Source organism: Ranitomeya variabilis, chromosome 1, assembly GCF_051348905.1.
Source record: "Ranitomeya variabilis isolate aRanVar5 chromosome 1, aRanVar5.hap1, whole genome shotgun sequence".
Taxonomy (NCBI): domain Eukaryota; kingdom Metazoa; phylum Chordata; class Amphibia; order Anura; family Dendrobatidae; genus Ranitomeya; species Ranitomeya variabilis.
Window position 1 is genome coordinate 1,105,577,120 of NC_135232.1, and position 122,856 is coordinate 1,105,699,975.

At 42.8% G+C, this 122,856-nt stretch overlaps 1 protein-coding gene across 1 annotated transcript; it reads left to right on the forward strand.

The window, feature by feature from the left end:
- Positions 1–13,096: 13,096 nt before the first annotated feature.
- Positions 13,097–109,167, forward strand: LOC143793294 (proton channel OTOP1-like). Its single transcript, XM_077280144.1, has 7 exons — positions 13,097–13,775; positions 15,729–16,076; positions 74,224–74,360; positions 100,777–100,835; positions 102,741–102,871; positions 107,234–108,162; positions 108,883–109,167. Exons 2-7 carry the CDS (start codon positions 15,737–15,739, stop codon positions 109,051–109,053), a joined length of 1,767 nt encoding a protein of 588 aa, XP_077136259.1. The 5' UTR covers positions 13,097–13,775; positions 15,729–15,736; the 3' UTR covers positions 109,054–109,167.
- The last annotated feature ends 13,689 nt before the right edge of the window (positions 109,168–122,856 follow it).

A 122,856-nucleotide genomic window follows, 5' to 3' on the forward strand; every position in this document is an offset into this window, starting at 1 on the left:
ATGGTGTCCGCTAATGATTGGAGCTAATTTTCCATTCAAAAAGCCAAATGGCGTGCCTTCCCTTCCGAGCCCTGCCGTGCGCCCAAACAGTGGTTTACCCCCACATATGGGGTATCATCGTACTCAGGACAAACTGGACAACAACATTTGGGGTCCAATTTCTCCTATTACCCTTGGGAAAATAAAAAATTCTGGGCTAAAAATCATTTTTGAGGAAAGAAAAATTATTTTTTATTTTCACGGCTCTGCGTTATAAACTTCTGTGAAGCACCTGGGGGTTATAAGTGCTCACTATGCATCTAGATAAGTTCCTTGGGGGGTCTAGTTTCCAAAATGGGGTCACTTGTAGGGGAGCTCCAATGTTTAGGCACACAGGGGCTCTCCAAACGCGACATGGTGTCCGCTAACGATTGGAGCTAATTTTCCATTCAAAAAGTCAAATGGCACGCCTCCCCTTCCGAGCCTTGCCGTGCACCCAAACAGTGGTTTACCCCCACATATGAGGTATCGGCGTACTCAGGAGAAATTGCCCAACAAATTTTAGGATCCATTTTATCCTGTTGCCCATGTGAAAATGAAAGAATTGAGGCTAAAAGAAATTTTGTGTGAAAAAAAAGTACTTTTTCATTTTTGCGGATCAATTTGTGAAGCACCTGGGGGTTTAAAGTGCTCACTATGCCTCTAGATGAGTTCCTTGGGGGGTCTAGTTTCCAAAATGGGGTCACTTGTGGAGGAGCTCCAATGTTTAGGCACACAGGGGCTTTCCAAACGCGACATGGTGTCTGCTAACGATGGAGATAATTTTTCATTCAAAAAGTCAAATGGCGCTCCTTCCCTTCCGAGCCTTACCATGTGCCCAAACAGTGGTTTACCCCCCACATGTGAGGTATTGGTGTACTCAGGAGAAATTGCCCAACAAAATTTAGGATCCATTTTATCCTGTTGCCCATGTGAAAATGAAAAAATTGAGGCTAAAATAATTTTTTTGTGAAAAAAAAGTACTTTTTCATTTTTACGGATCAATTTGTGAAGCACCTGGGGGTTTAAAGTGCTCACTATGCTTCTAGATAAGTTCCTTGGGGGGTCTAGTTTCCAAAATGGGGTCACTTGTGGGGGAGCTCCAATGTTTAGGCACACGGGGGCTCTCCAAACGCGACATAGTGTCCGCTAAAGATTGGAGCCAATTTTTCATTAAAAAAGTCAAATGGCGCTCCTTCCCTTCCGAGCCCTGCCGTGCGTCCAAACAGTGGTTTACCCCCACATATGAGGTATCAGCGTACTCAGGACAAATTGGACAACAACGTTCGTGGTCCAGTTTCTCCTTTTACCCTTGGGAAAATAAAAAAATTGTTGCTAAAAGATCATTTTTGTGACTAAAAAGTTAAATGTTCATTTTTTACTTCCATGTTGCTTCTGCTGCTGTGAAACACCTGAAGGGTTAATAAACTTCTTGAATGTGGTTTTGAGCACCTTGAGGGGTGCAGTTTTTAGAATGGTGTCACTTTTGGGTATTTTCAGCCATATAGAACCCTCAAAATGACTTCAAATGTGAGGTGGTCCCTAAAAAAAATGGTTTTGTAAATTTTGTTGTAAAAATGAGAAATCACTGGTCAAATTTTAACCCTTATAACTTCCTAGCAAAAAAAAAAATTGTTTCCAAAATTGTGCTGATGTAAAGTAGACATGTGGGAAATGTTATTTATTAACTATTTTGTGTCACATAACTCTCTGGTTTAACAGAATAAAAATTCAAAATGTGAAAATTGCGAAATTTTCAAAATTTTCGCCAAATTTCCGTTTTTTTCACAAATAAACTCAGAAATTATCGACCTAAATTTACCACTAACATGAAGCCCAATATGTCACGAAAAAACAATCTCAGAATCGCTAGGATCCGTTGAAGCGTTCCTGAGTTATTAACTCTTAAAGGGACACTGGTCAGAATTGCAAAAAACGGCAAGGTCATTAAGGCCAAAATAGGCTGGGTCATGAAGGGGTTAAATACAAAAGGTGGGGTCTGTCCAATGCTCCTAATGTACATGTGTCAAACAGGAAGTAGACGTTTTAAATTTGATTGTGGCAAATATGAAAATTGTAAGGTTTTAAGTGATATTTTTATTTGTCAAGTACATTTCCCATATCAAATAGTTTCAGTTCTGATTTAAAAATAAAAAATGTTATACGTGTTGTCTAATGATTATTTAATATTTTTTTAAACCAGGAATGTAGACAGTATATTTATCCTATTAAGTGATATTTAATCAATAAATTTATTAATACAATGTTTGCTTTTGGAGGTGTGTGTATGTGTTTTGTTTTTTTTGTGTTTTTTTTTTAGGGTTCTTAATTTCCCAAGTGCCATTAGGTTGGATCTCTTGAGGGTTTACCAGGATATGTATGTTAAAAGTACACAACAAATCTGTGTATACTCTTCATCAAAAGCTTTAACCCCTTTCCGATATCTGACGTAATAGTAGGTGGCAGCTTCTAGTCTCTCATGTAAACTATTGAAGCATTCCAAAATAAAAAAATTACCGGTATATAGAACTTCAAATCACCCCCCTTTTTGCCCCATTCAAAATAAAACAATATAAAAAAAAATCAAACCTACATATATTTGGTATCACCGCGTTCAGAATCGCCCTATATATCAATATGAACAAAAAAAAAGGATTAACCTGATCGCTAAACGGCGTAGAGAGAAAAGTCAAAAAGCCAGAATTTTTTTTTTTTTGGTCGCCGCAACATTGCATTAAAATGCAATAACGGGCGATCAAAAGAACTATCTGCACCGAAATGGTATCATTAAAAACATCAGCTCAGCGTCCAAAAAATAAGCCCTCACCCAACCCGAGATCACGAAAATTGAAGACTCTACAGGTATTGGAAAATGGCAGCAAAAATATACAGCGAGAAAAACTCCTCATATTCTCATCACAGGAATGTAAACGTATGGCCGGGATATATATTAGGCAGTGACTAAAGAATCACTTCTTGTTCTTGATGTATTGGAAGCAGGAAGGATGTAGCAACCAGAACAACTTTCACTGAAGTCATGTTGCGCTGACATGTTCAGTTCAAATTTAATGCGGTCATAAATCAGCTGAGAGCAACTTCAAAGAACAAAGATAAGAGTTATAAACTTTTCCCACGCGAAACTCTCTGATGAATTCTCTTTTAACTCATTATGGAGCCAGAGCTAGACAGTGCAACAATTTTTTATTTTTTTTTTGTGCCGGCACTACTGCTTATAACTAAGGCTAGGTTCACATTGCGTTAATGTGTGCACGCTAACGGACAGCGTTGCACGGCTAAAATGTCGCAATTAACGCTGTGCAACGGGTCTGTTAGCGCACCCATTGACAGCAATGTAAATTTCGCCTGCAGCGCATCACTAGCGCGTGCCTTTTTCGGCTCGCGCTAGTGATGTGCCGTTCTTCTGTGGCGCGCCTCGGACGCTGCAAGCAGCGTCCGCGGCGCGCCCGAGGTCCGTTCCCCGCTCTCGCAGATCGGGGATCTGCGAGAGCGGGGATGTTAACGCGACCCCTAACGCGGCCCCTAAATAAACATTGCGTTAGCGCAATCCGCTAGGGCAATCCGTTTAGCGCTAGCGCTAACGCAATGTGAACCTAGCCTAAGACAAAATAATCATGAAGATCCCTATCCTTCAAAGCTTGATTTCTCAGTATTTCTTGATGCTTTTACATTTTTTTTTTATGTAACCTTTCCATTTTGTCTATATTTGCACCAAGCAATTTTCAATGATGAATCTATGTTGTGCAAGGAGCTGATTCTGAAAGTTTTGTCCAGTGCCATTCTGATCAAACAAATAAAGATGGCGACCTGAAGAAATCATTCTCATTTATGATATGGAGTTGCATGTGAGTTAATGGCCCAGCGGAGGTGGGAATGATCAAACTGACGTCTCGTTCGCACAACCATATTTTCGGTCCGAGTGCTGTCAATGGAAAAAATGGATCACGCTCACCTGGACCAGTGTTATTCTATGAGGCAGTGTGATTGAGTGATTTTTTTTTTCATTGACTGAATCTATGTGTAAAAAGAAATTGCAGTGGGTACTAATTCTTTCTGTAAATTATCACTGGAGGACTAATAAACCTACTGCCATGTATTCCAGTCATGCCTCCACCACTGATTGGCAGCTTACTGCCTATGCACTGTGGACACAAAATGCTGTCAATCACTGACAAATTCCCTTTTAAGAAATCTCATTTGGTTATTCCCATTTTGGACATTTATGTAAAATCCACAGAATTTGCCACAAAATAGCTGACAGATGACAGACGCATCCCTGTGTCCTGCATCTACAGCTCTGGCAAAAATTAAAAGACCACCACATCAAAACCCTGTCATGGGCAGCCCAATCTCCAGACCTGAACCCCATTGAAAACCTCTGGAATGTAATCAAGAGGATGATGGATAGTCACAACCCATCAAACAAAGAAGAACTGCTTACGTTTTTGCGCCAGAAGCAGTGTGAAAGACTGGTGGAAAGCATGCCAAGACGTATGAAAGCTGGGATTAGAAATCATGGTTATTCCACAAAATATTGATCTGAACTCTTCTTGAGTTAAAACATTAGTATTGTTGTTTCTAAATGATTATGAACTTGTTTTCTTTGCATTATTTGAGGTCTGAAAGCACTGTTTTGTTTTGTTTTATATTGACCATTTTTCTTTGTCAGAAAAAAAATACAAAATTTATTGCTTGGAAATTCGGAGACATGTTGTCAGAAGTTTATAGAATAAAAGAACAATTTACATTTTACTCAAAAATATACCTATAAAGAGAAAAATCAGACAAACAACATTTTGCAGCGGTCTCTTAATTTTTGCCAGAGCTGTACTTCAAGAATGTGTGACCGAGAACGTGGAAGAAGCCACCCATGCAACTCTCACTATTCATTTGTAGGGGATTTTGGAAAATTAACCAGTTCTCTTGCTCAGCAATTTTCAGTTTCACAGTTTTGAGGTTGAAAGAAGTCACAAGTCCATCAAGTTCAACCTATATCCTAACATGTTGATCCAGATGAAGGCAAAAATCTCATGAGTTTGATGCTAACTGCCCCATATTAGGGGAAAAATTCCTTCCCGACTCTACATACAGCCATCAAGCTAATTCCTTCTATCAACGTCCCATCACAGAATCTAGTGCCCATGACCTGTAATATATTTTTCAACGAAGGCGTCCATACCTTTACTGTACTTGTTGAATGAATCAACCAAGCACATAATCTCGCTGCTTGGATAGTAAGGAATCCATAGTCTCACTGCTCATACAGTAAGGAGTCCATAGTCTCACTGCTCTGACAGTAAGGAATCCATAGCCTCCTTCTGCTGACAGTAAGGAATCCATAGTGTCACTGCTCATACAGTAAGGAATCCATAGTCTCACTGCTCGGATAGTAAGGAATCCATAGTCTCACTGCTCAGACAGTAAGGAGTCCATAGTCTCACTGCTCTGACAGTAAGGAATCCATAGCCTCCTTCTGCTGACAGTAAGGAATCCATAGTCTCACTGCTCATACAGTAAGGAATCCATAGTCTCACTGCTCAGACAGTAAGGAATCCATAGTCTCGCTGCTCGGATAGTAAGGAATCCATAGTCTCACTGCTCAGACAGTAAGGAATCCATAGTCTCACTGCTCAGACAGTAAGGAATCCATAGTCTCACTGCTCAGACAATAAGGAATCCATAGTCTCACAGCTCAGACAGCAAAGAATCGCCATCTGTGATAATGACACCTTTCCTCTAGACTTAGATGATGCCCCTCATCACTGTTGCAGGTCTAGGAGTAAGAAGATAGTCCTTGTGTTTTGACTACAACAATGAGATCACATCAACAATGCGCCACTGCAGTCTAGCCTATCACTGAGCTCAGTGCTCATGTCGACTCTTTGCTCATGTCCACTTTTTACTCATGCCGACTCTTTGCTCATGTCCACTCTTTGCTCATGCCGACTCTTTGCTCATGTCCACTTTTTACTCATGCTGAATCTTTGCTCATGTCCACTCTTTGCTCATGCCGACTCTTTGCTCATGTCCACTCTTTGCTCATGCCGACTCTGCTCATGTCCACTCTTTGCTCATGTCCACTCTTTGCTCATGTTGACTCTTTGCTCATGTCCACTTTTTACTCATGTCCACTCTTTGCTCATGTCCACTCTTTGCTCATGGCGACTCTTTGCTCATGCCGACTTTTTGCTCATGCTGACTTTTTGCTCATGTCCACTCTTTGCTCATGCTGACTGAGTGCTCATGACTCTGTGCTCATGACAGCTCAGTGATTGGTTAAAGCAGTGGCATATGCTGTTAATGTGTAGCGAAAACACTGGGACTGGAGCAGTGGTGGGGAGCCATTGCTGGACTCGGTACGTACTCGGTAAGTACCTTCTGACCTTGTAATTTTATGTATTTTATGCAATTTGGGTCCCAATTTCCGGAAACTGGACAAAACCTTTAGCCCCCTTCATATGCCACAGTCAATAGTGAACCTGTACAACAACAGTCGCACTCAATAAAGGAGTTTTTAGAATTTTCGTTAGTCAAAAAAACGTGATTTCTTTATTGTTAACAAACACCAAAAATGAGGGTATCACCGCAGTGTTTCAAGGTAGGTAACGTTTCGACCCACAGGGTCTTTCTCAAACCTTACTTTCAGTGGTGGATACCAAGAGGAGGGCACAAATCCCTGTAGAGATGCAGGAGTCCCGTTAGGGGCTGTAGAATGAGATTATCTGGTGTCTGCGGTGGTGGTGCCCCTAACGGGACTCCTGCATCTCTACAGGGATTTGTGCCCTCCTCTTGGTATCCACCACTGAAAGTAAGGTTTGAGAAAGACCCTGTGGGTCGAAACGTTACCTACCTTGAAACACTGCGGTGATACCCTCATTTTTGGTGTTTGTTAACAATAAAGAAATCACGTTTTTTTGACTAACGAAAATTCTAAAAACTCCTTTATTGAGTGCGACTGTTGTTGTACAGGATTATAGTCTGGAGTATCCCTCCATGTTCAGTCCGCACCAGCACTAGCGAGAGTGCACGTCTTGTTCTTCACTACAGTCAATAGTGAAAGCAGCAAGTGAGGTGTTGGAGAAAAAGGATATCACTCCTGTCAGCCCATCACAACCCCTGCCGGTCAATCGCAGGGTGCCGATATTTGCTATGGTGACAAGATGGCCAAACAGCTGCCTCCGGGTCTGCCATATCCCTCCAGCTACCAGATCCTGATGGAGGTAGAGCCTGATAGACATAAAGGCCCCGTCACACATAGCGAGATCGCTAGCGAGATCGCTGCTGAGTCACTAGTTTTGTGACGCAACAGCGACCTCAGTAGCGATCTCGCTATGTGTGACACGTACCAGCGATCAGGCCCCTGCTGTGAGATCGCTGGTCGTATCGGAATGGCCTGGACCGTTTTTTGGTCGTTGAGGTCCCGCTGACATCGCTGAATCGGTGTGTGTGACACCGATCCAGCGATGTCTTCACTGGTAACCAGGGTAAACATCGGGTTACTAAGCGCAGGGCCGCGCTTAGTAACCCGATGTTTACCCTGGTTACCAAAAAAAACAAACAGTACATACTCACCATCTGATGTCCGTCAGGTCCCTTGCCGTCTGCTTCCTGCTCTGACTGAGATCCCGCCGTACAGTGAGAGCACAGCACAGCAGTGACGTCACCGCTGCGCTCTGCTCTCACTGTACGGCGGCTCAGTCAGAGCAGGAAGCAGACGGCAAGGGACCTGACGGACATCAGATGGTGAGTATGTACTTTGTTTTTTTTGGTAACCAGGGTAAACATCAGGTTACTAAGCGCGGCCCTGCGCTTAGTAACCCGATGTTTACCCTGGTTACCCGGGTGCTGCAGGGGGACAGTTTCAACGATGCCAAAGTCGTTCCCCTGATCGTTGGTCGCTGGAGAGAGCTGTCTGTGTGACTGCTCCCCAGCGACCACACAGCGACTTACCAACGATCACGGCCAGGTCGTATCGCTGTTCGTGATCGTTGGTAAATCGCTATGTGTGATGGACTGTCAGGCAAAAACACAGATTAGATAATGCACTGCACTACAAAGGTAGTACATTGTATGATCAATGCGATCAAAGGATCATCGTGAGACTAGAAGGTACTGCAAACAAAAAAAAAAGTTTTTAGGTGTTAAAAGAAGAAAAAAAGCACAACCGCAGTTTTAGAAATGAAAAAATGGTTTATTTGTAAGAGATACCAGACCCTTTTTCAAAAACGACACGTTTGGTATTGCCGCGATCATAGTGAGCTGTACTATGAACTATATAATTTTTCATCCTGTATGGTGAATACCGTGAAAAAAAAAGGAGAAAAAGAAAGAGTATGCCATAATTGCTGTTTTTGTGAATCTTGGCTCAAAAAAAAGTGATTAAAAAGTCTTATTGTTCCAAATTGGTGCAAATCAAAACGGCTCACAACACAAAAAAACAAACTACCATATTGTTCTGTAAACAGAATTTTTTTTAAAAAATGAAGATTCTTACAATTTGACAAAAAATAAAAGTAAAAAAGATGTAAAAAAAAAAAAAAAAGTATAAATTGAGTATTAGTGTAAACATATCCAGCCACATAACCAAAGTAACCCGTCAATTACACTGCAGGGTGAACTCTGCAAAAAAATAAAATGTAAAAAATTCCAAAATCGTACCAGTACAAACTACAGCTTGCCCAAGAAAAAAAACAAGCCTTCAGACAGCTCCCCAAAAAATTATATCAATTTTGGTAGGCCGTACACTTATTGACGTTTTATTTGTGCAGCATGATGAAGAGTGTGAAATTTAGAATACAAAAACAAAACAAAATTGGGGGGCGTGGCTATGGAGTAAGTGAAGAAGGACGCGTTCTGGGAGAGCTCCTCAATATCCTGCTACCATCCTGCCTATTGGACCCCTTTATAACTATATACCCCACCGCTGCCGAGACCCCTGGAGGCATAGAGGCTGCTGGCCCCTGGAGAGGGCTGAAGCGGTGTCTGGAGAGCGTCGGCGAGGGAGGAAGGTCAGCGGCGCGGTGGGCCCTGCATGTGACAGCGGCCATCTTCTGGGAAGACGCTCCTCTAACACAGGGCACGGCGCTGCAGATAACGGCGGCTGAAGATCCTCCTTAACCTCTGGAAGGCAGCGGACGCCTGCAGGTGAGAGCTGCGGGTCCCTGGCCCGGCGGGAGAGAAGAGGAAGATATACTGGCGGCGGGGGGTGACTGTGTGTGGCGGCCATCATTAAAGCGCGCTCTCCTACAGCAGAGGGTGCAGCGCAGCTCCACATTGCCACAGCGCGGCTGAGCAACGCATATCTGCTTTCCATAAACTCAGGGAAAACGTGGTGTGAGCTCTGAAAGATTGAGCCCCACGTTCCCCCATAAGTAATAACTCGGCCGGCTGTACTTCTAATTGGAGACCTTCTGGGCCACCACGCCGCTATCAACGTCGCTTAGGACTTTCCCTACTGCAGGGACTGCCGTTAATTTTCAACCTACATCTCCTGATAATACGTCAGTGTGCCTCCTGGCCATAGAGGCTCCCAGCAACATCACACACTATACAATAACTCTGGTGTGGCCGCTAGACACTGCTGCGGTTCTGATTTGGACCACCCTGCTGCGTCACTCGCCTGTCAATCATGCAGCGTACAAAGAATACATCTGCAGCTGACAAACTAAGAGAGTTTGCTAGGAGTGATGTCCAAGATAGTGCAAGATCTCTTAGGAATAGCTCCTCACAAGCCCAGCGGGGGAAAAACCGTCCTTCTGATAATATTGATGAGGTTGAGCAAGATGAACTGACCCTTACGCAAGCATCTGCACAATTAATGCAAGCTATATCTCTGACTAGAACGTCCCTTTCTGAGCAAATAGAGGATGTGCACACTGAGGTGGGACGTCTAAGGCAAGACATGCAAGCTATGAAGGGACGTATGGCGGAAGTGGAGACAAGGGTGTCTCAGGTGGAAGACACCATTAAACCTATGGAGGCAAAATTGGCAAAAGTTGCTGGTTCCACGAATGCCTGGAAACAAAAGGCTGACGATCTAGAGAACAGAATGCGTCGCAATAACATTCGCATCATAGGTCTGCCGGAACGTGCGGAAGGCCAGCAGCCTGAAAAATTCCTGGAGGATTGGCTTAAGTCCTCGTTGGGAGACGCATTTTCCCCAATGTTCTCGGTGGAAAGAACCCATAGAGTCCCCACCAAGTCCCTTCCTCCTGGAGCTCCGCCCAGACCTTTCCTGGCGCGCATCCTTAACTGCAAGGACAGAGATGCTATCCTGCGGCTGGCACGACAACAGAGTCCCATCAAGTTCGACGATGCTACAATCTCGATATTTCCAGACTTCTCCGTTGAGCTCCAGAAACAGCGGGCAAGAATTGTGGATGTCAAGAAGCAACTTAGAGATAAGAACATTATCTATTCCATGATCTACCCGGCGCGTCTGCGGGTTGTCAGCAATGGCTCTTCCCTGTTCTTCACTGACCCGTCAGAGGCAGCGGACTGGCTACGTTCTCGAGGGAAGTCTAATGGAGCAGAACCCTGATAGGTTTTCAGCTGATTTAAAAAAACAACAAAGAAAAAGACGAAGGTCATATGAATGGGGATCACCACACATTGGATTTAGCAAAAAGTAGAAACAATTTTATTATGCTGCAAAGACACATGAAACAAGCAATACAGAAAACAGACAGTTAAAAACAATTAAAAAAGCAACACACTTGTTCCTTAGAACCATGGCCCTTAATAATGCCTGCACCTGCGCTATGGCAAATAGGGCAATGTGACATAGCATGAATACCTATATGGACACCACTGTACATACACTTAGTAATGCAATGAAATAGGCCCACAATAAAGTATACCCGGTGATCATTATGAGAGACAATCCTCTGACCCTGTATCATAAGCACCGTATACACCAGAGGGTTCTGCCATAAGTGCAGACTAATGTTCTCCCTCATACAGGCATGACCCTCACTTTAGCATGCACAGAGGTGAGTGGCCTCACACAAGTCACTGAATAAGGTCTATAGGTAAAATACCGAACATAGACCTCCATGTGTAGCCATACCATACAATACCATGGACATGTGCAGCCAAGTGGATAGCGCAAGTGGAAGAGGGACCCAACGCGTGTCGCCCCGCAAAGGAGGCTTCGTCAGGGGACGGAGGGAGGAAATAATATTCCGCTATCGTTAAATGGTGGCTTAATAGTTTTAGAGGCTTAGTTTGGTTGTAGTTTAAAAGTTTTATGTTTATAATTTTATGTTTTGTTTGTTTTACAATTATACACACGTTTTCCTTCTGTGAAACGATTGGCATATGTATGTGCTGTCTTTACCATCCTTTGTAAATGTAACCATGCAGACTAATGACAAGGACAATATGTATGCTATACTTTATTTGTGTTTGAAAATAAACGAATTTAAAAAAAAAAAAAAAAAAATTGTGGCAGAATTGCTGTTTTCTTTATATTCCTTTACATAAAAAAGTTAATTAAAGTTTGTTAATAGGTTTTCTGTGTGTCCCAAAATGATGCCATTGACAAACATAACTAGTCCTGGAAAAAAAAAACAACAACTACGACTATGTCGCCAAAAAATGTTTTAAAAGGTATGGCTCATGGTGCGGTGAAATAGAAAAATGGGAGAAAACGAAAAATGTTTGTCGTAAGGGCCAAAACTGACAGTGAGGCCAAGGGGTTAATGTCTGTATTAGTTTATTGTTCTTGCTCCATATCTTTATTGTCTTGATTGCTCATCTGTGATTACATTGTATATAGGAGCAGTTACTAAGGATGACAGGGTATTAGTGAAAAACATCTCTTCCTTGCAGTGAGCGCTGTATTTATTCCATGTGGTATCATCACACTCACCTTTCACCTTATGACCTTGCGTTCACTATACATTTGGCTGCTCTTCATTCTAGTTCAGCTGTGTCCTTCTTAAATACCAGAGCCCTAAAATTGTACACAGTGTTCTAAGGCTATGTGCACACTCTGAAGATTTTTCTGAACTTTTTTTACGTGTTTTTGATGCCTTTTTTCCCATCCATTTGAATTGCAAAAACGCTAAAAGAATTGACATGCTGCAGAACTGAAAAAATGTTTTAAAAGGGGTATACCCATCTCCAAGATCCTATCCCAATATGTAGAAGGTGTAATAATAATAATATTAGCAAATACCTCCAATTAGAAGTTTTGAATTTTTGCTCCCCTTCCTCCCAGAGCCATAACTTTTTTTTCCATCTTTCCATCAATATGGCCATGTGAGGGCTCGTTTTTGGCGGGACGAGTTGTACTTTTTAACGACACCGTTGGTTTTACTGGAAAACGGACAAAAATTCCAAGTGCTGTGAAATTGCAAAAAAAAAAAAAAAATTATTTCCACAATTGTTTCTAAATCCTAAAACTGACTGGACAATATGATTCTCCTGGTCATTACGAGTTCGCAAATACCAAACATGTATAGTTTATTTTTTATCTAACTGGTGAAAAAAATCTAACGTTTGTAAGAAAAAAACAAAAATGTTGCCATATTCCAGGACCCCTAGCTTCTTTATTTTTCAGGATCTGGGGCTGGGTGAGGGCTTATTTTTTGTGCGCCGAGCTGATGTTTCTATTGATACCATTTTGGGGTAGATATGATGTTTTGATCGCCTTTTATTGCATTTTATTGACCAAAAAAACGAAATTCAGGCGTTTCAATTTTTTTCTTGTTAGCAATCGGATTAATTTAGTTTATGATTTGATAGATTGAATATTTCTGAATGCAGCGATACCAAATGTGTGTATTTTTAATTTTTTATAGTATTATTTTAAATGCAGCAAAAAGAGGTTTAATTGAAATTTTATATTTTTAAAAAATCTTTTTTTTTTGCACTTTTTACTCTTTTAAGCTGCGATCATCTGATAGCCCGTGCTACACCTAGCAGGGATTCAGCAGCGACATGATTGACAACAACATTTACCATGTTAACAGCTGCGGGTGGATCACGATTCCACCTGCGGCTGTTAGGGGTACATGACAGCTGATCAAATCAGCTATCATGTGCCGGGAAAGATGAGGGTTTCACAGCTGTTTGCTAGACAATCCCTCCATGTGTTGTGGCCGTCGAACAGTGCCAAGACATGCAGACGCGGGGACTCGAACATATTTTTCGAGCATGCCGAAGACACTTGGTTAGCACACGAGCATGGTCAGATAACACCTTATTCGAGCACATTCGCTCATCACTAAAAGTTAGCAGATCTGGGTGTCCTGTCTGGGATTTGGGGTTTCGGGTGACCAGTCTCTAGGTTTGGGCTCTCTACCGACAGTGTACGATAAATCTTTGCCTTTGTTTGGCAACTTCTCAGACCACTTTTGAAGATGTCAACAGGTCGTCATTTGTAGCTTACAAATGCTTGTCCTTTCTTCCTATCATTTGCATCTGTCATCCAGCCACTTCAGTGCTGTGTGTGTGACAGCAGCGAGCAGCATTTCCAGGAACAGTGGCTGTCTGTGAGGTCCTGGAGTAGAGCTGGAGGAGAAGGGGGCAGGACACTACCTCCCGTGACTACACTATACAGAGGTGTTCTCCTGAAATCCTATCCACCTGCAGGCTGCTTCCCTATGACGTCTACTGCAAAACCATCCCTATAAGAGGGATCAAAGCCGCAGCTCGGGACAAAGTCCCATCGGAGAAAATTTTGCCTCATTACTGCTGCGTCCTGCTGCGCTGAGATCACACCTGTGGATGTGGTAAGGAAATACGGAAATTCTTTGTGAAAACCTCTCTAATTTTAGAAATATTATTTATAAATTATTTTTTTTTTTAATTCATTGATTGCCTTTTTCTTTTGCTGTAGCAGAACCGAGTGTGTTTTGTAAAATGGGCAAAATTCAATCCCGGTGTTATCTGCTATCTGTTATCACTTTGCCTTTTAATTGTAGCGCTGCACCATTTTTGCAATTAAAGATCTGCTATATTGAGCAATTTTGCAAAACTGTATGTGATGACTACAATATGTAATTTTTTTCTGTAAGTAATGCGATATATAAGTAGTACGCTAGCCGCCTTGCTGATAAATTACTGGCACGGCTGGTATTTCTACTCGGATGCTGGTAAAAATACAATAAAATAACAAAACCCATAATTTTTTGCCTTATGAAACGGAGCGTGGCAGTAAAGTTACTTCCTATGTGGACTAATTATTACTAATTATTACTCCTCTGCCTGTTCCGTCTACTTCTATAAACTTCAGTAGTATCAGGATTAGGTCAAATGTAGGATCAGCACCAGTGGGAGATGCTAATGGGAAGACATGATCTGTCCGTCCGCTTCTTACATCCTTTTAGCCTCGCTGGTATGCATCATTAAACGTTTTTACGGCCGCCCAGATTATCGCAATTTTAGAAATGACATGACAGTGCTTCTGTGAAACCCAGCTCGCAGCTGACATTCATAGGAGATCGTGATTTTCTGTATATGCATTACAACACAGTTATATTGAAGCATATGGTACAAGCTATCAGATGATCACAAGTTCAAGTCCCCTTAAAGGGAGTAAAAAAAAGAAAAGTTTTTATAAATATATATTTAAAAAAATTCAAAAGCCTAAAAATTCAAATCATTCCAGATTTCATCCATTATAAAAAAAAAAATCATGTTTGTAAAAGTCAGATTTAGCTAAATATAAAACAGTTTGACCCGTCTGTAATATGTCGTAGCGCACAAGAAATGTCAAAACATCAAATTTGCCGGTTTTTTTATTGTCACATCTCTGTAAAAGAAAAGCAGCAAAAAGTGATAAAGATATATCATATATCCCAAAAAGGAAAAAATGAAAGCGTCAGCCTACTCGCCAACAAAAACATCTCCCTTACATCTCAATTGATGGAAAAATGAATAAAACTTACAGTTCTCAGAAAAATGGAATGCAAACAAAATTTTTATTTTTACAAATTTCTGATTTTTTTTTAGCCACTAAAAAATAAAAAAATGGATAAATTTGATATCTACTACTACCCTGGATAATCATAATGCCTGGTCAGTTTTACTACACAATGAACGCCATCAAAATAAAACCTCAAAAATCAATGTCGGAATTGTGGAGGTTTTTTTTTATAGGAATTTTACCGCAGTTGGAATTTGTTTCCCATTTTCCATTGTATGGTAAAATAAATGGTGTCGTTCAAAATTACAACTCATCCTGCAAAAAAAAACAAAACGGCTAAGTGGACGGAAAAATAAAAAGTTATGACTTTTGGAATAAAGGGAGGAAAAACGCAAAAAAGAAAGAGGTTAAAAGAAATGAGTGTGAAAGTATTACTATACAAAGCTTTGAAAAGCTCTATCAAGGGCTGAGGTAAGGGTTAAGCTATAGGGTCGAATGCCTTGATGCAAAAATTGTGGAGGTAGAAACAAGTTTTTCAATGGGCAAAACTAATGCTAATATCATGATGTATTCTCAAAGGTTTTCATAGAACAGCAGGTAATTATAATTAGTTACGATCATGCACAAGAAATGCAACCCAAGAGAAGGGATTGACCAATTCCAGCAATCAACAAAAAAAAAAATATTTTTGCTTATTATAGGGATATTTGGGGTCACAAAAAACATTTTTTTTTACTGTAAATGAAAATTTGTAATAACTCAACTTTTTTTTTCTCTTTTGTCCTTTAAACAATATTCTTCCTACTTAATTACATAGAAGAAAATATGGCGGAAGAAAACAAGCTAGATTCATTGCCTTCGCCAGAGGAACGCCAAAAATCGCCAGAAAAGAAATTCCACCTGAATTTGATTCACAACTATCCTCAGAAAAATGCAGAGATCCTCAGCAGCCAATATGGCTTCAATATCTTCCTGGTGGGGCTGCTGCTGATGTTTGCCTGGGCCATTCATGCCGTTGGGATTACAGACAGAGACCCCCTGTCCTATCTCATCACCTTGATGCTCATTCAGGTGGTGTGGATGCTTTGGTACATTTTCGGGAGTTACACTCAAAGAAGAAGCATCATTGAGAAAGACGTGGATGCTGGAGCGCGGTGGCTGAGATGTAAGTGATGTGAAGCGTCTTTTTTTTTATATGACCTCTAGGGGGACGCAATCTGGGTAAGATTTTAAAAGGGTTAACTTGTTTTAACTGGACATCATTAGAGAAGAGCAAACCCAAACTTAAAAGTTCTGTGTTCATACCGGTTAGTGTCCAGTGGTAAACATCAAACATGGGCTTCTCCCGGAAGTCCGTTGCAATGTTCGAAGTTCCATGGGAAGTCCGAGGTGGGATAGAGAGATTTTTTTTCCAGTTCAAACATTTGAGACCCAATTGTTTTCAATGGAGTCAGAGTTCTGGTTAAAGTTCGGGTACAGTCCTGGTACCCGAACCAAACTTTGGAGTTACATTTGGGCAGGGTACTAAAACCCCAAATTCCGCTCATTCCTAGTTATCACTATTGTGCTGTGTAGGTGACAACTTGCCGATCAGTGGAGATCTCACCGCTGTTTAACCTCGTTAATAGAGTGGCAGGTTGGACGCCTGACCACTATTTCATTAATTCTCTAAGGAACTGCGGGAAAAAGCTGAGCACAGCGATCAGCAGCCCCTTGGGGATGAATGAAGTAGTGTTCGCACTTGCGCACTTTCCCCTCCATTCTAACAGGGTTAAAAGTTACCTGTTATGCCTATTGGGTTGGACCACCACTGATCAAAAAGTTTTCACCTGTAAAAATCCTTTAATTACTTGGATCTTTTGAAAATAGAACAAAAGTATGTAATTTATAAAGTCATGTGAATGTGAGGTTCACACTCCCCCATCTATAGAATAAACAGTTGACGCCCATTTTTTGGGTTGGGCTTATCCCAAAATGGTAACCAAATGATCACGTTGACTTATAACGGGGTCTTTTGAAATCTCCAAAGCTTTGATAGCTCGAATACTGCCGCGTTGTGTGCTGTTCTTGTCATCAAACGTTATGGAACCCCAATGGAACCCCAGTTGGAGCAGCTCACACTACCACTAAATGTAAATTTGAACACAGCGTTAGCTGACAGTCTTCTTCAAATCATGTTCTGTAAGGTAGATCAGCACCCCAAAAAGGTGTTATGACTACTGTGGGTGGAAAACCTTGATTACATTTATAGGAGTCTATAAAATAGTATATCACGGTGGATGTGTGTTAATATCTGAAGGTGCCGTAAAATAAAATTAGTGAATAAGGTTTACTATACCATTCCACACTATTTCAGGTAAAAAAAACCCTCATCAAACTTATGTAATGCAGGAATGGAAGGTTCAGTATTTTCTATCACTTGGAACTTCCCATCAATCAATGGCAGGACAGACCAGGCATGGTAGAAGGGTGAGGGAAATGATCCTGTCTTTGTATGCGGCTGCTCTCATTGTATTTCCTGATCTAAATCAATGACTGAATTGTGGTCTATGAACATAATGGAGTAGAAGAGTAGTCCGCTTAAATTCAGGTTCTATTTAATTATGTTCTATTTCTATTGGACTTTATCAAATCAGCTGATGTGAAGGCCCAATTTTGGATAGAGGCATACATAGAAATCACGAGGCCCCATAGCAGGAGTCCTAATTGCACCCACCCTCACCAACAACCCCTAAAAAATATTTGGCAGAGTAGGCATTATCATACCTCCTAAGTTTTAAACACAGGAAGAGGGACATGTATTGTGGTACGTTCACAGTATTTATGCCCTTACTGAGGACCTCTAGTGTTCTCACTCACTATAATACCCTTTTCATGGTCCTTATAGAATATGATGGCCCCCAAAATACCCTAGCCACAGTGTGATGACACTACAATGTCTCCAGCAAGTTACGAAACCCATATAGTGCTTCCATGTATTATGATGATGCCTCTGAACCCCTAAAAGATTATGATGGCCCCCACAGTGACCACAAATACAGTATAACTGCAACAGCATGATGTCCCCAAAGTGCTCTTCACACAGTATGATATATCCATAGTTCCTCACACGTACAGTATCATGGCCCCGAAACCAAACCGCCTACTCAGTATGATCCCACAAACCTTCACACAGTAAGATGCCCCCACAGTTCTCCTGCTACATACAGTATGATGGTCCACAGCCTCTCATACAGCATCATGTCCTTCAGAAGTCCTGACATTAAAAATTAAATAAAAACAACTCACTTTGACCCATTTCCCCAATGCGCTGCTCCGGGCTGTGCTGCGTGTGGACTGAGGCTCTGTGCAGCAGATGGATGTAGTGATGTCATTGAGCCTACTGTGCTGAGACTCAAAAGCTTCAGCTGAGGAGTGCTGCAGACAGCAGATGGCTCTATGAGCCATTGAAATAGTAACCTCCTAAAAGTGGGGGTAAACTACCGGAACCTCACCAACTCACAGACCCAATAGTAGCCGCATAGGCATCACATTTAAAAAAAGACATTGAAAAACTGGAGCAAGTTCAGAGAAGAGCTACCAGGATAGTGAGCGGACTGCACAATATGTCCTTCGAGGAACGGTTAAAGGATCTGGGAATGTTTAGCTTGCAAAAAAGAAGGCTAAGAGGAGACTAAATAGCTGTCTACAAATATCTGAAGGGCTGTCACAGTGTAGAGGGATCATCCTTATTCTCATTTGCACATGGAAACACGAGAAGCAATGGAAAACTTTTTGACAGTGAGGGTGATCAATGAGTGGAACAGGCTGTCACGAGAGGTGGTGAGTTCTCCTTCAATGGAAGTCTTCAAACAGAGGCTGGATAAACATCTGTCTGAGATGGTTTAGTGAATCCTGCATTGAGCAGGGGGTTGGACACGATGACCGTGGAGGTCCCTTCCAACTCTAACATTCTATCGTTCCATGTTCTGACACTATGTACTGTATTCCCCTGATTTTGGAGTAAACATAATTTACGAACTCAAATTAAAGTTAGCCTCCACCTCAGAATAAAAAAAATCATAATAAATGCATAATGCATAGTTAAATACATGGTATCCTCCTTTTTAATCTGTCTGGCACTGCTCCTCCTATTCTCAGTCCTCTCTTTGTGCATGAAAAAATGATTGCCATAATACTCTATGCACAATATGCTGAGAGCTGCAAACTGTCCAGAAATTCCTGAGTAGTATGTGAAAATAGGGCACTTTTTTGCCCCGTCCTTAAAAAAATTAACTTGTCAGCAATTTTTTTTAAGCTGAAGAAACTTATGCAAATTATTTTGACAGTAATTATCATCATTTCACAGTTTACAGTGAAGGCAGCTGATGTCTTCATATAGGAATTATGGGCTGAAGACATGGATCGCTAATCATAATGTTTTATTAAGCTTTTCCAATGTTTCCGTAAACAATATTGTCTGTCTGTGATTTTTATGTTAAGCTGTCCAGGAAAAATAAAAAGTCAAGTTGGCAACCCTGAATATGTTTTCTGAGTCTGAGCCACTCCTGTTCTGGGCAGGTTCATCTAGGAGTAGGGGGAAGCTCATGCTACCAAAAAACAGGTTTTCGATTTTAACCTGAAACAGTGCTTTTTATACTACCAAAGAAAAATTGTGCATAATTTAGCCTGTGATACTCCCCCCTGCTCTTTGATGGACCAGTCCAGACCAGGAGGACTACTAAATCACATTGTGCAGAGTGTAAGCCAGCAGACAGAAGAGAGGATTGGAAATCAGAGGGACAGTCTCAGAAATATTAAAAAGGAGGGCACCGGGAATTTTCATCTCAGAAATATTAAAAAGGAGGGCACCAGGAATTTTCATCTCAGAAATATTAAAAAGGAGGGCACCGGGAATTTTCATTACAGAAAGAGGAATTTTCATCACAGAAATATTAAAAAGGAGGGCACCAGGAATTTTCATGTCAGAAATATTAAAAAGGAGGGCACCAGGAATTTTCATGTCAGAAATATTAAAAAGGAGGCACCAAGAATTTTCATCACAGAAATATTAAAAAGGAGGGCACCAGGAATTTTCATGTCAGAAATATTAAAAAGGAGGCACCAAGAACTTTCATCACAGAAATATTAACAAGGAGGGCACCAGGAATTTTCATGTCAGAAATATTAAAAAGGAGGCACCAAGAATTTTCATCTCAGAAATATTAAAAAGGAGGCACCCGGAATTTTCATCACAGAAATATTAAAAAGGAGGCACCAAGAATTTTCATCTCAGAAATATGAAAAAGGAGGCACCCGGAATTTTCATCACAGAAATATTAAAAAGGAGGCACCCGGAATTTCCATCTCAGAAATATTAAAAAGGAGGGCACCAAGACTTTTCATCGCAGAAATATTAAAAAGGAGGGCACCAGGAATTTTCATCTCAGAAATATTGAAAAGGAGGGCACCAGGAATTTTCATCTCAGAAATATTAAAAAGGAGGGCACCAGGAATTTTCATCTCAGAAATATTAAAAAGGAGGCACCAAGAATTTTCATCTCAGAAATATTAAAAAGGAGGCACCAAGAATTTTCATCTCAGAAATATTAAAAAGGAGGGCACCAAGAATTTTCATCACAGAAAGATTAAAAAGGAGGGCACCAGGAATTTTCATCTCAGAAATATTAAAAAGGAGGGCACCAGGAATTTTCATCTCAGAAATATTAAAAAGGAGGCACCAAGAATTTTCATCACAGAAATATTAAAAAGGAGGGCACCAGGAATTTTCATCTCAGAAATATTAAAAAGGAGGGCACCAGGAATTTTCATCTCAGAAATATTAAAAAGGAGGGCACCGGGAATTTTCATTACAGAAAGAGGAATTTTCATCACAGAAATATTAAAAAGGAGGGCACCAGGAATTTTCATGTCAGAAATATTAAAAAGGAGGGCACCAGGAATTTTCATGTCAGAAATATTAAAAAGGAGGCACCAAGAATTTTCATCACAGAAATATTAAAAAGGAGGGCACCAGGAATTTTCATGTCAGAAATATTAAAAAGGAGGCACCAAGAACTTTCATCACAGAAATATTAACAAGGAGGGCACCAGGAATTTTCATGTCAGAAATATTAAAAAGGAGGCACCCGGAATTTTCATCACAGAAATATTAAAAAGGAGGCACCAAGAATTTTCATCTCAGAAATATTAAAAAGGAGGCACCCGGAATTTTCATCACAGAAATATTAAAAAGGAGGCACCCGGAATTTCCATCTCAGAAATATTAAAAAGGAGGGCACCAAGACTTTTCATCGCAGAAATATTAAAAAGGAGGGCACCAGGAATTTTCATCTCAGAAATATTGAAAAGGAGGGCACCGGGAATTTTCATCTCAGAAATATTAAAAAGGAGGGCACCAGGAATTTTCATCTCAGAAATATTAAAAAGGAGGGCACCAGGAATTTTCATCTCAGAAATATTAAAAAGGAGGGCACCAAGAATTTTCATCACAGAAAGATTAAAAAGGAGGGCACCAGGAATTTTAATCTCAGAAATATTAAAAAGGAGGGCACCAGGAATTTTCATCTCAGAAATATTAAAAAGGAGGCACCAAGAATTTTCATCACAGAAATATTAAAAAGGAGGGCACCAGGAATTTCCATCTCAGAAATATTAAAAAGGAAGGCACCAGGAATTTTCATCTCAGAAATATTAAAAAGGAGGGCACCAGGAATTTTCATCTTTGTCACATTTTTTGTTGGAAGATGCAAATTTTTGTTCTTCCACACACCCTCTAAAAAAAATAAATGCTGTCCTTTTTTGTGTTTGTTTTCAATTTTTATAAGGTTCACTGTATGGGACAATTTCTTTATTCTATGTCTTTGTATGATTACAATATATCAATTATTGAATTGAAGTTTTTTTTTAAAGATTTTCTAATTCTTACAGGGTTTTTTTGTAGCAGATTCCGTGAATAACATTTTAGTGACTTTCTAGTAATAACTTTTGTAAGGCCACCTTCCCAGATGCCATGTATCCCATTATTGTATTACGGAAAGCTGGAGGATTGACGGAGGTAGCCTTATATGCTACAATCACCAAAGAATTAACCTGCCAGGATTGGAATTACGGTATCTCTGATTCCGCAGAAGCGATGTTATGTAATAGAGTCATATAGTCTTGTTCTTGCCACTTTTCTCACTTGTGCACTGAATGTCACTAGTTTTTACATGTGACACTTCAATCATTTTTTCACTTTGAAACTTCTATCAATATTCATTCACCATACTGATTACGTTTGTGCCCCCTTGAAAATTGCAGCTTGCAAATTTGCGCTAGATTGTTGTATGTGATTCAATCTAAGCTTTCTATTTTTCTATGTATCATATACCTTTACATACCATATACCTTATCTCTGAATGTTTTATGACAACAGCATTGATTAAGATACAAGATAATTTATGTCACTTATATATTAAACAGTTCCAGGCCACACATAGACTTTAAACGTCAGGGCTGGCCGCACTTTATTGTACACTGATGTTCGAAAACATCAATGCAGAATATGCTGCTTGCACGAGATGGGAGACATCTGTCAGACACAGCCAGACTCCACATAGAAAAGGCAGAGATGGTTTGTTACCATCTTTGCCCTGTTGATCCCTGTTTACACACATCTGTGTACACAGTATAGGAAGCATTGATAGTGCTTCCTCCTGCAGGCACAGTGGGCAGGTAACCTTGGGTGTGGGGAGATAGCAGGAGCTGCTGGGTTCACAGAGATCCAGTCAGCTCTGCTATGTAAGCAGGAGATTAAATTTCCCTTGTAACTGGGGCTAATCTACCAGTCCCGGTGACAGGGTTAATCAGCAATAAAAACAATATGTTAATGTGTTAAATTGCTTTTCAATGGCTTTTAAGATCTTATAGAGAGCGCAAAATGTGAAATATATTAAAAGAATAACCAATAAAAAGCAAGAAAAAAGTAAAATAAAACTAAACTAAAAAAAAGAGACACTGTCAGGCCCTGCTCAGACAAGCATATACATCGCATGAATGCAATCCGATGTTTTATCAGTTAGCATTCAGACCAATGTTATTAAGCGGGTCAGTGCTGATGCCCAATTTTTTTCCACTGAATCGGATGGCACACACCCATTCAAGTCTGTGGGTGCGATGGAATCATTGTACTACACTCGGATTACATTATCGGATTACTCGCACAATGGAGAAGATGGAAGAATTTTGTTATCCATCTTCTCACCTGTGGTACGAGAGAATTGGATCACACCAAGCTGATACTCTGATTAAACTTGGATCAAAGTTTGAATGGATTATCATTTCCATAACAAATATTTTTTTTACGAAAATAGGAACACCATTTTAAATGTTTTTTTTTAGTGGTCCTTTGTGGTTGAAAAAAAAGGCATAATAAAAAAATGCGAAAAATGTGAAAATGTTACACATATTTCCAATTTTTCTTTACATTTTCCCCTGATATCAACAAAAACATAATTTAAGAATAAAAATTAAGCTTCATGTAACATGAAAAAAGAAGCAAAAATTATAAATTATTTGAATATCTGAGCCAGAATTTTTTTTTACAGAGCTGTTGAAAGCACATGTACGATGAAACCTTAAAATGTGCCTGGTCAGGAATGGGGGGAAAATGGCAGTCCTGAACTGGTTGATGTAACCTTCCTATCTCATGTTCTTAGGATATGCTTTGCAGCTGAAATTAAAATGATTCACCCCTATCGCAAATTTAGTTTATTAGCAAAGCTACTATTTCTGCTGTGTGTAATAAACAATCTAATAAAAAAAGGTGTTTTAATTTTCATTTATTAAATCAATAGTACACATGAAAATAAGAAATTTTGTAATATATCTTATCTGAGAACTTATCTGCTTCTTTCTCTGCCATGACTGATCATACATTCTCAAAATCCTCAATTGACAGGTAAAATCTATAGTCAATGAAGACAGATTTTTACATTACTGATGAGAGTCTATCTATATAGAGGGGGAAAGAGGAGGAGTATCCAGAACCAGAGCTCCTCCCTCCTCTTCCACCTCCCCGTCACAGGCCTAGGTGTAAAGAGATCATTAGCAAGATTTATATACAGTCCCCTTATATATTTGTGAATTGTAATAAGATGACCCCTAAGCCTTCATTTTTCAAACTGAATAACCCAAAGTTTAACTACTTGTCTTTGTATTGCAGTCCACACATTCCCTTAATAACCTTGCTCTTGTCTGCACTCGCTCTAGTTCAGCTATGTCCTTATACACTGGAGTCCAAAATTTTTCTCCTCTGTGTTGATTATCCTGCAGAGTTTAGTATCATTTGTAAATATTGAAATTATACTCTGTATGGACCCTACAAGGTCATTGATAAATATGTTAAATAGAAGAGGGCCCCATACTGACCCCCTCTGTTAACTGTGACTCAATTCTAGTGTGTTCCATTAATAATGTCCAAAGAACCTTGGACCCGTCGAAGTGCTTGCAGCGAGAAATGGCCATAGTCCTCCGTTGTCACTACCTCTTCTCCCTTGTCACTAAGTTTTTAACTGCTTTTGAATAAAGTACAGATGCCCGTAATGGTGAATGCTGCCTTCTTTTCCTTTGGACATGTCTGCTGCACTATTATCTGTCTGGCACCCCATGTACCGTGTTCCACCCTACCAGTTTCTCCAGGAGCTTTCTCAGCCAGGTGCATTGGGACCAGCATCTCTGCCTGGTGCTGGGTCACACTACATGTTCCAATAATAACTACTTTTTTTCATATCACTGAGCTAGTTGTTAATCAAGTTACACAGATCCTTAGGCCTGAAGACTTCCAAGTTTGTTTCATCACTCCATAAAACATAGGTTTCCCAAAGTTCTGTTGCTTATTTATATGGTTTTGAAGTTATTGGAGGCTAGTTTTATTGTGATTTTGTTCAATTGAGGAATTCAGACATGGCATTGGTGACCTTTAGCATTTAGAATACATTTTACTGTGCACCTGCCTCAGTAATCTGGCACCAGATGGTGACAGCTTCTGCTTTCAGCCACATCCTGATAGTGTAGTCAGTGTTCTTATAAATTTGAACTTGCAGACTATACTGCCAGCTGTATCTGTAGGAACATTCAATGATTGTCACGACTCAGCTGTCGGGTGACTCGGGACCAGAGGCTCCTTCCATGTCCCTACCACTAGGGGGCACCCTAGCTCCCCCTTTTCCCCGTGGTACTTCTAAAGGTGAAGATGTCGGGGCTGCCCCCCTTGCCTTTCCGTCTGTTCTCTTCCCCAGCCAGGGAAGAGGGGCGCTACTGTACACTGCAGTACACCAACCCGACGAACAAGGCAACACAAACAAAGCTAAACTGAAAATACCAAGCATACAAATATTCACTCACTTATAACAGAGGAATGCCGCTGGGAGTGGAGGATGGGAGAAAAGCCAAAGTAAAAGGAGGAAAGGAATTATCACACTTACAAACCACGCAACAGTCACAGATAACTTCTTCAAAACTCCTCATATAAACACCTCTCCTCCAAGCCATGCATCAAAAGCTAGCTCTGACATGGGTTTGAATCAGGACCCAGATTATAAAGGGGATGGGAGTGGCTACTTGAGCCCAGCTGAGAGCTCATACTCCCAGAGTTTCCAACATGGCCGATTAACCCCTGTTCTGCCAAAAGAACTAAACACCATTTAAAAAGAAGTGCTTCTTTTCAGCGCAGGAGTAAGAGCAATCAGACCTCTGACTCCTCTCTGTTGCGATAACCCCGTGACAGTACTCCCCCCTTCTACGAGGGACCTCAGGACCAGTTTATCAGGGTGTGCCATGTGAAAAGACCGGATCAGTCTGGCCACATGAACATCAGATGCTGGTACCCACATCCTCTACTCAGGACCATACCCACTCCAATGTACCAGATACTGAAGCGACCAACAAACTAAACAAGAATCCATGATTTTTGCAATCTGAAACTCCAAGTTTCCATCAACAATGAAAAGAGATGGTGACTGAAAATCAAAGAAAAGCTGTAGACCATACACTGGGGATCACCAGAATAAATTCAGAATACTTTTATTGAATACAAAACCGACACACACAATAAAAACAATTAAACGTCACAACACTATGACAGATGGAAACCCAAAATAGCTTATAATAAAGCTTAGAGCTACCCCTCCCTTGGCCAATACACAGCATGTATAAGGTAATGAAAACACAAAAAAATGTTAATGCAGGATTTAACCTGCTAATATCAGATAAGTCACCATACATAAGACAGGCTATGGAAGCAGAGAAACATATAATGGAGGTCCTGAGTGGAACACAACCATACCCTATTGCACCAACGCCCCTGTATAAAAAAATACAACTTCACACTGATAGGTTACTGGTTATAGAGTGGAACACATGAAGAGACCGGTACCTGAAAAAAGTTCCATGTCAAATATAGCAGCTATGATAACATTATAGGCAGGTAATACAGACCTACTAAAAGACCCAGTGTGTAATAAACCAACGAGTGGGGGAGCCCGTGGAGATGGGCATCTCCACCGGCTCCCTCACTCCTTGGTTTATTACACACCATATCATAACCAGTGACCTATCAGTGTGAAGTTGTATTTTTTTATACAGGGGCATTGGTGCAATAGGGTATGGTTGTGTTCCACTCAGGACCTCCATTATATGTTTATCTGTTTCCATAGCCTGTCTTAGGGTACTGTCACACAGTGCAATTTTCGTCGCTACGACGACACGATCCGTGACGTCGCAGCGTCGTATGAGTATCGCTCCAGCGTCGTAGACTGCGGTCACACTTTGCAATCACGGCGCTGGAGCGATGCCGAAGTCCCCGGGTAACCAGGGTAAACATCGGGTAACTAAGCGCAGGGCCGCGCTTAGTAACCCGATGTTTACCCTGGTTACCAGCGTAAACGTTAAAAAAACAAACAGTACATACTTACATTCCGGTGTCTGTCCCCGGCGTCTCAGCTTCTCTCCACTGTGTAAGCGCCATAGCCGGAAAGCACAGCGGTGACGTCACCGCGTCACCGCTGTGTTCGCTTTCCGGCCAGCAGGCGCTCACACAGTGGAGAGAAGCTGAGACGCCGGAGGACTGACACCAGAATGTAAGTATGTACTGTTTGTTTTTTTAACGTTTACGCTGGTAACCAGGGTAAACATCGGGTTACTAAGCGCGGCCCTGCGCTTAGTTACCCGATGTTTACCCTGGTTACAAGCGAACACATCGCTGGATCGCTGTCACACACAACGATCCAGCGATGTCAGCGGGTGATCAAGCGACGAAAGAAAGTTCCACACGATCTGCTACGACGTACGATTCTCAGCAGGATCCCTGATCGCTGCTGCGTGTCAGACACTGCGATATCGTAACGATATCGCTAGAACGTCACGAATCGTGCCGTCGTAGCGATCAAAATTGCACTGTGTGACAGTACCCTTATGTATGGTGACTTATCTGATATTAGCAGATTAAATCCTGCACTAACATTTTTTTGTGTTTTCATTACCTTATACATGCTGTGTATTGGCCAAGGGAGGGGTAGCTCTAAGCTTTATTATAAGCTATTTTGGGTTTCCATCTGTCATAGTGTTGTGACTTTTAATTGTTTTTATTGGGTGTGTCGGTTTTGTATTCAATAAAAGTGTTCTGAATTTATTCTGGTGATCCCCAGTGTATGGTCTACAGCTTTTCTTTGATTTTCAGTTTCCAGATTTTTGTGTTGACCTTGGGTGTATCCCTTTCTATTTATTCTATGTGTGGTGTCCTCCCAAACATCTGGTGTCTCTTTGAAAAGAGATGGTGGGTAATGGTGATGGTATCTAAGATGTAACATTTTTTGAGGAGTGATTGATGAAATACATTATGGATCCTACAGTTTGGCGGCAAAGCAATGTGGAATGCTACGGGATTGACGATAGCTATGATCATATAAGGACCGATAAACCTGGGACCCAGTTTCCAAGATGGAACCTTCAACTTAATGTTCCCAGAGGACAACCACACCAAGTCACCGACGCACAGGTCCGGACCCACCAAATGTCTCCGATCAGCTACACACTTATATTTGGATCCCATCTCCCTCAAATTATTGGTAATCCCCTGCCATACGGACGTAAGAGATGATGAAAACCATTCCTCTTCAGGTAACGCAGAAGGACGATTTTGATGGATGGAACCCATACGCCCCGAAAAATGGGGACTAGCCAGTAAATTCATTACAACTAATATTTATTGCAAATTCGGCTAGCGGTAAATAAGTAACCTAATCCTCCTGATTCTCAGAAACAAAACACCTAAGATAAGTCTCTAGATCCTGGTTAATCCGCTCAGTCTGCACATTAGACTGTGGGTGAAATGCAGAAGAAAATGACAGATGGATCCCCAAATGGATGCAAAATGCACTCCAAAACGTGGAAACAAACTGTATCCCATAGTCAGAAACAATATCGGTCGGGATCCCATGTAATTGTACAAATTACCTGATGAAAATTTGTGCCAAGGACTTTGGTAAAGCTGGCAATGCAATAAAATGAGCATCTTCCTGAATCTACTGTATCTACCACCACCAGAATTACAATATTCCCCACCGACACAGGTATATCCGTGATAAAATTGACTGACAAGTGAGTCCAAGGTCTGTTGAGAATCTCCAATGGTTGGAGAGCCCCCGACGGGCAAGTGTGAGAGGTCTTAGAATGTGCACAGACACTGCAGGCGGCTACATACTCCCACAGATCCTGATGAACCCCTGGCCTCCACAAATAGTGAGTAAGATCAGTGGTGGCTTTATTACCAGGATGTCCTGCCAAGACCGAATCGTGATGTTCACTATGGACTCTTAAATGAAGATTAACAGAAACAAACAGTTTACCTAGTGGACAGGCAGCAGGGGCATCCCCCCGAACATCAACTACCTCTCTTTCAAGATCAGAGCATATAAACACTATAACCACCTCTTTTTGTGGAATAGGTACCGATTCACAATTATTTACTTCCCCAGAAAAACAATGAGATAAGGCATCTGCGTTAATGTTTTTGTTCCCCGGCCTATATGTGACAAAAAATTAAACCTGGTAAAGAACAATGCCCATCTTGCTTGTCGAGGCATGAGATGTTTCGCCGATTCCAAATATACCAGGTTCTTATGATCCGTGATCACCATAAGCGGATGAACTGCTCCCTCCAAAAAATGACGCCATTCTTCAAAAGCCCACTTGATTGTCAAGAGTTCCCTGTTACCGATGTCATAATTTTTATCTGGAGATGACAGTTTTTTCAAAAAATAAGCATATGGACGAGCAGGAGACGCACCCTGTGACAACACAGCCGCCACTCCCACCTCAGATGCATCAACCTCAACGATAAAAGGCTGAGAGACATCAGGCTGTATAAGGATCAGCACAGATGGAAAACACCTCTTTAAAGTATCCAATGCTTCCCTAGCAAGACTGGACCACTTGGAAAAGTCTGTCCCTTTCCTAGTCATATCCATCAGAGGTTTGGCTACTATCGAAATTTTTTTTAATGAATTTATGGTAGTAGTTGGCGAAACCTAAAAACATTTGTAACGCCTTCAAATCCTCAGGATGATCCCAATCCAATACCGCCCGAACGTTCGCCGGATCCATGTGGAAACCGGTGGATAACAATACATATCCTAGGAAAGGGATCTCTTCAACTGAGAACATACACTTCTCGGGTTTGACATATAATTTATTGTCTCTGAGTATATGTAAGACCTGCCTGACATGTACCTGATGTGACTCAAGGTAAAGTGAATAAATTAATATGTCATCTAGATAGATAACCACAAAAATTCCTACCAGGTGACTAAAGATGTAATTTACAAAGTGCTGAAAGACATCGGGCACGTTGGTCAACTCAAAAGGCATCACCAGATTCTCATAGTTTCCCTCAGGCGTATTGAATGCTGTTTTTCACTCATCCCCTTCTTTAATGCAAATAAGATGATATGCCCCCCTGAGGTCCAGTTTTGAAAAACATTTTCCTCCTACAATCTGATTAAAGAGGTCCGGGATGAGAGGGAGAGGATATAGATCTCGGACCATGATCATATTGAGTTCGCGGAAATCTAGGCATGGGCATAACCCCCCATCTTTATTCTTAACAAAAAATAACCCCCAGCAGCAATGGGGGATGAGGATGGTCTGATATGCATTTTTGCCTTTATGGCCTGCCTTTCTGGACCAGAGATATTATACAGTCTGCTCTTAGGCAAGTTGCCACCAGGAGCAAGATTAGTGGTGCAGTCATAAGGATGATGGGCATAAAGTTCTTGGCACCCCTGCTCCGAGAACACGTACCCGAAATCAGATAGGTATTTCGGCACAGACTGGGTGTCCACCCTAGCAAGCCGGGTACCCCAGCAGTGTCCTTGAAAATACTCACTCCACTTTACCACTTCTTGAGTCTGCCAATTTACTACAGGATTGTGCAGAGCGAGCCAAGGAAGTCCAAGAACCACAGGTGAGGGCAGACCCTCTAGCACAGAACAGTTTATTACCTCAAAGTGCATGGCCCCTACCAGAAGATTTATGAAGATTTAAACCTCGAACGACTTGTGTTAAATACCCCTGTGTCATAGGGGCAGAGTCGATAGCGTGGGTCTGGACAGAGTATGTGGAATGAGGCCTCGGAACTGGACGAACCTAGTGTTGATCAAGTTAAACCCAGTCTCACTGTCCAGAAATGCCCACTCATCTACCTTAATCTTACCCAGGTGAATTTCAGCTGGTAGAAAAGACTGTGTCCTACCCTCAGAGGTGATCAGTACACTCGGGTTGCAAACCTCCCCGCAACCCAGGCCACCTAGTTTTCCTGCGGCTGTTTACTGTGAAGTCGGGAAAGACACGTGCCCACAAAATGGCCCTTTTTTCCACAGTAAAAACACACTCCCCCTTTTCGTCAAACAACAGACCGTTTACCGCAGTCAGTTGCTGCACCCACCTGCATGGGTACTTCAGACGACTTAGTCCCGAACTCCCTTGGCCCCGAACCTCCCACATGCAGGGATGTCTCCCTATGTCTTTGGCGAAGGCGGCGATCAACCCAGATTGCCAGAGACATGGCTGCCTCAAGGGAGACTGAAGTCTCATCCAGGGCTAAAGCATCCTTCACCCTTACTGTGAGTCCCTCACAGAACTGGCTATGGAGTGCGGGGTCATTCCACTTAGTGTCTGTGTCCCATTTCCAAAACTCAGAGCAATACTCCTCTGCCGGCCGGTCTCTTTGCTGAAGTTGGCGCAGTGTGGACTCATCCAAGAAGACGCTGTCGGGGTCATCGTATATAAGGCCTAGCGCAGAAAAAATTCCTCCACCGTCTGAAGCGACTGGGAGTCAGACGGGAGAGTAAACGCCCATGCTTGTGGGTTCCCCTGGTTGAGCGACTTTATTATCCTCAGACGTTGCTTCTCTGTACCTAAGGAGACAAGATGTACCCTAAAGTACAGTTTTCAGGCCTCTCTGAAAGAAACAAACTTGTCATGCCCCCCAGGACTGCCACTAGGAATTTTGGGGCCCCATACTGGCAAAATTTTCAGGCCCCATTGAGACTCTGCCCAGGCTCCACCCACCTCCGCCTCCACTCTTCAAACCTTCCACAGTCCCACCGCTCACTCTTGGAAAAATTCAACTTCTCCACCACGTTCTCACCAGTCAGATATTAACAGTTCCCGTCAAACACCAGATCACTTTCATAACCAGCAGCTTTTGTTCTGGCCAAAATAATTTTTAAGCCGCCACCACGACACGGTAGACTCTTTTGGCCGGGCTCTACTCTACTCTAACCTATTAAATGTAAATATATTTTTATGTATTTTTCTTTAAGGGAATGAGCCACATACATTTTTTTAAAATGATCATTAATACCACATACAAGGGACAAATACCATCACATCATGACCAGAACACACATTACCACCACATAGTGACCAAATAATACCATATACAAGGAACAAATACCACCACACCATGACCAGATTACATATTACCACCACATAGTGACTGAATACTACAATACTGATCATTAACAAAAAAGCAAAGCCCAATACTAAGTGACATTATACACAGGAACTCTGTATGTAGGATATACTTTACAGGTAACACAGGGATCAGCAGTGACATTACACACAGAAGTTCTATATATAGTGTCAGTGTAAGGTAATACAGTGATCGTCAGTAACATTATACACAGGACCTCTGTATATAGTGTCCGTGTACTGGTAATACAGTGATCACCTTTGACATTATACACAGGAGCTCTGTATACAGTGTCAGTGTACAGGTAATGCAGTGATCATCGGTTACATTATACACAGGAGCTCTGAATATAGTGTCAGTGTACAGGTAATACAGTGATCACCAGTAACATTATACACAGCAGCTCTTTAAATAGTGTCAATGTACAGGTAATACAGTGATCACCGGTGACATTATGCACAGGAGCTCTGTATATAGTGTACAGGTAATACAGTGAGCATCGGTAACATTATACTCAGAAGCTCTGTATATAGTGTCAGTGTAAAGGTAATACAGGGATCACCAGTGACATTATACATAGGACCTTCTTTATACAGTGTCAGTGTACAGATAATATAGTGATCACTGGTGAAATTTATCAACACAGAAGCTCTGTACATAGTATACAATGTCAGTGTACACATAATACAGTGATCACTAGCGACATTATACACAGGACATCTGCATATAGTATACGGTGTATAGTGTCAGTGTACAGGCAACACACTGACTCACCAGTGACGTCTCTAGCTGAAGTCCTTCATCTTTGCTTTTCTTTTTCATGCAGCGCAGACTGCCATCACTTCTTCCAGCTAGGACTCGTCTCTGCATAAAACACATAGTTATCTAGAGCACTGCTTCGAAAGCACATTCCCCACTTTTTCCCTTTCTTCTACACTACACATCTGAATACAGATATGCACCCACCATTAATATATAATTGGTTATTATGCAACCCACCATTCCAAATCTAAATAATAATCTGCCACTGTGCCCTAACTATCTATACATAGCCACTTTCCCCACCTAATAAATATATAAATTAATTAGCACTTGTACTCTTTCCCCCAATTCATTACCAGTCACTGCATACTCAACGTACCCCCACTATGTACCTCCCACTCCCCCAATTCATTATATATCATTGTCATGTCTTCTCTCTCTCCCACCCTCTATTCATTATCAACAGCTCTCCCACCACATTCAATACATCATTTACTCCCCCACCCTCAAAATTCATCATTATTTGATCTCCCCATCCCCACCTTCAATTCAATTGCTGTCCCCATCCCTCACTCTCAATTCAGAATTTGCAGTCTCCCATCCCCTGCCCCTACTTCATCATGTGCAGTCCCCTTCCCACCACTTCATCATGTGCAGTTCCCTTCCCATCACTCTTCACTTCATCATGTTAAGTCCTCTTCCCCCCACTTCATCATGTGCAGTCCCCTTCATCCCACTTCATCATGTGCAGTCCCCCTTACCCCCCACTTCATGTGAAATCCCCCTTACCCCACACTTCATCATTTGCAATCCCCATTAACCCCCACTTCATTATTTGCATCCCCTTTAACCTCCACTTCATCATTTTCAGTCCCCTTTAACTCCCACTTCCTCATGTGCAGTCCCCTTTAACCCCCCAATTCATCATGTGCTGTCCCCCTCACCCCACCTCATTATTTGCAATCCCCCTTCCCCCCACTTCATCATGTGCAGTCCCCTTTACCCCCCACTTTATTATCTGCAATCCACCCTTCCCCCCACTTAATCATGTGCAGTTCCCTTTCACCCACCACTTCATTATTTGCAGTCCCCATTCCCCCACTTCATCATGTGCAGTCCCCCTTCCCCCACACTTCATCATGTGCAGTCCCCTTCATCCCCCACTTCATCATGTGCAGTCCCCATTACCCCCACTTCATCATGTACAGTCCCCTTTATCCTCCTCACTTAATGTGCAGTCCCCCTTATCCCCACTTCATCATTTGCAGTCCCCTTTACCCCCCATTTCATATGCAGTCCACCTTACTCCCCGCTTCATGTGCAGTCCCCTTACCCCACTTCATAATGTGCAGTCCCCTTTCCCCCATTTCATCATGTGCAGTCCCCTTTCCCCCATTTCATCATGTGCAGTCCCCCTTCCTCCCACTTCATCATGTGCAGTCCCCCTCACCCCCACCTCATTATTTGCAATACCCCTTCCCCCACTTCATCATGTGTAGTCCCCTTTAACCCCCCACTTTATTATTTGCAATCCCCCTTCCCCCACTTCATCATGTGCAGTCTTATTTTACCGCCACCCCTGCCTTATCTCCTGAACTAGCCCTCCATCTGTTCTCTTCACCCACTCAGGGAAGAGGGACACTACTGTGCACCGCAGTACACCAACCTAACGAACAAAGCAACACAAACAAAAGTAAACTGAAAATACCAGGCATACAAATATTCAGTCACATATAATAGAGTAATGCACCATGGAGTGGAGGATGGTGGGGGGAGTAACCAAAGTAAAAGGAGGGAAGGGATTAATCACACTTACAAACCATGCAACAGTCACAGATCACTCCTTCAAAACTCCTCATATAAACACTTCTCCAAGCCATGCATCAAAAGCTAGCTCAGACATGGGTTTGACCTAGATTATAAAGAGGATAGGAGTGGCTAACTGAGCTCAGATGAGAGCTCATACTCCTAGAGTTTCTAACATGGCTGACTAACCCCTGTACCGCCAAAAGAAATAAACACAATTGAAAAAGGAGAAGTATTTATTTTCAGTTGAGGAGTAGGAGCAATCAGACGCTGTGGTCTTCTGGCTCCTCTCATTGTGCTCCCGTAACAATGATGTTATAATCTTTTTGTGTTCTTTTTTTTAAGTCAATGATCTCATCTTTTAACTTTTTGGACCACTCTCGATCCATATTTCTAACCTGCAATTAAATGGTACAGTAACCAAACCCCTTGCCAGTAAAGGTATTTGATGTGTTTTATCTCAACAACACCTAACTACTACAAAATGCCAGTGATTGTGTGATATCTAACATTATCTTCTCTTTGTATTTGAAGCTAACATTTTCTAAAACTGAACTTCTTGTGTTTCTTCCCTCTACTAACCCACCTAAACCTGATATTTCCATTTTATGGGTTGGCTCTACCATAAATCCAAGCAGCACGCCCACTGGCTTGGGGTTATATTTGATTCAGATCTTTCCTTCACTCCCTATATCCAGTCACTCATTACTCAGAATCTGCCCTTTGCTTACCTCCAAAACTGCAAAAACTTACTTTTGCTCTCATTCTCATCTGGACTACTCCAACTTTCTACTAATCAACCTTTCCCTTACTAAACTCTCGCCATTCTAAGCTATATTGAATGCAGCGGCTAAGGTCATATTTCTGTCAAGCTGCTACATCGATGACTCCACCCTGTGCCAGTCACTGCACTGGTTGCCCATTTATTACAGAAAGTAGTATAAACTTATCACTCTCACTCATAAAATTCTCCACTAGAGATGAGTGGATAGAGTGGATGCGGAGGATAGAGTTCAAGTCGAATTTCCTGACATTCGCGATTTTGCACGAATTTGAACATTTTGAAATTTAATTTGCAATTCATAAAAAAACCCTCCTAATTACCATTTCCCATGTTGCTGAAGCATCAGAGAATGGGCTTCCCCATTTGTGCCCTGCGGATAAGACACCTAACAGATTATCATACTTTGTACAGTGGTGGTCAGTGCCTGGGGCCATCACAGACCGGTGGTTCCCAGTGGAGCACAATTTGAATGTCAAAAGTTGTTTTCTATCTCTCGAGTCACTAGGTAAGTCTCTCCTGTAGGGTGTAAGATTTTATGATCCGCAGTGTCCTCTCTCTCTTCTGTAGAGTTTAAGCTCTCCTGTAAGGTGTAGTCTCTTATGGTCAGCAGGGTCTTCCCTCACTTTTTTACAAAATCCTGTAAGTTCTTATGGTCTACAGGTTCCTTTCTCTTTTGTAGAATATAAGCTCTTATGGTCAGTGGTGTCCTCTCTCTCCCCTGTAGAGCGTAAGCTCTTATGATCAGTGGGGTCCTCTCTCTCCTGTAGAGTGTAAGCTCTTATGGTCAGTGAGGTCCTCTCTCTCTCTCCTGTAGAGTGTAAGCTCTTATGGTCAGTGAGGTCCTCTCTCTCTCTCCTGTAGAGTGTAAGCTCTTATGCTTAGCAAAGTTATATCTTTCTCTTTTCTCCTCCACATGTATTTTCCAAGAAGGAATTACAAACTTTCTTCTAGTAAGATTAGAGCAAAATTTATTCGCCTCTAACCAAATTCTTAAATAAAAATTGTCGAAGTCGGCGAGTTTCTAAGACGCCTCTTATGCTGCGTCTGCTTTATGGAATGCACTACCCCAGACAATTTGGTGAATTCCCAGTACCTACAGTTTTAGGTATTTCTAAAAGAGGCCTATAGCTTCACCTCAATAAACTAACTGTTCTCTGTTTTCACTTCCAAACTTTTCCTTAGAATCTGTTCCTTTCTAGCATTTGATCTCAAACCCTCCATGCAGTCAGTGGCACTTTGTATCTGGATATAAACAAATGCTGGTGACAGATTCATGTAATTCTACTTCAATATCTTTATTTATTGTAGCTGGACCATACATGTACATGTTCCCTCTGAATTGTAGAGTGCTGCGGAATATATAAATTATAATAATCAAGTGTTTCAATAATAATTATATCAGTTTGCTTGAGACAAATGTGAATGCTTGTCAGGGATTCTATTCATCAGTTGAATCTGAGACTGCAGTCCTTAGAAAAAGTGGCATTTTGTGTTGAATTTGGAGAAACAACTTGTTAGATTTTTTGTTTTATTCAAATTGTTTTACGAACAGAAAAAGGTTGGAAATGTTCCTAAAAATTTACATTTGGGAGGGATGAAAAGTTTTGATTGCAGGTGTAAATGTATTTTAATTGGGACACAGGGGGTATGCAAATTATGGGAGCCACGCAGATCCTGAAAATGAAGGGGTTTCAGCACTGATGTAGACTGCTGTGTTGCTGATCATTTGGCTGAGCCTTCTCCATTCATTTGGGCTGATCTGTAGTTCCCTGCACAGCCGCAAGCACTGGGCTGCAATGCAGAGGAAATAAAGTTAACCACCCCAAAGGTGGTTTGTACGTTCATGACCGGGCCAATTTTTACAATTCTGACCACTGTAAACTTATGAGGTTATAACTCTGGAACACTTCAATGGATCCTGGTGATTCGGAGATTGTTTTTTTTGTGACATATTGTACTTCATGATAGTGGTAACATTCTTTGGTATGCACTAATTTGTGAAAAAAAAGGAAATTTTGCAAAAATGTAGAAAGTTTCACGTCACACAAAATAGTTAATAAATTACCTTTTCCCACAAGTCAACTTTACATCAGTATAATTTTGTAACCATTTTTTTTTGTTAGGAAGGTTATAAGGGTTAAAAGTTGATCAGTGATTTTTAATTTATCCAACAAAATTTACAAAACCATATTTTTGGGACCACTTCACATTTGAAGTCACTTTGAGGGGTTTATAGGATAGAAAATACCCCAAAATGACACCATTCTTAAAATTGCACCCCTCCAGGTGCTCAAAACCACATTAACCCCTTTCTGTCATTAGACGTACTATTCCGTCCATGTGGGGTGGGCCCTACTTCCCAAGGACGGAATAGTACGTCATACGCGATCAGCCGCGCTCACGGGGGGAGCGCGGCCGATCGCGGCCGGGTGTCAGCTGACTATCGCAGCTGACATCCGGCACTGTGTGCCAGGAGCGGTCACGGACCGCCCCCGGCACATTAACCCCCGGCACACCGCGATCAAACATGATCGCGGTGTGCCGGCGGTATAGGGAAGCATCGCGCAGGGAGGGGGCTCCCTGCGGGCTTCCCTGAGACCCCCGGAGCAACGCGATGTGATCGCGTTGCTCTGAGGGTCTCCTACCTCCCTCCTCGCCGCAGGTCCCGGATCCAAGATGGCCGCGGCATCCGGGTCCTGCAGGGAGGGAGGTGGCTTACCGAGTGTCTGCTCAGAGCAGACACTTGGTAAGCCTGCAGCCCTGCACAGCAGATCGCAGATCTGGCAGAGTGCTGTGCACACTGCCAGATCAATGATCTGTAATGTCCCCCCCCCGGGACAAAGTAAAAAAGTTAAAAAAAAATGTCCACATGTGTAAAAAAAAAAATAAAAAAAAAATTCCTAAATAAATAAATTAAAAAAAAATATTATTCCCATAAATACATTTCTTTATCTAAATAAAAAAAAATCAAACAATAAAAGTACACATATTTAGTATCGCCACGTCCGTAACGACCCCACCTATAAAACTATATCACTAGTTAACCCCTTCAGTGAACACCGTAAAAAAAAAAAAAACGAGGCAAAAAACAACGCTTTATTCTCATACCGCCAAACAAAAAGTGGAATAACACGCGATCAAAAAGACGGATATAAATAACCATGGTACCGCTGAAAACGTCATCTTGTCCCGCAAAAAACGAGCCACCATACACTATCATGTGCGAAAAAATAAAAAAGTTATAGTCCTCAGAATAAAGCGATGCCAAAATAATTATTTTTTCTATAAAATAGTTTTTATCGTATAAAAGCGCCAAAACAAAAAAAAATGATATAAATGAGGTATCGCTGTAATCGTACTGACCCGAAGAATAAAACTGCTTTATCAATTTTACCAAACGCGGAACGGTATAAACGCCTCCCCCAAAAGAAATTCATGAATAGCTGGTTTTTGGTCATTCTGCCTCACAAAAATCGGAATAAAAAGCGATCAAAAAAATATCCCGTGCCCGAACATGTTACCAATAAAAACGTCAACTCGTCCCACAAAAAACAAGACCTCACATGACTCTGTGGTCTCAAATATGGAAAAATTATAGCTCTCAAAATGTGGTAACGCAAAAAATATTTTTTGCAATAAAAAGCGTCTTTCATGTGTGATGGCTGCCAATCATAAAAATCCGCTAAATAACCCGCTATAAAAGTAAATCAAACCCCCCTTCATCACCCGCTTAGTTAGGGAAAAATTAAAAAAATGTAAAAAATGTATTTATTTCCATTTTCCCATTAGGGTTGGGGCTAGGGCTAGGGTTAGGGTTAGGGCTAGGGTTAAGGCTACAGTTAGGGTTGGGGCTAAAGTTAGGGTTAGGGTTTGGATTACATTTACGGTTGGGATTAGGGTTGGGATTAGGGTTAGGGGTGTGTCTGGGTTAGAGGTGTGGTTAGGGTTACCGTTGGGATTAGGGTTAGGGGTGTGTTTGGATTAGGGTTTCAGTTATAATTGGGGGGTTTCCACTGTTTAGGCACATCAGGGGCTCTCCAAACGTGACATGGCGTCCGATTTCAATTCCAGCCAATTATGCGTTGAAAAAGTAAAACAGTGCTTCTTCCCTTCCAAACTCTCCCGTGCGCCCAAACAGGGGTTTACCCCAACATATGGGGTATCAGCGTACTCGGAACACATTGGAGAACAACTTTTGGGGTCCAATTTCTCCTGTTACCCTTGGGAAAATACAAAACTAGGGGCTAAAAAATAATTTTTGTGGAAAAAAAAAAAAAAAATTTATTTGCATGGATCTGTGTTATAAACTGTAGTGAAACACTTGGGGGTTCAAAGCTCTCACAACACATCTAGATGAGTTCCTTAGGGGTTATACTTTCCAAAATGGTGTCACTTGTGGGGGGTTTTACTGTTTAGGTACATTAGGGGCTCTGCAAACGCAATGTGATGCCTGCAGACCATTCCATCTAAGTCTGCATTCCAAATGGCGCTCCTTCCTTTCCGAGCCCTCCCATGCGCCCAAACGGTGGTTCCCCCCCACATATGGGGTATCAGCGCACTCAGGACAAATTGGACAACAACTTTTGGGGTCCAATTTCTCCTGTTACCATTGGGAAAATACAAAACTAGGGGCTAAAAAATAATTTTTGTGGAAAAAAAAAAAATTTATTTGCATGGATCGGTGTTATAAACTGTAGTGAAACACTTGGGGGTTCAAAGCTCTCACAACACATCTAGATGAGTTCCTTAGGGGTTCTACTTTCCAAAATGGTGTCACTTGTGGGGGGTTTTACTGTTTAGGTACATTAGGGGCTCTGCAAACGCAATGTGACGCCTGCAGACCATTCCATCTAAGTCTGCATTCCAAATGGCGCTCCTTCCTTTCCGAGCCCTCCCATGCGCCCAAACGGTGGTTCCCCCCCACATATGGGGTATCAGCTCACTCAGGACAAATTGGACAACAACTTTTGGGGTCCAATTTCTCCTGTTACCATTGGGAAAATACAAAACTGGGGGCTAAAAAATAATTTTTTGGGGAAATTTTTTATTTTTTTTATCTTCACGGCTCTGCGTTCTAAACTGTAGTGAAACGCTTGGGGGTTCAAAGTTCTCACAACACAACTAGATAAGTTCCTTGGGGGGTCTAGTTTCCAATATTGGGTCACTTGTGGGGGGTTTATACTGTTTAGGTACATTAGGGGCTCTGCAAACGCAATGTGACGCCTGTAGACCAATCCATCTAAGTCTGCATTGCAAATGATGATCCTTCCCTTCCAAGCTCTGCCATGCGCTCAAACGGTGGTTCACCCCCAGATATCAGGTATCAGCGTACTCAGGACAAATTGGACAACAATATATAGGGTCCAATTTCTCCTGTTACCCTTGGAAAAATACAAAACTGGGGGCTAAAAAATAATTTTTGTGGAAAAAAAATATTTTTTATTTGCACGGCTCTGCGTTATAAACTGTAGTGAAACAATTGGGGGTTCAAAGCTCTCACAACACATCTAGATGAGTTCCTTAGGGGGTCTACTTTCCAAAATGGTGTCACTTGTGGGGGGGTTTTACTGTTTAGGTACATTAGGGGCTCTGCAAACGCAATGTGATGCCTGCAGACCATTCCATCTAAGTCTGCATTCCAAATGGCGCTCCATCCCTTCCGAGCCAAACCCATGCGCCCAAACGGTGGTTCCCCCCCACATATGGGGTATCAGCGTAATCAGGACAAATTGGACAACAACTATTGGGGTCCAATTTCTCCTGTTACCCTTGGGAAAATACAAAACTGGGGGCTAAAAAATAATTTTTGTGGGAAAAAAATTTTGTTTTATTTTTACGGCTCTGCATTATAAACTTCTGTGAAGCACTTGGTGGGTCAAAGTGCTCACCACAGCTCTAGATAAGTTCCTTAGGGGGTCTACTTTCCAAAATGGTGTCACTTGTGGGGGGGCTTCAATGTTTAGGCACATCAGTGGCTCTCCAAACGCAACATGGCGTCCCATCTCAATTCCTGTCAATTTTGCAGTGAAAAGTCAAACGGCGCTTCTTCCCTTCCGAGCTCTCCCATGCGCCCAAACAGTGGTTTACCCCCACATATGGGGTATCAGCGTACTCAGGACAAATTGTACAACAACTTTTGGGGTCCAATTTCTTCTCTTACCCTTGGGAAAATAAAAAATTGGGGGCGAAAAGATCATTTTTGTGAAAAAATATGATTTTTTATTTTTACGGTTCTGCATTATAAACTTCTGTGAAGCACTTGGTGGGTCAAAGTGCTCACCACACATCTAGATAAGTTCCTTAGGGGGTCTACTTTCCAAAATGATGTCACTTTTGGGGGGTTTCAATGTTTAGGCACATCAGTGGCTCTCCAAACGCAACATGGCGTCCCATCTCAATTCCTGTCAATTTTGCAGTGAAAAGTCAAACGGCGCTCCTTCCCTTCCGAGCTCTCCCATGCGCCCAAACAGTGGTTTACCCCCACATATGGGGTATCAGCGTACTCAGGACAAATTGTACAACAACTTTTGGGGTCCAATTTCTTCTCTTACCCTTGGGAAAATAAAAAATTGGGGGCGAAAAGATCATTTTTGTGAAAAAATATGATTTTTTATTTTTACGGTTCTGCATTATAAACTTCTGTGAAGCACTTGGTGGGTCAAAGTGCTCACCACACATCTAGATAAGTTCCTTAGGGGGTCTACTTTCCAAAATGGTGTCACTTGTGGGGGGTTTCAATGTTTAGGCACATCAGTGGCTCTCCAAACGCAACATGGCGTCCCATCTCAATTCCAGTCAATTTTGCATTGAAAAGTCAAATGGCGCTCCTTCGCTTCCGAGCTCTGTCATGCGCCCAAACAGTGGTTTACCCCTACATATGGAGTATCGGCGTACTCAGGACAAATTGTATAACATCTTTTGGGGTCCATTTTTTCCTGTTACCCTTGGTAAAATAAAACAAATTGGAGCTGAAGTAAATTTTGTGTGAAAAAAAGTTAAATGTTCATTTTTATTTAAACATTCCAAAAATTCCTGTGAAACATCTGAAGGGTTAATAAACTTTTTGAATGTGTTTTTGAGCACCTTGAGGGGTGCAGTTTTTAGAATGGTGTCACACTTGGGTATTTTCTATCATATAGACCCCTCAAAATGACTTCAAATGAGATGTGGTCCCTAAAAAAAAATGGTGTTGTAAAAATGAGAAATTGCTGGTCAACTTTTAACCCTTATAACTCCCTAACAAAAAAAAATTTTGGTTCCAAAATGGTGCTGATGTAAAGTAGACATGTGGGAAATGTTACTTATTAAGTATTTTGTGTGACATATCACTGTGATTTAATTGCATAAAAATTCAAATTTGGAAAATTGCGAAATTTTCAAAATTTTCGCCAAATTTCCATTTTTTTCACAAATAAACGCAGGTAATATCAAATAAATTTTACCACTATCATGAAGTACAATATGTCACGAGAAAACAATGTCAGAATCACCAGGATCCGTTGAAGCGTTCCAGAGTTATAACCTCATAAAGGGACAGTGGTCAGAATTGTAAAAATTGGCCCGGTCCATAACGTGCAAACCACCCTTGGGGTGAAGGGGTTAAAGACGTTTATTAACCCTTCAGGAGCTTCACAGGAATTTTTGGAATGTTGAAAAAAATGAACATTTAACTTTCTTTCACAAAAAATTTATTTCAGATCCAAATTTTTTACATTTTGACAAGGGTAACAAGAAAAAATGGACCCCCAAATTTGTTGTGTAATTTCTCCTGAGCATGCCGATACCCCATATGAAGGAGAAAACCACTGTTTGGGCGCACGGCAGGGCTCGGAAGGGAAGGAGCGCCATTTGACTTTTTGAATGTAAAATTTGCTGGAACAATTGGCGGACGCCATGTCCGGTTTGGAGAGCCTCTGACGTGCCTAAACAGTGAAAATCTCCCACAAGTGACACCATTTTAGACTCCTCAGGGAACTGATCTAGATGTGTGGTGAGCACATTGAACCCTCAAGTGCTTCCCAGAAGTTTATAACGTTGAACCGTGTTAATAATAAAATCAAATTTTCCTCACAAAAATGTTATTTTAGCCCCAAATTTTGCATTTTCAAAAGAGTAACAGGAGGAATTGTACTATACAATCTGTAGTACAGTTTCTCCTAAGTACGCCGATACCCAATATGAGGGAGAAAACTACTGTTTGGGCACACTGCAGGGCTCGGAAGAAAAAGAGCACCATTTGAATTTTTGAATGCAAAATTTCCTGGAATCATTAGCGGATGTCATTTCCTATTTGGTGAGCCCCTGATGTGCATAAACAGTGGAAACCCCTCACAAGTGACCCCATTTTTGAAACTAGACCCCTCAAGAAATGTATTTAGATGTGTGGTGAGCACCTTGAACCCCCAGGTGCTTCACAGAAGTTTCTAACGTTGAGCCGTGAGAATAAAAGAATAAAATAACATTTTCCTGAAAGTGGATAAACCCTTTAATCCAGGTCTTGTGTTTTTACTGTTTTTGATGTCACTACTTACAGCATGTCTACCAACTTTTGAAGAACAAAAAGGGGACAAATTATGTGGTGTGCGTAGCACAGTGCCTCAAATTTTGGCCTCACCCCTGGCCACACCCCAATTTACACCCTTTTACCATTTTTTTTCTCCTCTGGTAGGAGGAGATGTCAGAGAAGCAGTGGCAGTGAGGCAAATTTATCAGACTCTCGAGACTGCAGGGCGTAGACCCAAATCCAGGACTGTCCGCTGTGTTCGGGACTGTCAGGGCTAAAGATGAGCAGATCGATTCACAAAACTGTGGTCCAGCGTCTAGATCAGTGGTACCGGGCAACTGAACGGGATGCCACAAATCTCTTACCTCCCAGTGTCCCCAACGCGGCTTTTGATTAGCCAGTGGTGGGGCAACATCATCTTTGCTCATCTCTAGTTGGGACCTGTGGATTTACTTTTTGTTTGTTCATTCACAGTCAAAGTCGCCAGAACTTTGTCATCTTTATGTAGCTTCATTATGTGACATCCAGCTTTCTTGTGTCTGTAAAGCCGTGTTCGGCATAAATACTGCGGGTTTTTTTCTGCAGAAGTCCACACCAAACTACACAATAACAATCTCTGATTATTGCTGTATTTTTAGGCCTCCCCCCCACCTAATGTGATTAATTTCTGGTACAGATACGAAGCCTTGTTTTAAATGTGTTTTTTATAGTACAGAAAAGTTTTGATTCTGCACTTAAAGAAGTGACAAGTTTTTTATGTTTTTTTATACTCGACGTAGAAGCCTCCAGAAAAAAAGCTCCAAAACTGTCACCTAACCAGCGTCTTTGGATGCACATCGGGCGCAGATTTCATGACATCACATCCTCTTTGCTTGGACAGTTAAACACAGTAAAATTTCTGTGTAAAAAAGCAGCAGAAAATACGCACCATTTACGCTACACGTGAGCATGGTCCAAATGTCCAAGCAAAGTGGAAGTGATTCAATGAAATCTCCGCCCTTTGTGCATCTAAACTGTATTTAGACTCTGAGGTTTTGGTGTATTGAACACGGCCTCAGCATTACTTTTTTAATAAATTTTTATGGGTTTAATAGAGAAAAAAAATATAAATTGCGCCATTTACCGATCCTGATCCCCGTAAATAATCTGATTGCTGTATTGTGTGGGTTGTTACGATTACAGGGACACTAATTGTGTCTGTTATTTTCTTATTTGTGATGTTTATTATTATTAAAAAAAAAACGCATTAATGATGACATTATTTTAAATGTTTTTCAATATTTTTAAATAATTTTATAGGATTTTATTCTCCCTCCAGAATACAAATACATAAAAATACACTGCTGTGTACAATTTATCAGTACAATCTGCCCGTGGAGTCAGCCCGGTGTAAAACAAAGAGGATACCAACCATAATACCTTATCACTAAGATTATCATGATTTCTTGGGTGTACTTTACTTTAGGTCGTGCCCGATGAAGGATCTGTGACCTGAAACATTAATTCCAAGAAATAATATTTACACATGCTCTGTTGTTTCTGGATCTGGAAAATAAAATAGACATGTTTTGACGCAAACCTGTAAATTGGAGCTGGTCTGTCTTCTCTTACACGTTCTCCTGTAAGGGGAATAAGGACCACATATTGTATGCCACTTTTAAAATGTTTGGATTTGTAGTTATATTGTTGTAGCCATATAATACTTTATCATATAGCGTTGTTTTATGCCCAAAACTGTCTGCGCTCCATGTGGACCAAGGGCCCAAAATTGTCTGCGCTCCATGTGGACCAAGGTACAGTGAATCGGCAACACTGCCTTGCTCTGTCAGAGAAACTAGGCAACAGCAATGGTAGATTTCTGGCTGCCAGCTTACAAGAAGAGCCTGATGTTGATGAATATGCGTCCATATTGCTGGTAGGGAAGAACAAGGGATAATCTTTATACAGTAGTGTTTGGCCCAAGAGTGGACAGTGCAGGGAGATCATGTGAGGTTTTTGAGGAATCTGTGAGAGCAGTAGAGTTGACTTTGTCCACTGAAGACTGCACCGGAAGGCTGAAAGCAGTGACACGTGATGGTGTGCTTGAATGGAAGGTAGGAAGTAGATCTCTAGAAGTTAGGACAAAGATTTATAGGTCCAGACATTCCAGAATGATATCTCCCAACAAGGCTGGAATGTAGTCACTGAGCCAGGAGCTGATGGACAGAAAATGCCTCATCAATGATCTGAGGCTATGTGTGACTTCCCTAAAAGGAGAGTTAACTTTCTGTTAAGTCTTTTCTTCTCATGCCAGAGCTGGATTCACATCTATGTTGCTCAGTGCTGCAGTTTTATTTCCTCCATGCTGCTGATTTTTTTGTTCTATGGATTAAAGTGCAGGACTCACTCTCTGTGTGCTGGGCTGTGTATGGGAGGCATCATAGCAGCCATTCTCCACCCACCAGCTCAGAGTCAGTTGCAAATTATAAATAGTGTCTGTAGGGGGAAATTGTGACAATAAGCAAGTTAAATAATGGCTAGAACAGTGATATTTCTCATTTACAGACACAGTCATCAGAAGACAACTTTTTTCTAAAAAGTTACATGAAAGTATAGTTACATTTTAAGGCTAGCGATTAGAGAAGATCCTTTCTCCTGTGTAATAAGAAAACTTCATGTGTTACATCTTGCACTCCAGTTAACAGTTAACCTGGGTCCAATTAAAGTGTTATGTCTTAAGATAACATTTATGTCATGATCCGTTCCAGGGTTTTATTCTATTTGCCATGTTTCCAGGCGGATCATGTCAAGGTTTAACTTTGCTCTGCCTCATTCTGGGTTCACGTTTGCTATTTGGCTCTTATTCATCCTGCTGGCGGTGTCCGCTATAGTTCTGACTTTGGCGTGTGAACCTGACTCTGGTAGCCCTTGATTTGTCCTGCTGTGATCCCTGACTTGCCCCATATCTGATGACTCCCTCTGTCTGCCCTTTTCCAGCGTTTCCCTGTTTGTCGGTTTGATTCTCTGGTTTCTGATTTGGCTTGTATTCGGACTCGCTTCTGCCTTCTGACTTTGTCTTATCCGCTTTCTACCGTTGCTGAACCTACTGTCTTGTTTCTCACTACGTGCACTGCTGATCCCTTCGGTACTTCTGCCTCTGTTGGTGTTGTTGACTCGGCTTGTCTGGCCACTCTCTCGCCTCTTGGTGGTGCCTGTGCTGCTGCTCTGTGGTGCTGCTCTGTGTACGCAGTCTCACTTCCCTCTCAAGCTCCCTCCGGTGGAGATTGCGCTATAGTGCACTGCAGCAGCTTGACAATTGATCTGTGTAGTTTGAAGTTAATCTATGTGAAGTACTTTTATAAATGTACTACTGTATTAAAGGTAAACGCTCCAAGAACGAGGACCGGAGCTAGGACTGTAAATGGCTAAGAACTGTTCTGTTGTTCAGAGAGTTGGGTAATGTGCAGTTTCGCACGATTTCGGGTGGAAGAAAGTGTCTCACCTGCGAGAAAGGCCATTATAGATACTCTGTAGAGTCAGAAGTTGCTGTTGTGACCAGATGAGAAACATGTAGGCCTAGCAGATTGCAGCAGAGAATAGCTTCTAAGAGGATCCACATTGGCATTCACTTTCAGACGAAAGATGGAAATAACTTTTTCTCTTCGTAGACTTATATTGTAGGACCCGGAAGAGGACCACTTAAAAGCGAATGTAAAGTTAAGTTCTGCAACTTTCAAGTGTGTTGTACCACCAAGTATGACTTCATTAAATACTAAACTGACAAAGTATTGTTATACATTGTACAAACAATGAAAGAATTGAATTTTTAAGTTCCCTATAAGGGCTATAAAATATGAAAAACAAAAAAATGTTTATATAGTTTTAAAACATTCAAGTTCATTACTTTTTTAAGAAATTGCAAAAGTTTGTAAAAAATAAGAACATTTGAAATCGCTTAGGCCATAAATGTCTAATTGGAATAAAAAGTGATCCAAAAGTCGTATATATGCATGGCAAAATGGTACCAATAAAAACTGTAGCTTGCCTCCCAATAGAAAAACCCAGTAGCTAGCTCCATCAACCAAACAATAAAAAAAAGTTATGGGTCTTCAAAAATAGTAACATGAATCAAATTTTTTTTCTTTACAAAGTTTAGATTTTTTTTTTAAAGCAGCAAAGCATAAACATTACTATATATTTGGCATCACCGTAATCATACTGACCTGTAGAATTATGTTACCAGGTGATTTTTACTACACAATAAATGCCAAAAGAATGAATCCCCTCCAAAAAGCCCCAATGGCAAAATTGCTTTTTTTACCCATTTTTTTTTAAAGTACATTATATGGTAAAGTGAATGTTGTCATTCAGAAATTAATTCGTCCTGCAAAAAAACAAAGGTCGCCAAAAGAAAAAGAAGAAAAAAAGTCATGGCTTCTGAAAGGAGAGAAAAAAAAGAAAAGAAAACTAAAAAAAACTAATATTGGCAGGAAGTTGTTAAAAATGCCTCTAATATTGACTTTTCCAAGATCTCTAAAACGTTTGTGCGAGCAAAAAAGTATTTGTACAGTTATTCAAAGGCATCTTAGAGAATTGCACAAAATGCTCTATTATTATATAACATTCTGCTATTATCCAGGGATGAAAATCTAATCATTAATTTTTCTTCCAATTTGTAACATTTGAAAAGTCTGAATTTGTTCGACAGGTTCTTTTATCATTCACCTCGCTTGCTACATGGTGGTATAAAGACTGATATTCTTTCATCTTGTGAAGTGTTGCTTTACCTCCATTGTTTGGCTATACTGTAGGTGTATTTTTCAGTTTTTAAGTGCATGATTAGGTACCATATGTATTAGCCAGGCGTCTACTGTATTTACTAATACATGTACTTACTTTATTTGCCTTCCATGATTTAACCAATTCTGGTGCATTAACAATAATAAATAGACATAGTTTGGAATGTATCATTGACTCAAGAAATCTCATAATTCCTAATGAGAACTTGTCACAATTATGAACCTATTAACTCCTTTACCCCCCTAGGCTGTTTGCAACTCCAGATATTACAATTCTGACTAGTGTTACTTTTTTGTGGAGGTAATATAACGCTTCAACTGATCCCACTGATTATGAGAATGTTTTTCCATGACATATTGTACTCCATGATAGTGGTAACATTTCTTTGATATGACTTGTATTTATTTGTGAAAAATAGGAAATTTGGTGAAAATTTTTCAATCTTTCAAATTTTCATGCCCTTAAATAGGAGAGCTATGTCACAAAAATAATTAATAAATAACATTTCCCAAATGTCAAATTTACATCAGTACAATTTTTGTAACATAACTTTTTTTTGTTAGGAAGTTATAAGGGTTAAAAATTAATCAGGAATTTCTAATTTTTTCAACAAAATTTACAAAACTTTTTTTATGGACCACATTACATCTGAAGTGATTTTGAAGGGTCTACATGACAGAAAATGCTAAAAACTGACATCATTCTAAAAACTGCACCCCTCAAGGTGCTCCAAACCACATTCAAGAACTTTAATAACCCTTCAGTTTGTTCACAGGAATTTTTAGAATGTGGAAGGAAAAAATGAACATTAACTTTTTTCACCAAAAAATTATTTTAGACCCCATTTTTTATTTTCACAAGAGTAGCAGGAACAAATAGACCCCAAAATTTGTTGTGCTATTTCTCCTGAGCATGCCGATACCCCATATGTAGGGGAAAACCACTGTTTTGGTGCATGGCAGTGCTCGGAAAGGAAAGGAGCATTTGACTTTTTTAATACAAAATTTGCGGAAATAATTAGAAGACGCCATGTCACATTTAAAGATTACCTGATGTGCCTAAACAGTGGAAACCCCCTACAAGTGACAACATTTTGGAAACTAGACCCCTCAGGAAACTTATCTAGATGTGTGGTGAGCACCTTCAAACCTCAGGTGCTTCACAGAAGTATATAATATTGAGCCGTAAATTAAAAAAAATACAATTTTTACCACAAAAATGTTTTTTAGCCCCAAGTTTTACATTTTCACAAGAGTAACAGGGGAAATTACACCATACAATTTGTTCCGCAATTTCTCCTGAGTATGCCGATACCCCATAATAGGGATAAAAACTACTGCTTATGCGCATGTGAGGGCTCGGAAGGAAAGGAGCGCCAATTGACTTTTTGAATACAAAATTTGCTGAAATAATTAGTAGTTTGTGTTGCGTTTGGAGAGCCACTGATGTGCCTAAACAGTGTAAACCTCCCAAAAGTGATACCATTTTGGAAACTTCAGGGCACTTATCTAGATGTATGCTGAGCACTTTGAACCCCCTGGTCCTTTACAGAAGTTTATGACGTAGAGCTGTAAAAATAAAAAGTAGGCAGATACCCCATATGTAGTGAAAAACTACTGTTGGTCGCAGGGCAGGGCTCAGAAAGAAAGAAGGGAAGTTTATAATGTACAGCCATGAAAAAAAAAATCACATTTTTATCACTAAAAAATTTTTAGCCCCAAATTTTTTATTTTCACAAGGGGTAACAGGAAAAAATGTAAAACAAAATTTGTTGTGCAGTTTCTCCTGAGTATGTTAATTCTCATATGTTGTTGAAAACTACTTTTGAGGCAAAGTGCAAAGCTCTGAAGGGAAGAAACACCATATTGGAGTGCATACTTTGCGCAGTTTCACATTGGCAGAGCCCCTGAGGTGCCAGAATTTCAACCCCCCCATAAGAGACAACATTTTACAAACTACACCTCTCAATGAATTTATCTAGGGGTGCAGTGATCTTATTAACACCACAGGTTGGTCACAGAATTTGGTACCATTGGACAGTAAAGAAAAAAAATAATTACATTTTTACCACCAAAACTTTTTTTAGCCCTAGATTTTACATTTTCTCAGTGGGAAATGGGTAAAAATGGCACCAAAATTTGTCCCACAATTTCTGTTGAATGTAGAAATACCCTATATATGGGTATACAGTACTGTTCAGCGAGTCTCAGGAGGGACGACGAAGCTCTGTTTGCCTCCTGGAGTGCAGATTTTCTTAGACTAGTTTGCAAACTCCAGATACATAGCTAGCTAAGTGCTAGAAGAGCTAGAATCCCCCCTCAAGTGACCCCATTTTGGAAATTATACCTCTTTAGGAATTTATCTACAGGTGTAGTGACGATTTTGACTCCATGGGCGTTTTCCAGAAACAAGCAGCAGTGGCTCATGCTGAGTGAAAATTGCAAACTGCCATTGTAGTGACCAGTACATTGTGCACAGCTCGTGCTTCTAGAGACATGCACCCGTAATCGCTACAGAAATGCCAAACATGTGGATGCTAACTGCGGTTTAGGAACACTGTGGTGCTCAGAAGGGAGGGGGCATTTAGATTTGGGAGCTTAGAATTCGCTGGATATCTTTTGGGGGACAAGGAGTCAGTGTTTTTCCAAAGCCTTTGTGCTACGAGTAACATGGAAGCCCCTATATATTCATTGACAGCTGACAGACCCGAGTGGGGACTTGCTTTTTTGTGGATTGATTTGAAGCTTTTGTTAGGAACATTTACATAATGTTTGGGATCACATTTATCTGGCGCTCTATGCTAAGCACTTATATTGGGGTTTCCATCTAAATCTCCTAATGACATAATTCAACTGAAAACCCCTAGGGAGCCATTCACTATAATGAGGCAGCAGAGTTACTCTGGACTCCGTTTGGCCTGTGTTCAGTGTTTGTATTTTTTTCATAAGTGCACAAAACTGTGGCCAACTGCACTTTTATGCATGCCTAAAAAGATGGACACCGCCAGATCACAGGTCAGACGGCATCCACAGTGCCTCTATTGGCCTCACTTTATCGAATCTTCCGCCGGGGTTCTGTCAGAATCACGTATTTCAGAGAATTACATGGAAACCCTGGTGTAAGTGCTCAGCATAGAGCGCAGGATAAATGTGAGCAAAACTTTTCTCTATTCTTTGGGTGGCAGAATGAACAAATCAACAGCTGGTGAAAAATTGGTTTTATTTATCTTTTACGCCATTACTCATGCAGTGTATATATATATTTTTGGGGATTTTTTTTTTAAATAGATTTTTAATTTTTTTCCCACTCTTTACTTCTTACTGTAGCCCACTATGGGATTTTCACTTTTTGCAGGCTGATCGCTTGCAAAGCGTTGTAATGCAGTAGCATTCCTGTGCTGTACAAACTGTCAGCACTGCACTGATAGAAAAACTTGTTAGATCATGCACAGAGCATGATCTAGCAAGTTTTCTAGTTCTGGTGACCCAGATGACAACATCGGGTCACGATAGCAATGATCAGGCCCTCGTGATGACGTCGCTGTCAGTTGATTGGTGTTGAGGATTTAAACTTAAATGATTAATGACAAATGTAAGCTGTGCTTCTGTCTGATTCATAGAATCATAGAATGTCAGAGTTGGAAGGGACCTCCAGGGTCATCATGTCTATCCCTCTGCTTAATGAAGGATTCACTAAACCATCTCAGACAGATATCTGTTCAGCCTCTGTGTGAAGACTTCCAATGAAGGAGAACTCACCACCTCTTGTGGCAGCCTGCTCAACTCATTGATAATCCTCACTGTCAAAATTGTTTTCTAATATTTAATCTTGATCTTCTCCCTTTCAGTTTTATTCCATTGCTTCTCGCGTTTCCATGTGCAAATGAGAATAAGGATGATCCCTCTACACTGTGACATGCCTTCAGATATTTGTAGACAGCTACTAATTCTCCTCTTAGCCTTCTTTTTTGCAAGCTAAACATTCCCAGATCCTTTAACCGTTCCTTGTAGGACATACCTTACAGTCCGCTCACCATCCTAGTAGGTCTTCTCTGAACTTGCTCCAGTTTTTCAATGCTATTTTTAAAATTTGGTGCCCAGAACAGGCGCAGTATTCTAATGTTCAATTTGTTTTTATTAATCAATTTTGAAAATACAAAAAAAATAACATACAACCAAATATATTATGATCAAATAAGTCACGCAGGACAGAACTGGGTCCAGTATTTTAGATGTGGTCTGACCAAAGAGGAGTAGAAGGGGATAATTACTTCACGTGATCTAGATTCTATGCTATTCTTAATACATCCTAGAACTGTGTTTGCCTTTTTTGCTGCTGCATCACAGTGTTGACTAATATGTAGCCTGTGATCTGTTAGTATGACAAAGTCTTGCAACATGCTGTTTCTTAGGTCTATTCATCCCATTTTGTAGGTGTAATTTTCATTTTTCTTGCCCAGATGTAAAATTTTGCATTTCTCTCTTTTAAATACCATTCTATTAGCTGCTGTCCAATGTTCAAGCTTATCTAGATCCTTCTGAATCCTTTCTCTGGATCCTTTAGTGTTAGGGTACCGTCTCACAGTGGCACTTTGGTCGCTACGACGGCACAATCCGTGACGTTCCAGCGATATCCATACGATATCGCAGTGTCTGACACGCTACTGCGATCAGGGACCCCGCTGAGAATCGTACGTCGTAGCAGATCGTTTGAAACTTTATTTTGTCGCTGGATCACCCGCTGTCATCGCTGGATCGGTGTGTGTGACACCAATCCAGCGATGTGTTCACATGTAACCAGGGTAAACATCGGGTTACTAAGCGCAGGGCCGTGCTTAGTAACCCGATGTTTACCCTGGTTACCATTGTAAATGTAAAAAAAACCACTACATACTCACCTTCTGATGTCTGTCACATCTCTCGCCATCAGCTTCCCACACTGACTGTGAGCGCCGGCCGTAAAGTAAAAGCAGAGCACAGCAGTGACGTCACCGCTGTGCTGTGCTTTACGGCCGGCACTGACACAGTCAGTGCGGGAAGCTGACGGCGAGGGACGTGACAGTCCCCGGAATGTGAGTATGTAGTGTTTTTTTTTTTTTACATTTACAATGGTAACCAGGGTAAACATCGGGTTACTAAGCGCGGCCCTGCGCTTAGTAACCCGATGTTTACCCTGGTTACCCGGGGACTTCGGCATCGTTGGCCGCTGGAGAGCTGTCTGTGTGACAGCTCTCCAGCGACCACACAACGACTTACCAACGATCACGGCCAGGTCGTATCGCTGGTCGTGATCGTTGGTAAATCGTTTAGTGTAACGGTACCCTTAGCTATCCCTCCTAGCTTTGCATTGTCTGCAGATTTGATTAGCTCACCTTCAGTTCTTTTATCTAGATCATTTATAAAAAATGTTGAGCAACACTGGGGCCAGGACAGAGCCTTGTAGTACCCCACTGAACCTTATAATATCCCGTATTCTGAACCTTGTCATGTCCCATATTTCAACATTCAATTAAGAATAAAAAATAATAATAGGCTGTGTTCTGGATACTTTAAGTAAGTGGGCACCTTGGAAAGATTTTTTTTTTTTTAGTTTAACCCCTGACTGAACCAATTTTGACAAAGACCCTTTTTTCTAATTTAACATTGCTCAACATATTCCAGTGATTTTAAAAGGTTTTTTTTGTGACACATTGTACTTATATTAATTGTAAATTTAAGTCAATATGATTGGCATCTATTAATTTAAGAAAATTTTCGAAAAGCCAGCAATTTTTCAAACCTTGAAATTATTTAAAGGAACATGTCAATAGATTTATTCTGCCCAATTAACTGGAAGTAAGAATCAGATCCTGGCTTTGCAATTGTAGAAAAGTATGTTTTTATCTGAAACACTGTGAGAAACATAGTTAGACTTTGGACTATAGGGAGAGATACGGTCCTGTCCTAGAGGGCCTGAGTCCGGTGAGGCCTCTGGTCGGCTTCTACCTGCACTGCTCCAGGTGTTTGACAAGTCTTTCTCATGTGAGTACATAGACCTATTGATCAACTGGAGCGTTATGTGGAAAAGTCGATCACGGGCCGAATCGGACTAGTCATGTCTCTCCCTATTGTCCTGAGCCAACTTTTCAATCTATGTTTATCTCTGAAATTCCATGTTATTTTAGTATAAAACATACCTGGCTGCAATCCTCATCCAGGCTCTGGATGTAACTTGTGGTTTGGGCAGCATAAATCTATTGACAGGTTCTCTTTAAACCAGATAGTCACACTAAAAAGTTTATACGTCACATAAATCACATTTCCCATTTGGCTACTTTACATCAGAAATCTGTTTTCAAATGTCATTTTATTTTGTTAGTAGGGTTAAAAGCTTAGCATCCATTTTTCTTTTCTTTTTCAAGTAATTTAAAAGTTTTATTTTTTACTAGCCTATACAATCTTGATGTGACATTGAAGAGCCTATGTGTCAGAAAACCCCAAAACGTGATAGCAATTTAAAAGCTACAACCCTTGACGCATTCAAAACTGTTGTCAAGAAACGTTTTAATCCTCCAAATGCTTGAAAGGAGTTAATTAAAAATGGATTGAAAAATTATAAAATTACAATTTTTTCCCAATATATTGTCTTTTTTTTTTTTTTTTTAATCTTACCTTCTAACGCATTCACCTAGGCATATAGTGAGTATTTTGATACCATAAGTTTTATTATGAAGTTAATACAAAACAAGTTTGAAAAATTACAGTTTGCATTTTTTTCACAATACAAGTCACTTTTATGACTTGTTCTGTACAATCTGAATCCTGAAATGTTAATGCACATGTTCTTCTGTGCTCAGAGATACATTTAATCTGGCCCCAGCAAATGGCTATGCTTAAAGTAGAAGGAAAACCATCTGGCATCAGTCATTGCTTACAGAGCAATAAAATCTTTTCAAGAAGTAATATGGAAAAAAAAGATGGCATATAGAGTTGGTGTGAATCTATTCACAGGACCTGGTCAAGTAGCCAGGCCAATAATCTGTGTCCGTTGGACAGGAGCCTTGATTGCCACCTCCAATCTCCCAGCCTCCGCTGCTCTTCTTTTGATTATTCTACCTGCTGCGGCATCACCTTTGCTTTAACCTGTAACAGTTAGCCAGGCTGGCTAATCAAAAAAAGGAACCATGAATTCCGAGAGGTAAGAGCAGTTCTTGTCCTATCTGATGGCCACAGATTACTTTCTAGCTGCTCTACTGGTCTCCTGGGAATCGATTTGCACCAACTCTAGAGCTATGTCCTTAAAAACAAATTTGCTGTACAAATTTATCTTGCTAACAAAGCAGTTGTCTTGCATTTCTGTAGATTTTAGTGGGAAAAATAAACTGAAGTGTAATGTTAAAAATATTGAGGGAAGTGTAGCCAATTATGTGGCAAATCTGAGTTTTTTTTCAAAAGATCAAAGAACACCATTAAGGCTCAAATTACAGGTTTATTTTTCAAAGTGACTGTTTGTACATCATCTCTTTTTCTCATCAATCTCTATATGAGGGATGAATGTACCAAATAACGTGGTACACCATATTAGGCCCCTGCCCGGCAAGGTAGGAATCACTTTGTGCACAAAACATTCAATCGTCTGCAGAATTCTAAAACTATTGTCTGGTATAAGAAGTTCAACAAAACCAACACAACACTGTAAGAAAACCTATAGTGTATTAACACGGAACAGCCTCAGAACAGTATTAGAAATCCTCCAGATAAAAATTCTCACGCCTCTATCACCAAACAATAATAGAAAAAAAAGCTTTGTGTGGCAAGACATAGTCGTACAAACAGTCAAAATAAAGCAAAATGGTCAAAAATGCAATTATTATGTGAGTGATTTAGTGCTGGAATTCATTGTCCAGTGGCCTCAATTTTCAAAAGGTCCACATTTCCAAATATACAGTTGTGGGCATGTGGAGGATAATTTGTCTAAATAATAAAATTTGGTATGTGGTGATCATGACCTAGAATAGTCTACAAAGTATATCCCAAAAATCGTTAGGGGTAAAAAAATAAGATTAAAAGATAAAAATATACTTTTATCCTCTCCTATAAGAATTCTTCTCTATTGGAGGCTAATAGACAAAGAATATAAATTATGTTAATAATTCCCTTAAAAACACCCTACCGCGCACTTTGGTGTCATGCCTAAATGTCAGATTAATAATTGTAAGTTGGGCGTTGGGCAAAATAGGTGGAGATGCACAGGCCGGGTTGTGATGGGCATATGGGCCAATATTATCAAGTATTTCTACTTCATCCGTGCTTCCTATAAATCCAGCATCTTTTTGGGAGATAATTTTGGCTGAGAGTGGTATCTATAAATTGCATAAAATGATTTCAGCAAGTTTCCGGATACCTTCAGATCCATGGGCTTTCTCATGTGCCGTGGGTCAAATAGGAGACGCTCTACAATTCTCTCCTCTAATAAGAGAAAACTGGGAGCTCCTAGCGATTTTTGTTTGTACAGAACAAAACTATTTTAGGTATCAGCCTCAATAAAGTAGATTTATACCTTCTTGTGCCAGGCCCTGGTCTTCCGTTTCACCAGATAAGGTTGAAGAACCTGGTTTGAGAGGTTTATATTTCCCATTAATTTGTTATAGTTCATTAAACAGACCAGTTTCTCCTTGTCCCTGGTGGCTCCATCTATTAATGCCATATGCAAGGTGGTTCGCATGTAGACGTAGACATCTTTCCTGTTGTTCCTCCTCACCCTCAGTGCAGTAAGTTTTTCCATTCAAGTGCAAATTAAGCTCTTTTTCCAAACTTCTAGACACCAGATATGATGAGAAACCTACCGTACTCTGTTTTTTGCGACTGTCCCACGGACAGTGGGAATTGTATCGGGGCACACTAGTATTTTGTAAGCACTCTTGATGTAGAAATGGCATCAGTAGCTACCATACAATTTTACCAAACATGCTAATTGTCTCTGGGCAGCTTGTAGGATTGATTTGGTTGTTTCTGCCTTCATGAATTAAAAATCTGGGCATATACCACTTTGTGCTGTCGCACACTATATATTCTTTTATGTGTTTGAAGTAAATAAGTTGGCGGAAGGGATGCCAGACTTTCAAACTCATAATGGTCTTACGAATTGATAAATTCTAATCAAGGGCATACAAATTAAGAATGAAACTATTAGAAGGGAAACTAGGGGTCTCAATTTATTAAGGCGATTATAATTGGGGTCACTGTTATGACCCCAATGGCGAGGGTCTCAGAGGAACGTGGAAGTCTGCAGAATACAAAAATCCAGCTCATAGGGCAGTGGTAGCTGGGTTGACCATATATCTACTCCTAACGCCAACACTAGAAGTAGCCGGGGATCATTCCTACGTTGATTCTAGATGACACGCTCCAGCCGGAGAATCTAGCTACCCCTAGTAGAGGAAAACAAAAGACCTTTCTTGCCTCCAGAGAAGGGGACCCCAAAGCTGGATAGAAGCCCCCCACAAATAATAACGGTGAGGTAAGAGGAAATGACAAACACAGAAATGAACCAGGTTTAGCACAGAGAGGCCCGCTAACTGATAGCAGAATAAAGAAAGGTAACTTATATGGTCAACAAAAACCCTATCAAAATCCACACTGGAAATTCAAGAACCCCCGAACCGTCTAACGGTCCGGGGGGAGAACACCAGCCCCCTAGAGCTTCCAGCAAAGGTCAGGATATATATTTGGAACAAGCTGGACAAAAATACAAAACCAAAACAAAATAGCAAAAAGCAAAAAGCGGACTTAGCTGATATAACTGGAACCAGGATCAGTAGACAAGAGCACAGCAGACTAGCTCTGATAACTACGTTGCCAGGCATTGAACTGAAGGTCCAGGGAGCTTAAATAGCAACACCCTTAACTAACGACCCAGGTGCGGATAAAAGGAATGACAGAAAAACCAGAGTCAAAAAACTAGTAACCACTAGAGTGAGCAAAAAGTAAATTCACAACAGTACCCCCCCCTTAGTGAGGGGTCACCGAACCCTCACCACGACCACCAGGGCGATCAGGATGAGCGGCATGAAAGGCACGAACTAAATCGGCCGCATGAACATCAGAGGCGACCACCCAGGAATTATCCTCCTGACCATAGCCCTTCCACTTGACCAGGTACTGAAGCCTCCGCCTGGAGAGGCGAGAATCCAAGATCTTCTCCACCACGTACTCCAACTCGCCCTCAACCAACACCGGAGCAGGAGGCTCAGCAGAAGGAACTATAGGCACAATGTACCGCCGCAACAAGGACCTATGAAATACATTGTGAATAGCAAACGACACAGGAAGATCCAGACGAAAAGATACAGGATTAAGGATTTCCAATATCTTGTAAGGCCCAATAAAACGAGGTTTAAATTTGGGAGAGGAGACCTTCATAGGAACAAGGCGGGAAGAAAGCCATACCAAATCCCCAACGCGTAGTCGGGGACCCACACCGCGGCGGCGGTTGGCAAAGCGCTGAGCCCTCTCCTGTGACAACTTCAAGTTGTCCACCACATGATTCCAGATCCGCTGCAACCTATCCACCACAGAATCCACCCCAGGACAGTCAGAAGGCTCCACATGACCCGAAGAAAAGCGAGGATGGAAACCAGAGTTGCAGAAAAAAGGCGAAACCAAGGTGGCGGAACTAGCCCGATTATTAAGGGCAAACTCAGCCAACGGCAAGAATGTCACCCAATCGTCCTGATCAGCAGAGACAAAACACCTCAAATAAGCCTCCAAAGTCTGATTGGTTCGCTCCGTCTGTCCATTAGTCTGAGGATGGAAAGCAGACGAAAACGACAAATCAATGCCCATCCTACTACAAAAGGATCGCCAGAATCTGGAAACGAACTGGGATCCTCTGTCTGACACAATATTCTCAGGGATGCCGTGCAAACGAACCACGTTCTGGAAAAACACAGGAACCAGATCGGAAGAGGAAGGCAGCTTAGGCAAAGGAACCAAATGGACCATCTTTGAGAAGCGATCACATATCACCCAGATAACGGACATGCCCTGGGATAGCGGAAGATCAGAAATGAAATCCATGGAGATATGTGTCCAAGGTCTCTTCGGGACAGGCAAGGGCAAGAGCAAACCGCTGGCACGAGAACAGCAAGGCTTAGCTCGAGCACAAGTCCCACAGGACTGCACAAATGACCGCACATCCCTTGACAAGGAAGGCCACCAAAAGGACCTGGCCACCAGATCTCTGGTGCCAAAAATTCCCGGGTGACCTGCCAACACCGAGGAATGAACCTCGGAAATGACTCTGCTGGTCCACTTATCCGGGACAAACAGTCTGTCAGGTGGACAAGACTCAGGCCTATCAGCCTGAAATCTCTGCAACACACGTCGCAGATCCGGAGAAATAGCTGACAAGATAACTCCATCTTTAAGAATACCAACAGGATCAGCGACTCCAGGAGCATCAGGCACAAAGCTCCTAGAAAGAGCATCGGCCTTCACATTCTTTGAACCTGGTAAATACGAGACAACAAAATCAAAGCGGGAGAAAAACAATGACCAGCGGGCCTGTCTCGGATTAAGGCGTTTAGCAGACTCGAGATACATCAGATTTTTGTGATCAGTCAAGACCACCACACGATGCTTAGCACCCTCGAGCCAATGACGCCACTCCTCAAATGCCCATTTCATGGCCAACAACTCCCGATTGCCCACATCATAATTTCGCTCGGCAGGCGAAAACTTCCTAGAGAAAAAGGCACAAGGTTTCATAACAGAACAACCAGGGCCTCTCTGCGACAAAACGGCCCCTGCTCCAATCTCTGAAGCATCCACCTCAACCTGAAAGGGAAGTGAGACATCGGGCTGGCACAAAACAGGCGCCGAAGTAAACCGGCGTTTCAACTCCTGGAAAGCCTCCACGGCAGCAGGAGCCCAGTTAGCTACATCGGAGCCCTTCTTGGTCATATCCGTCAAAGGTTTCACAATGCTAGAAAAATTAGCGATAAAACGACGGTAGAAGTTAGCGAAACCCAAGAACTTCTGTAGACTCTTAACTGACGAGGGCTGAGTCCAATCAAGAATAGCTCGGACCTTGACTGGGTCCATCTCCACAGCAGAAGGGGAAAAAATGAACCCCAAAAAGGGAACCTTCTGTACACCAAAGAGACACTTTGAGCCCTTGACAAACAAAGAATTTTCACGCAAAATTTTAAAGACCAACCTGACCTGCTCCACATGCGAATCCCAATGATCAGAAAAAACCAAAATATCATCCAGATAAACAATCAAAAATTTATCCAGATACTTCCGGAAAATGTCATGCATAAAGGACTGAAAAACTGAAGGCGCATTGGAGAGCCCAAAAGGCATCACCAAGTACTCAAAATGACCTTCGGGCGTATTGAATGCGGTTTTCCATTCATCACCTTGCTTAATGCGCACAAGGTTGTACGCACCACGAAGATCTATCTTGGTGAACCACTTGGCACCTTTAATCCGGGCAAACAAGTCAGACAATAGCGGTAAAGGATACTGAAATTTGACGGTGATCTTATTTAAAAGCCGATAATCAATACAAGGTCTCAAAGATCCGTCCTTTTTTGCCACAAAAAAGAATCCCGCACCAAGAGGGGAAGAAGACGGACGAATATGTCCTTTCTCTAGAGACTCCTTGATATATGAACGCATAGCGGTATGTTCAGGTACCGACAGATTAAACAGTCTTCCCTTAGGAAATTTACTGCCTGGGATCAAATCTATAGCACAGTCACAGTCCCTATGAGGAGGCAGTGCACTGGACTCAGACTCACTGAAGACATCCTGATAATCAGACAAATACTCCGGAACTTCCGAAGGCGTAGAAGAAGCAATAGACACAGGCAGGGAATCCCCATGAATACCACGACAGCCCCAACTTGAGACTGACATAGCCTTCCAGTCCAGGACTGGATTATGGGTCTGTAACCATGGCAGCCCTAAAACAACCAAATCATGCATTTTATGTAAAACCAGGAAACGTATCACCTCGCGGTGTTCAGGAGTCATGCACATGGTAACCTGTGTCCAATACTGCGGTTTATTTGCTGCCAATGGCATAGCATCAATACCCCTAAGAGGAATAGGATTTTCTAATGGTTCAAGAGTAAAACCACAGTGCTTAGCAAATGACAGATCCATAAGACTCAGGGCAGCACCTGAATCTACAAACGCCATGACAGGAAAAGACGACAGTGAGCAAATCAAAGTTACAGACAGAATAAATTTAGGTTGCAAATTACCAACGGTGACAGGACTAACAACCTTAGCTATACGTTTAGAGCATGCTGAGATAATATGTGTAGAATCACCACAGTAGTAGCACAAGCCATTCCGGCGTCTATGAATTTTCCGCTCATTTCTAGTCAGGATTCTATCACATTGCATTAAATCAGGTGTCTGTTCAGACAACACCATGAGGGAATTTGCGATTTTTCTATCACATTGCACCGAATTAGGTGTCTGTTCAGACAACACCATGAGGGAATTTGCGGTTTTGCGCTCCCGCAACCGCCGGTCAATTTGAATAGCCAGTGCCATAGTATCATTCAGACCTGTGGGAATGGGAAAACCCACCATAACATTCTTAATGGCTTCAGAAAGGCCATTTCTAAAATTAGCGACCAGTGCACACTCGTTCCAATGTGTCAGCACGGACCATTTCCGAAATTTTTGGCAGTACACTTCAGCCTCGTCCTGCCCCTGAGACATAGCCAGCAAGGCCTTTTCTGCCTGAATCTCAAGATTGGGTTCCTCATAAAGTAAACCGAGCGCCAGAAAAAACGCATTAATATCAGCCAATGCCGGATCTCCTGGCGCCAGCGAAAAAGCCCAATCCTGAGGGTCGCCCCGTAAGAACGAAATAACAATTTTTACTTGCTGAGCAGAGTCTCCAGATGAACAGGGTCTCAGGGACAAAAACAATTTACAATTATTCACAAAATTCCTAAACTTAAACCTGTCTCCGGAAAACAGTTCAGGAATCGGTATTTTAGGTTCTGACCTAGGATTACTGATAACATAGTCTTGTATGCCCTGCACACGAGTAGCCAGCTGGTCCACACTTGTAATCAAGGTCTGGACATTCATGTCTGCAGCAAGCATAGCCACTCTGAGGTAAAGGGGAAGAAGAAAAAAAAAAAAAAAACTCAGAATCTTCTTTCTTATAATCCCTCTTCTGCAATGCATTAAACATTTAATACGGGCCTGGCAAACTGATATGACCCCAATGGCGAGGGTCTCAGAGGAACGTGGAAGTCTGCAGAATACAAAAATCCAGCTCATAGGGCAGTGGTAGCTGGGTTGACCATATATCTACTCCTAACGCCAACACTAGAAGTAGCCGGGGATCATTCCTACGTTGATTCTAGATGACACGCTCCAGCCGGAGAATCTAGCTACCCCTAGTAGAGGAAAACAAAAGACCTTTCTTGCCTCCAGAGAAGGGGACCCCAAAGCTGGATAGAAGCCCCCCACAAATAATAACGGTGAGGTAAGAGGAAATGACAAACACAGAAATGAACCAGGTTTAGCACAGAGAGGCCCGCTAACTGATAGCAGAATAAAGAAAGGTAACTTATATGGTCAACAAAAACCCTATCAAAATCCACACTGGAAATTCAAGAACCCCCGAACCGTCTAACGGTCCGGGGGGAGAACACCAGCCCCCTAGAGCTTCCAGCAAAGGTCAGGATATATATTTGGAACAAGCTGGACAAAAATACAAAACCAAAACAAAATAGCAAAAAGCAAAAAGCGGACTTAGCTGATATAACTGGAACCAGGATCAGTAGACAAGAGCACAGCAGACTAGCTCTGATAACTACGTTGCCAGGCATTGAACTGAAGGTCCAGGGAGCTTAAATAGCAACACCCTTAACTAACGACCCAGGTGCGGATAAAAGGAATGACAGAAAAACCAGAGTCAAAAAACTAGTAACCACTAGAGGGAGCAAAAAGTAAATTCACAACAGGTCACTTCTTGGGAGGAGCAGATTGCGAGTTGTCACCATAATGCATAAATCGCTATAGGGAGATATAACAGCTTCAAATACAGGGGTACTCGGAATAGATATTGTTATCCTGTAGGAGTGGAGAGATATTTTTTTCACAAAACCCATATTGAGGATAAAGCCTTACATTTTTTTTTAATTTCAGTGACACTTGTTGATTGCGCATGAAACTGCCTTTCACCGATTTAGATCGAGTGGGGGTGGGCGGTGGAGGCGGGACAAAACTATACCAAGAAACTTGGTGGTGCGATTTCTCTCTCGTTTTGCAGATTATTATCAAGTTTTATTGTCAATTCACTTTTTTTCTAACATGATCATGAGTGATGAGTGAATATACTCGTTACTCGAGATTTCTCGAGCATGCTCGGGTGTCCTCCGAGTATTTTTTAGTGTTCGGAGATTTAGTTTTTCTTGCCGCAGCTGAATGATTTACACCTGTTAGGCAGCATAAGTACATGTGGGGATTCCCTAGCAACCAGGCAACCCCCACATGTACTTAGGCTGGCTAACAGATGTAAATCATTCAACTGCGGCAATAAAATCTAAATCTCCGAGCACTAAAAAATACTCGGAGGACCCCCGAGCGTGTTCGAGAAATCTCAAGTAACGAGTATATTCGCTCATCACTAATGATCATCACTACTCCTCACATACCCAGAATAGACAGTTTTTGTAAAATAAATTGTCTTGAATACATAAATTACCAGTAGTTTGTTGGGCTATTAATTCCAATACTTGTGCTATCAATTCCCAAAATTTGGAAGAAGTCATAGGGGGAAAATTGGTGAATTCATATTTTATTCTAGGGGTTCCTAAAAAATGGGGTGTTTGGAAGGGAAGTACATCGAAATCATTGGGCCACATAGCAGAAACCCTAATTGCCCCCCACCCTCAAAAAATAAAAAAAATATTCAGAATGATCACAGAAGAGCGTAAATCATTACTTTGCAGCCCATTTAAAGTAATTTTGCTCATACTGAAGCCCCATAGTGTTCCCATGCTCTAACATACCCATTTCTTGGCCTCTTTGAAGATCTGAGGTTGTGGGTTGTAATAATCACCTAGGCAGGTTAACAATGCAACTATATTTTATTCCTTTTGTCCATGGTTTAACTATAACTCCGGGTATATAGCCAAAATGCAATGTCCCCATTCTACAAGATTCCCTCCCTGGGACCAGTAGTTCCACTGCCCCTCGTACCAGGCGATACTCTCCCAACTTTTGGTTGACCCACAGATTTCATATCTCCCGACAGTATAGTCTGTACTCACAGTCCACGCTCCTTCAAATGACAGGAAATGCAAACAAAGCCCATGTGTCCAGCAGCAAGAAGGTTCCTGAAATCCAGTTGACAGATACCTCAAGAGTAACATATGTGTCCAGTCCATTCGGCAACCGATTTCCAAAACTTCATTGGCCATCCATCCATCCATGTGCTCCATTCGTCATCCTATCAATCCTATCTGTTGTGAATTCCGTTCTCGAACTCCCTCCTGTGGTCATGAATGGTACTTCGGCGAGTTCTGTCCGTGGACTCCCTCTGGTGGCTGTGAGTGGAGCTGCTGGTTCTGAGATTCCTTCCTCAGCTGCCCTCGTTTACTGCTAGGCTGGCTTCTCTATTTAACTCCACTCAGATCGTTACTTGATGCCAGCTGTCAATGTCTTAGTACTGGTTCAGATCTCTCCTGGATCTTGCTGATGACCTGTCTACTCCAGCAGAAGCTAAGTCCCTGCTAGTTATTTGTTATTCATTGTTTTCTTGTCCAGCTTGCTATCATGATATTGCCTTGCTAGCTGGAAGCTCTGGGATGCAGAGTGGCACCTCCGCACCGTGAGTCGGTGCGGGGGTCTTTTTGCACACTCTGCGTGGTATTTTGTAGTTTTTGTGCTGACCACAAAGATACCTTTTCTATCCTCAGTCTGTTTAGTGAAGTCTGGCCTCCTTTGCTGAAACCTCTTTCATTCCTGTGTTTGTGACTTCCATCTTAACTCACAGTCAATATTTTCCTTTGGGGAATTTCTCTGAGGCAAGGTAAGGCTTTATTTCCTATCTTTAGGGGTAGTTAGCTCTCTGCCTAGACGCCTCTTCACAGCCTGAGTTAGGTACGCTCCACGGCTATTTCTAGTGTGTGTGATAGGATTAGGGTTTGCGGTCAGCAGAGCTCCCACTTCCCAGAGCTGGTCCTGTTCTACAGTTTAACCATCAGGTCATTCCGGGTGCTCCTAACCACCAGGTCCATAACAGTACAGCTGGCCCACAAAGTGTTAATGCATCTCAATAGAGGGATAAGAGAAGTTCTGAGACCATTTTTTTTTCTCTGCAGTGTGTTTTGTCTTTCTTTTCCCCTTAACCTCTGGGTGGTTCAGGACTCAGGTGCAGATATGGACATTCAGGGTCTGTCCTCTTGTATGGATCAACTCACTGCAAGGGTACAAAGCATTCAGGATTATGTAGTTCAGAATCCGATGTTAGAGCCTAGAATTCCAATTCCTGATTTGTTTTCTGGGGATAGATCTAAGTTCCTGAATTTCAAAAATAATTGTAGACTGTTTCTTGCTTTGAAACCCCACTCCTCTGGTGACCCCATTCAGCAAGTAAAAATCATTATTTCTTTGTTACGTGACGACCCTCAAGACTGGGCATTTTCCCTGGCGCCAGGAGACCCTGCATTGCGTAATGTAGATGCGTTTTTTCTGGCGCTTGGATTGCTTTATGATGAACCGAATTCAGTGGACCAGGCAGAGAAAATCTTGCTGGCTTTGTGTCAGGGTCAGGATGAAGCGGAGGTATATTGTCAGAAGTTTAGAAAGTGGTCTGTGCTTACTCAGTGGAATGAGTGTGCCCTGGCGGCAATTTTCAGAAAGGGTCTTTCTGAAGCCCTTAAGGATGTTATGGTGGGGTTCCCCACGCCTGCTGGTCTGAATGAGTCTATGTCCTTGGCCATTCAGATCGATCAGCGCTTGCGTGAGCGCAAAGCTGTGCACCACTTGGCGGTATCTTCTGAGCAGAGGCCTGAGCCTGTGCAATGTGATAGGACTTTGACCAGAGCTGAACGGCAAGAACACAGACGTCAGAATGGGCTGTGTTTTTACTGTGGTGACTCCACTCATGCTATCTCTGATTGTCCTAAGCGCACTAAGCGGTTCGCTAGGTCTGTCACCATTGGTACTGTACAGCCTAAATTTCTTTTGTCCGTTACTCTGATTTGCTCTTTGTCGTCCTATTCTGTTATGGCATTTGTGGATTCAGGCGCTGCCCTGAATTTGATGGACTTGGAGTTTGCCAGGCGCTGTGGTTTTTTCTTGTTTTTTCTTGGAGCCCTTGCAGTATCCTATTCCATTGAGGGGAATTGATGCTACGCCTTTGGCCAAGAATAAGCCTCAGTACTGGACTCAGTTGACCATGTGCATGGCTCCTGCACATCAGGAGGATATTCGCTTTTTAGTGTTGCATAATCTGCATGATGTGGTCGTATTGGGTTTGCCATGGCTACAGGTCCATAATCCAGTATTGGATTGGAAAACAATGTCTGTGTCCAGTTGGGGTTGTCAAGGGGTACATGGTGATGTTCCATTGTTGTCAATTTCTTCTTCCACTCCTTCTGAAGTCCCTGAGTTTTTGTTGGATTACCGGGATGTATTTGATGAGCCCAAATCCAGTGCCCTACCTCCTCATAGGGATTGCGATTGTGCTATTAATTTGATTCCTGGTAGTAAGTTTCCTAAGGGCCGACTGTTCAATTTATCTGTGCCAGAACACGCCGCTATGCGGAGTTATATAAAGGAGTCCTTGGAGAATGCGTATAATCTTGTGCGTATTAAACAGGGCGATGAATGGAAAACAGCATTTAATACGCCCGAGGGCCATTTTGAGTACCTGGTGATGCCATTCGGGCTTTCTAATGCCCCATCTGTGTTTCAGTCCTTTATGCATGACATCTTCCGAAAGTACCTGGATAGATTCATGATTGTATATTTGGATGATATTTTGGTCTTTTCGGATGACTGGGAGTCTCATGTGAAGCAGGTCAGAATGGTGTTCCAGGTCCTTCGTGCTAATTCCTTGTTTGTGAAGGGGTCTAAATGTCTCCTCGGAGTTCAGAAGGTTTCATTTTTGGGCTTCATTTTTTCCCCTTCTGCTATCGAGATGGATCCTTTTAAAGTTCAGGCCATTTATGATTGGACTCAGCCTACTTCTGTGAAGAGCCTTCAGAAATTCCTGGGCTTTGCTAATTTTTACCGTCGCTCCATCGCTAATTTCTCTAGTGTGGTTAAACCGTTGACTGATTTGACCAAGAAAGGTGCGGATGTGGTGAATTGGTCCTCTGCGGCCGTTGAGGCTTTTCAGGAGTTGAAACGTCGTTTCTATTCAGCCCCTGTGTTGTGTCAGCCAGATGTTTCGCTCCCTTTTCAGGTCGAGGTGGATGCTTCTGAGATTGGAGCAGGGGCTGTTCTGTCTCAAAGAAGTTCTGATGGCTCTGTGATGAAGCCATGTGCTTTCTTTTCTAGGAAATTTTCGCCTGCTGAGCATAATTATGATGTTGGCAATAGGGAGTTGTTGGCTATGAAGTGGGCATTTGAGGAGTGGCGACATTGGCTTGAGGGAGCCAAGCATCGCGTGGTGGTCTTGACGGATCACAAGAATCTGACTTATCTCGAGTCTGCCAAGCGGTTGATTCCTAGACAGGCTCGATGGTCGCTGTTTTTCTCCCGTTTCGATTTTGTGGTTTCATACCTTCCGGGTTCTAAGAATGTGAAGGCTGTTGCCCTTTCAAGGAGTTTTGTGCCTGATTCTCCGGGAGTTCCTGAGCCGGCTGGTATTCTCAAAGAGGGGGTAATTTTGTCTGCCATCTCCCCTGATTTACGGCGGGTGCTACAGGAGTTTCAGGCTGATAGACCTGACTGTTGTCCAGCGGAGAAACTGTTTGTCCCTGATAGATGGACTAGTAGAGTTATCTCTGAGGTTCATTGTTCGGTGTTGGCTGGTCATCCTGGAATCTTTGGTACCAAGGATTTGGTGGCTAGGTCCTTTTGGTGGCCGTCCTTGTCACGGGATGTGCGTTCCTTTGTGCAGTCCTGTGGGTCTTGTGCTCGGGCTAAGCCCTGCTGTTCTCGTGCCAGTGGGTTGCTTTTGCCCTTGCCAGTCCCGAAAAGGCCCTGGACGCATGTTTCCATGGATTTTATTTCAGATCTCCCTGTCTCTCAAAGGATGTCGGTCATCTGGGTGGTTTGTGATCGCTTCTCTAAGATGGTCCATTTAGTACCCTTGCCTAAATTGCCTTCCTCCTCTAATTTGGTTCCATTATTTTTCCAGCATGTGGTTCCTTTGCACGGCATTCTGGAGAACATCGTGTCGGACAGAGGTTCCCAGTTTGTTTCAAGGTTTTGGCGGTCCTTTTTTGCCAAGATGGGCATTGATTTGTCGTTTTCTTCGGCTTTCCATCCTCAGACAAATGGCCAAACCGAACGAACCAATCAGACTTTGGAAACATATCTGAGATGCTTTGTTTCTGCTGATCAGGATGATTGGGTGACCTTCTTGACTTTGGCTGAGTTCGCCCTTAATAATTCGCCAGTTCGGCTACTTTGGTTTCGCCTTTTTTCTGTAATTCTGGTTTCCATCCTCGTTTTTCTTCAGGGCAGGTTGAGCCTTCGGACTGTCCTGGTGTGGATTCTGTGGTGGACAGATTGCAGCAAATCTGGAATCACGTAGTGGACAATTTGACATTGTCCCAGGAGAAGGCTCAACGTTTCGCTAACCGCCGTCGCTGTGTTGGTCCCCGACTTCGTGTTGGGGATTTGGTTTGGTTGTCGTCTCGTTATGTTCCTATGAAGGTTTCTTCTCCTAAGTTTAAGCCTCGTTTCATTGGTCCCTATAAGATTTCTGAAATTCTTAATCCTGTGTCATTTCGTTTGGCCTTTCCAGCTTCTTTTGCCATCCATAATGTGTTCCATAGGTCGTTGTTGCGGAGATATGTGGCGCCTATGGTTCCCTCCGTTGACCCTCCTGCTCCAGTGTTGGTCGAGGGGGAGTTGGAGTATGTGGTGGAGAAGATTTTAGATTCTCGTATTTCGAGACGGAAACTTCAGTACCTGGTCAAATGGAAGGGCTATGGTCAGGAAGATAATTCCTGGGTTGTTGCCTCTGATGTCCATGCTGCCGATTTAGTTCGTGCCTTTCATTTGGCTCATCCTGATTGGCCTGGGGGCTCTGGTGAGGGTTCGGTGACCCCTCCTCAAGGGGGGGTACTGTTGTGAATTCCGTTCTCGAACTCCCTCCTGTGGTCATGAATGGTACTTCGGCGAGTTCTGTCCGTGGACTCCCTCTGGTGGCTGTGAGTGGAGCTGCTGGTTCTGAGATTCCTTCCTCAGCTGCCCTCGTTTACTGCTAGGCTGGCTTCTCTATTTAACTCCACTCAGATCGTTACTTGATCCAGCTGTCAATGTCTTAGTACTGGTTCAGATCTCTCCTGGATCTTGCTGATGACCTGTCTACTCCAGCAGAAGCTAAGTCCCTGCTAGTTATTTGTTATTCATTGTTTTCTTGTCCAGCTTGCTATCATGATATTGCCTTGCTAGCTGGAAGCTCTGGGATGCAGAGTGGCACCTCCGCACCGTGAGTCGGTGCGGGGGTCTTTTTGCACACTCTGCGTGGTATTTTGTAGTTTTTGTGCTGACCACAAAGATACCTTTTCTATCCTCAGTCTGTTTAGTGAAGTCTGGCCTCCTTTGCTGAAACCTGTTTCATTCCTGCGTTTGTGACTTCCATCTTAACTCACAGTCAATATTTGTGGGGGGCTGCCTTTTCCTTTGGGGAATTTCTCTGAGGCAAGGTAAGGCTTTATTTCCTATCTTTAGGGGTAGTTAGCTCTTAGGCTGTGAAGAGGCGTCTAGGCAGAGTTAGGTACGCTCCACGGCTATTTCTAGTGTGTGTGATAGGATTAGGGTTTGCGGTCAGCAGAGCTCCCACTTCCCAGAGCTGGTCCTGTTCTACAGTTTAACCATCAGGTCATTCCGGGTGCTCCTAACCACCAGGTCCATAACACCTATCCCTTTGACGTCACTCTTCCAACTTCCTGACTAACCATGTGGCATCTTTTTCTCCCTCCCTTTATAAACATTTGCCTTTAGTTCAAAGAATGAAGCATATTCCATAAGGCCATCACCTGGGACTGCATATGAGAACCCTGTGGTGACGGCTCCCCTGGGTCTTCAAACCCTATCCACACAATGGGCCTAGGGCTGGGAGTAAAATGGCTTGAGACCTTGAGATACAGGTGAGATTAATAGAATGATTGCTTTACATTTACCTTTGGCAATCTCCTGTCTGGCCTTAGGTATACATAAGGCTAGGGTCACATTGCGTTAGGGCAGTCCGTTTAGCGCATAGCGCTACGGACTGCGCTAATGCAATGTTCCAAAAGGGATCGCGTTAGCTGATCCCGCTAGCGCAGATCCCCGATCTGCGCTAGCGAGGAACGGACCGCGAACGCTGCAAGCAGCGTTCGCGGGCCGTCACTCAAATGACGGCACATCGCTAGCGCACTCCCAATGTGGGCGTGCGCTAGCGAGGCGTTCACCATTACAGGCAATGGCGGCGTTAACGGACTATGTTACACCGCGTTATTCCGCGGTGTAACGTAGTCCGTTAAACGCGGTCACATAACGCAATGTGACCCTAGTCTAAGACTCAGCCTGCACGTTTTCCTCTGCTTGCTGTCACTGAATGGAAACATTGATTCCCGAGGACTATCGAGCAAGCAAATTACTAATAAAACACAGCAAACAAATATCTAATAAAACAAAACAATATCAATGTAACCAGTGCTCCGTGCTGAAAAAGTCTGCATCCCATAGAGCCATGGACTCCACTCTATGGGCATTGCTCCAATAGTTTTTAGTAAGTGGTCAGCTCTTCACAGCCTCCATAAAGTATGCTGCCAACAAAAGTTCCCCCCAAAACAGCATGATACCCCCACAGTGAATTCCCGTACAGTACCCAATCCCCAGCAAAGTATGATACCCCCACAGTGACCTAAACATAGGATCATGGCCCCCAAAGTACCCGACACCCAGAATGATGGCCTCAGCATAGTCTTTCCACACAGTAAGAGGCCCCCACAGCCCTCCAGGTAATATTATGCCCCCCACATAGCTATCCACACAATATGATGAGCCTTCATACAGTATAGTGTCCTTCCATATACTATGATCCCCCCACACACAACACTCCATACAGAATGATGCTCACCACAGAGCCCAGCACACAAAATGATGACTCCCACACAGTATGATGGCCATCACTCAGCCCCCACACTGTATAAAGGCCCTCCACACAGTATAATGATCCCCACACTGCCCTCCACACAGTATAATGCCCCCACAAAGCCATCCAATCTGTATAATGGCCTCTTGCGTAGCTCTCCAAACAGTGTAATGGACCCCACATATTCCTCCAAATAGTATAATGTTCCCCCATTTAGCCATCCAAACAATATGATCACTCCAATGAATACAGTGTACTCACTGATAATGTCTATGTCTATGATGTGTTTAAATCCCTAGAGAGTTAATGGTGCTATATACAGTGGGTATATAAAGTATTCAGACCCCTTTAAATTTTTCACTCTTTGTTTCATTGCAGCCATTTGGTAAATTCAAAAAAGTTCATTGTTTTCTCATTAATGTACACTCTGCACCCCATGTTTACTGAAAAAAAACAGATTTGAAATTTTGCAAATTTATTAAAAAAGAAAAACTGAAATATCACGTGGTCATAAGTATTCAGACCCTTTGCTCAGTATTGAGTAGAAGCACCTTTTGAGCTAGTACAGCCATGAGTCATCTTCAGAATGATGCATCAAGTTTTTCACACCTGGATTTGGGGATCCTCTGCCATTCTTCCTTGCAGATCCTCTCCAGTTCCGTCAGGTTTGATGTTGAACGTTGGTGGTCAGCCATTTTCAGGTACCTCCAGAGACGCTCAATTGGGTTTAGGTCAGGGCTCTGGCTGGGCCAGTCAAGAATGGTCACAGAGTTGTTCTGAATCCTCTCCTTTGTTATTTTAGCTGTGTGCTTAGGGTCATTGTCTTGTTGGAAGGTGAACCTTCAGCCAAGTCTGAGGTCCAGAGCACTGTGGAAAAGGTTTTCATCCAGGATATCTCTGTACTTCACCGCATTCATGTTTCCATCAATGGCAACCAGTAGTCCTGTCCCTGCAGCTGAAAAACACCCCCATAGCATGATGCTGCCACCACCATGTTTCACTGTTGGGATTGTATTGGGCAGGTGACGAGCAGTGCCTGGTTTTCTCCACACATACCACTGAGAATTATCACAACAAGGTCTATTTTCCTCTAATTAGACCAGGTCTTATATTATATTATATTATACCAGGTCTGTGAGGTCTTATATAGACAGGTGTGTGCCTTTCCAAATCAGTTTAATTAAACACAGCTGGACTCCAATGAAGGAGTAGAACCATCTCAAGAAGGATCACAAGGAAATGGACAGCATGTGACTTAAATATGAGTGTCTGAGCACAGGGTCTGAATACTTATGACAATGTGATATTTCAGTTTTTCTTTTTTAATACATTTTCAAAATATTCTACATTTCTGTTTTTTTCAGTCAAGATGGGGTGCAGAGTGTACATTAATGTGAATAAAATGAACTTTCTTGAAGTTACCAAATGGCTGCAATGAAACAAAGAGTGAAAAATTTAAAGGGGTCTAAATACTTTCCGTACCCACTGTAAATTAGTAAAATAAGCAAATAAGAAAAAGAAAACTACTCACTTCTCTCTGTTTTTCCGCTACTCCAGTCTCTGCGCTGAGATATGAGAACTGAGTCGCACAAGGATAATGATGAATGAGGGAGATGATGGAAAATTCTACCATTGTTGCTCTCAACTCTGGATTGAAAGTGTGCAGCATAGCTGGGGAGGTATTGTGCTGCCATTGCCCCCCCGACTCACGAGCCCTATAGTGACCACATGATCTACCGCTATTAGCAGTATGTCACTGTTGCTTGGGGTGAGTTAGAAAGTACTATTTGTGCTTACGTAATTTACAGAGAGAAACAATAAAGTTGTACTATCTGTGCCTACATACCATACAAAAGTTGGACATTAATGAAGAACAATTTCTGCCTGCATCATTTACAGGAAGGAATAGTAAGGCAGTGATAAGTGTGCGTATTGTACAACATTTAATAATGGGACAAGGAGGTAGTACTATCTGTATATACCCCAATTTCAAGGGGAAACAAGTAGGCAGTACTATCTGTGCCAACATCTTTCACAGAAAGTGAGGAGGTATGACTATCTTTGTACAGAGATAGTAGTCACCTTGCTGTCCATAATAGCTTTGTAAAGCTATTAGCCTGAATCTTCTTCTATAAAATTATAATACGGAAACAGACATTGTCAAGGAACATGCAAAAAAGTGTGAGGTTTATGTACAGACTCTTATGGAGTTTGCCTGAGCGCTCAGAGTTGCCAAGCTATGCTGTTAATAAGGAGCGAGTAAGGTTCTGGTATAATCACTGTGGGTTTGTATCATTAGATCTCCTATTTTATTTTTCACTATTTGAAAATCCTTAGTGTCAACTATTACAACTCCCTTATTTCTCTTTTAGGTGGAATCACTCTTTTTGCCGTCATCACTCTCATTTTAGATTCCTTCAAAATAGGCTATTACATTGGCTACTCAGCGTGCTTATCGATAACGGAGGGGATCTTCCCTGTCACTCACGCCATCCACACTCTCCTACAGGTAGGGGGTCTCCTCTAGATCTTTATTTTTTCTTTTAACAATTAACATCTGTTTAATTTTAAGTATTTTTTTGTGCGTCCTTTTAATCTTTAATAATTGCTCGGTTTCCACCCTGCACGCTGAATCGCCTATTGTTCCATCAAATAAACCTTAATTGTTAGGTAGTGTATATTCTATGACTTTGTCCTATCATTAATGACGTCTTATCTCCACATTTTATTACTATGTAACTGTTACTCTCAATGGGTCATTTCTTATCTTCATTTTGTATGACCTTGTAGATGTTATGTCTCATTCTGCATTTATACTGCAAGATACATGTGAAGAATGTTGCTAAAAATACTTGTTTCACAATTATCTTGATGTATAAACAGGCTGTCGCTCATCCGATGAACGGGCAAATCACTCGTTCATCTGGCGAAATCATGTTTTGCAGAGCACAAAAAAACAAACATTTTTCTTGACGTTGTATCATCCTGGTCACACACCCCAGAGAACCATGGCAGCCTGTACGCACTGAGTGATCTGCTGTAGATCGCTCAGTGTGCAGGGTTTACTTTGAAAACAGGCATTTAAAAGATCACCAATTGGCGGTTGTATTGTGCGGCCAGTAAGTTTTACCGATTGGTGGTTGTATCGTCCCAACGATAAAGTTTACAGATTGTCAGTTGTATTGTGCCACTCGTAATTTTACCCATTTGCGGTTGTATCTTGCCAATGGTAAGGTTTACCGATTGGCGGTGGTATCTTCCCACCGGTAAAATTTCCCGATTGGTGTTTGCATCATCCCATCGGTAAAGTTTACTGATTAGCAGTTGTATCGTGCCAATGGTAAGGTTTATCGATTGGCAGTTGTATCGTCCTACCAGTAAAGTTTACAGATTGGCGGTTGCATCATCCCACCAGTAAAGATTATAGATTGACAGATGAATTGTGCCAATGGTAAGGTCTACCGCTTGGCAGGTGTATCGTGCCACCGGTAAAGTTTAAAGTTTACCGATTGGTGGTTGGATCGTGCCGCCGGTAAAGTTTAAAGTTTACCGATTGGTGGTTGGATCGTGCCACCGGTAAAGTTTACAAATTGGCTGTTGTATCTTGCCAATGTTAAACTTTACGGATTGATGGTTGTATCGTGCCAATGGTAAAGCTTGCTGATTTACAGTTGTATCGTTCAAATGGTAAAGTGTACTGATAGGCATTTGTATCATGCCACCAGTCGCTTCATATAAATATCTAGTCTTTTAAAACATGTAGTTGTGGTCCTCAATTCTTCTCTGTGTTCTTGAGAACAACACCTACTTGGATAAAAAAAAAATTGATTTATGTAAACAGAAGAGGTGGCCATATCCAATCAACAGAGAGGCTCAGGAAATAAAAATTAACAATGATAGATTCAGGAGAAGAGTGGAATTTACACTAGGTAAAAAAAAATTACAAAACTATGTCACGTGACAGGTCTTACTTAAGGATTCTAATGTTTTACAAAACAAATTCCATGCGTTATCATGACAAACTAGCTATTCCTTTGACAAGGTGCAACCCACATCACAATCACCGGGTGGCCACACAGACTCATATTATAAACATCTCTCGACCGATGATAGAAAAATCCTGTTTTTTTTTTCAAGAAGATGTCATACCTGGATATTTTGAGCCGAGAGCAAAAGTAAGGAAAGACACATTGACTGAAACAGCAGAATAAAAAAAAAAAAATTTATTCTATATCGTATGATGAAAATAACAATACGCTCAAAATAATGGAACACCCATAATCTCCTCTCATTAAAATAAAAGCGAGATCAGGGATTTCAACTAATCTCTTCAACTTTCTAGCAATTACGAGATTACCAGATTTATCCTTTTGTGCCACAGTAGTCATGATACAAGTGAGCAGATATTTCCACTCTGTTCTCCATTGTTCGTAGATAAAGACGATGACTGACATCATAGTTTAGTTGGTGAGGTCTTACAATTGCTATGGTATCTGCTGGCAATCTATAGAGCAGGGGTTCAGTCTTCTGGTTTCAGACTGTATAGCTTTTAAGGTCTGCACTAAAACTCATTTTTGATATTACAGTATGTGTATGATGTGCACGTATTGTACTGTGTTTTGTCCTCTGCACTTTTTATTGTTTTATTTGCACTGTGGTTGCTCCAATGGCAGGGGGTCAATCTTGGCTGTGAGTTTGGGACACCAACCTCCTGGGTATGTTTGACAAAATGACTCTCGGAATTACAGTCCTGGCTGTCATTTTGCAGGATCTTCATCCTTTGCAGGTTCTATCATATGGGCAGAAAGTGACGATGTCATAGAACGTGGGGGCACAGGGACATTGAGCTGTATCTTTTATTGCGAGCTCTTTAATGGGCTGCATGGGCTTTTCCCTTGCTACAACTGAAGTCAGCTGCAGTAAAGGCAAAGCATCGCAAAGGAGGAAACCCAACGTTTGGTGACTTCCATGGCTTCCAGACTTCAGGCACTCATTACCTGCAAAGGATTCTCCAGAAAGTATTAACACTGAACATTTTATTTGTGGTAAAGTTAATTTGTCAGATTACTCTTGAGCCCCTGAAATGAGGATGTTTCATAGAAAAATGGTTGCAAATTGGAAGTCTACACTTTAATTGCATCTCAGTTGTTTCATTTGAAATCCAAAATAGTGGCCTGCAGAGCTGAAATCACGAAGATTCAGTTGAAATATTTCTGGACCTTACTGAATATGAAGAAGGTTGACACCAGGGTGTTGCGCACAGATAAAAAAAAAGGCTGTAGATAAAAGATAAAAGATAAAAAAAGGCTGAAATCACTGAACTTGAAAAGGTGTTATGACTAGTGTTGAGCATTCCGATACCGCAAGTATCGGGTATCGGCCGATACTTGGCGGTATCGGAATTCCGATACCGAGATCCGATACTTTTGTTGTATCGGGAATCGGTATTCGGATCTATATAATGTGTAAAATAAAGAATTAAAATAAAAAATATTGATATACTCACCTCTCCGACGCAGCCTGCACCTTACCGAGGGAACCGGCAGCCTTCTTTGCTTAAAATGCACGCGTTTACAGCCTTCCGTGACGTCACGGCTTGTGATTGGTCGCGTGCCGCCCATGTGACCGCGACGCGACCAATCACAACAAGCCGTGACGTAATTTCAGGTCCTGAATGCCTAATTCTAGGCATTCAGGATTTGAAAATTACGTCACGGCTTGTGATTGGTCGCGTCGCGGTCACATGGGCGACGCGACCAATCACAAGCCGTGACGTCACGGGAGACAGTAAACGCGCGCATTTTAAAATTACGTCACGGCTTCTGATTGGTCGCGTGCCGCCCATGTGACCGCGACGCGACCAATCACAAGCCGTGACGTAATTTTCAAATCCTTAATGCCTAGAATTAGGCATCAGGACCTGAAAATTACGTCACGGCTTGTTGTGATTGGTTGCGTCGCGGTCACATGGGCGGCACGCGACCAATCACAAGCCGTGACGTCACGGAAACCATTAAACGCGCGCATTTTAAGCAAAGAAAGCTCCCGGTTACGGCGGTAAGGTGCAGGCTGCGTCGGAGAGGTGAGTATATCAATATTTTTTATTTTAATTCTTTATTTTACACATGAATATGGATCCCAGGGCCTGAAGGAGAGTTTCCTCTCCTTCAGACCCTGGGAACCATCAGGGATACCATCCGATACCTGAGTCCCATTGACTTGTATTGGTATCGGGTATCAGTATCGGATTAGATCCGATACTTTGCCGGTATCGGCCGATACTTTCTGATACCGATACTTTCAAGTATCGGACGGTATCGCTCAACACTAGTTATGACTGAGTTAAACAGGACCAAAGAAATGAGACACTCAGCTCAGACTGTAGAAGGTAGTCAGACAGCAACTATAAAGGAAGCTTTGGTTGAGAGACCTGTCAGTTGCCACAAATATGTAACTTTTTACCGAGTGTAAGTGCCAATGTCCAGAATCTGGCATTGTTTTTCTTTTGTTCCTGTTTCTCTCCATTACAAAGATATGGCCCCCACTTCTTACCTCAGCACCCCTGGTATCTCCAGTATTATATCAGACAGACATGGTGGACAGCAGTGTGAGATGTTTCTTCTTACCTCAGTACCCCTGATATCTCCAAAATTGGATCAGATAGACAGTGTGGATTGCAATGCGAGCAGCCTCTTCTTTCCTCAGCACTCCTGGTTTCTCCTGTATTAGATCAGAAAGAAAGGGTGGACAGCAGTGTGAGCGGCCTCTTCTTATCTCATCATTCCAATCGCAGTGTCTCCAATATCAGATCAGATCGAGAGGGTGGACAGCAGTGTGAGCAGCCTCTTTTTATCCCAGCATCACTGATATCTCCAGTATTAGATCAGATAGGGTGGACAGCAGTCTGAGCAGTTTTTGAACTTTAAAAATAATTGCAGATTGTTTTTTGCTCTGAGACCCCGTTCCTCTGGTGACCCCATTCAGCAGGTGAAGATTGTTATTTCTCTGCTACGTGGAGACCCGCAGGACTGGGCATTCTCCCTTGAGCCAGGGAATCCTGCATTTCTCAATGTAGATGTATTTTTTCAAGCACTTGGACTGCTTTATGACGAACCTAATTCTGTGGATCAGGCAGAAAAAATCCTGCTGGCTCTGTGTCAGGGTCAGGAAGCAGCAGAAATTTATTGTCAGAAATTTAGAAAGTGGTCTGTGCTTACAAAATGGAATGAGTATGCCCTGGCAGCTATTTTCAGAAAGGGTCTTTCTGAAGCCCTTAAAGATGTTATGGTGGGGTTCCCCACACCTGCTGGTTTGAATGAATCAATGTCTCTGGCCATTCAGATTGATCGGCGCCTGCGTGAGCGTAAGGTGGTGCACCATATGGTGGTGTCCTCTGGGCAGAGTCCTGAGCCTATGCAATGTGATAGGATTTTGACTAGAGCAGAACGGCAGGAGTTCAGACGTCAGAATGGGCTATGTTTTTACTGTGGTGACTCTACTCATGCTATCTCTGACTGCCCGAAGCGTACTAAGAGGGTTGCTAGGTCGGTTACCATCAGTACTGTACAGCCTAAATTTCTCTTGTCTATTACCCTGATTTGCTCATTGTCGTCCTTTTCTGTAATGGCATTTGTGGATTCTGGCGCTGCCCTGAACTTAATGGACCTAGAATTTGCCAAGCGCTGTGGTTTTTCCTTGGAGCCTTTGCAGAGCCCTATTGAGGGGGATTGATGCTACGCCATTGGCCAAGAATAAACCTCAGTACTGGACACAGTTAACCATGAGCATGGCTCCAGCACATCAGGAAAATATTCGCTTTTTGGTGTTGCATAATTTGCATGATGTTGTTGTGCTGGGTTTTCCATGGTTACAGGTACATAATCCTGTGCTGGATTGGAAATCTATGTCTGTGACTAGTTGGGGTTGTCAGGGGATACATAGTGACATTCCTCTGATGTCAATTTCCTCGCCCCCTTCTTCTGAAGTTCCCGAGTTTTTGTCGGATTTCCAGGATATATTTGAGGAGCCCAAGTCCAGTTCCCTGCCTCCTCATAGGGACTGTGATTGCGCTATTAATTTGATTCCTGGCTGTAAGTTTCCTAAGGGCCGACTTTTTAATCTGTCTGTGCCAAAGCATGCCACTGTGCGGAGTTATGTAAAGGAGTCCTTGGAGAAGGGGCATATTCGCCCGTCTTCGTCACCGTTGGGAGCGGGGTTCTTTTTGTTGCCAAGAAGGATGGCTCCTTGAGGCCCTGTATAGATTATCGCTTTCTCAATAAGATCACGGTCAAATTCCAGTACCCTTTGCCTTTGCTTTCTGATTTGTTTGCTCGGATTAAAGGGGGCTAGTTGGTTTACTAAGATTGACCTTCGAGGGGCGTATAATCTTGTCCGCATTAAACAGGGTGATGAATGGAAAACAGCATTTAATACGCCTGAAGGCCATTTTGAATATCTTGTGATGCCTTTCGGGCTCTCTAATGCTCCATCTGTGTTTCAGTCCTTTATGCATGATATTTTCCGGGAGTATCTGGATAAATTCATGATTGTATATTTGGATGATATTTTGTTTTTTTTCCGATGATTGGGAGTCTCATGTGAAGCAGGTCAGGATGGTATTTCAGATCCTTCGTGCTAATGCATTGTTTGTGAAGGGGTCTAAGTGCCTTTTTGGAGTTCAGAAGGTTTCTTTTTTGGGGTTCATTTTTTCTCCCTCGGCTATTGAAATGGACCCTGTTAAGGTCCAGGCTATTTATGATTGGACTCAACCCACATCTGTGAAGAGCCTTCAGAAATTTTTGGGCTTTGCTAATTTTTATCACCGCTTCATTGCTAATTTTTCTACTGTGGTTAAACCTCTGACCGATTTGACCAAGAAAGGTGCTGATGTGGTGAATTGGTTCTCTGCGGCTGTGGAGGCCTTTCAGGAGCTTAAGCGTCATTTTACTTCTGCCCCTGTGTTGCACCAGCCAGATGTTTCTCTCCCTTTTCAGGTTGAGGTTGACGCTTCTGAGATTGGGGCAGGAGCTGTTTTGTCTCAGAGAAGTTCTGATGGCTCTGTGATGAAACCGTGTGCTTTCTTCTCCAGAAAGTTTTCACCTGCTGAGCGTAATTATGATGTCGGCAATCGGGAGTTGTTGGCTATGAAGTGGGCATTTGAGGAGTGGCGACATTGGCTTGAGGGAGCTAAGCATCGTGTTGTGGTCTTGACGGATCACAAGAATCTGACTTATCTCGAGTCTGCCAAGCGGTTGATTCCTAGACAGGCTCGATGGTCTTTGTTTTTCTCCCGTATTGATTTTGTGGTCTCGTATCTTCCGGGATCTAAGAATGTGAAGGCTGATGCCCTGTCTAGGAGTTTTTTGCCTGATTCTCCGGGAGTCCTTGAGCCGGCTGGTATTCTCAAGGAGGGGGTGATTCTTTCTGCTATTTCCCCTGATTTGTGGCGGGTGCCTCAGGAGTTTCAGGCTGATAGACCCGACCGCTGTCCGGTGGGGAAACTGTTTGTTCCTGATAGATGGACTAGTAAGGTAATATCTGAGATTCATTGTTCTGTATTGGCTGGTCGTCCTGGGATTTTTGGTACCAGAGATTTGGTTGCCAGGTCCTTTTGGTGGCCTTCTTTGTCACGGGATGTGCGTTCCTTCGTGCAGTCCTGTGGGACCTGTGCCCGGGCTAAGCCCTGCTGTTCTCATGCTAGTGGGCTGCTTTTGCCTTTGCCTATCCCTGAGAGGCCCTGGACGCATATTTCCATGGATTTTATTTCTGATCTTCCTGTTTCTCAGAAGATGTCTGTCATCTGGGTGGTTTGTGACCGGTTTTCTAAGATGGTCCACTTGGTACCTTTGCCTAAGTTGCCTTCCTCCTCTGATTTGGTTCCATTATTTTTTCAGCATGTGGTTCGTTTGCATGGCATTCCGGAGAATATTGTGTCTGACAGAGGTACCCAGTTTGTTTCTAGGTTTTGGCGGTCCTTTTGTGCTAGAATGGGCATTAATTTGTCTTTTTCCTCAGCATTTCATCCTCAGACAAATGGACAGATGGAGCGAACCAATCAGACCTTGGAAACCTATTTGAGATGCTTTGTGTCTGCTGATCAGGATGATTGGGTTACTTTCTTGCCGTTGGCCGAGTTTGCCCTTAATAATCGGGCTAGTTCGGCTACCTTGGTTTCGCCTTTTTTTTGTAACTTTGGTTTTCATCCTCGTTTTTCTTCAGGGCAGGTTGAGCTTTCGGACTGTCCTGGTGTGGATTCTGTGGTGGACAGGTTGCAGCGGATTTGGACTCATGTGGTGGACAATTTAACGTTGTCTCAGGAAAAGGCTCAATGTTTTGCTAACTGCCGTCGGTGCGTTGGTCCCCGGCTTCGTGTTGGGGATTTGGTCTGGTTGTCTTCTCGTCATGTTCCTATGAAGGTTTCTTCCCCTAAGTTCAAGCCTCGTTTTATTGGTCCTTATAGGATTTCGGAAATTATCAATCCGGTGTCTCTTCGTTCGGCCCTTCCAGCTTCTTTTTCCATTCATAATGTGTTCCATAGATCTTTCTTGCGGAGATATGTGGTGCCCATGGTCCCCTCCGTTGACCCTCCTGCTCCGGTGTTGGTTGAGGGGGAGTTGGAATATGTGGTGGATAAGATTTTGGATTCTCGTCTTTCGAGGCGGAAACTTCAGTATCTGGTCAAGTGGAAGGGTTATGGCCAGGAGGATAATTCTTGGGTTTTTGCCTCCGATGTCCATGCTGCCGATTTGGTTCGTGCTTTTCATTTGGCTCGTCCCGATCGGCCTGGGGGCTCTAGTGAGGGTTCGGTGACCCCTCCTCAAGGGGGGGCACTAATTGGTTCCCTGGCCTTGCTATTTAACTTGGCTCTGGTCTGTAGTCCATGCCAGCTGTCAATGTTTTTCTGGTTGGATTCAGTCCTCTCCTGGAACTTCTCTGTTGGCCAGTCCATTTCAGCTTAAGATAAGTTCTGCTAGTTCTTGGGTTGTTCCTTGCTTTTGACCTTCTGTTCAGGTTTAAGTTATGTTTCTTTTTGTCCAGCTTGCCATTATGAAATATTCAGGCTTGTTGGAAGCTCTGGGGTAGCAGATTTGCTCCTCCACACCGTGAGTCGGTGTAGAGGTTATTTTTGTAAACTCTGCGTGGATTTTTAGTTTTTAAATACTGACCGCACAGTATCCTTTTCTATTTCTGTCTATTTAGATAGTATTGGCCTCCTTTGCTAAAATCTATTTTCATTTCTGTGTTTGTCATTTCCCTCTACTCACCGTCAATATTTGTGGGGGCTATCTTTCCTTTTGGGGAGTTTCTCTGAGGCGAGATAGTTTTCCGTTTCCATCTTCAGGGGTAGTTAGTTCTTAGGCTGTGACGAGGTGTCTAGGGAGAGTCAGGAACACTCCACGGATATTTCTAGTGTTTGTGCTAGGAGTAGGGATTGCGGTCAGTAAAGCTACCACCTCCTCAGAGCTTGTCCATGATTTGTTTTACCCACCAGGTCATATCAGTGCTGCTCCGTAACCACCAGGTCATAACAGCTATTACCTGGCCATCCTATATGTTCAATCTTTCATGGGCTCCCCAAAACCCACAAGGGTATCCTCCTTTTCACCTATTAGTTCACGTATAAGTTCCCTTAATGAAAATTTAAGCCAGTGGCTTGATGAGCACCTTCAGCCCCTAATTGCCAGGACCCCGGGTTATCTTAAAGACACCACTACAGTTCTCCAGGTTTTTGAAAAGTTTAACCCCTTCCTGACATCCGACGTACTATCCCGTCGAGGTGGGGTGGGCCCGTATGACCGCCGACGGGACAGTATGTCATGCCCTTTAATGCGACGCCGCGACTTAAGTCGCGGTGATCGCATTAAAATTCCGATGCCATCTTACCTTATGGAAGATGGCCTCGGCATTTCGGGGTATGGCGCCGCCCCCCCCGGCCTCCCGATCGCTGTGATTGGCTGTTCAATTCTGAACAGCGAATCACAGCCTTTCTCACTGTTTCAGCCAATCAGACTGGCTGAAACAGTGAGGTCCAAGGCTAGGATCGAGTACCGATGTACTCGATCCTGGGGCCAGTGCCTGGCAACGCCAGGCACCGGCCAAAACCCCCCGGATTGGCGCGATCGACGATCACATCGATCGCGCCAATCGCAGGGCACAGCGGCGGTATTACCGCGCTGTGCCCTGCTTCTAACTCCGCTCCGGTGCCCTCCTCTGCCTGCTCCTCCTCTGCCTGCTCACCTCCTCTGCCTGCTCCTGCTGATTGGCGCGATCGATGTGATCGTCGATCGCGCCAATCACAGGGCACAGCAGCGGTATGACCGCGCTGTGCCCTGATGGTGACCTGCCGGTGACCTGCTGGTCACCTGCCGGTCACTTGCTGGTGACCTGCCGGTAACCTGCCTATGACCGGAGCTGTGAGCTCCGATCATAGGCTGGTGCCTAGCAACACCGGCGTCACCAGGGCCTCCCCTGATTGGTGGCATCGATGTGATCATCGATCCCACCAATCACAGGTCACAGCAGCGGTGTGACCGCTCTGTGACCTGTGTCACCTGTCCCTGACCTGTCTGACCGCTCTTCAGGAATCCTCACACTTGGTGAGGGTTCCTGCAGAGCGGTCACGCTGTCAGATCCCCCTCCTGTGCTGAGACTTGTGGTGCCACAGTAGCCTGTGACACCATAATTCTCGCTAAAAAAACAAAAGAAAGAAGACAGAAGAAAGAAGACAGAAGAAAGAAGAGAGACTACAACCGTAAGTGTTGATACCCCGATCCCGGCCCGATCTTTCTTCCCCCCCCATCCCCCATTACCCCCCCCATCCCCCATTACCCCCCCATCCCCCCTTCCCCCTCCACCCTCACTTTGCGCCGCGTCCGTCCGTGCCCAAATTTAGCAGCCGCCGAGCGTTGATTGGTGACGCAGTTCACCGATCAACACTCGTGCTCGCTTTTCTTTTTCACCCCCCTTAGTGCCGCCGAGCGTTGATTGGTGACGCAGTTCACCGATCAACACTCGTGCTCACTTTTCTCCTCCACATCCCCGTCCACGCACCCCGCCGCTGCGTCTGAACCCGTGCCTTTCGGTTCTTTTTTTTTTTTTTCCATATCCCCGTCCACGCACCCCGCCGCTGCGTCTGAACCCGTGCCTTTCGTTCCTTTTTTTTTTTTCACATCCCCGTCCGCGCACCCCGCCGCTGCGTCTGAACCCGTGCCTTTCGGTTCTTTTTTTTTTTTTCCATATCCCCGTCCACGCACCCCGCCGCTGCGTCTGAACCCGTGCCTTTCGGTTCTTTTTTTTTTTCCACATCCCCGTCCGCGCACCCCGCCGCTGCGTCTGAACCCGTGCCTTTCGGTTCTTTTTTTTTTTTCACATCCCCGTCCGCGCACCCCGCCGCTGCATCTGAACCCGTGCCGTTCGGTTCTTTTTTTTTTTTTCCACATCCCCGTCCGCGCACCCCGCCGCTGCGTCTGAACCCGTGCCTTTCGGTTCTTTTTTTTTTTCCATATCCCCGTCCACGCACCCCGCCGCTGCGTCTGAACCCGTGCCTTTCGTTTCTTTTTTTTTTTTCACATCCCCATTCACACACCCAGCAGGCGCCGAATTTTGATAAGTGACGCAGTTCACTTATCAGAGCTAGGGCCTGCTGTTTTAGACTTTTCCTTTCACAGGTATTTTTTTTCCCTATTTGCTTTTTTTCTTTTAGCTTTTACTTTTCAGAAGTTTGCACCAAACACTATCCCCCCCCCACACGTACACATAGTTCCAATAAATTGCACCCAAGCACCATACTCACACAAAAAATGTCCCGTTCATCCCGTTCGTCCCAGCAGCGCTATTCAGCAGAGGAGGCATATTCTTTTCTTGCCTCCGACACTGATAGCGAGGGAGAGGATCCCACATTCCTTTACTCTTCAGATTCTTCATCCTCTTCCTCCTCCTCCTCCTCCTCATCTTCCTCCTCGGGTCCTGCGGAACCGCCTCGCAGACGCCCCAGGAGAGAAGATGACGCAGCACCCACTCCTGAAGATGAACCAGCGCGCCCTTCTTCGGACCCCATATGGACCTCGCCCCCCGAAAATTACGAGCCACTGATTCCTGATTTTGTGGCAGAATCAGGAATCAGGTTTGACACCACCGGCCTCACAGAAATAGACTTTTTCAAAGTCTTTTTCTCTGAGGATTTTGTTAACCTCATGGTGGAGCAAACTAATTTATATGCTTGGCAATTTTTGGAGCAAAACCCCGGTTCATCATTTTCTAACTGGTCTCCTGTAGACGCAGTTGAAATGATGCAGTTTTGGGGCCTGGTCCTCCACATGGGGATCCTGAAGAAGCCAGAACTTCGGCAATATTGGAGTGTGGATATTTTATATAACACTCCAGTGTGCCGAATGGTCATGGCTCGGACGCGTTTTGAGGCCATCCACAAATTCCTGCATTATTCCGATAATGCACAGTGTCCCGCACGAGATGACCCCAATTTTGACCGTCTATTCAAAGTTCGGCCGGTCATCGAACACTTCAGCAAAAAGTTTGCTGAAGTGTACGTGCCCAAAAGGGACATCTGTGTGGATGAGTCCTTGGTTCATTTTAAGGGGCGGCTCAGATTCCGTCAATACCTGCCCAGCAAAAGGGCCAGGTACGGAATCAAACTCTACAAGCTGTGTGAGAGTACCTCAGGGTACACCCTGTTGTGAATTTGGATTCTGGGCTCCCCCGGTGGCTACTGGTGGAATTGAACTGGTGTCTTCATCTTCTCTGTTCACCTGTTCCCATCAAGATGTGGGAGTCGCTATATAACCTTGCTGCTCTGTTAGTTGCTTGCCGGTCAACAATGTTATCAGAAGCCTCTCTGTGCTTGTTCCTGCTCCTAGACAACTACTAGATAAGTTGGACTCTTGTCCATGTTTGTTTTTGCATTTTTGTTCCAGTTCACAGCTGTAGTTTCGTTACTGTGTCTGGAAAGCTCTTGTGAACAGGAATTGCCACTCTGGTGTTATGAGTTAATGCCAGAGTTTTAAAGTAATTTCTGGATGGTGTTTTTGATAGGGTTTTCAGCTGACCATGAAAGTGTCCTTTCTGTCTTCTGCTATGTAGTAAGTGGACCTCAAATTTGCTAAACCTATTTTCATACTACGTTTGTTATTTCATCTCAACTCACCGCCAATACATGTGGGGGGCCTCTGTCTCCTTTCGGGGTATTTCTCTAGAGGTGAGCTAGGACTAATATTTTCCTCTGCTAGTTTTATTTAGTCCTCCGGCTGGTGCTGGGCATCTAGAATCAACGTAGGCATGCTACCCGGCCACTGCTAGTTGTGCGTTAGGTTTAGTTCATGGTCAGCTCAGTTCCCATCTTCCAAGAGCTAGTTCCTATATATGCTTATGCTATGTTCTCTTGCCATTGAGATCATGACAGTTTGACCGGCCCTCAAAGTGTTAATTGTTTGGGCTGAAGCAGGAGAAAAAGAAGTGTTGAAGGGAAATTTTTTTTTTTCCCCTCAGAGTTTTGCTGCCTAGCCCTTAATTGCTGTCTAGCTGCTTCTTACCTCCTCTTAACCCTTGAATGGCTCTGTGTCCACCTGTTTGTAATGGATCTTCAGAGTGTAACTGCAGGTTTGCATAATCTCGCCACGAAGGTACAAAATTTGCAAGATTTTGTTTGTCATGCACCTGTATCTGAGCCGAGAATTCCTTTGCCGGAATTTTTCTCGGGGAATAGATCCGGGTTTCAGAATTTTCGAAATAATTGCAAATTATTTTTGTCCCTGAAATCTCGCTCTGCCGGAGACCCTGCACAGCAGGTCAGGATTGTGATTTCCTTGCTCCGGGGCGACCCTCAAGACTGGGCTTTTTCATTGACACCAGGGGATCCTGCGTTGCTCAATGTGGATGCGTTTTTTCTGGCCTTGTGGTTGCTTTATGACGAACCTCATTTGGAGCTTCAGGCAGAAAAAACTTTGATGTCCCTATCTCAGGGGCAAGATGAAGCGGAAATTTACTGCCAAAGATTCCGTAAATGGTCTGTGCTTACTCAGTGGAATGAGTGCGCCCTGGCGGCGACTTTCAGAGAGGGTCTCTCTGATGCCATTAAGGATGTTATGGTGGGGTTCCCTGTGCCTGCGGGTCTGAATGAGTCCATGACAATGGCTATTCAGATCGATAGGCGTTTGCGGGAGCGCAAACCAGTGCACCATCTGGCGGTGTCCACTGAGAAGTCGCCAGAGAGTATGCAGTGTGATAGAATTCTGTCCCGAAGCGAGCGGCAGAATTTTAGACGGAAAAATGGGTTGTGTTTCTATTGTGGTGATTCTACTCATGTTATATCAGCATGCTCTAAGCGCACTAAAAAGCTTGGTAAATCTGTTTCCATTTACACCTTACCGTCTAAATTTATTCTATCTGTGACCCTGATTTGCTCTTTGTCATCTATTACCACGGACGCCTATGTCGACTCTGGCGCCGCTTTGAGTCTTATGGATTGGTCCTTTGCCAAACGCTGTGGGTATGATTTAGAGCCTTTGGAGACTTCTATTCCTCTGAAGGGGATTGACTCCACCCCATTGGCTAATAATAAACCACAATACTGGACACAAGTAACTATGCGTATTAATCCGGATCACCAGGAGATTATTCGCTTTCTGGTGCTGTATAATCTACATGATGATTTGGTGCTAGGATTGCCTTGGCTGCAATCTCACAACCCAGTCCTCGACTGGAGAGCTATGTCTGTGTTGAGCTGGGGATGTAAGGGGGCTCATGGGGATGTACCTGTGGTTTCCATTTCATCATCCATTCCCTCTGAAATTCCTGAGTTCCTGTCTGACTATCGTGACGTCTTTGAAGAATCCAAGCTTGGTTCGTTACCTCCGCACCGAGAGTGCGATTGTGCCATAGATTTAATCCCGGGTAGTAAATACCCAAAGGGTCGTTTATTTAATCTGTCTGTGCCTGAACATGCTGCTATGCGAGAATATATAAAGGAGTCCTTGGAAAAGGGACATATTCGTCCATCGTCATCTCCCTTAGGAGCCGGTTTTTTCTTTGTGTCAAAAAAAGACGGCTCTTTGAGACCATGTATTGATTATCGGCTTTTGAATAAAATCACTGTTAAATATCAATACCCATTGCCGTTGCTGACTGATTTGTTTGCTCGCATAAAGGGGGCCAAGTGGTTCTCTAAGATTGACCTTCGTGGGGCGTATAATTTGGTGCGAATCAGGCAGGGGGATGAGTGGAAAACCGCATTTAATACGCCCGAGGGCCACTTTGAGTATTTAGTGATGCCTTTTGGTCTTTCTAATGCTCCGTCAGTTTTCCAGTCCTTTATGCATGATATTTTTCGCGATTATTTGGATAAATTTATGATTGTGTATCTGGATGATATTCTGATTTTTTCGGATGACTGGGACTCTCATGTCCAGCAAGTCAGGAGGGTTTTTCAGGTTTTGCGGTCTAATTCTTTGTGTGTGAAGGGTTCTAAGTGTGTTTTTGGGGTACAGAGGATTTCCTTTTTGGGATATATTTTTTCCCCCTCTTCCATTGAAATGGATCCTGTCAAGGTTCAAGCTATTTGTGATTGGACGCAGCCCTCTTCTCTTAAGAGTCTTCAGAAATTTTTGGGCTTTGCTAACTTTTATCGTCGATTTATTGCTGGTTTTTCGGATATTGCTAAACCATTGACCGATTTGACTAAGAAGGGTGCTGATGTTGCTGATTGGTCCCCTGATGCTGTGGAGGCCTTTCGGGAGCTTAAGCGCCGTTTTTCCTCTGCCCCTGTGTTGCGTCAGCCTGATGTTGCTCTACCTTTTCAGGTTGAGGTCGACGCTTCTGAGATCGGAGCTGGGGCAGTGTTGTCGCAGAAAAGTTCTGATTGCTCCGTGATGAGGCCTTGTGCCTTCTTTTCCCGTAAATTTTCGCCCGCTGAGCGGAATTATGATGTTGGGAATCGGGAGCTTTTGGCCATGAAGTGGGCTTTTGAGGAGTGGCGCCATTGGCTTGAGGGGGCCAGACATCAGGTGGTGGTATTGACTGACCACAAAAATTTGATTTATCTTGAGACCGCCAGGCGCCTGAATCCTAGACAGGCGCGCTGGTCATTATTTTTCTCTCGGTTTAATTTTGTGGTGTCATACCTACCGGGTTCTAAGAATGTTAAGGCGGATGCCCTTTCTAGGAGTTTTGAGCCTGACTCGCCTGGTAACTCTGAGCCCACAGGTATCCTTAAGGATGGAGTGGTATTGTCAGCCGTTTCTCCAGACCTGCGGCGGGCCTTGCAGGAGTTTCAGGCGGATAGACCTGATCGTTGCCCACCTGATAAACTGTTTGTTCCTGATGATTGGACCAGTAGAGTCATCTCTGAGGTTCATTCTTCTGCGTTGGCAGGTCATCCTGGCATTTTTGGTACCAGGGATTTGGTGGCAAGGTCCTTCTGGTGGCCTTCTCTGTCACGAGATGTGCGAGGCTTTGTGCAGTCTTGTGACGTTTGTGCTCGGGCCAAGCCTTGTTGTTCTCGGGCTAGTGGATTATTGTTGCCCTTGCCTATTCCTAAGAGGCCTTGGACGCACATCTCGATGGATTTTATTTCAGATCTGCCTGTTTCTCAGAAGATGTCTGTCATCTGGGTGGTGTGTGACCGTTTTTCTAAGATGGTCCATTTGGTTCCTCTGCCCAAGTTACCTTCTTCTTCCGAGTTGGTTCCTCTGTTTTTTCAAAATGTTGTTCGTTTGCATGGTATTCCTGAGAATATCGTTTCTGACAGAGGGACCCAATTCGTGTCTAGATTTTGGCGGGCATTCTGTGCTAGGATGGGCATAGATTTATCTTTTTCGTCCGCTTTCCATCCTCAGACGAATGGCCAGACCGAGCGGATTAATCAGACCCTGGAGACATATCTGAGGTGTTTTGTGTCTGCTGACCAGGATGATTGGGTTGCTTTTTTGCCATTGGCGGAGTTCGCTCTCAATAATCGGGCCAGCTCTGCCACTTTGGTGTCCCCGTTTTTCTGTAATTCGGGGTTTCATCCTCGATTTTCCTCTGGTCAGGTGGAATCTTCGGATTGTCCTGGAGTGGATGCTGTGGTGGAGAGATTGCATCAGATCTGGGGGCAGGTGGTGGACAATTTGAGGTTGTCCCAGGAGAAGACTCAGCTTTTTGCCAACCGCCACCGTCGTGTTGGTCCTCGGCTTTCTGTTGGGGATTTGGTGTGGTTGTCTTCTCGTTTTGTCCCTATGAGGGTCTCTTCTCCTAAGTTTAAGCCTCGGTTTATCGGCCCGTATAAGATATTGGAGATTCTTAACCCTGTTTCCTTCCGTTTGGACCTCCCTGCATCCTTTTCTATTCATAACGTTTTTCATCGGTCATTATTGCGCAGGTATGAGGTACCGGTTGTGCCTTCCGTTGAGCCTCCTGCTCCGGTGTTGGTTGAGGGTGAGTTGGAGTACGTTGTGGAGAAAATCTTAGACTCTCGTGTTTCCAGACGGAGACTCCAGTATCTGGTCAAGTGGAAGGGATACGGCCAGGAGGATAATTCTTGGGTGAATGCATCTGATGTTCATGCCTCCGATCTGGTTCGTGCCTTTCATAGGGCCCATCCTGATCGCCCTGGTGGTTCTGGTGAGGGTTCGGTGCCCCCTCCTTGAGGGGGGGGTACTGTTGTGAATTTGGATTCTGGGCTCCCCCGGTGGCTACTGGTGGAATTGAACTGGTGTCTTCATCTTCTCTGTTCACCTGTTCCCATCAAGATGTGGGAGTCGCTATATAACCTTGCTGCTCTGTTAGTTGCTTGCCGGTCAACAATGTTATCAGAAGCCTCTCTGTGCTTGTTCCTGCTCCTAGACAACTACTAGATAAGTTGGACTCTTGTCCATGTTTGTTTTTGCATTTTTGTTCCAGTTCACAGCTGTAGTTTCGTTACTGTGTCTGGAAAGCTCTTGTGAACAGGAATTGCCACTCTGGTGTTATGAGTTAATGCCAGAGTTTTAAAGTAATTTCTGGATGGTGTTTTTGATAGGGTTTTCAGCTGACCATGAAAGTGTCCTTTCTGTCTTCTGCTATGTAGTAAGTGGACCTCAAATTTGCTAAACCTATTTTCATACTACGTTTGTTATTTCATCTCAACTCACCGCCAATACATGTGGGGGGCCTCTGTCTCCTTTCGGGGTATTTCTCTAGAGGTGAGCTAGGACTAATATTTTCCTCTGCTAGTTTTATTTAGTCCTCCGGCTGGTGCTGGGCATCTAGAATCAACGTAGGCATGCTACCCGGCCACTGCTAGTTGTGCGTTAGGTTTAGTTCATGGTCAGCTCAGTTCCCATCTTCCAAGAGCTAGTTCCTATATATGCTTATGCTATGTTCTCTTGCCATTGAGATCATGACAACACCCACAGCTTTAGAGTTTACGAAGGGAAGGACAGCAGGATTGAACCGCCTGAGTGTCCCCCTGTCTTGGGAGTGAGTGGGAAAATAGTGTGGGATTTGGTGCACCCACTGCTGGATAAAGGTTATCACCTCTACACTGATAACTTTTATTCCAGCATCCCACTCTACAAATCCCTCTCTGCGCGAGGTACCGCAGCCTGCGGTACTGTCCGCAAAAATCAGAGAGGCCTCCCGAAGACGCTACTTGGGCAGATGCTCAGAAAAGGTGAGAGCAAAGCCCAATGTAGCGACCACCTGCTGGTGGTCAAGTACAAGGACAAGAGGGATGTCCTTCTGTTGACCACCATACACGGTGATGGCAGCACCCTCAGCACTGTACGGGGTACCTCTACACAGGTCAGCAAACCTGACTGTGTACTGGGGTACAACAAAAACATGGGGGGCGTTGATCTCTCCGATCAACTCCTCCAACCGTACAGTGCTTTGAGGAAGGCCAAGGTGTGGTACAAAAAGCTGTCGGTGTACATCGTACAAATGGCAATGCTTAACGCTTTCCTGCTGTCACGATGTGCACGCCACACCGATACGACGTACCTTCAGTTCCAGGAGGTAGTGGTTAAGGCCCTGATGTTTGGCACGAGGGAAGGAGCGGGCCCCAGTACTTCCGGAACTGAGGGTGCTCGTATTGTACCAGGTCAGCATTTTCCGGGGGTGGTCCCGCCAACTGATAGAAAAGGTAAGCCGCAAAAAAGGTGCCGAGTGTGCTACAAACGAGGAGTACGCAAGGACACCATCTATCAATGCGACACCTGCCCCGACAAACCTGGCCTGTGTATGAAGGACTGCTTCAAATTGTACCACACCTCCATGCACTACTAATTAGGAACCAGTAGATTAGTTCCAAAGAGGGGGCGCATCTAAGTAAGTTCCATGGGCGTCTAGGTTCCAAAATGATGTCACTTGTGGTTTTTTTTTACTGTTTAGGCACATCAGGGGCTCTGCAAACGGAACATGACGCCCTCAGAACCAGTCCATCAAAGTCTGCATTCCAAATTGTCACTGCTTCCCTTCTGAGTCCCGAAGTGCCCAAACAGTTTTTTCCCACATATGGGGTACCAGCGTACTCAGAACAAAATGGACAGCAACTTTTGGGGTCCAATTTCTCTTGTTACCCTTGGGAAAATAAAAAATTGGGGACTAAACAATCATGTTTGTAGAAAAAATAGGATTTTTTATTTTCACACCCGGGCGTTATAAACTTTCGTGAAGCACTTGGGGGATAAAAGTGCTCACGACACATCTAGATAAGTTCCTTAGGGGGTCTAGTTTCCAAAATGGGGTCACTTATGGGGGGTTTCCACTGTTTAGGCACATCAGGGGCTCACCAAATGGAACATGATGCCCGCAGACAATTCCATCAAAGTCTGCATTCCAAAACGTCACTACTTCTCTTCCGAGCCCCGAAGTGTGCCCAAACAGTAGTTTTCTCTAACATATGTGGTACCAGCGTACCCAGGACAAATTGGACAACAACTTCTGGGGTCCAATTTCTCCTGTTACCCTTGGGAAAATAAAAAATCCTATTTTTTCCCCACAAAAATGATCTTTCAGTCCCCAATTTTTTATTTTCACGCCCAGGCGTTATAAACTTTCGTGAAGCACTTGGGGGATAAAAGTGCTCACGACACATCTAGATAAGTTCCTTAGGGGGTCAAGTTTCCAAAATGGGGTCACTTGTGGGGAGTTTCTACTGTTTAGGCACATCAGGGGCTCACCAAATGGAACATGATGCCCGCAGACAATTCCATCAAAGTCTGCATTCCAAAAACATCACTACTTCCCTTCCGAGCCCCGAAGTGTGCCCAAACAGTAGTTTTCTCCCACATATGTGGTACCAACGTACCCAGGACAAATTGGACAACAACTTCTGGGGTCCAATTTCTCCTGTTACCCTTGGGAAAATAAAAAATTGGGGACTGAAAGATCATTTTTGTGGGGAAAAAATAGGATTTTTTATTTTCACACCGGGGCGTTATAAACTTTCGTGAAGCACTTGCGGGATAAAAGTTCTCACGACACATCTAGATAAGTTCCTTAGGGGGTCTAGTTTCCAAAATGGGGTCACTTATGGGGGGTTTCCACTGTTTAGGCACATCAGGGGCTCGCCAAACACGACATGGCCTCCGATCTCAATTCCAGCCAATTTTAGCTTGAAAATGTCAAAGGGCGCTCCTTTCCTTCTGAGCCCTGCCATGTGCCCAAACAGTGGTTCCCCCCCACATATGGGGTATCAGCGTACTCAGGACAAATTGGACAACAACCTTTGGGGTCCAATTTCTCCTGCTACCCTTGAGAAAATAAAAAATTGGGGACTAAAAGATCATGTTTGTAGAAAAAATAGGATTTTTTATTTTCACACCCGGTCGTTATAAACTTTTGTGAAGCACTTGGGGGATAAAAGTGCTCACGACTAGTGTTGAGCATTCCGATACTGCAAGTATCGGGTATCGGCCGATACTTGCTGTATCGGAATTCCGATACCGAGATCCGATATTTTTGTGATATCGGGTATCGGTATCGAAACAACATTAATGTAAAAATGTGTAAAAGAGAGAATTAAAATAAAAAATATTGCTATACTCACCTCTCCGACGCAGCCTGCACCTTACCGAGGGAAGCGGCAGCGTTCTTTGTTTAAAATTCGCGCTTTTCTTTCCTTTACGTGAGTCCCGGCTTGTGATTGGTTGCGTGCCGCCCATGTGACCGGGACGCAACCAATCACAGCAAGCCGTGACGTAATTTCAGGTCCTTCAGGATTTTAAAATTACGTTCCGGCGTTGTGATTGGTTGCGTCGCAGTCACATGGGAGACGCAACCAATCACAGCAAGCCGTGACGTAATTTCAGGTCCTTAAGGATTTTAAAATTACGTCCCGGCTTTGTGATTGGTTGCGTCGCAGTCACATGGGAGACGCAACCAATCACAAGCCGTGACGTCATGGGAGGCTGGACACGCGCGCATTTTAAAATGGGCGCGTGTCCAGCCTCCCGTGACGTCCCGGCTTGTGATTGGTTGCGCCGCGGTCAACCAATCACAAGCCGGGAGGCTGGACACGCGCCCATTTTAAAATTTTAAAATGCGCGCGTGTCCAGCCTCCCGGCTTGTGATTGGTTGACCGCGGCGCAACCAATCACAAGCCGGGACGTCACGGGAGGCTGGACACGCGCCCATTTTAAAAAGCGCGCGTGTCCAGCCTCCCGTGACGTCCCGGCTTGTGATTGGTCCGCGTCCCGGCAACATGGCCGCCATTAACCAATCACAAGCCGGGACGTCACGGGAGGCTGGACACGCGCCCATTTTAAAAAGCGCGCGTGTCCAGCCTCCCGTGACGTCCCGGCTTGTGATTGGTTAATGGCGGCCATGTTGCCGGGACGCGGACCAATCACAGCAAACCGTGACGTAATTTCGTCACGGCTTGCTGTGATTGGTCCGCGTCCCGGCAACATGGCCGCCCTGACCAATTACAAGCCGGGACTTCACGTAACCAAGTAAAAGCGCGAATTTTAAACAAACAACGCTGCCGGTTCCCTTGCTGAGGTCCAGGCTGCGTCGGAGGGTGAGTATAGCGATATTTTTTATTTTAATTCTTTCTTTTACACATTTATATGGATCCCAGGGCCTGAAGGAGAGTTTCCTCTCCTTCAGACCCTGGGAACCATCAGGAATACCGTCCGATACTTGAGTCCCATTGACTTGTATTGGTATCGGGTATCGGTATCGGATTGGATCCGATACTTTGCCGGTATCGGCCGATACTTTCCGATACCGATACTTTCAAGTATCGGACGGTATCGCTCAACACTACTCACGACACATCTAGATAAGTTCCTTAGGGGGTCTAGTTTCCAAAATGGGGTCACTTATGGGGGGTTTCCACTGTTTAGGCACATCAGGGGCTCGCCAAACACGACTTGGCCTCCGATCTCAATTCCAGCCAATTTTAGCTTGAAAATGTCAAAGGGCGCTCCTTTCCTTCTGAGCCCTGCCATGTGCCCAAACAGTGGTTCCCCCCCCACATATGGGGTATCAGCGTACTCAGGACAAATTGGACAACAACCTTTGGGGTCCAATTTCTCCTGCTACCCTTGAGAAAATAAAAAATTGGGGACTAAACGATCATGTTTGTAGAAAAAATAGGATTTTTTATTTTCACACCCGGTCGTTATAAACTTTCGTGAAGCACTTGGGGGATAAAAGTGCTCACGACACATCTAGATAAGTTCCTTAGGGGGTCTAGTTTCCAAAATGGGGTCACTTATGGGGGGTTTCCACTGTTTAGGCACATCAGGGGCTCGCCAAACACGACATGGCCTCCGATCTCAATTCCAGCCAATTTTAGCTTGAAAATGTCAAAGGGCGCTCCTTTCCTTCTGAGCCCTGCCATGCGCCCAAACAGTGGTTCCCCCCCACATATGGGGTATCAGCGTACTCAGGACAAATTGGACAACAACCTTTGGGGTCCAATTTCTCCTGCTACCCTTGAGAAAATAAAAAATTGGGGACTAAACGATCATGTTTGTAGGAAAAATAGGATTTTTTATTTTCACACCCGGGCGTTATAAACTTTCGTGAAGCACTTGGGGGTTCAAAGTGCTCACCACACATCTAGATAAGTTCCTTAGGGGGTCTAGTTTCCAAAATGGGGTCACTTATGGGGGGTTTCCACTGTTTAGGCACATCAGGGGCTCGCCAAACACGACATGGCCTCCGATCTCAATTCCAGCCAATTTTAGCTTGAAAATGTCAAAGGGCGCTCCTTTCCTTCTGAGCCCTGCCATGCGCCCAAACAGTGGTTCCCCCCCACATATGGGGTATCAGCGTACTCAGGACAAATTGGACAACAACCTTTGGGGTCCAATTTCTCCTGCTACCCTTGAGAAAATAAAAAATTGGGGACTAAACGATCATGTTTGTAGGAAAAATAGGATTTTTTATTTTCACACCCGGGCGTTATAAACTTTCGTGAAGCACTTGGGGGATAAAAGTGCTCACGACACATCTAGATAAGTTCCTTAGGGGGTCTAGTTTCCAAAATGGGGTCACTTATGGGGGGTTTCCACTGTTTAGGCACATCAGGGGCTCGCCAAACATGACATGGCCTCCGATCTCAATTCCAGCCAATTTTAGCTTGAAAATGTCAAAGGGCGCTCCTTTCCTTCTGAGCCCTGCCATGCGCCCAAACAGTGGTTCCCCCCCACATATGGGGTATCAGCGTACTCAGGACAAATTGGACAACAACCTTTGGGGTCCAATTTCTCCTGCTACCCTTGAGAAAATAAAAAATTGGGGACTAAACGATCATGTTTGTAGAAAAAATAGGATTTTTTATTTTCACACCCGGGCGTTATAAACTTTCGTGAAGCACTTGGGGGATAAAAGTGCTCACGACACATCTAGATAAGTTCCTTAGGGGGTCTAGTTTCCAAAATGTGGTCACTTATGGGGGGTTTCCACTGTTTAGGCACATCAGGGGCTCGCCAAACACAACATGGCCTCCAATCTCAATTCCAGCCAATTTTAGCTTGAAAATGTCAAAGGGCGCTCCTTTCCTTCTGAGCCCTGCCATGCACCCAAACAGTGGTTCCCCCCCACATATGGGGTATCAGCGTACTCAGGACAAATTGGACAACAACCTTTGGGGTCCAATTTCTCCTGCTACCCTTGAGAAAATAAAAAATTGGGGACTAAACGATCATGTTTGTAGAAAAAATAGGATTTTTTATTTTCACACCCGGGCGTTATAAACTTTCGTGAAGCACTTGGGGGTTCAAAGTGCTCACCACACATCTAGATAAGTTCCTTAGGGGGTCTAGTTTCCAAAATGGGGTCACTTATGGGGGGTTTCCACTGTTTAGGCACATCAGGGGCTCGCCAAACACGACATGGCGTCCGATTTCAATTGCAGCCAATTTTAGCTTGAAAATGTCAAACGACGCTCCTTTCCTTCTGAGCTCTGCCGTGTGCCCAAAAAGTGGTTCTCCCTCACATGTGGGGTATCAGCGTACTCAGGATAAATTGGGCAACAACTTTTAAGGTCCATTTTCTCTTTTTACCCTTGGGAAATTAAAAAAATTATTGCTGAAAGATCATTTTTGTGACTAAAAAGTAAAATGTTCATTTTTTCCTTCCATGTTGCTTCTGCTGCTGTGAAACACCTGAAGGGTTAATAAACTTATTGAATGTGGTTTTGAGCACCTTGAGGGGTGCAGTTTTCAGAATGGTGTCACTTTTGGGTATTTTCTGCCATATAGACCCCTCAAAATGACTTCAAATGTGAGGTGGTCCCTAAAAAAATGGTTTTGTAAATTTTGTTGTAAAAATGAGAAATTGCTGTTCAAATTTTAACCCTTATAACTTCCTAAAAAAGAAAAATTTTGTTTCCAAAATTGCGCTGATGTAAAGTAGACATGTGGGAAATGTTATTTAGTAACTATATTGTGTCACATAACTCTCTGGTTTAACAGAATAAAAATTCAAAGTTGGAAAATTGCGAAATTTTCAAAATTTTCGCCAATTTTCCTTTTTTTTCACAAATAAACGCAAGTGATATCGAAGAAATTTTACCACTATCATGAAGTACAATATGTTACAAGAAAACAATGTCAGAATCGCTAAGATCCGTTGAAGCGTTTCGGAGTTATAACCTCATAAAGAGACAGTGGTCAGAAATGTAAAAATTGGCCCGGTCATTAACGTGCAAACCACCCTTGGGGGTGAAGGGGTTAAATGGCATGACAATTTTTATTTTGTAACCAGTGATGTCATTAATTTATATTCCACTATCCCCCATTCCTTAGCTATAATTGCCATTCAACACCATCTGGACAGGTATAGTGCTTATACTTATTCCTTAAAATCTTTCGTTCTAAATTTTCCTCTTCTTTGGCAATCCTCTACATGCCCTGGTGGGAAGAGAAATACATTTTTACTGACGGTACCCCCCTTTTTGTCACACATTAAATGGTTCGGCAGATATGTGGATGACCAATTATTAGTCTGGGAGGGTCTCACCAACACATTTGAAGGGTTTTCATCATATATCAATTCCAATGAATTAAACTTACGGTTCACGGTTCACGGCAATACTATCCTCCACTCCAAGAGCTCCCATCCTTGCCATGTCACTCATTCTATACCACAGCGAGAACTCACGCGTGCGAGACACATTTGTTCCACTGAGGAAACTTTACGCAAGGGAAGCATGACAATTGTCAACAGATTAACTACCCATGGTCACAGTTACTCCAATGTTAAGCAGGCTTCCACCAAAGTTTCACGCAATTCCAGGTCCACTTTATTATCCAAAAAGGGACCTCTCAAGTGTGACCACTATTCCCCTATCACCTTCCCGACCGCCTTCAGTCCTCAATTTAATGATATAAAGAGAATTGTCCTGCAATATCTACCTATCATGAATCAGGACACCACCTTACGCTCTATTCTGAACAATGGCTGTAGAGGAGATGCCAAAAGAGGTCTTACTTTAAGCAATATGCTATCCCCAGCATGCTAAAATCATCCCCTCCTTCTTCAACTTGACTGTTAAGGGTTTTCATTAATGTGCGGGTCCAAGTGCAATGTATGTCATTTTGCCTTTGACAAAACACGCACATTTATCATCCCTTAGAATATTCAGTACACCATCGATTCTTTAATTAACTACGATTCCAAATACGTGGTTTATTGTATTGCCTGTGTGACCTGCAAAATCTATTACGTTAGGCAAACAATCAGAAGGGTAAAACAGAGAATTGCAGAGCACGTAGCCAACATCAACAGTAAAAATGGGGCATATTCTGGAGCATGTAAACACTTTGTCTCCCTTCACAATAGTGACTTATTCCATTTTTCTCCTTCCTCCTCCTGATTTGTTAATATCTTAACTGATGAGACTATGGCCCTGATTATGATGTTTGATCCTGCTTTTTGTCCAGTTTTTGGTTTTCTGAAGTGCTTAATTTGAACTAAATTCTTCTCTTTGTTTGCACATGTTTTTGTCTCTATTTTATATATGTTTGCTTGTTTTTTTTAAATGCTTTCCTTTGTAGGTGTGATTATTTTTTTTCCAGATATTTGTGGTCGAATCATTAGTTGTCACTTTTTAAAAGTAGGAGAAATTATGTGCAAATATTATCCAGTCCCCCCATAGCATTTTTTTCTGGTAAGCCAAAGATTTTTGAGCAAATTTTAGACTTGTGTGCAACATTTTAACCAATTACGTGACACTTGCGCTCTAATAAAGAGCAAAAAAATCCCAATGACACAGAAAAAAAGAGTATTTTTTATTTTGGGCCAAAACCATTAGCTGGTTTGAAGACTTTGGCACAAAAAAGTAAAAAAAAAAGTGACTTGAAAAAAGTCACAATTGATGATTGACCCTCTGTTTTTTTTATTTTTGTTGCTTTCCTTGTGTTCTCTGCAGCTGCTATTGTGCTTTCCAATGTATATATAGTATATCTGATAAATAATAATGATGCGTTTTATTGTAGGTCTACTTTTTATGGTTCCATTCCAAAGATATGATCCAATCATTTAAAACACTGGAAAGGTAAATGAATAACACATTTTGGAGATTATATAAGACGATGATTGTATGGACTCATTTACAGCCTATACCAACCTGCATGTGTAAAAATAAAAAACTGAGACTGAGTCAACAATACTTTATCTCGATGCATTGTCCCTGCGCTCTCTCATCCCACTCTCCTGTTTTATGGCTCCTCCTGTTTGTAGGTTCTAGACAGACTTTACGCAGTGTTTGTTCTATTTCAGTCTGGGAGGAGAAAAAAAAGCTTAAAATTGGGTGACCTCGGAAACCACCGATCAGCTCAATCTTGGGTGCATGGCGCTACTACTATTAAGTCTCCATTCCCTTCATTTCATTTTCAAGGAGTCAGTAGTTGATTTCTACATGCAGAATCCCATAGGAACCAACATTGCTTTGCATCCGGAAGCCATACTTTTGCACTTCATGACCAGAACCAATATGATTAACAAAGCAACTTGAAATCCCATGGAAGCAGAACCGTCAAAATAAGCATCAGCAGACGCCAATATCATGGGTGGGAGAATCTAGAACACTGGAAAAACATGGAGACTGTTGACTTTGGGCAGTAGACGATCAACTATTTCCGTTTAGTCATATTCTAAAACAAAACAATCGTAGACAAAAGAATGTCATTGGCATGTAGTGTCATCAACCATCACGTCACCAGCAAATGTCCCGTTGGACAGAGTATATCTCTTTCACCGATACCTCTTGTTTGATCAGTACTTTGTTTGTTCACCTGGCTGGCATTTCAGCCGACTATTTCACTATAGTAAATAATGAGCTAAGTTTATTTCCATCATAGACTGGTCTACAGTATAAGTCTGATAGATGCAGCACCTTCCTGTGGAACAGGGGCACCCTTTCCCACCTCTGAGTACTTTTGCTTTTACATTTTTATATCTCACCAATTCCGGACTGGGCCATTTACCACCATTCTTGAGCAGGCACATTTTTGGATTTTTTTGGTACATGCGATCGAAAGAGCTGTACAATCTTTGCTCATTCAGATATTTTTGCATCTTTTTTACAATGGTGCTTCATTTTTACGTCATTGCCATACTCTCTTTTTTATCTTTTTACCTTTATTTTTCCATGGAATCAATGGTGCTATATAAATAAATAATAATAAATACTACTACTACTACTACTAACAATAATAATTAATAATAATTTGGCGATATCAGTGGGAAAACAAAATAAATAAGTGTCTGTTTTTCACATGGTTTTGATTTTTTTTACCACATGACGTCACTAAAATACATTTAACAATGTGATCCCTTTTCTATATTAATTATTTGAATATATCAAACATGTTTTTTTACGTGGGCAGAGCTAGTAATAACAATCTGGACTTTATGTATTTTTTACCTTCTTTTTATTTATTTACATATTTATTTATTTTCCATTTATTTCACCTTTTGTGTCCCCCATAAGTCATAAAAGACCATTCGGGGAATTTCAATATTTTTTTTTTTTCATACCTGAGTTCCCCTGTAACTGGGGCTGCTATATATTTGCCCCAGTTACAGGGGAATTGCCGCCTCCTCCTGGCTGTATAGCAGAACTGACCTTTCCTAGGCCCGGCAATCACATGACCACTGGGTCAGGAGGAAGAAGCGTTGTTAGCGCTTCCTATATGCTGTCTAATGGGAGTTTGACTGTATTAGAGCAGTGTGCAGCTGCTTTATAATGCAGTGACATTTTAGGACATCACTGAAGGGTAGAACGTGGACCCACCTGGACATTTAAGGACTATCGGTGGTTCAGTAGTAGATAAGCTGGTCCAAAAGTACTGAAGACAAGTTTTGAGGGCAAAGAATAAAGTATGATGTGTAGATCAGTTCTTCCCAGAGAAAGTCAATTTCTCGTTAAACCCATGGACCTTTGTGATTTCTGTTCTAGGTTTGGTCTGATCCACGCGGTGTTTACAAACCTTCTGTTATGGGTTAATGGAGTTTTAACAGAGTCCAAGCACCAGCTGAATGAACATAAGGAAAGACTCATTACTCTTGGGTTCTCGAATATAACAATGGGTAAGAATTAAGAAAGCTATTGTTGCCACCGCTGTTAAAACAACAGTCCCTGTCCTCAGTGAGGCTCACAATCTAATTTCCCTATTTCAGACATACTTGTGCCAAATTCATAGGAAGACCTTTTGGGGTGTGAGAGGAAACCAGAGCACCTGGAGGAAGCCCGTGCAAACACAAGGCGAACATAAAATTCCATGGCAATGTTGTATTTTGGGTTGATTTGAACCCTTGACCCTGGTTCTGAAAGACAACAGTGCTAACCACTGAGCCCGTTCATGAAAGAATAGTCTTATTTTTTAGTATTTTCACTAGTGAGTAACATGCAAATCTAGAAGGAGGGATTGATGAGTGGCTGCACCAGGAGTTGTGTGCCAGTGAGAAACCGACTAATAACTCTGCCTTGGACAGAGTACATAGATATAAAATAGGGCAGATAAGTGATTATGAATTTAATATGAATTACCCAGATATCCAGCTTGCTTCTTACTGTATCTTTCCTGAGTCAGATTCCGCCTTTGGCTTTCTTGATATATATGGTTAATCCCAGGAGCAGACCACGACCCATGTGCAAAGATGGCGACTGAACCCTCAAGCTTTCGATGGCAACAAACCACAAAGATTGGAAAATCTTGTACGAAAAGCATTAATGCATTGCACATATTAGAAAACTGCAATGAACCGGCACCACAACAACAATAATATAGGATGATGTGCCATGCACCAAAACAATGTATGACTTTAATGTTAAATGGAAGAGAATAGTGTATAACAGGCACCAAACATCCATAACAATTCAATCAATGTAATATCAGAAAAAAATGAAAAGAATGCTTTATTGATACCAAACGCATAAACAAAATACACATACACAGTAAAATCATTAAAAAAGGGCAAGAAAATAGTGAAAGAATACCCTTATACAACAAAGCACATTTACCATGTCATAATAGAAAAGGCTAAAGGCGCAAGATTAACCCATAGCAATAGTAAATACACACTTGTATAATTATTATAATTATTTATTATTATAGCGCCATTTATTCCATGGCGCTTTATATGTGAGGAGGGGTATGCATAATAAAAACAAGTACAATAATCTTAATCAATACAAGTCACGGCTGGTACAGGAGGAGAGAGGACCCTGCCCACGAGGGCTCACAATCTACAAGGGATGGGTGAGGATACAGTAGGAGAGGGCAGAGCTGGTCGTGCAGCGGTTTGGTCTATCAGTGGTTACTGCAGGTTATAGGCTTGTTGGAAGAGGTGGGTCTTCAGGTTCTTTTTGAAGGTTTCCACGGTAGGTGAGAGTCTGATATGTTGTGGTAGAGGGTTCCAGAGTAGGGGTGATGCGCGGGAGAAATCTTGTATGCGATTGTGGGAAGAGGAGATAAGAGGGGAGTAGAGAAGGAGATCTTGTGAGGATCGGAGGTTGCGTGCAGGTAAGTACCAGGAGATGAGGTCACAGGAGGAGGAGACAGGTTGTGGATGGCTTTGTATGTCATGGTTAGGGTTTTGAACTGGACAGAGGGGAGAGGCTGGGGAATAGTGGGGGGGCAGGTGGATTAGTCGGGCAGCAGAGTTTAGAATAGATTGGAGGGGTGCGAGAGTGTTAGAGGGGAGGCCACAGAGCAGGAGGTTGCAGTAGTCAAGGCAAGAGATGATGAGGGCTAGGACTAGGGTTTTTGCAGATTCTTGGTTGAGGAATGTATGGATCCGGGAAATATTTTTGAGTTGCAGTCGGCAGAAAGTGGAAAGGGCTTGGATATGTGGTTTGAAGGAGAGATCAGTGTCAAGGATTACCCCGAGGCAGCAAGGTTGTGGGACTTGGGAGAGTGGGCAGCCATTTACTTTAATGGATAGGTCTGTTGGGGGAATCACGTGAGATGGGGGAAAGATGATGAATTCTGTTTTGTCCATATTAAGTTTTAGAAATCTAGCAGAGAAGGATGAAATAGCGGACAGACATTGTGGGATTCTGGTTAGTAGGGTGGTGATATCTGGTCCAGAGATGTAGATCTGTGTGTCGTTGGCATAGAGATGATACTGAAAATCATGGAACTCCAAAGATAAAAGTCTAAGGGGGTCAGATCGGGAGACCTTGGTGGCCATTCAACTGGCCCACGATGACTAATCCACTTTCCAGAAAACTGTTCATGTATGAATGCTTGGACCTGACACCCATAATGTGGTGGTGCACCATCTTGCTGGAAAAACTCAGGGAACATGCCATCTTCAGTGTATAAAGAGGGCAACACATCATCATGATGGTCGTCGTGAGCCAGTTGAATGGCCACCAAGGTATCCCAATCTGACCCTATTAGACTTTTATCTTTGGGGCCATCTGAAGGCAATTGTCTATGCTGTGAAGATACGAGATGTGCAGCATCTGAAACAATGGATACTGGAAGACTGTGCTAGCATTTCAAGAGTGGGAGAAGAGGGTTGCATTGACAATCTCAACACAGTGGGCAGCACTTTGAAAACATTTTATAAGTGGTCATAAACTTGTAAATAACTAATGAAAGAATAAAGTTATGCTAAAACCAAGCACACCATTGTTTTTCTTGTGAAATTCTCAATAAGTTTGATGTGTAACATGACCCTCTTCCCATTGGAAAAAATAAAGTTGGATCCAAAATGGCCGACTTCAAAATGGCTGACATGGTCAACACCCATCTTGAAAAGTTTTCCCTCTCCCATATACTAATCCATTTTATTTAGGTGTATCCATATAAATAGCCCACCCTGCACAAACACTAAATAGTAAGTGTTCGTGAACTGTAAATGAACTGATACATGGTTTTCTAAATATTTTAAAAATATAAATCTGCAAATTGTAATGTACATTTGTATTCAGCCCCCTGAGTCAATACTTTGTAGGACCACCTTTCACTGCAGCTACTGCTGCAAGAGTTTTTGAGTCTGTCTGTGCTTGCTGAAGAAAAGCCTCCCCACAGCGTTATGCTGCCACCACCATGTTTGGTGGTGGGGATGGTTTTATCAGGGCGATGAGCAGTGTTAGTTTTCTGCAACACATAGCGTTTTGCATTTAGCCCCAAATAGTTCTATTTTGGTCTCATTTGACCAGAGGACCTTCTTTCACATGCTAGTTGTGTCCCTTACATGGCGTGTTGAAGAAGCTGCTCTGTTCAGATGAGACCAAGGTGACACTTTTTGTACTAAATGCAAAGCACTATGTGTGGCAGAATACTAACACTGCATATCACCCTGAAAACATCATCCCCACCATAAAATGTGGTGGTAGCATTATACTGTGGGGATGCTTTTCTTCAGCAAGGACAGAGTTGGTCAGACTTGATGGGAAGTTGATTGATACAGGGCAATCCTGGAGGAAAACCAGTTAGAGGCTGCAAAAGAATTGAGACTGAGGTGTAGATTCACCTTTTGGCAGGACAATGACCCTAAACATTCTGCCAGAACTACAATGGATGGTAGAAACAGACCCCAAAAGACTTGCAGCGCTAACTGCAGAGAATGGTGGTCCTACAAAGTATTGACTCAGGGGGACTGAATGCAATAACACGTCACAATTTACAGATTTATATTTTTTAAATATTTTAAAAACCATGTATCATTTCCTTTACACTTCACAAACACTTGCTAATTAGTATTGGTATAAAAAAATATAGTAAAGTTTATGGGGTATGAATAAATTTTCAAGACTCTGTACACACTAGTGACACACATACAGCACATGACATGACCCATAAACACTGCTCACACATAGAACATAACCTGCATGCGCACCACTCATGTACAAGATTATGTTGTATCCACACGTAGGACACATGCCGCATCCACACCACTTACATATAGGACAAATGCCCCATGTCATGTAAACCATATATACACTGTACACATGTTGCATCCACAATACTTGTAGAACGAATGTCACATCCACATCACTCACGTAAAAGACACAAGACGCTTCCACACCACATAAATACTGTGGAAATGCTGCATCCACACCGCTGATACATTGGGTACATGCCACATACACACCATTCACACATTGGACACGACATCAGATATAGCGATGAGTGAATGTGCTCAGATAAAGTATTATCCAACCATGCTCCTGTGCTAAACGAGTGTCTTCGGTGTGCTTGAATAATATGTCCGAGTCCCAGTGGTTGCCTGTCTCGCGGCTCTTCGACACCCGCAACACATGAAGGGATTTCCTAACAAACAGGTAATCTGTGCATGTGTTGCATAGATTTTGCATGTGTCTTTAAAGACAGGAGTAGACACATATTGTTGCACAACGGTAATGCATTCTTTATCTGCATATAAAAAGTGCTTTCACAACTTAATTCTATTTTCTTGTCCTTTTTTTTTTTATAGATGACCATACACCGGAATGCAATTGCACATCCAATGTATGCTCCATCTTTTCAGAAGGTATATACTATCTGTATCCATTCACAATTGAGTACCACATATTGTCCTCCACCATGCTCTACGTCTTATGGAAGAACATTGGGCGCACCGTGAAGCATCACCAGCAGAAGATCCACTTCAAGTTTCATGGTATCACAGCTGGCACAATTATGGGCCTGATCGTTCTCACGACCACCATTGCCGTCTTGGTTGTATATCTCATTCAGATTGGAAGATCGAAGACCAGAAGTGAACTGGCCCTCACCATGTTCTACGTCTTTGCCATTATAGTATTGACACTTATGTGCACGGCAGGTATCATTGGTCTTTTCATTTACAGACTGGAAAATAAGTCCTTGGATAAAACGGAAAGTCCTGCTAAGAAACTGGACTCGGATCTTCTTGTTGGTTCTGCGTGTGGTTCTTGGCTCATCTCTTGGGGTTCTATCTTGGCTATTATCTGTGCTGAGACTCACCCTGATTATTCTTGGTACAACTTACCTTATTCTATCCTGGTTATCATCGAGAAGTCTGTTCAGAATCTGTTTATAATTGAGTGTATACACCGTAAGGAAGAAGAGGAACCTATGGATAGCCGGGCCATTGAAAGGATATTTTCTCTGTCTGGTAGAAGCACATTGTCCCTCAGCCCTTCGTATGAGGTTGTCAATGAATCAGTCACTATTTGCAACAAGGAATTCCCTTACATGTCCAATTCGGAACTGTCTCTGGGAGAAGCCTCCTCAGAAGACAAAAAGAATCAAGAAAACAATAACTCTATCAGACTTGCTCCATCCATTATGGCTATACAAGCTAACAGGTCGGCAAAACTCAACAAGAAACGGAGAATTCTCAAAAACATTGCAGCCTTCCTCTTCCTCTGCAACATTTCGGTAAGTAGTTTTCCTTCCATAGCCATGATCAGAGGTGCAAAATTTCTGCTTTTGTTCCGTTGACTTTTTTCTGCAAGTGACTGCGCCATAGTATGTAAAATCAATCTGTTCTACATAATGGGCTGCATTTTTGGTGCAAATTTGACTCACACTGTGTTTTTATTTTTTTTGTGGGTCATAAATACTGGAATTCTGCACATAAAAAAAAAAATGACATCCCTTACATGCATTTATTCAGGCTCCTCATAGAAGTACCAAACGTACCAAGACATGCACAGTTCAACAGCATCTTAAAGGCACAGGGGGCATGAGTTTTAATGATGTCACATCCACTTTGCTCAAACTGTTAAATGCAGGAGGGACAATGAGGAAATATCAAAAGTTAGTTGGGCAGAAATTTAATTTAAAGGAATCTTTCAGCAGGCTCAATCCTCGTAATCCATCTATATGGGCATGTCTTATTCCAGAGAAATCAATTTTTAAAAAAATATGTAAATGAGTTGTTCAGATTTATGGGCTGGACATAAATCTCCCTGAGAATCTGCCTCCAGAGCTTAATTTAAATGAAAGGAGGCGTTACCAGTGGTCCATAAACACTACAGTGCCACAGGCCCACAATGATGCTACGATTGGAGAAACACTTTGAGATAAATATATGCAATGATGTGTTATATTTCTTTTATGTAATCTGAAATGTTTTTTCTATATATTATTTCACAGCTTTGGATCCCTCCAGCATTTGGTTGCCGCCCCCAGTATGACAATGGCCTCGAAGAAGTTGTATTTGGTTTTGAACCCTGGATCACAGTTGTCAATCTCGCGATGCCTTTCTCCATCTTCTACCGTATGCATTCAGCCTCTTCATTATTTGAAGTCTACTGCAAGGCATAAACATGTAAAAAAAAAAAGAAAGCAGCAAAACGTGGCCTAAATGAACACAAAACTTTTAGTGTGTCACACTATCGGGGTGTACTTATCCAGGTCACTGAAATTTTTGGAGTGGGTGTGAGGTCAAATCTGACTTTCTTGGAAACATAAGCCAAGTGACAATCTTATATTTTGCACATTATCTTTATCCAATTATAAATATATAGAAAGTAGTTAAAACATTTCCAAGTATAATGCACAAATATTGAGTCCTGGTTATCTGTACTGATTTTTTGTTTTATTAAATGAGTTATTCAGGATTGGGAAAAAAGGCCACTTAAAAGAATGAGACGAGCTACATTACTGGACACAGCTCATAGACAAAAGTGGCAGTATATCTGGAAAATTACAAAACCTTTTTTAACCAATCCTGGTCAACCCTGTGTAAGGTCATATTGTAAAGTGATGAATCTTTAGGATTTGAGATCACTTTATGGTCTGTGGATATGAGACTTCTGGGACCCGAGCTGATCCTGAGAATGAAGAGGCTTCCATTTACCTGAGCAGAGCTGTGCGGCAAGGCTATTTCACGGCAGGTCTCCTTCGCGGCAGGTCTCCTGTGCGGCAGTCTCCTTCACGGCAGGTCTCCTTCGCAGCAGATCTCCTTCACGGCAGGCTTGTGTGGCAGGTCTCCTTCGCGGTTGGTCTCCACAGCAGATCTCCTTCGCGGCAGGCTTCTTGTGTGGCAGGTCTCTTTCGCGGTTGGTCTCCACAGCAGATCTCCTTCGCGGCAGGCTTCTTGTGCGGCAGGTCTCCTTCGCGGTTGGTCTCTGCAGCAGATCTCCTTCGCAGCAGGCCTCCTGTGCGGCAAGTCTCCTTCGCGGTTGGTCTCCGCAGCAGATCTCCTTCGCGGCAGACTTCTTGTGTGGCAGGTCTCCTTTGCAGAAGGTGGATGGGGCGTCACTGTGCAGGAATATACAAAGAATGGGAAGCTACGCTCAACTAAAATTGGAGCCCCTTCAATCTTAGGATTTTGGGGTCCCAGAAGTCCAACTGACACAATCATAAAATGATTCCATATCCTAGATATGCGCCATCACTTTACAAGATGGCAATGCATCTAATGTATCCATGATCTGTGTGTCTTGTGTTAGATCAAGTACCTTTGTAGGTACAAGCACATTTTTTTTTTTTACACTGTATGTTATTTTGTTATCATATGTTGTTCACGTTAAATGACTAATTACTTGGATGGGTTTTATGCCCCTGTGCCCAGGTTGCCCTCATATTTATGCCCAGTTATCCAACATTTTTCTCATCTCCAGACTTCATTATTGGTTAATAAAATCAAGTATGAAAAACAAAAAAATAAAAAAATTGATTTTTCCTATAATGTGCTGTTTGGAGTATCAGAATAGTTTCCTTATCATTTTTCCATGAATTGTTTTCCTATGATTATTTAACTATGTGCCAAAAACATAGACATACTGTATATTTACTTTTTCTCAACTAAGGCCTCATGTAAGAAGGCTTACAATGTGTGTTACAGGCCAAAATACTCACAGACTGGGACACAGCTTTGGAAGGTGACAGGGTATGTTTTGTAGTGTCAAGGGAAGGCATCAACAAACTGCCTTGCCTTGGCCAGGGTAGTAAGAATAATTAGGGCAGGAACTTGAATTTTGACCCGGATGAAGAAAAGCATGTCTACGAGGCCTCATTCAGACATCCGTATTTTTAAAATCCGAGTCTAGCTTTCATGTGTTATCCGTTGTTGTCATGAACCCATTGACTTGCACAGATCTTCCCTACCTGATGACATATTTTAGTGGGATTTAAAAAAAAAAATAATAGGTCAATACTGCTTAAAAGTTTTAGTCAAGTGTTGAAAAAATGCTGCAAAATAACTATGCTTTCAAAAATAGGAATGTTAAAAGTTTATTTTTAACAATCAACAAAATTCAAAGTGAATGAATAAAAGAAAAATCAAAATCAAGTCAATATTTGATGCTACCACCCCTTTGTCTTCATCTATTCTTCAAGATACACTTGCACAGCTTTTGAAGGAAAAAGGCAGGGACGTTCTTCCAAACATCTTGGAGAACCAACCACAGATCTTCTGTGGATGTTGCTTGGCCAAATCATTCTGTTTCTTTATTTAATCCCAGACAGACTGGATGATGTTGGGATCAGGGCTCTGTGGGACCAAAATCATCACTTTCAGGACTTCTTGTTCTTCTTTACGCTGACGATTGTTCTTAATGACATTGACTGAATGTTTGGGGTCGTTTTCTGGCTGAAAAAAAGCCAATTAGACACCTCCCTAATGGTATTACTTGATGGATACATATCTGCCTTTATTTCTCAGCATTGAGGACACCATTATTCTTGACCAAATTTCCAACCCTTTTTGCTGAAATGCAGCCCCAAACTTGCCAGGAACCTCCATCGTTCTTCGCTGAAGTCTGCAGACAAATATTTCACATTTTGACTCATCAGTGCTGCCATTTTACTGTGCTGCAGTTGCTATGTATTTGCGTATAGTTGAGACGTTGGTCTTGTTTACACTTTGAGGGTTCAATTTTTTGGCCAAAAAATTTCCCATGAAGATAACATCTGGACAGATGTCTCTGAAACCTAGATGGGTGTAGCTGTGTCCCACTGGATTCTGCCAGCTCTAAGCTTATGGCACTGCTGGACATATTCCGATTTCGAGGAAAGTAAGCATGATGTGTTCTTCATGGAATGTGCTATGTTTCCTTGCCAGCCACTGCATCTAAGGTCTTGAACAGTGCCCAGTTCTTGGTGTTGTCAATACCATCAGGGATGCTTTTCACTGGCACCAAATTTGTTCTGTTGAAGAAAACCATCCCCAAACATATAGCCAATGTCTTCAACCCCTTCATGACCCAAGATTTTTTTGGTTTTGCGTTTTTCGCTCCCCTCCTTCCCAGAGCCATAAGTTTTTTTATTTTTTGGTCAATATAGCCATGTGAGGGCTTATTTTTTGCAGGACGAGTTGTACTTTTGAACGACACCATTGGTTTTACCATGTCGTGTACTAGAAAACGGGAAAAAAATTCCAAGTGCGGTGAAATTGCAAAAAAAAGTGCAATCCCACACTTGTTTTTTGTTTGGCTTTTTTGCTAGGTTCACTAAATGCTAAAACTGACCTGCCATTATGATTCTCCAGGTCATTGCGAGGTCATAGACACCAAACATGTCTCTTTTATCTAAGCGGTAAAAAAAATTCCAAACATTGCTAAAAAAAAAAAGGGGAATTTTCCGATACTCGTAGCGTCTCCATTTTTCTTGATCTCGGGTTGGGTCAGGGCTTATTTTTTGCAAGCCGAGCTGATGTTTTTAATCATACCACTTTTGTGCAGATACGTTCTTTTGATTGCCCGTTATTGCATTTTAATGTCGCGGGGACCAAAAAAAACCCCTTAATTCTGGTGTTTCAAATTTTTTTCTCACTACGCCGTTTAGCGATTAGGTTAATCCTTTTTTTCATTGATAGATTGGGCGATTCTGAATGCAGCAATACCAAATATGTGTAGGTTTGATTTTTTGATTTTGAATGTGGCGAAAGGGGGGTGAGTTAAACTTTTATATTTTTTTAATTTTTTTCATATTTTTTAAAACATTTTTTTAACTTTTGCCATGATTCAATAGCCTCCATGGGAGACTAGAAGCTGGCATAGCCTGATCGGCTCTGCTACATAGGAGCGAAGCATAGATCGCTCCTATGTAGCTGAATTACTGGCTTGCTATGAGCGCCGACCACAGCGTGGCGCTTACAGCAAGCCGCATCAACAACCATAGAGGTCATCAATAGATCTCTGGTTGTCATGCTGACGCATCGCTGACCCCGATCACGTGACTGGGGTCGGCGATGCGCTCATTTCCAGCCTGATGGCCGGAAGCGCCAGTTAAATGACTCTGTCAGCGTTTGACAGCGGCATTTAACTAGTTAATAGCGGCAGGTGAATCTCGATTCCACCCGCCGCTATTGCGGGCACATGTCAGCTGTTCAAAACAGCTGACATGTCCCAGCTTTAATGCGGGCTCACCGCCGGAGCCCGGCATCAAAGCGGGGAGTTCTGACCTCGGACGTACTATCCAGTCCGAGGTCAGAAGAAAGGGGTTAAGAACAATCTTCGGTGTGAAGAAGAAAAAGGAGTCCTGGAAGTGATGATATGGCCCTTACAAAGTCCTGATCATATCATCATCATCGAGTCTATCAGAGATTACATGAAGAGACAGAAGATTTATAGATTTACACAAGCGAAATCCACAGATCTGTGGTTCATTCTCCAAGAAGTCTGACACATGTTCCTTGCCGAGTTCCCTCAAAAACTATGTGCGAGTATATCTAGAAGTGAAGCTTTGATTTAGAATTCTCTTTTGTTCATTCACTTTACAATTTGTTAATTGACAAAAATAAACTATTAACATTTTTATTTCTGAAATCATTCTTACCGTGCAGAATTTTTTCCACATCTGTCTAAAACTTTTGCCCACTATTGTAGGTTTAACAGTTTCTGCTTTTAAGCAAAAAATAAGTTTCTTTTTCTGCAAATGTAATCTGTGAACATATGAATAAAAAAAAAAAATCTGTAAATAGCCTTGATTTTAAATAATACTTATTTTAAATACCCCCAGGTCAAGCATTTTCATTATTGTACATTGTACTACATGTATTCAACTAGCGATAACAGTTCTATAATGTTTAAATGACTATTTTTATCCATTCTATTAAATATGTGAAATTGTATGCTATGTCCCATCTTGTGTTCTTAATTCTTTGTGTTTGTAAAATTTCATTATAGCATTGTCCTGTTTAACATTACTTTATGTTTTTGGGGGGCAAAAATGACAAAACTCTAGAGGGATGAACCAGTTTGATTACATAACATTCTGTTGACCCTACAATATTTAGTGCCCAATGTAATCCCTTTGGTTCCCTCTTTATATCATGTGCTGTCATGCACTTCACAAATAACTACATGTTACTACCTAAGTAACAGCGCCAAACAATGCTAAGTGGATAGAATCGTATAGTACCCAAATAATACCAACATGCAGTGACAAAATAACAGCACCACCATATATAAAATAATCTAACAAAAATGTCATATTATGTCCAAATATTATCCCCCCCTCCAAATATTATCATAGAATCATAGAATGTTAGAGTTGGAAGGGACCTCCAGGGTCATCGTGTCCAACTCCCTGCCCAGCAAAAAAAAATAAATCTGAGATCAGTGAAATAGTGAATCCTCCTCCAAAATTCCACCACCATTATTAGTATTATCTTTTTATACTGCTTACTACACTGTGTTCCAAATTATTATGCAAATAATATTTCCTCATATTTTCTCTAAATTACCTATCTGAATAGCAGTCATTGTTATTTTCCAGTCATCTACTATTCTAGTATAATTGCAATGTTTTGGAATAAACTGCCTAGGAGAACAGTATCTTTTAAAAAAAAAATAAACACTCAAAATGCATGTTCCAAATTATTATGCACAGCAGAGTTTTCAACCTTTTTTGTTTTATTTTGAACAAAAAAATGGTCAATTGTGAAGTTATAAGCATTATCAGCTTATTACAAAATGAAATCAAACAGTTTTCAAGTGAAAACTTTATTCTAGGTGATGTTACATTTGCACATAGGACCCCTTGTTCGAAAGAAGCTTCTGAACTCTCTCGTCCATTGAATTTGTCAGTTTTTGGATGGTTTCTGCTTCAATTGTTTTGCATGTGGACAGAATACCCTCCCAGAGCTGTTGCTTAGATGTGAACTGCCTCCCGCCATCATAGACACTCCTTTTGATGATGCTCCAGAGGTTCTCAATGGGGTTGAGGTCAGGGGAAGATGGTGGCCACACCATAAGTTTGTCCTCTTTTATGCCCATAGCAGCCAGAGATGCAGATGTGTTTTTTGCAGCATGAGACGGTGCATTATCATGCATGAAAATGATCTTGCTGCAGAAAGCACGGTTCTTCCTCTTGAACCATGGCAGGAAGTGTTGTTTTAGAAACTCCACATAGATTATGGAGCTCATCTTTACCCCTTCAGGGATCATAAAGGGGCCGACAATCTCTCTCCCCATGATTCCAGCCCAAAACATTACTCCACCTCCTCCTTGTTGGCGCCTTAGCCGTGTTTTCATGGGGTGTCCATCAACCAGCCATCCTCCACTCCATCCATCTGGACCATCGAGCGTTGCACGGCACTCATCGGTGAACAAAACAGTTTGGAAGTCAGTCTTCATGTATCGTTTGGCCCACTGGAGCTGTTTCTGCTTGTGTGCAGTGGATAGAGGTGGTCGACAGGATGGCTTACGCACAGCTGCAAACCTCTGAAGGACCCTGCATCTTGTTGTTCTGGGGACGTTGGAGGCACCAGCAGCTTCAAAAACTTGTCTGCTGCTATGACAAGGCATTTTTGCAGCTGCTCTTTTAACCTTACGCAATTGCCTGTTGGAAAGAGTCCTCAATTTTTCCTTATCAGCACGCACATGTGTGTGCTGGGAATCAGCTACATACTTCTTGATTGTGCGATGATCACGATGAAGTGTCTTGGCAATGTTGATTGTAGTCATGCCTTGACCTAAATACTCCACAATTTGTTGCTTCTCAGCAGCCGACACATCCTTTTTCTTTCCCATTTTGGCAAAAAATGTAGGCTGCTTAATAATGTGGAACAGCCTTCTTAAGTAGTCTTGCCTTTATTTGGACACACCTGACAAACTAATGTGCACAGGTATCTGCAATTGCTTTCAGTGATATAAAGAGCCCTGACACACATCACCATCAATGAGTTTAAATGACAAACAAAAAAATTCTAACCTTATCACTCCTAAACTCTATGTGCATAATAATTTGGAACACAGTGTAAATGACCTAGCAGCATTAATCTCCAAGTCAGTACAATTACAGCGATACCAAACTTATATATATACAGTTGTTCACTCTTTCACACAGGACTCTGTAGATTTGGATTTCTTTTTCCCTTAATAATAAAGACCTTCATTTATAAACTGCATTTTGCGTTTACTTATGCTATATTTGTCTAATAATTACATTTGTTTGGTGATCTGAAACATTTATGTGTGACAAACATGCAAAAGAAAAGGAAATCAGGAAGGGGTCAAAGACTTTTTCACACCACTGTATATGTTTATATATATATATATACAGTATATATATATATATTAGCTATTGAACCCATTCTACGCCCAGGTGGCGAGCATTTATATTGGTATATGGCCTCCATACTGGTATGTGCTGCTCTCATCTTGCTCTCCCATCCTGTCATGTGCTGCTCCATCCTGCGCCCCCATCCTGTCATGTGCTGCTTCATCCTGCATCCCCATCCTATCATGTGCTACTCCATCCAGAGTCCCCATCCTGTCATGTGCTCCCATCCTGCGCCCCCATCCTGTCATATGCTGCTCCATCCAACAACCCCATCCTGTCATGTGTGTGCCCCCATTCTGTCATGTGCTGCTCCCATCCTGTGCCCCCATTCCGTCATGTGCTGCTCCCATCCTGTCATGTGCTCCCATCCTGCGCCCCATCCTGTCATGTGCTCCCATCCTGCACCCCCATCCTGTCATGTGCTGCTCCCATCGTGCGCAATCATTCTGTCATATGCTGCTCGCATCCAGCGCCCCCATTCTGTTGTAATGTGCTGCACCCATTCTGCCTGTTCCTGTTTCCATTCTGCCATATGTTGCTCCCATCTTTCTCTCTCCAGCTCTTCTGCCTGAGTGCGGCTGTGCTAAGTGCGGGCGGCTGTGCTGAGTGCGGGCGGCTGTGCTGAGTGTGGGCGGCTGTGCTGAGTGTGGGCGGCTGTGCTGAGTGTGGGCGGCTGTGCTGAGTGTGGGCGGCTGTGCTGAGTGCGGGCGGCTGTGCTGAGTGCGGGCAGCTGTGCGCGGCTTTGCTGAGTGCAGGCGGCTGTGCGTGGCGGTGGTGAGTGCGGGCGGCTGTGCGTGGCGGTGGTGAGTGCGGGCGGCTGTGCGTGGCGGTGGTGATTGCGGGCGGCTGTGCGTGGCGGTGGTGAGTGCGGGCGGCTGTGCGTGGCTGTGCTGAGTGCGGGCGGCTGTGCTGAGTGCGGGCGGCTGTGCGTGGCTGTGCTGAGTGCGGGCGGCTGTGCTGAGTGCGGGCGGCTGTGCTGAGTGCGGGCGGCTGTGCTGAGTGCTGGCGGCTGTGCTGAGTGCGGGCGGCTGTGCGTGGCTGTGGTGAGTGCGGGCGGCTGTGCGTGGCGGTGCTGAGAGTGCGGGCGGCTGTGCGTGGCGGTGGTGAGTGCGGGCGGCTGTGCGTGGCGGTGGTGAGTGCGGGCGGCTGTGCGTGGCGGTGGTGAGTGCGGGCGGCTGTGCGTGGCGGTGGGGAGTGCGGGCGGCTGTGCGTGGCGGTGGGGAGTGAGGGCGGCTGTGCGTGGCGGTGGGGAGTGCGGGCGGCTGTGCGTGGCTGTGGTGAGTGCGGGCGGCTGTGCGTGGTGGTGCTGAGAGTGCGAGAGGCTGTGCTGGGCACCGAGTGCTGGGGGCCTGAGCAGGCGGGGACACCGGCGCGCTGTGGGGGTCAGGTGCCGGAGTCGCCGCTAGCTCAGGCCCCTGGCACTTGCTATATTTACCTGTCCCCCGTTCCACCGCTCCGTCTTCCAGGTCCTCTGGCTGTGACTGTTCAGTCAGAGGGCGGTGCGCATTAAGCGCGTCATTGCGCCCTCTGAACTGAACGTCACAGGCGTCCGCACTTTCCGGCGCCATTTTCTTTAAGACATGCGCGGACTGCGCAGGCGCCGATTCCGGGAGCAGGGGGACATTCATGGCCCGGAATTGCATCGGTGGAACGGGACAGGTAAGTATTGCATACTCACCCTCCTGGCTCGTCCCTGCTTCTCTGTTGGAGATCGCGGTGTGCGTTCAGTGCTTACGCATACCACGATCTCCTGGGAGCGTCACTCTGTGGGGTCCAGACTGCGCCGGCGCTTGCGCTTGCGCAGTCTATAAAGGCTTTGGACAGAGTGACGCTCCCAGCGTTATATTATAGATATATATACAGTATTAGATTAAAAAAACCTGAACTTTGCAAAAAAAAGTGGTTTGGGTTGCTTTTGCTTTTTGTATATTTTTTAAGATCAGGAACTTTTTTTAAAAAATTTTTCATCAAATTATTTTTATTGAGTTTTTCAAGATTATAAAGTCAAACATTTAAACCAGGGATAATAAAACAAGGTAATTAAATGGGTAAAGGGGAAAAGGGGTAGAGGAAATGTGAGGAGTCAAGGAAAGCTAAAAAACTTTATTGGGCAGAAAAACAGTCCAAACTCAAATTATTGTTACAAACAAATAACAGGAAAAATAAAGTTTGGGATTCAAGATCCTGACAATCTTAAACATTTATATCAGTGGCAGTATTGGCCTTGAATTGGATTTTTGTTTATTCCAGAGATACCATTTGAGTCTATATTTTTGGAGAGTGTCATTTCTAATTGCAGGTTATAGTTCGAATGTGTTATGGGATGATACTTTATCAATTATATCTTCAAATGAAGGAATAATGTAAACGGATGACTTCCAATTTTTTGCCAACAAACGTTTAGCAACCAAAAAGATCTGTATCATAACAAATCTGGAGTTAGTAGGACAGTCATCTATGTCTATTGCCTGCGGACTATGCTTTGCCCTACTGCGGGCGCATGCAGACTTATCATGTTGGTCCTGCCCGCAGTAGGGCAAAACATAGTGTGCAGGCGTGAGCAATAATTTCTGTGCACAGGCGCAAGATTTTGCCCTACAATATGGATGATACGAGGCATCATCCTTTGTCAATTAAAAAAGGAGGACAGCGAGCAGCAGCCGGGGCAAGGGATGGAAAAGCCCGAAATCACATCTATTGTACCGGACTGAGCTGATTTCCATACAGCACTGGAGAAATTAAGAAGGTTTTTATGGGGTATACAGAGCGAGTCAGGGGGTTATATAAACATTTATGGAATGCAGCACAGGCGCTGAATAAGGTCATAGTTTTAGTTGTTATTTGACAAAACTGGGGACCGGTTCCTTTTATGAGAGCATGAAGGCTTGAAACTTTTTTGATTTTTCGAGGTTTTTTCTAGGTGCTAAACTTTCCTTCTGGGTAGGTGCATAAGAAACGTTTCCTCTCCGTCTGATTAAAACGGTCTGATTATTCTGATCAGAGTGGCGTTAGTTTTTCTCAGAGGTGGAGAGAAAAATATACAGTTTCTCCGCCCTCTCCATTCGGTCAGCCATGACAATGTCATCCGAGTGCAGTCCAGTGTTCTTCACGGATTCATGGACTTGCACTACCAATTTTGATCCGACACTTGGACATGTGCACAGCCACACAGAATATCATGGGTGCGAGTGCTATCTGTCAAAACCACTAATAGCACTTGTCTAATATAATCGGTTCTGCGCATGAGCCCTTTTGGTGATACAATTTTTGGGTACATGATTGACCTTTATTGCATTTTTTATGGGAAGCGCGAAGACAAAAAAACCCTACAATTCTGAATTTTTTTTAAATTTATTTTGATATTCAACATTTGGAATACATTTTTATGTTTTATTAGCTTTGTCAATTATACATGTGACAGTACCAAATATGTTCCTTTTTGTAATATTATTTTTTGCTATATACATTAAGAGAAAAGTGAGGGGATTCAAACATTTATATTTTTGGTGTCTTTTTTAAATATTTGTTCATGTTTTTAGCATCTTTTATTAGTCCTTTAGGAGATTTAAAGTTACAAAAACCTGATCACCTGTACAATGCACGGCAATACCGTGGTACTGCGGTGTATTGTAAAATTACTGTTCCCCGTTTTTGGCATAGTATGTTTCCTATGGGCTCCAAACTCATGGTGGACATCTTGGATACCTTTTAGATGCCTCTGAAATGCTTGACCAAAGCATTTAAGTGGTTAAACTGGTGCGATGAGAGCTAGTTCTGGGACAGATATCGCATTGAGCATCAAGAACGAGCTGTCATCAGCCATTTGGATACAAAGCAGGCTTTATGTGAAGAAGAACGGCTGTCATACGTTTATGGTGTCTGATGCTGTGGAGATAAAGGACATGTGTTTCCCAGGGTCACTATACCATAAGATGATAATTTTAGGAGTGTTTTGTAGGAGTATGTTCACATGTGGTGGAGAAAATTTGCAACTCCACAGCAAAATATGAAATAATCCCTTATGGAACTGATGTGGGATTTGCTTGGGATTCGCCATGCTCTTCCTCCTGTGAGCAATGGAGGAGAAACAAGCCATTCACAATCTGATGTCTAAGTGCAATCATTTGTTGGAATAACATTTATTATTATCGTTTTTGCAACTACTTCATCGTGTAGGTGGTTCTGTCTCTTCATAAAGGTAAGTACAGAGACTGACAAACATGTTGAGGTGTTATTCTGTGAGAATAAAAAAATAAGTTATTTTCCTGAATTAAAGGGATATTCCTAATAAAAATAAAAACCCTGTTGTCCAGCTGTAGCTCGTATGAAAAAACCAAACAAATAAACTGTGCTTTACTCACCCTACCTGGGTCTCCGCTGCTGGTGTCTGTTATCATCTGCAGTGGTCATGTCAATATATTAGTTCAGGAGTTCTGTCCGCTTATACGTGAGGAGCTTGGCTTGACATGATTGGCTGCAGCGCTGTCAACGTGGAATCAATAATGCAGACAATAGTAGACACAGGCAGCAGCGGCAGAGACTCAGTCCCAGACCCAGGGAGGGTGACTACAGCCCAGTTTGTTTGTTTTTTTAACAAATTTCAGAAAGGAGTTTTCAGAATCTTGGAAAACCCTTTTTACTAGTTGCACACTTGGACAACATTCTGAATAATTCGTAGCTAACAGATTATATGCTCATAACAGCAGTACAGAAGAAAAGATGGCCGCCAGTAGCAATCCTGCAAAGTGCAAAATCTGACCAGATCTACAGATATAGAAGCCGCCAACCTGACAGGCGCATCACGCTATGGCTTTATGCAGCACTCCGTCGCTATTCGAGTAGTGTTGTTCATTCCTAGTGAATGTGTAGGGCCACATTACACAAATCATGCAGAATACTGGTGGCACATTATGCTAGTAATTTGCTGGTCATCATTTTGACATCCTTTCCAAACCTGGAAATTCAAGGGGAAGATCCTCCTAGGAAGGGTTCGCTCACATGAGTGATGATTCTCTCCTCCAAGAAAATCAGCTCGATTATGGCAATGATACCAAACTCAGATCAGAGTTTGATCCAAGTGCCAGTTTAATGTGTTCCGATTCCTTTGCATGAGAAAATCGTATCACTGGTGCAGAGAAGATGAAGAACTTGATTTCTCCATCATCTCTGTTGTCTGCTTCCTCGTGAATCGGACGGCACTCAGATGACATCTGAGTGCAGTCCGATGTATACTCTCGTGTGCGTGAGCCCTAAAGGTAAGTAATGTTGGAAAATACACAGGAGCCTTGACCAGATTCACAACCTGATGACTGTCTAGAGAAGGATCATAAAGCGTAAAACCTTTGTTCAATTTATGAAGGATCAAATGTAAAACCACCAAGTGAGAGGAGACACAGATCCTACATGAAAAAATAAACAAAATGTGCTAGAGCATGCAGGACTAAAAAGTACCCTCAGAGTAGTAATGTTATTACAGCCTACCGGAGGAGGCGCCAGATCAAGACCATGAGTCATCTATGAGTATAATCATAGGTCTTCTTTGTGTCTTGCAGAGGGGATTGAGGACAAACATACAGCATACTAGAAGGCTGTAAAGAGGCGATGAAGGTGGTGGCCATACTTTATCTGGCGAAAACCTGGTGACAGGTTCACTTTAAGGCTGGCTCAGGTGGTTGTTTGCTGCTTGAGTATTCAGGAAGTAGAGCACTCTGTTACTATGTTACTTCTACTTAGAATCATAGAATGGTAGAGTTTGAAGGGACCTCCTGGGTCATCTGGTCCAACTCCCTGCTCAAAGCAGGATTCACTAAATCATCCCAGACAGGTGTCTGTCCAGCCTCTGTTTGAAAACTTCCATGGAAGGAGAACTCACCACCTCTCGTGGCAGCCTGTTCCACTCATTGATCACCCTCACTGTCAAAAAGTTTTTTCTAATATCTAATCTGTCTCCTCCCATTCAGTTTCATCCCATTGCTTCTAGTTTTTCCTTCTGCAAATGAGAATAAATATGATCCTTCTACACTGTGACAGCCCTTGAGATATTTGTAGACAGCTGTTAAGCCTCCTCTCAGTCTTCTTTTTTGCAAACTTAACATTCCCAAATCCTGTAAACGTTCCTCATAGGACATGGTTTGCAGACCTGTCACCATTCTAGTCTCTCTTCTCTGAACTTGTTCCAGTTTGTTGATGTCTTTTTTTTAAATGTGGTGCCCAAAACTGGACACAGTATTCCAGATGAGGTCTGTCCAAAGAGGAGTAGAGGGCAATAATGACTTCACGTGATCTAGACTGTATGCTTCTGTTAATACATCCCAGAATTGTATTTGCCTTTTTTGCTGCTGCATCACACTGTTGACTCATGTTCAGTCTGTGATCTATTAGTATACCCAAGTCTTTTCACATGTGCTGTTGCTTAGCCCTATTCCTCCCATTCTGTATATGCTTTTTTCATTTTTATAGCCCAGATGTAGTACATTGCATTTTTCCTTGTTAAAAACCATTCTGTTAGTTGCTGCCGACTGCTCCAGTTTATTTATATCTTTTTGAATCCTCTCTCTCTCTTCTCTAGTATTAGCTATCCCTCCTAGCTTTGTGTCATCAGCAAATTTAATCAGT

Bases quoted from the DNA above. Each gene is read 5' to 3' on its own strand.
- LOC143793294 (XM_077280144.1), top strand. From the start codon at position 15,737: ATGGCGGAAGAAAACAAGCTAGATTCATTGCCTTCGCCAGAGGAACGC. The intron at 16,077-74,223 runs GTAAGTGATGTG...TTTCTCTTTTAG, and splicing joins TGGAGCGCGGTGGCTGAGAT to GTGGAATCACTCTTTTTGCC. The intron at 102,872-107,233 runs GTAAGAATTAAG...TTTTTTTTATAG, and splicing joins GTTCTCGAATATAACAATGG to ATGACCATACACCGGAATGC.